This window comes from Aquarana catesbeiana, linkage group LG04 (genome assembly GCF_042186555.1).
Source record: "Aquarana catesbeiana isolate 2022-GZ linkage group LG04, ASM4218655v1, whole genome shotgun sequence".
Classification (NCBI taxonomy): domain Eukaryota; kingdom Metazoa; phylum Chordata; class Amphibia; order Anura; family Ranidae; genus Aquarana; species Aquarana catesbeiana.
The window spans coordinates 40,584,551-40,728,729 of NC_133327.1; the positions used below are offsets into that span (position 1 = coordinate 40,584,551).

A 144,179-nucleotide genomic window follows, 5' to 3' on the forward strand; every position below is an offset into this window, starting at 1 on the left:
GCTGTGCTAATGCTATCCTCGGTTTTTTACCACCCCATATAAATTTTTTAAGTAGTTTATCTATGTGTGTAAAGAATTGTTGGGGGACAGGGATTGGAATGGTTCTGAAGACATAGAGCAGCTTAGGCATTACTTGCATTTGATATGCAGCTATCCTCCCCAGCCACGTAAGTGGTAGTTTACCTATTTGGTTTAGTTCCGCTTCCACTTTAAGCAAGAGTGGAGGGAAATTACACAAGTAGATGTTAGTGGGGGAGGAGGACAGTTGCACACCCAGATATGTAATTGAAGGCGGGTCCCAGGTGCATGGGAAAATTTCCTTTAGTCTGGGCTTAGTTTTTTCAGGTATGTTGATGGTTAATGCAAAGCATTTATTAGTGTTGACTTTGTAGTAGGACACACTACCAAATTTATGTAAGAGTGAGTTAATAGCAGGTAAGGATTTAATCGGATTAGTTAATGTTAAGATAATGTCATCAGCGAAGAGACCTATTTTGTGGGATTCGTGACCCGTGTCAATGCCCTCTATCTCAGTATCACTTCTGACATATTCTGCTAGTGGCTCTATAATTAGGGAGAATATTATTGGCGAGAGTGGGCAACCCTGCCGGGTACCATTGGTTAATCTGAAGGGGTCTGAGAGCATCGTGGAAGTATAGACTTGAGCTGTGGGGTTCGTGTATAAAGACATGATAGCTGAGTGGATCAGGCCCGAGATGCCAAATTTGTGTAAGGTCCTAGACAGGTAACCCCAGTGGACCCTATCGAAGGCCTTTTCCGCATCTAAGGCCAGGAATATGCTAGGTACTTTTTTGGTTTCAGCCATGCTCAGGAGGTTCAACATACGTCTAGTTCCGTCCGGCTCCTGCCTGCTTTTGACAAATCCGACCTGATCCAATCCTATAAGGGAAGGGGTGATGTCTTTTAATCTATTCGCTAGGATTTTAGCATAGATCTTGAGGTCCGAATTTAAGAGGGATATGGGTCTATAGTTTTGGGGGTGTGAGGTGTCCTTGCCATTTTTCGGTATTGTGACTATAACAGCTTGTAGCATCTCTCTGGGGAAGGTGCCTGATGTGGCCGCTATATTAAAAACCTTAACTAGTGCAGGGGTGAGGGTCTGGGTGAGTGCTTTGTAGTATTCGGCGGAAAATCCATCCGCACCTGGCGATTTGTGCATGGGTAGTGCTGCGATTACTGTTTCTACTTCTTGTTGTGTAATGGGAGAGTTTAGTTTGTGGAGGGACGGTTGGTCCACCGAGGGTAGGCGAATTCCGTTAAGGAACTCGTCTATCTCCACGTTTGTGGGCTGGTGCGTTGCGGGGTCATTATTAAGGTTGTACAAAGATTCATAGTATTCTTTAAAAACATTAGCTATGTCCTTGGGGTTTTGGAATATCGTGTCGTTGATGTGATGCCTAATTTGAGCGATGTTCGAGCGTGCTTGTTTTTTCCTTAGTTGGGCTGCTAGTAGTTTTCCCGAGCGGTTATTCTGGGAGTAGTAAGTAAGTTTTAGTTTTTTAAAGTACGTTTCGTAATCCGCTCTTAGCTCCTGCCTCAGTTCCTCCCGGCAGGTTGTTAGCCGGGAAAGAACCTCGTCGGTTCTGGTGCTGGGATTTTTGTGTTTCAGTTCTAGGTCTGCTATAGTGTCATGGAGTTGTGACATACGGTTCATTTTTTTTTTTCCTCTCTCTAGAAGCAATCTGAATGAGGACACCTCGAGCATAGGCCTTATGAGCACACCATACTGTCATTGGGGAGCATTCTTCGGTATCGTTAAATTTGAAATACTCATTCACTTTTTCTGCTATTTCATCCCTAATTTTGGGCTGCGATAGGAGAAATGTGTTGTTGCGCCACAGTGGTTTTTGATTGGACCTGCTGTCATCCATAACCTCAATTGTCACCGGAGCGTGATCAGACCAGGTGATGTTATGGATGTCAGCGGTTTGGACTTTCTGTAGCGTATGCATGTCTGTAAGGAAGAAATCAATTCTAGCGTAGCTGTTATGGACTGCTGAGAAGTGCGTATAATCTCTTTCGGTGGATCTAAGGCAGCGCCAGGGGTCAAAAAGCCGTTCCTCATGACAGAGGGCTCCCAAAGAAGGCCTCTGCCTAAGAGCCACAGAAGAAGTGTCCCACTCCGCATTCATAACCATGTTAAAGTCACCACAGACAATTAATCTACCTTTTTGGATTTTTTTTGCCATCGTGAGTACTTTACGAATAAATTTTAGAGATCTCACATTCGGTGCATACAGGTTTACCAGGGTATAGGTGACATGGTCCATGTCAGCCACTAGGATGATAAAGCGGCCTCGGGGGTCCACATGTACCTGCAAGAGAGAAAAGGTTAATCTGTCCCTGATAGCTATTAGGACTCCATTCTTCTTAGTGTTGTTGTTGGCTGTGATTACTTGCTGGAATTTGGGATGAGTGCATTTTGGTGGTTTCGTGCTAGAAAAGTGAGTCTCTTGAGCGCACAGGATGTCGCAGTTCGCTTCCATAGCAGTTTTCCAAAGGGCTCTTCTCTTGTAGGGACTGTTCAGGCCTCTCACATTGAAGGTCATCAGTTTAAGGTTCATGTGGTTGGTAGATGGTGCGGCTATGCCCTCTGGTGGTGGAGATGAGCGATGAAGGTGAAGTAGGTGGTGAGTCCAGCGCGCGGGGAGCTCCCCGCAGCATTACTGCATGCTGAATAGTGAAACTTGAGGTAACGGGAACCGTAAGAACTTGAACTGGTGAGATCTTATAACGTACAGATCGCATCAAACACGGAGAACAGGTTACGGACAACATCTCGTAACTTGAGTTGGGGTATTAGAGTAGAAGGTCAAAAAGAAAAAAGTGAAAAATAAAAGAAAACAGCCGAACAACGGGCGGTTGTTCTGTGAGCATTACACTTGTTGCGCAGGGTGAAGGCACTAGGATTAGGGTATATCTGGTGTACCAAGTACCTTAAGAGTAGGTTGGAGGCTTGTGAGGGGTGGATCTTCTTTGACGGTTGAGGGTGCCTTGTCTCCTGTGTAACGGGTCAGGGTCTGCTGGTTCTCCATTCTCAGGCAGTAATTTCCATTTGCGGAGGATCTCCAGGCCTTTGTCAAGTGATGTGATCGCATGTGATTCATTATGCATATCCACTATTAGCTTGGCTGGGAAGCCCCATTTATAGATGACCTTGTGGTTACATAGGATTTTGGTGATCGGTACTAGGTTGTGCCGTGCAGTAAGAGTCGCTTGTGACAGATCTGCATACAGTGCAACCCCGGTAAACGGGTCAGGAAGAGCAGGGTGTTGTCTTGCATACCTCATCAGTTGGTCTTTAATATGGTAGAAGTGGATGCGTGCGATAACATCCCTGGGAATCTGAGCAGGCAGGAAAGATGGCTTCGGAAGTCTGTGGGCTCTGTCAATTGTTAGGTCCGCCGGTCCCAGAGTAGGGAGGGCTGTTATCATGAGCTTTTGAAGGTAAGCTGTAAGTTCAGCCGGCTTGACCGACTCAGGGACACCTCTGAATTTGATGTTGTTCCTGCGGGCCCTGTCTTCGAGGTCGGCCATTTTAAGTCGCATGGTTTTGATCTCTTCCTCAACATCAAAGTGTGCATCCACCAGCTCATTATGAGCTAAAGTGAATTCTTCCATTTTCTTCTCCACATGTGTTACTCTAGTAGAGACTGCTGCTACTTCACGTTTAGTGGTATGCATAAACGCTGCCATATCACACTGGAGGGCCCCTCTTAGTGTTTGTAACATCTCCTTCATGGTGGTGTCTAATATGGGCTGCCCTGAGGTGGGGAAGGCATCTAGTTTCTGCGTATAAGCAGAGGATTCCTCCATATCTTCTCCCTCTAGCCCTGAGTAATCCCGGGTCTCATCCTCTTCCCCAATCCTCCTTTTTTGTTTGGCAGGGCTGCTAAATGGCGAGGATGGCAGCGGATGGTCGCTGGCGTTTGACTCACCCGAGGATGGCACTGGATGGCTGTGTGGCTGTGCTGTGGAGGCTGACGAGCGGGTCTCCGCGCCGGCGCCATCTTGGAAATCCCGGGCCGTGCTAAGGGGATAGAAATCTGTCAGTTTTCTCGGTGCTTCTCTGTCCTTTCGCTTGGACATCGCTGCCGCTGTGTGCCCCACGTCCTAAGGAGTTGATAGAGTCGTTTTAGGGGTGTTGTAATGCGCTGTGAGCCGCTCGATGTCGCCCGTTGTAGCAGAGCTTAGGTGTCACACATCCATCAGCTCTGGCTGCCGGCTCCGCCCCCCTGAAATTGGGCTCTTCATTCCAAATGCTGTATCATGAACAATAAAATTGAACAGCATTGGGCCCAACACAGAAACCTGGGGGACACCACTCACAACTTTAGACCATTCAGAGAATAAAAAGTTATCTAGCACAACTCTCTGGACCTATTCATGAAACCAGTTTCCATATATATATATATATATCATTTTTATCAACTGAAACAGAGCTTATTTTATAAAATTAGGTTTGTTAGTTTATCTAGATTCAGTGCTGTACAATGTCCAATGAACTTCCACTCATAGAACGATTTCTCACTTCCTTATAGATTTCTCACTTCCTCATAGAACGATAACATGTTGGTCTGACAAGAACTGTTTCATAAAAGCAGTGGCCATTATGAAGCTGAGCTGGAGTCTGGAGAGGATGCATGCAGTTTGACTGGCCCAAAGTGACTGCTAAGGGGTGCATTATTGTGATATTGTTATTTTTCTGCAAATGGCAGTATAGAGAGAAATGAGGGGCCAGCGTTTTATTTTTTTTTTTGGAGAAGACCAACAGCTGCATCTGTAATGCAAGGAATTTTATCATTTACAATAGGAGGTGCTCTGGTATGTACTTATCATTGGATAGAGAATTTCATAGAGGGTTTTCTTTTTTAGAGATTCTTCTTGAAAGTTTTTTTTTTTTTTTTTAATTTTGGCGCAGGGTTCCCCTTAATATCCATACCAGATCAATGAACTTTTATGTGTATTTTCGGACCGACCATTCATTATAGCCGCGAGTAGTTTTAGATGACTTTTTTTCCTTTGAAATGTCATTTTGCTGTCAGACTGTTCTAAACACGGGAAATATGCGCCCCTTTACAGGCATTATAGACACCCCCCAGGTACCAAATTTAAAGGAATATTAAACTTTTATTGTTTCACTTTAAGCATTATTAAAATCACTGCACCCGAAAAAATGTTAAAAATTCTTTTTGCATTGATACATGTCTCCTGGGGCAGGACCCAGTTCCACAAACACTTTTTATGACAATAACTTGCATATAAGCCTTTAAAATGAGCACTTTTGATTATTCATGTTCGTGTCCCATAGACTTTAACAGTGTTCGAACAAATTTTTTTGTCTGTTCGCAAGTTCTGCTGCGAACTGAACCAGGGGGTGTTCGGCTCATCCCTAATCAAGATATACAAAAATAGAACCCGATCTTGTTATCTGGGAGCCATTGTAGAACTTTAATTAGGTCATTCTGAAGAAAAGCCATTGGGCTATGCTAAGGGGGATGGTTCATCCATCTAATGGCTTTGAAGGCTTAAAAAAAAAAAATATTTCCTCTAAAAATATTTGTGTATAGCAGAACCTGTTTTCTTGAACTTAGAGACCAAAATATACATATTATAGGGGTGCATGATGCTGGTGGGGTGCTAGTTTCATAATCTAGTAAAAAGAAAAAATGTGATCATTTGTACTGTTTTTATATTTATCTATGACAAAGCAACCCCAAATAAAGTAAATTAGGTCAGTTTCAGCCCTCCTATCTCACACACCTCTAAGCTCTCTTAAGGCTGTGTTCACACCTATGCAAATTGGATGCAGTTTCCCCGCATCAAATTTGCATAGCAGGAGAATGTGACCGGCTCTCTATGGAGCTGGTTCACATATCTCTGGGGCGGCTGCAGAGCACACTGCACTGTGCGTCTTTGGCTCAGTTTCAGCGCCAAATTCAGGCAAAGATTCGGCCCCGATTCATCCCTGAAACCGAGAACAGGACGCACGATCCACGGCCAGTTTAGGTGTGAACCTAAAGGTCATAAAGCATAAAAAGGTCCACAAAAAGCTGCTGCAATTGGCAACTGGAACTAGCAATTTACTATTGAAAATATGCACAGATCTGAGGGCCAGTGTTGCGCCAGATGACATATGGACATAACTACATTGAACTTTACTCTGCCAGAACCAAAGAACAGGCAAAAACACAGTTTTAGTACTTTTTGCTTTTGATCCCATTTATTTTACTGTTGATATTTTCTGTATTTTGGAATTTATTTTCAGTAAATATTTTTCTTGCAATTTTTGTTATCACTTTAATAAACAAGATCTAAAAATCCTTAAGCTTTTTCTCTAAAATGCTCTCAACCATAACTTGTAAAGTTTATTAAAGAGCAAGAATGTTCTATTTGTTTCATAAAGTTTTAATGAGTAAGCAATATATCAAAGCACAAATAATTTGTCAGAAAAAGAACATGGCATAGATACATTTATTAACATTGATCCTATCCAATGTAAACCATGGAATAAGATTAAACTTGTAAGTAAAAGAAAAGTAAACCTAATAATCCTAGTTAACTAGGTCATAAAGAAATACAAAGCACCCAAGTATAAAGTAAGATATTTTTGATCTGGTATTCTGTGTTTGTCCTAAATAATGTAAGATACCTGTTGGTGATGTCTTAAGGGTGATTGTATGAGGGTTGTACTTGGATGGACAGCTGCAAGGGACACCACTAGGTGTTTTGTTCTGTCCATATCTTTTTATGGAAGGCATCGTCGGAAGGGAGGGAGGCAGGGTAAAAAAAAAAAAAAAAAAAAAAACACACAACTCTGGGTGGGAGAAGTTGAAGATTTCCCTGTCACGTCTCTCATCAGCTATTATTTCACTCACTCCTCTCCTCTCCCCACTCACTCTAACTTGTTGGAGGGGAGAAAGAGAAGGAGTATAAACAGGGAGGCGAAGGAAAGGAAGGATATGGTGATGAGAGAATGGATGGGATGGTATTAAGCTGGGTAGAGGGAATGATGCAAGATAAATTATGGATGTTTACATTACTTCTTGCTCCTTCTCCCATAATTGGGAGAAGGATTGGAAGAAGAGCTGAAAATAATTACATTTTTCTTAAACTGGGATAGAAGTCTTCAAATTTAGCTTGGGAATAATTAAGGATTGAAGTGAATTATTTTAAAGATTTTTTTAAATACTTTAACTTCTGCCATATCCCTATCTGCTGTGACAGCGAGCTTCACAGATAATTCCTAAATAATCAAATTTACTAAAGCAGATATTGGGAATGGTGCATGTTTATGTTACATTGTGTGTTAACCAACAGAGGGGACAATCACTCTCAGCCTATCCTTTGTTGACCCATGCGCTGGAAAATCTCTGCACAGGGTGAGGCTGAAAATGCCATCATCAGATATTGGTGGCTGTGGTGGGATAGTGAGACTGCTGTCATCGCAAGAACATTTTTATAACGAAAACATGCATTTACAAAATGTTAACAAAAATTTCATAAGTGATTTTGAAAGCAGAAGGGGAGAGGAAAAAAAAAATGGGGGGCAGGGGATTAGTTCAAATTGTGGTAAAGTCTGCTTTAAGTAGATTAAATATATTTCAATGAGCCAATATCAAAATCTGCTAAAGTGTACTATTTATGTTAAGATGTTTTTATATTTTACAGTTCATTTGCCATCATCTGTGCAACTTTTCATCCAACCAAAAAATTAAGCATCAGCTGGTATTTTCCAGATAAAGTGGTCAAAAAAATTCAGTAATGGTAATGACGAACAATACCTGCAGAACATCATTGCCTTTTACTAAAAAAAAAAAAAAAAAAAAAAATAGAATGTCACACCAATTGTTTTGCAAATAATGCTGTCTTTCCTGTGCAAGAAGAATGCCAACAATATCAAATTGTCTTGGAGGAGGATTTTAGTTTCGGGGTATAGCACAGATTTCGTGAGGCAAAGGAGCATTTATAGACCCCAGAGCAGGAGTGAGGTCCACAACAGTCCCAGGTGGAGCCTGGAGGGTGAAGTTTTTCAGCAGTATAGTAAACAGGAGGAACAGTTCCATTTTGGCCAAACTTTCCCCAGCACAGCTTCTTTTACCTGAGAAAAAAATAATAAAAATAAATATGATTTCTTGATTAACCCAGGTCTCAGAATGTATACTTCATACTAGACAACAATAAATACAAAATATAGGCAGCTAAGGTCACATTAAAATCATGACTTGTCATGTATAGACATTTGCGATTCATTTTGTTACAAATCAAAATTGACGAAAATTGTAGTTATTTGGAGATTCAGATGTATCTGAATTGCCAAATCACAATAGTAAACGAATCTAAAATTAAAGTTATACTGAAACTCAAAATTTCAAAAATATATTGCAATAAATACAGTAAGGTATAAAAGTGAAATCAAGATAAATCCTACTTAGTCTGCTGAATAGAAGGAGAGAATAGAAAAAACAATATATAGAAAATCATAGAACAGAATATTTTATTCTATTCTATATAGCAGCCCAAGTACTAATCTTATTTGACTTATACCTTACTGTATTTATTGCAATAGGTTTTCATGTTTAATGCATTTTTTAATTTAAATGTAAATGTATTTTTTACATAGTTATAGTAGGCGAAGTTGAAAAAAGACACAAGTCCAACCTATGTGTGTGATTATATGTCAGCATTACATTGTATATCCCTGTATGTTGTGGTCGCTCAGGTGCTTATCTAATAGTAGTTTCTTGAAACTACTAATGCCCCCCCGATGAGACCACCGCCCGTGAAAGGTAAGTCTACATCCTAAACTGCTCTTTCAAATTCGATTAGAAAACAAAATATATGAAACAAATCTGAATATACAAAACAAATTCAGAAAATGATTTATTCTAACATTGAATATGATGAAATGAAATGAGCTTAGCCAGTTCAATACCGAACACGTTTACCCCCTTCCTGCCCAGGCCAATTTCCAGCTTTCAGCACTGTCACACGTTGAATGACAATTGCGCGGTCATGCAACACTGTACCCATATGAATTTTTTAAATTTTTTCACACATATAGAGATGTTCTTTAGTGGTATTTAATACAGCACTGGGGGGCTTTATTATTATTTTTTTTTTTTTATTACACACACACACACACACACACACACACACACCTTATAACAGCAATTTTCAGTGCTATAAGCAAGCATTTTTACCAATGAAATGGGATTTATTCCAGCTTCAGTGGCAGCTGGTGCTCACAATTTTTTTTTTTGGGGGGGGGGGGGGGGTGCGGGGCGCAAACTAACTGAAAAATACTAAAACAAACAAAAACATCATCAATTGCAGCCAACTGTGCCCAGCAAATGCAGCCAACTGTGCCCCACCATATGGGGCCTCTGTGCCCCACCTGCCCGCACTTACCCCATCATAAGCGGCGCGCTGTGGGACTGGTAGTGCGGCGATGGCTCCTGGGTCCTCCGTGCACTCTTCTTCCTGTTCTGCTAGGCGGCCAATGGGATCACCTCTGCCTTTAGCCAATCAGGTGACTGGTATTACATCCACACCTCCTGATTGGCTGAGAAGCAGTTGTGTTAGCAAAGCAAATATTAATTTGCTTTGCTAACACACCTAGATGAACTGCAAGCGCAATGGATTGCGCTTGCAGTTCACCTTTTTTGAAGCCTATTAGAGCCTATGGCTCTAATCGGGTGCTTCAAAAACACCCCTGCCGCTGTAATTCAGGCGCCCTAAACTGGGCAGGCGCCTGAAGTCGGGGGGTGGCTACAGCGCTCATGGATAGATTCATGCAATGCATGAATCTATCCATACTACACAGAGGGGGTGGCTGGAGAGAGGGGGCGGCGCCTGTAATGGACGCACCGCCACCAATTCAGGGTGTATTGCAGTGATTAGCCATGATTGGCCACAGCTAAGCACATGGTATAGATGTGTTGTGATTGGCCCTGTCTGTACCATTTGATCACTGTGACCAATCACAGCTAGAAACAACTGTACACAATGAATGGCATGTGTTTGTGACAGGTTAAACAAAAATGTGCTATAAATATTCACATCCCAGTCAGTCATACTCCACATCAAATGAGAGCATCACATGTGACACTGGATAGGCAGCTCCAATATATGTGCCATCATAGGCAAGGAGTAACAGTACCAGAACACTTCTCATAGGATGACTAACCAAGGAATCTGCTCAGATAGGTGCCTTGGGTTGAATGGATTTTGCAGGTGTTAGGGCCATCCTCCTTGTTTCACTACCTAGTGAGTGACTGAATTGAGCAGACATACAACCAATGAAGTGAAAAAAAAACATTCTGAACTTCTGCCCAGTATACAGTACTTACTTTACTGACTAGGTAAAAAAGCCAAGATCAAGAGGACAGCTCAAAAAAGACTGCACATTTTTAAAAAAACAGTTCGGAATGGCAGACCCTATAGTTTGTCCTTACAAATTAAATCTACAGTTCTTTCTGGAAAAGAGTTTTAAAATTACCAGCTGAGAAGGGTATGAATGCTTCGTTCTTCTTGAAATTCCCATCAGCATCAAGAAAATGTTCTGGGTAAAACTCATCAGGCTTTGCGAAGTAAGCTTTGTCTTTCAAAACGGAGAACAGCAATGGAAGAATAGTAGTTCCCTAGAGGAAATTAAATTACAAAAACTAGACTTATAAAAACTAGACTAAAAAAAAAAAAAAAAACCACACACACATACTTTACAGTATACAGCATGTTATTACTTAACCCACTTCAAGACTGAACTGTCTCACCCCCTTCCTGAAGTCTTGCACAACACTGTACATATATATATATATATATATATATATATATATATATATATATATATATATATATATATATATATATATATATATATATATATATATATATATATATAATTTTTTTTATTATTGAAATATATATTTTTAGACCTCTTTCTTTTGGTGGTAAAGTGGAACTTCAGTAATTTTTTTCATCTTTCCTTCAATTGAACCTTCTGCCCTTGCTGTGTAATCATTGGAAATCAAAACTGTAATTTGGTGGCAGTAAATGCCTTATTCTGTATACTTCATTGCTGACAATACGCCTAGGCGTATGAAGCTTAGGGTTGCCACCACATCTCTTTAAAACCGAACACATGATTACACAGGTTCTGTGGCTGATTAAGATGGAAATTATACACAGGTAATTATACCTGTGTAATTCATGTGTGTTTGGGTTTAAAGGGATGAGGCGGCAACCCTAATGATGCCGTTTCCTGCATTGCACTAGCTGTTTCTGTGTTCCATGCTGTTGATACTTTGCCATAACAGGGCATGAACTTCCACAGAAGCTGCCATTCCTACAGCAACTTATAAACAATGAGCACCACAGTATGCTTACTGCACAGGCACTAGATAAAGGAAGTGCATATTGGGTAGCCAGCAGCACAGAAATCCAGGAAGTGAACAGGCAGCAGCTTTAGCTGCCCACAGTTAAAATGGATGCACCCAGAGTTTGTGGAGTACGATTTCTGCAACATATTTGGCAAGTACAGAATCACAGTAAATATAAAATATGCAAATTGGGGGGCATGGCTTGGTGGCACGAGTGAATGGCTGCCTTACTGACCTGCAGAACTATCAGCACCAGCGGCCTTGTAGCGACGAGAAATAGGGTGAAATTGATCCCCCATACCTCCTGGACACCTCCGCATGTCCCAACCGCCATGACAAAGCGGAGAAAGGAGTTTAAATCTCAGAGGAAACTGACTGCATTCTTCTCCTCTCCTGGCCTGGCAAACTGCCAAGATGGTGCCTGTGGAGGCTCAGCGCGGCTCTCCTCTTTGCCTCCCAGACAAACTCCACAACTGACGGCGGCATCTCCTCCCTCAGGCAGCCATGGCGAGTCCTCTCCCCCTGATTTCTCTTCTACAGCCAGCCCTGCCAAGTCCAGGCTCAGGACAGAAGAGCCTGTTCTTACACAGCACAGCCCCATGCCTGCTCTCTCCCTCCTCTCCTCAGCAATCCTCAATACTGGACTCATTCCAAGCATCAGGCCAGTCAATACAGCACACAATGAAGACTATGCTCCTGTCACTGAGGCAGACCTTGTACGCAGATCTGGCCACAGCTGTATCACCCCTATCTATATCTGGATGACCAGAGAATTAACAAAATCTAAAGTGGGTGACCTATACACTGCTCATAATGAAATGGTTGATGCAGTCACAGATCACGAAGATGAACTCCGACTCAAACTTGCAGATTTAGGAGGACCATCCCTGTAGGAACAACATTAAATTCTGGAACATTCCGGAATCGGTCCAACAATCAGACCTGACAATTCTTACAGTCCTTTATGCGCACCATACTACCCGAACTAACTGAGTGCGACCTGGAAAATGACAGCGCATAGACTTCTTAAACCGCCCCATCTACCAGTCTTTATACCCAGGGATATGTTAGCATGCATCCACTTCTTTACAGTCAAGGAGCGTAAAATGTACACAGCTAGACACAGCAAGACTCCCTGACCCCCTTTCCAATATTGCACTGTATGCTGACCTTTCCAAAGCAACTGTGGAAAATCACAGGCAGCTTGCAACAATCACCAAAGCACTACAGAACCACAAAATCCCCTACAAATGGGGATCCCCACCAAAACTGCTCAACACCTACCAAAACAAAACCTCCTGTACCCCCTAGATCACTTTGCTGCCCACTTGGAAACTGGAGGAGCATACCAGGATGGCTAACAATGCTTTATAAACTGTTACTCCTAAACCAACTATTGCTGGATACCTGCAGTACTATGCACTGGTACCTGCCTCCCTAGACTTGTGTTCATAGACCTACCTGACTTAAGGTAGTCTACCTCCCCCATTGAGTTTCAGCAGTAGTTACTGCACATTGTTTTTGTTTTCTGAGCTCTCACTTTTTAATCACCTCTTACCTTAAAACTGTACCAGCTACCTCTCAAATACCCCCTGGTCGATCTATCTTCAAAGACCACTCGGATAATAGTGCACACCCCATCATGGCATTTAAAAATAGTTTCCATTAACTCTAGGGGCCTAAATACCCCCGCAAAGAGGAAATCTACACTTCTCAAACAGGCCAACAATCAAAAAGCAGATATTCTAGTGCAAGAAACGCACTTTGCGCTAACGAAAACCCCTGCGTTCACACTGAAAAACTATTGCCAGACATTCTTTACCTCAGGACCAAAGAAAAATGGAGTCCTAATAGCCATCCAAAACTCTCTACACCACACCCTAGAGGACATCCAGGGTCACGATCTAATCCTGGTCTGATATAGCAACAAATCCACCTACACCTTGGTCAATATCTACGGCCCAAACAAACAACTATGTTTCTGCAAACGCTTCTATAAGAAAATAACCCAAATCAAAAAAGGGAAAAAAAACACTGCTGAACACCATTCCACCATTCTTTTTGAACTCAATGACCATCCTGAAATTGAAAATGGTTTGTTCTCTGGTCTACATATAAGGCATATATGCCGGGTAGCCTTATAAAACTGCATAGTAAAGCCAAAAAAAAAAAAAAACAGAGGTCGCAGCAAATTGAAGAGGTACTAAACCAAATTGACCAACTGGAAAAGCTAAACAATCCCCCTCCCATAGACTAGCCAAATGATGTTCTTGACCGGAGACACAGACTCCGCTCTCTTCTGCTTTATAAATTTGAGACCAACCCTAAACTCACTAAGGCCAATTTTTACGCTCTGGGCAACAAATCCAATGCTTTACTTGCCCATTAGGTCAAACTTCGAAGAGCTAAATGTAAAATCTTATCCCTACACCACCCCATTTCCAAGCAACTATTGACCAACCCACGGGATATTGCAAATGCTTTTAGCGACTACTACTCATCCCTATACAAACTAGCTACTGACCCCACTACCCCCAACCTATAGACACACTTATTCACAATTTTCTGTCTTCAGTGGACCTCCCATCTATCACCTCAGCACAACTACACCAACTATCTAAGCCCTTCACGGGCGCTGAAATCCTTCATGTGATTAAAACCCTTCCCCATAACAAATCTCCTGGTTAAAGATGGATACAGTAAATGAATTTTACAATTTGTGGACATTCTCTGTCATCTTACTACCCTCTTCAATTCTGCTGCCTGCTCAAGGATATGACATCTACATTCAACTATAGACCTATTTCCCTTCTTAACACTGAACTTATGTTGTTTAGTAATCAAGAGGAGATGATTTTGCCAACCTACCTCCCATCCCTGGTTCATCTGGACAAAGTGGGATTTGTACCAGGTAGGCAAGCTCCTGATGCGACTAGGAGAGTCATCTATTTAATTCACCAGGCCTCTCAGGAACGAACGCCTTCTCTGCTGCTGTCTTTAGATGCAGAGAAGGTGTTTGACAGAGTGCATTGGGGATTCCTGAAAGCAGTCCTCACTAAATTTGGTATAACTGGATGGTTCCAAACAGCAATACTTTCCTTATATTCCAACCCCATGGCTAGAGTGTTAACTGAAGGGACGTTGTCCAAACCCTTTGAAATCTCCAATGGCACCCGTCAAAGCTGTCCACTCTCCTCTCATTTTTGCCCTCTTGATGGAGTCCCTGGCATCTAATATTAGGAATGCATTTCTGGAATCCCCTGTAATGGTATAGACCACAAAATTAGTCTTTTCGCCGATGATGTCATTCTCACGATATCCAACCCAACCCTTTCCCTGCCGGCTATACAAGAAATTGTCCATTAATATAGTTCAGTGTCCTTTTACAAACTTAATTCCACTAAAACCTTGATTCTCCCCCTGCACCTCTCAGCCAACTTAGAATCTCTCCTGTGAAGAGATCTCCCCTACACATGGACCACACAGGCTATTCCGTACCTAGGGATTAAAATCTTTGTCCTCCATCCGACTCTATGGATTTAAACTACAGAGCCCTCCAAAAACAACTCCCTCAACTAAATCAAATGGGAACTTCCAGCGTTTCTAAATTGGGAAGAATAGCCACCTTTAAGATGATTGTTCTACCTAAGCTAATATATTTATTCTGTACAGTAATATTACCGGTATCTCAAATCTTCTCAATACAAAGGCCGATTACAAAATTAATTTGTGACAACATACCACCCAGATGTGCTCATATTACTCGATTACATATTACTGGTAGCATCCATCCTCCAATAAAAAAAAAAAACAAAAAAAAAAAAAAACACCTTGGTCAACTATGGAACGCTCGCCTTACAAAACTAACTTACTGGATACCCTCTTACTCACTACTGCGGGCTTTTCAGGGCTGGGCTCAGCACTTCCTTCTGAGCTGGCCGCTCAGCTGTTGGCCAATTGCCAGCTCCCATCTCTCCAGTGTTAATCAGCTGTTGATAACCTGCTAGCCAGTCCTGCCTACTTAAGCCATCCAGTCCAGAGGTTCTCTGCCTTCGCCTTGGTCAACATCACAGAAACATCGCCTGCAATCCTGTTCAAGACTTGCTTTGCTGACATCCCTCCTGGCTCCAGATCCTACTTGCTATTCCACTACATTGATCCCTGACTTCTGGCTTGGCTGACTATCCATTCCGGTTACTGAACTTTGGCTATGTTTTGATGTTTGTTACTTTTATTATTAAACAAGTGCGATTTAACTGTACTTCTGTCTCGGCCTGATTTAATGGTTTCTGACAGGGCTCCCCTCTCCCTACCACATTCCTCTCCCCATCAGAGCATCACTCCTAGCACGGAGGAAATTTACCCATGACACGCCACCTAACCAACCCCCTCATAGTACTCTAAAAGAGATAGGGTGAGTATCGGGTCAAATACCGAACCCTAAAATCCTGCATTGGCATACATACGGAATTAACACTCTACTGGACTCCAACGAGTCTTTGAAAACTTTCAGAGACCTCCAACATGAATTCCATCTTCCAGAGGACTACACTTATTTGAGGATCAGTTACTTCCTTAAAGCTTCTAAACTCCCCTCTATAGTCACAATCCCTGAAACACTACATAGATTCTATTCTCAATCCACACACCCGAATCATGGGATATCTAATATATGCAACCTTAAAAATGACTACTCAACACACAGATGGTACTTGGCACCCTATAAAAATTGTCAAAAATATACCAAGGTTGTTCCAATACCTGATGGAGATCTTGTGGCAGTATAGACACCATCGCACATCTGTGGTTTTGTAGATCTCTTAGCTCCTTTTGGAAACAAATTTTCTCCCTAATTTCTTCTATATCGCACATCCCCACAATGCCTAACCTGTCACTAGCTCTACTTCACATATAGAAAAATTCCGGGGCGTGGTCTCGAGATGGCCGAGTGAGGACGTCTTTCTGAGGAGCTCCCGGCCTGACCCGTCCATTATCAGCTTTTAAGCGTATATACTCTGCTTGTTTCTCCCGGCATGTACTCTGCTGGAAAGCGGAGAGGCAGATTCAGACAACGGGTGTCTCCTAAAACATGTAACGGTGGGGATATACACCGATTTCTAGTGAACGCTCCAGGAACAACACCAGCTACCAAGATGGCGGACACCACGAGGCCCGGCACACACAAGGACCGGCAACCACAGGCTACATCTGGCCAGAGCTCGACACCGATAGTGCAGAACTTGGATGGTTCGATCCCCGGTATATTTCGCTCCGACTCACAAGAATCCCTCTCCCTCCCTCACACACCGCTGACTCTGAGGGCTGATGCGGAACTAAGGGCGCTTCTACAGGCCCTCCCAACCAGGGCAGATTTTGAGGCCATCGTCAGCAGAATAGAGGCTTCCCACCGACAGGAGATAGAGGAGGTAAGGCAGGAGATACAGACCCTGTCAGGACGAGTGGAGGTAGGAGAATCCTCACTGACCACGATCGAAAGACGATTGGCGATAATCGAGGCAGAGCAAACTACACAAGCCTCAGCACTCCTCACTCAACAGCTGCGGTTGGAGGAGGCCGAAGACCGCAGCAGACGCAATAATTTGCGTTTGAGGGGAATACCAGAGGCTACGGGGATAGAAGACCTGGCGGAATCCACACCGGCGATTTTCAGGGACTTACTGGGAGATCGTTACCCTTCAAACCTGTCTTTTGATCGCATACACCGGGCATTGGGTCCCCGCTCGAATGATATGAGCAGACCGAGAGATGTTATTTGCCGTATACATCAATATACACATAAAGAAATGGTGCTGCGAGCGGCCTGGGAGAAAGGAGATGCCACATTTGATGGAGCAATTATCCGAATTCTCCCGGATTTATCGCAATCAACGCTACAGAGAAGAGCACAGCTAAAACCAGTTCTGGAAGTGGAGAGAAATGCTGGCTGCACCTATAGATGGGGTTTCCCCATTTCAGTAACATTTAGAAAAGCACAGCACTCATTCACTCTGCGGTCTCCGGCCGAACTTCCTGCCTTGTTTGCATTCCTGGGGGTGGAACCGGTGGTGGTCCCGGACTGGCTACAGTTGCTGCAACGCTCCAACATCCGACCTGGAACATCTGGCAGGCAGAGATCACGATCACCGAGACCACAGCGGAACCAACACAGGTCGCGCTACACCTCTGCAGAGGCGCCGAGAGAGGACTGAATGAAACATGCCGAGTGGTGAGCTGATAGCGGCTGCTGTCTATTTCCACTGATAGTCCTATATAAACTCACTTTTATATATATATATATATATATAACTTTTTCTTTCCCCCGTCTCCCCCTTCTTATTTTATTTTGATGGATACCACATGGCCTCCTTATATTTTTGGGATGCTAACCCCAGACATATACCTCTCATACCCTCAAATGCAATCCTCCTGTGAGTTGTTTATTTGCTCCCCCCCTGCTGATAAAGATGTCTTGCCCTACCTGAACAGCCGCACAAAACAACACGAAAAAAGGGAGAATATTTACACAGATTGTCCCTGTAATAACCTATGATGTTACTGTGGCCTCCTCCCCTCTTCACCTGACCTGATACTTTAACGCAGGATTACATTCGCCACGATTGCCACATATACCACTAACTAATGGAAAGGTCCTGAAGAATATACTCAGAACTTTGATCCAAGTTACTACATGGAACACAGTATGACTTTAACAGGGCTGTGGTGATCGGTGGTTTTTACGGAGGTGTTTTTGTTCTTTGAATCCTATACATGGTTACGGGGAAATGTTAGCTAGGGGAACATTGATATTGATATTGCCTGTAAAGCTGCTCATAAGTTGATTTTTTTTTTTTTCTTTTTTTTTTTTTCTTTTTTCTTCTTTTCTTTCTTCTTTCTTTTCTGGGGCAATACAGGGGGGCAGGACTACCTAACCTAATCTGCCCATCATATATATATCCCGAGAATCAGGGTTGGTGAAATCTTGGGCTGCTAAACAGGAAGGGGATACTGCAGAGCAATAGGGGCGGGGAGGGAATTAGAAGGAGACATCCACCCACGTTGGCGGAAGGAGATAAATAACATCATGGACAACTTCCATTAGGTGAGGATGACATGGGAGGTATCAGATCTCTGGTTATGGAGGATAGATCATCTGTATATATGTCCACCAGCATATACTGATAATAGAGTTCTGACTCCACATAGGGGAAAACGTAAATAGTATAGGAGGGGTGGTTAACTTCAGAGGGGAGACATGGTAACAATGAAAAGGTTCGCTCGAGGAGTAGTGAGGATACTGTACATATCCTGTCTTTTCTCAAAGGTATATATATAATATTGTAAAATGAATGGCCCACAGTTGGTGGCTGTACAACAAGTCAGGATGCTATATATTTTATACCACACTCCCTACGAAAATTTCTGCTCGGTTATTTGTTGAGCTAAATTGAGTTTTGTCTTTTCAGTTTGTTTCTTTTATTTTTTCTGCCATGTTCACTGATATATATAGCAAGATTCTAAGTAGAAGTTCACATAATACTCTCAAGCTGGGTGGTAGGGGACGGTCCGGAGACGCCTTCGCTGGTCTACTCTTACCTCTCCCCCATTAGGTTGGAGCAAGACTCCTGGTAAGGCCCAGGACACGCTCTCTTGTTAAGTAATTTACTTAATTTACTTTAGTGCATCGAAGATACAAACCAATTAATAGACGTCGTACTTGACGGTCTTTTCATTTCGTTTTCTCTTTCTATCCTCTCCTTTCTCTACATATTCTCTTCCTTACATTCCCCCACCCTCCATCTTCTTATCCCACACCCACCTCTTAACCTCCTTTGACCCAGGTGAGGATGGATTCAATCAATATATATTCCTTGAACGCCAAGGGTCTTAATATTCCAGAGAAATGCCGCATGCTCTTGTCTGACCTTAGAAGAGAGCGCATAGACGTCGCATTCATTCAAGAGACACACTTCAGGACAGGAAATCGGATGTATCTAAAAAGTCAACATTTTCCACATGCTTACCATGCTACTAATGAGACAGCCAAGTCTAGAGGAATATCAATACTTATTGCAGGGACGGTACCCTGGACCTGTGCTGACACCCTTGCGGACCCGGAAGGCCGCTATGTGTTCATTAAAGGCTTACTTAGAGGTACCAAGGTAACACTAGCCACCATATATGCTCCAAATGACCGACAAGACACCTTCCTACATCACACACTGAACTTACTTACGGATTTCATGGAAGGACAATTAGTGCTAGGTGGAGATATCAATGTACCCTTAAACCCCTCAGAAGACACATCGTCTAGATCCACGTCCATACGGTCTAGAGTACACAAGCGCATAACCCGAGAATTGCATGACGCTCGGCTGATAGACGCGTGGAGATTACTCCACCCCGGGGAACGCGATTATACCTTCTATTCCTCTCCACACAAAATATATTCGAGAATAGATTATTTCTTTGTCCCCCATAATCAGTTGGAGGCGGTCCACGGGGTGGAGATAGGCAACATCATGTGGTCGGACCATGCGCCTGTCACCATGTGCTACTGTTTGTCGCCGTCCTTGACGACCAGAACCAAATTCTGGAGATTGAACAAAAGTCTATTGCAAACGCCAGAGGTCCTAGCAGACGTACAGACTGAACTGACACATTACTTCCGACTAAATGACACAGAAGATTGTAACCCGGGCATAGTATGGGAAGCCCATAAGACGGTAATAAGAGGCATATTTATAAAGCACGGTGCCCGTATCAAGAAAGAAAGGGAACAACTACTTTTGACTCTTCTTGACAAAATACATGACGTAGAAGCCAAACACAAACAAACGCCGACCGTCTCTTTAGAAGCAGAGCTAACATCCCTCAGGAAACAAACTGTTGATTTATTACAATATAGAGCTAAAGCTGCCCTGCAAATATGCAGGAAAATATCTTATGAGTCAGGGAACAAATGCGGGAAACTTTTAGCACAATCAGTCAGAAAACATCGTCATTTTGGGTAACCCAAGTTTCCCTCCAGGCCTGGAACGTTTAGGATTTGAGTCACTTCGTGTGACAGGTAGAGATCGTGCCTCTCATTTTTTGATAAACAACAAATGGCCGTCCATACAATCCCTAACTCTAGAGAGTGGCCATTTTCGACTCCCATTCTGGCCTGCAATATGTCTACATCACTTTCTCTGTACGATCCCCAACCCATCACAGTTTAATCGTGACCTAACGACTTTTGAAAGCTATTGTAAGGACGAGGGAAATTTGCCTCAAGTCCTGTCCAAAACATATGCTTTGATTAACTCCCCTTCGGAACAACCTGCTTTGACGTTTATACGTGCATGGGAAAACGACTTACAAAGCACATTTACTAGTGCCCAAATACAAATGATTATCACATTTTCCTTAAAATCATTTATATGCACCAAAATACAGGAACTTAATTATAAGATACTGACTAGATGGTACTACACGCCAAGCAGACTTCATGAATACTTTCCGGATACATCTGATAAATGCTGGAGGTGTCAAGCGAGTAAGGGGACGCTCCTCCATATCTTCTGGTCTTGCCCACTCCTGCATCATTTTTGGACGACAGTCCGTATGATAACGCAAAAATTCACGGATTACACAATAAGTGAAGATCCGGCGCTAATTCTACTTCATGCATCTACGATTTCGCCTCGAGCCTATAAAAGATCGATAGTACGACATTTGCTGAACGCAGCTAAAGCATGTATTCCTCTCCTGTGGAAACAGACGCTCCCGCCATCTATAGGGCTGTGGCTACGCAGGGTGGAAGAGATCAGGAGATTGGAGGACCTGGTTCAAACGGCGCAAAACAAACAAGATCAACATTCACAGACATGGAGGCTGTGGAATATGTTCATACTTTCAGATGAGGGAATAGCCCTTCTAGCAACATAGAACAAAACAATTTAAAAACAGACGGTTCACCTGGGTCGAATACCCCCCCCTTCCCCCCCCTTTTTTTTTTTGTTACCCAACCCCCCCCCCCCCCCTTCTTCATAAAACTTATCTGCCTCTCTCTTCTTTCTTCCCTTTCTTATCTACTTTCTTCTTTGTTTCTTTACTTTGTAGTGTTCTTCAGTGGAATCTATTTGCCTCATTTATTGTATTTCTAGTTTTCAAGTTGGAGGCACTACATGACCGTAACCTCAAAACATCTCAGAAATGAAATATACATCGTACGTAGTAGACGCAGACTCGTAATATCTGTAAACACAGACTTGGTTAACCGGATGCCAACCAGCAATTTTGAACTCATAAACACAAATACCAGATTATTGTTATGGTCAAAATATGTTTTCAACTGTGTATAATGGATGACACACTGGAGAATGTAATACAATGCTATTGTTTGATTGTTACTTTCCTTTTTTGAAATAAAATTTATATTTGAAAAAAAAAAAAAAGAAAAATTCCCTCCCAGATCACAAGTAGCAATAATACACATTCTACTAGCAGCAAAGCTAAATATCAACAGACTTTGGAAAACACTGGAACTCCCTTCCTTGGCGTTCACAATCACATTAATCTTGAATGTGAGATGGCGAAACTAGTAGCTAGGAAAAAAAAAAAAAAAAAAAAACCTATGCATAGATAAATTCCTTTTCCAATGGTCTTCATGGTTATCACATCCTAGCTGCACTGTACAAATTTAATGTTTTCTTGGTCGACACTAGTTCATTACACTAGTTTGCTGGTACTCCCCTTTCCTCCTTTACCACCCCTCCTTCTCCCCCCCCCCCCCCTGGAGCCATCTCTACCAATACCTCTAGTTGTAGGCTTATGTTTGAGGATCTGTATTGCATAATGCATTGAATGTTATGAGCATTTCCATATTTTGTCATTTGTGCTCCAGTTGGACCGTCTGACAAGATTTCACATGTGAAAACTTAAGAATATTGAAACTAAAATATGCAAAGTGGTTGGAGGGAAGCTTCAGAATGGCAAAGATGTTTTTATTACAAATTATGTGAGCAGACTGCAGTTCCACTTTTTGGCGGAGGGTTCCCCTTAATATTCATACCAGACCCAAAGAGCCTGGCAATGGAGGGGGATCCCATGTTCTTTTTTTCAATTATTTGTATCTATATTGCCGAGACCCGACAATTCATTACAGCCGCGATCAGTTTTAAATGACAATTTTTCCTTTAGAAATGTCTTTTTGCTGTGGTACTGTTCTAAACACGGGAAAAATGCACCACTTTACAGGCATACTATAGACACCGCCCAGGCATGATATATTTAAAAGGAATATTTCATTTTTATTGTTAAGCATTAAAAATTATATATCTATCTATCTGCTCCCTAAAACAGCCGTTTAAAAATAATGTTTGCATTGATACATGTCCCCTGGGACAGGACCCAGGTCCCCAAACACTTTGACAATAATTTGCATATAAGCCTTTAAAATTAGCACTTTTGATTATTCATGTTAGTGTCCCATAGACTTTAACGGTGTTCCGGCAGCTTTTGAATTTGCCACGAACAAACGCATATTGTTCACTGTTCGGCAAACACCCGATGTTCGAGTCGAACTTAGGTTCGACTCAAACATCGGGCTCATCCCTACTCTGCACAATTTATGGGAACGCTACTTCAAGATTAAAGCGTTAGTAAATCCATCCAACACCAGTTTAAAAAAAAAAAAAAAAAACACCAACAACCAGTTACATTTCTGGCACATGCCAGAAATGTAATACTCCCATTGGTTGTTCTCTCAACAAAACTGAGAAACCATCCAATTGCTGGTGTCATAACTGATCACCTGTGCAGCACCATGGCAGTTTGAAGATTAAACAGAGGCCAATATGGCAGCTTCCTTGACTGAACACCATCAGAGGGTTTACTTCCACTTTAAGCATTGCATTTCTTGTAACTGGTTTTATAATTGTGCCACAAAGTTTATTGGCCCATGGCATCAGGATTTGAAGGGAGTAGTCCGACATAAAAAGGGTCACTCTTCCCATTTACTGTATATCTGGGGTCATAGGTTCTTTCGGGACCTACTGGTTACTACGGTTTAACCTATTATTTTCTTTGCATTGCACACCCTTTGCATATTTACCAAGGAGTAAGAGTTTAACACTGAAATATATCTGTCTGTTATGCTTGCTCTAATCTGCTTCAAGAATCTTAAGTAAAATACTTGTTTACTTTGCTAAAGTCTGGTGTCTGTGTAATTGCATTATCAATTTGAAATATGTTCCAACCCAGGGTGTCAGAGTTGTTGGGAGACTTGCAAGATCAGGGCAACCTTTGGGGTTAGTCATCTTCCAGCAGCCCTCATGGTGATGGCGCTACACTTAGATAACCCCCTTTTCTACTCTCCCAGGATTACTCATTACATCAACTGGCACAACCAATGATCCTAATACAATTATATATTGTGACAGAGTCTTTGCTAAAATGGCAGACAAGGTGACAGATGGCAAATATTTACCACTCAGAATGTGGATCAGGGCAGTTGGGGGCTCCAAGCTAGCCTGATGAAGTCCACCTTCCTGTCATGAATCAGCAGCAGGGGTGGCAAAATCTGCATGGCTACACTCAGGAGACAGGGACCAGACTGTTTATGTGAGTGAGTTGATTACAAACAGTTAAACAAAAATGCAAACATAAAAATATAAGTGAACCAAAAGCCACTATATACACAACCTATACAAAATGGGGACCACAGGAGAAAACTAGGAGCTGCAGGGAGCAGATCGAAAGGGGAAACAAAACTGGGATCAGGAACAAGGGGAGTAGGTACAAGGCAGAAGGGTACAGGGTAGGAGCAAGTTCAAGATCAAGTGGCCAGCATCAGGTGGAAACTGATTACTGGGATCTGCTGGCAGCTAGGAGGCACCAGAATGACAGCCTTCTCCTCTGAGAAGCACAGTGCCACCAGCAGGTGATCCCGATCTTGACACTGCCAGGAAACCATGCTCAGTATAGAAGGGCTGGGAATCATCACAGGAAGGCCTTAAAAAAAACAAAAACAAAAACAAAAAAAACAAACAAACACACACCCCTTTGTGCAGGTGGAAGACAGACTATTTTCTGTGTGATAGGACATGGTGGTTTCACCATCAAACCATGAGTTTGTTCAGAGTAAAATCCTACTTTAAAAAGGAGTGAGGCTTTTGCCAAAGTGTTCATGTTAGCCAGAAGTCCAGGAACCCAGCTTTTATGTGGCTAAGATGTGCAGCAGAGTCTCCACCCCTCCATACAAGTTGCAGGGCATCACAGGTTGCTCAGCCCAAACCACATGCTGTAACATGCACGAATGTCGGTCCAAGACCTACTCTTAACCCATCGGTACTCAACCTGTGGTCCTCCAGCCTTTGCGGAACTACAAATTCCCATCATGCTCCTGCCTTTGGGAGTCATGCTTGTAAAAGGTCAGCCTTGCAATACATAATGGGACTTGTAGTCCTGCAACAGCTGGAGGGCCACAGATTGATCACCCATGTCTTAACCCATCCTTCTGGTCACCTCACAGTTAACCCCCTTCCTGTCTGGATTACCTCACACAATGGTCTATGGTTGATATGTGATAAAGACAGAAGCCCAACCATTCAAGTACCTGATGCATGCTACATGAGGGGGTTCTCTCATCGTTAGGCAGGGGAACTCTAGTTCCTTTATCACCACCCACTCCAGTGCCAACCAGGCTTGCATAAAAAATCCCTAGGTTTTAGCTGTACTGAACATGCTCAGAGGCTTTTCAGTGCAATAAACTCCTTTACTTGTATAAGTCAGCAAAACAGAAAAGTCCAGACCATGGCAACAGTAACTTCCAAATTATGGTTTGCCGGCCAATACTTTATTAGCATACAGGTACCTTATGGTTTTATGCTTTGAGTCATAGCTCTTAGTTCTTTTGGTAAATCACCTTACAATCATCTTACAACAATCACTTACTGAAAAGGGGAGCAAGGGAATGCCAACTCCCAAACTATTCACAGTCCTGGCAGCAATTCCCTCTGCATTTTCACTCCTCCCACCCTAAATAGGGGAACTAACATGACCCACTCCACCAGTGGTAGGAGCAACCCTTAACGCAGACCTCCACCTTTATTTAGTTTCTCGCACTTTACTTGAATCACTCACCTTTGGAAGAAAATAGCCTCTGAATGTGATATCACAAGCCGTCGCATGTGGAGGGGTGGCTGTGGAGATATTACCAAAGCGCTGAACTTCACACACAACAGCATGTGTATAGGGCATTTGCTTCCTGTGCTCCATCTTCGGTTGAGCTGTGCCTATAACATTTTCAATTTCCTTTTGCACTTTTTCTGTTATATTCAAAAATAAAAAAATACAAATTAATGGTATTGGTTTATATACTGGCAAGGTCTTCTGCAGCAGTTTACAACATAATGTGGGCGATTTATTAAACTGGCGCAGCGGTGTAGAGTAACCAATCAGCTTCTAACATCAGCTTGTTCAATGAAGCTTTGACAATAAAGCCTAGAAGCTGATTGGTTACTATGCACAGCTGCACCAGATTCTGCTTGCCCCAGTTTTAGTAAATCTTCCCCAATGACATCAGCAACAATAAAATCATGACAAAAAAAAAAATAATAATATAAAAAAGGAAGGGCCTTGACAAGACAGGGTGGTTTCCACATGTGTTTTCAAATGTATGCCACAAAGGCCATAGTTTTTTTTGTTGGAAGTTATTGAAAATGAGCATAATTCATTTTTTTACTGGATAGTTAGTGTGAATATTGTGTTAGGACATATTAGTGTTAGGACATGTTTGTATTCCATTTCTGCAAAAGTAGTCCAAACAGATGTGCACAGACAAATCGATTAACATATGAGAAAAATAGGATTTTTATAACAGCTTACCTGTAAAATCCTTTTCTTTAAAGTACACCACGGGACACAGAGCCATAGTAGTTACTATGTGTGTTATAGGCCACCTTCAGGTGATGCTCACTGGCACACCCTAAATTAAAACGTGCACTCCCTATATAACCCCTCCCACTGGTGGGAGTACATCAGTTTTGTAGCAAAGCAATACACGTGTATACCAAAGAAGGGAGGGAACTCTGTGTCCCGTGATGTACTTCAAAGAAAAGGATTTTACAGGTAAGCCTTTAAATAGGATAAAAATCCTATTTTCTTTGAAGTACATCATGGGACACAGATGCGAAGTAGTTACTATGTGGGATGTCCCATAGCAATGCCAACTGAAGGGAGGGAGACAACAAAAGTAGGGCACCAAGAGACTAGGACTCATACTGCAGCCTGCAGTACACTGTGCCCAAAGGCGATATCCTCATGATCTTTTACATCTACTTGATAGAATCTGGTAATTGTATGAACTGAAGACCAAGTTGTAGTCTTGCAGACTCGAGCCATAGAGGCATGGTGATGCACTGCCCAAGAAGCACTAACAGCCCTGGTGGAGTGCACTTTAATATGAAAAGGAGGAATTTTCCTCTTTAAAACCATAAGCTTGAACAATGACTTGACAAATCCATTTAGAAATAGTAGATTTTGACGCTGCCTGTCCTCTTTTAGGACAGTCTGGCAACATGAACAAAACATCTGTTTTACTAATCTGAGCGGTCATTTTCAAATCGACCTTGACTGCTCTCGTCACATCAAGAGAATGTAGTGACCTCTCTTCCACAGAACGAGGATCTGGAAAAAATGAAGGCAGAACAAAATCCTGGTTTAAAATGAAAACCTGACACTACCTTTGGTAGGAATTTAGGATGAGGCCGCAATACAACATTATGAATAATCAAATATGGCTCTTTACAAGAAGAAGCAGCCAACTCTGATACTCTTCCTGCAGAAGATATGGCAACCAAGAAAATAATTTTTCCTCATCAAGAGGACCAAAGGAACATCTCATATTGGTTCAAAAGGCTGCTTCTGTAAAGCCGACAGGACTAAATTTAAGTCCCAAGGGTTCAAGTGTGACCTGACTGGAGGATTAATCCGCGTTACCCCCTGAATAAAGTTATGAACCAGAGTGTGAAGCAAGTGGTTGTTGGGGGGGGGGGGGGACACTGAGAAAGCCGACATCTGGCCTTGATAGAAATGAAGCTGGCCTTGAGTACTAATTCTATCTGTAGGAACTCAAGGATCCTACCTCCTACCTATGACATATTTTGTGGGGTGCCAACCTTTAGATTTACACCAGGAGACATATGCCTTCCGGTATTTGACTCTGGAGGCCGGCTTCCTAGCATTAACCAAGTAGAAACTGCTGAAGCTAACAGCCCACAATCTTCTAGAATGTGGGTCTTAATAGCCAAACCGCTAAATTTAGCGTTTGTAAGGTAGGATGGAATACCAGACCTTGCGAGAGAAGGTCTGGCCATAGCGGTAGGGTCCAAGAGTCCCCTACCGCCATTTTTACGATCTTGGCAAACCAAGATCTCCTGGGCCACAAGAATAACCTCCTTCCCTTCTTGCTTGATCTTGCGAGAAGGTGCGTAAGAGGAGGGAAAGCATAGATCAGTGAAAAACTGATCCCATGGAAACAAGGTATCTGTTCCGTATATAGTGCGCTACTAGTGTCAAAGGGCCACAATGGTTAAAGATTCACAACATACTGTATTTTTATGATTCCTACTTCAATTATTATAGAATTTACCTAAAGGATTTTTCGTGATATAGATATGACGATAAAGCTACTGTTTTATTTTATATATCTTTCTTACATGGTTACACTGTGAACTGATTGATAAGTTTATTTCAATCTCGTTTCCGGTGTCACCTTCCTGCGGAGATGCCTATAAAGTGTGGTGGGTGACGTCTTGCCCCAGTCTCCTCTCCCCGTTGAAGCCTCTTATGGAGAATCGCCGAGTCGGACGGAGCCACAGGACCTGATGTCACCACACATCAGCTGGCCAAGCCTCATCGCGGCCGAGCTGTTTATTTTGAACTTTCTGTTTTGCTCTTGGTGTCAGTCATCTATCAGTTTTAAAAAAATAGGATTTTTTAAAACAGCTTACCTGTAAAATCCTTTTCTTTCGAAGGACATCACGGGACACAGAGCCACAGTAATTACTGATGGGTTATATAGGTATCACTGGTGATTGGACACTGGCACACCCTATCAGGAAGTTCAACCCCCTATATAATCCCTCCCCCTTGCAGGGATACCTCAGTTTTGTAGCCAAGCAATATAGTGTATTAGAAGAGGGGCGGGACCTCTGTGTCCCGTGATGTCCTTCGAAAGAAAAGGATTTTACAGGTAAGCTGTTTTAAAAAATCCTATTTTCTTTCTCGAACATCACGGGACACAGAGCCACAGTAATTACTGATGGGATGTCCCAGAGCAATGCTACCTGAGGGGGGGGAACCACGACCAAGTAGGGTGCAATCAGACCTGAGGACCCTGTACCGCTGCCTGCAGCACACTACGCCCAAAGGCGATATCCTCATGCCTTCTCACATCCACCTGATAGAATCTGGTGAATGTATGGACTGAAGACCAGGTTGCGGCCTTGCAGATTTGAGCCATAGAGGCCCGGTGATGCACTGCCCAAGAAGCACCAATAGCCCTTGTGGAATGTGCCCTGATCTGAAACGGAGGAATCTTCTGTTTCAGACCGTAAGCTTGAATGATCAACTGTCGAATCCATTTAGAAATGGTAGCTTTTGACGCTGCCTGTCCTCTATTGGGACCCTCTGGCAGCACAAACAAAACATCTGTCTTGCGGATCTGAGTAGTTGCCCCTAGATAGGTCTTAACTGCTCTTACTACATCCAACGAATGTAGAGATCTCTCTTCCGGAGAACAGGGATCTGGAAAAAACTAAGATGAGGGCGTAGTACCACTCTATCCTTGTGTATAATCAAATAAGGCTCCTTACAGGAAAGAGCTGCTAATTCTGATACTCTTCTAGCAGAAGAGATGGCCACCAGAAAAATTAATTTCCTTGTCAACAAGACCAAAGGAATCTGACTTATTGGTTCAAAAGGCTGTTTCTGTAACACAGCCAGGACCAAATTCAAGTCCCAGGGGTTTAGGGGCGCTTTAACCGGAGGATTAAGACGCATCACCCCCTGCATAAAGTTTCGGACCAAAGAATGCGAAGCAAGTGGCCGCTGAAATAATACTGATAAAGCAGAAACCTGGCCCTTGATGGTACTCAAGGCCAGCTTCATCTCTAATCCCATCTGTAGAAAATCAAGGATTCTACCTATGACATATTTCCTGGGATGCCAACCTCTGGATTCACACCAGGTTATATAAGCCTTCCAGACTCTATGATAAATCATCCTGGAAGCTGGCTTCCTTGCATTAATCAAGGTAGATATGATAGGACCTGAGAGCCCACGACTCTTCAGAACGTGGGTCTCAATAGCCAAACCGTCAAATTTAGCGTTTGTAAGGCAGGATGGAACACTGGACCTTGAGATAACAGGTCTGGGCGTTCCGGTAGTGTCCACGGGGAACCTACCGTCATCCTTACTATTTCTGCATATCAAGTCCTTCTGGGCCAAGCGGGGGCGTCGTGGTAGTAGCAGAATAGGCGGGAATGCGTAAATCAGTGAGAACCGATGCCACGGAATCACCAACGCATCCGTCCCGCATGCAAGAGGATCTTTTGTCCTTGCCACAAATCTGTCTATCTTTTTGTTGAATCGGGATGCAAAGAGATCTACATCTGGAACCCCCCATCTTTGGCATATGGCCCAAAAGACGTCGGGATGCAGAGACCATTCCCCTGGAAGTAACTGCTGGCAACTTAGATAGTCCGCCTGCCAATTCTCTATTCCCGGGATGAAAACTGCCGATATGCATGGCACATGCATCTCTGCCCAGACTAAGATCTGGTTCACCTCTTTTTGAGCAGCTCGGCTCCGGGTGCCTCCCTGATGATTGACATAAGCCACTGCTGTGGCATTGTCGGACTGGATCCTGACCGGACATCCCTGTAGCCTGATAGTCCAGGCTTTTAGAGCTAGATGTATCGCCCGGATCTCCAGAATGTTGATGGGTAAGGTCCTCTCTGTCTTGGACCATACCCCTTGGACCGCAGCCTGTTCCAGAACTGCTCCCCAACCTGACAGACTGGCATCTGTTGTTACCACCGTCCAGGTAACCGGTAGAAAGGATTTCCCCTTCTGCAGGTTTTCGGGTATGAGCCACCAATTGAGGCTCTGACACACCGCATGCGACAGGTGCATCGGAAAGTCTAATGCCTGAACCTTCTTGTTCCAGGTCGACAGAATACTGTGTTGCAGCATTCTTGAGTGAAACTGAGCATAGGGAACTGCTTCGAATGAAGACACCATCTTCCCTAGTAGCCTCATACAAAGGCGGACTGAGGGACCCTTCTTGGTCCTTACTGTCAGAATCAGCTCTCTCAAAGCAGTGATCTTTGCCTGGGGTAGAAATATTTTCTCCTGGCTTGTATCTATAATCAGACCTAAATACTCCAGTCTTCTTACTGGTTTTAGGAAAGACTTTTCTAGGTTGAGGATCCAACCCAGGTGTTCTAGATACCTGACCGTGGTCCTCAAGTTTCCATTTAAAGAGGCTACCGACCGGTCTATCAAGAGCAGGTCGTCTAGGTATGCTATGACAGCTATACCCTGAGCCCTTAATCTGGCCAGAGGAGGAGCCAAGATCTTTGTGAACACTCGAGGTGCAGTGGCTATCCCGAAAGGCAGAGCCACAAACTGGAAATGGCGCCCTCCTACCTCGAAGCGCAGAAACTTCTGATGGGCAGGAAAAATGGGCACATGCAGATATGCATCTCTGATGTCTATTGATGCCAGAAATTCTCCTCCCTGCAGGGTGGGAACTACTGTTCGAATTGATTCCATGCGGAAGGATTGAATCCTTAGGAATCGGTTCAGATCCCTTAAGTCCAAAATGGGCCTGACATCCCCATTTGGCTTTTGGACCGTAAAAAGGTTGGAATAGAAGCCCAATCCCTGGTCCTTTGCGGGAACTATCATAATGACCTCCTGCGACAAAAGTCGCTCTAACGCTAGAAGGAGCGACTGCTTCTTCTCTGGGTCTCTGGGAACATTTGATCTGAGGAACCGAGGAGAAGGGAATTCCTGAAACTCCAGCTTGTACCCTAAGGTTACCGTGGAGACTACCCATCTGTCCTGGAAGTCCTCGTGCCAGAGCTCTGAGAACTGTCGCAGTCTTCCCCCCACTCGAGTGAGCGGGGGCGCCCCCTCATGCAGAGGTCTTAGTGTTTTGCCTAGTAGGCTTCTTTCCCCAGGACTTCTTTTGTCCCTGGGGTTGACTCTTGTCTCTGGACCCCGATGGAGGCGGCCGTCGAGACTGCCTGGAGGCTGAAGCCCCCGGCGCTGGGGAAAGAGTCCGTTTGAAAGAGGGACGCTTACTCTTCTTCTTGACAGGTAAGAGAGTGCTTTTCCCACAAGAGATTCTCTTGATATAGTTATCCAAGTCCTCTCCAAACAACCTTGCACCACGAAATGGAAACCCAGCCAGTAGCTTCTTACATGGTGCTTCGGCTGACCAATTTTTCAACCATAGGATTCTACGTATATGCACCAACCCCAGTGAAAGACGGGAGGTTTGCACGATAGAATCTCTAATGGCATCAACCACAAAGCATAAGGCCGCTGGAAGGGTAGCAAACCCCTGGGCCTGCTGTTCAGGTAATACTTTGATGACCTGCTTAACATGGTCTCTTAAGTATTGACAGACTCCAATCGCTGCTATTGCAGGTTGGGCCACTGATCCTGCTAAGGAGAAAACATCCTTCAATAGGGATTCCATCCTTTTATCTACAGGATCCCTGAGCATCTGAGCATTGTCTACAGGACAAGTCAGGCTATTATTTATGGAGGAAATGGCGGCATCAATAGCTGGTATTCCCCACATTTTAATAAACTTTTCTTCCATCGGATAAAGTGTTGAAAACTTTCTCGGCGGAAAAAAACGTTTGTCTGGGTGATCCCACTCAGAATAAATAAGCTTTTCAAGTAAAGTATGAACAGGAAAAGCATGTGCTGCTTGGAAAGGTTTCAGTGACCCCAAAGCAGAAGAGGATTCTTTAGCAGTTTCAGGTATGGGCAACTTAAATGTGGAGCGGACCAATCCAGTGAGGATCTGCACTAAGACTTTCTCCTCTTGGGAAGTCGCAGAGGGTCCCTCTCCACCTGAATCCTCCGAAGAGGAATCATCCATCCCATCCCGATCCTCTGAAAGGGATTCATCTCCTTTATCCCAGAGCTCCTCTGTCTGAGGGTCTTGGGGAACAGAGGAAAGCCTAGTGCGTTTTCTTCCACTGAGTGAAGACGTAATCACGGCCATTAATCTTTCCTCTAGACCATTAATGGTTGAGGAAAAAACCTCTTGTGTAATATATACAGGGGCTGAAGTGCCAGAAGTAGGTGTAGCCCCTGACCCCGATGGCTCTCCCTGGCTAGCCGTCCCTGGCCCATCTTTAGGGGGGGAGGGTGCTGCCGACAGGGGGCCCTCAGAACCTGAATGAGATCCCCTAGTGTCTCTGGTTCCTGGGGTGCTTGAACCTCTTCTACCCATAGTGCAAAGCAACAAGGTGTGAGGTATACAAATGAACACTGCCCGCTGAGCGATGTAGTCTGGCTAAAAGCCTTGCTACCCAATGCTCAGTCTGGTGTTACTTCAGTAAATGCTGCCTAGGAGAATGCCTGTGTCCCACCTTACATGCGACCGTCAGCTCTGTGTCTCTCAGAAGGCTGAGTGCACCTGTACAGAGTGCCTCTAATAGCCTGCAGCTGGCCTGAGTGGGAGTCTAAACACTCTGTGCTGACATCCCGCCCCCTCCTCTACCGCCCCCCCCCCCCCCCCTCGAGTTTTGAAAAAAACGAGCGCTTCCCGCACTGCCAACTCTCCTGTCATGCTTCTGGAGAAAGGCTGGGGATGGGGGGGGAGGGAGGGAGGCTGGTAACAAGATCTGCCTGAACGGCTATCTTCAGAGATGGTGGCCATTAGGCCACAGAGCCCGGGTGGTATAACCACTTTCTAGACCCCTGTGGCCCCTCTCTAGCCTGGGGGGAACATTCAAACATGAGAAATCCCCCCTTTCCACCTTACCTGCTTGCAGCCTGCTTTGAGATGCTGCGAATAATTAGCACTGAACACCTGAGACAGTCAGTCAGCATGTGTAGGTTTGTGCTCTTGGCAGCCCCCGGTGGTCACAATAGGCATAGCATGCATTTACCTTAAAGGAGAAAAGCCACTAGAACTGAAAAATTCTGTGGAATCTCCTCTTACCTTATCCAGCCGCAGGGTGCTGTTTACACAGACCCAATCTTCACCTCTCACGGTGGGCTCCGTTTGAAAAAACCGTCAGAGACTGGGGCCCCCATCAGTAGGGGGATCCAACAGTTCTGGGACCGTAAAGCACCTCGCCAGAAATTAGGAAGTTTAAAGCCATTTTCTGATCTGCGGGGTCCAGCTCTCTAAAAAGAGAAACATTACGGGTAAAACCTCGTTTCTTCGGACACGAGGCCCGGGTACCATTCAATTCGGCCATGAAAAGACACTTTGAATGGATCCGGTTCGCCTGGCTTGCCCCAGTATAGGATCTTAGGATATTCCCTTTGGAGCTCAGCACAGGACATCTTTACACGTCCATCACCTAAGACACTGGCGTAAAAACTGAGGTATCCCTGCAAGGGGGAGGGATTATATAGGGGGTTGAACTTCCTGATAGGGTGTGCCAGTGTCCAATCACCAGTGATACCTATATAACCCATCAGTAATTACTGTGGCTCTGTGTCCCGTGATGTTCGAGAAAGAAAAGTGTTTTTACGTACAATACCATGGAGGATCCCGTTTTACTCTTTACATGCAAACGAGTGATTACACACGATACGGCCATCCCAGTGCTCGGGAAGGAGCTAAGTTGGATCCGAAGCTGCAAGTGAAATCAGCCGTTCCTGTCTGTGGGATCTGGCACCTGTGAAGCTCTGAAGACCCCTGTAATAGGGGTCCAGCATATCTGGTAAGCGCACCCCCCTTTTACCTCTTTTCTGCTTGTTCAAACACCAAAGGAAAAAGCAATTTCACTAGCTGAAGGAAGGACTACCTATATAGAAACACATTGATTGATTTTTTAGGACTAGATTTACTCATCAGGATTGCACAGTGTTTGTATAATTAATTTATTTATACGTAAATATTATTGAGTTGAAGGTGAATCTTTAAACATTGTGGCCCTTTGACACTAGTAGTGCACTTGAATTTATATTATATTTTACAGAACTAGATATTCGGTTTCATTTTGGCTGCAGCACTTTTTGTCAACATTTGTTTGTCAATATAATTTATAGTATTTGTTTAAGATATTAGCGTAGGAGAGTGGGGGAATAGCGCAGATTGCGTTGGGTTTATTACATCTGTTCCGTATGCCATCGGATCCCTTGTCCTTGACACAAAGTTGTCAATCTTGTTATTGAACCTGGACGCAAACAGATCCACGTCCAGAACTCCCTATTTTTGGCATATTGAAAGAAAGATGTCGAGGTGAAGGGACCATTCTCCCGGGAACAATTGTTGGCCACTCAAGTAGTCCGCCTACCAATTCTCTCTTCCTGGAATGAAAATTGCTGACAGAATATGATTCACCTCTTTCCGGGCTGCACAACTTCTTGTGCCCCTTGGTGATTGATATGGGCCACAGCTGTGGCATTGTCAGATTGGATCCTGACAGGACAATTCCATTATCTGATTGTCCAGGACTCCAGGGCCAAGCGTACTACCTGAATCTCTAGAATATTGATGGGCAAGGTCATCTCTGATTTGGACCATTTCCCATGGACAGACGCTTCTTCCAGGACTGCTCCCCAGCCAAGAAGGCTGGCATCTGTTACCACTTTCCAGGTAACTGGTAGAAAGGATTTTCCTTTTTGAAGATTTTTGGATATTAACCACCAATTGAGGCTCTGACGCACCTTTTAACCGGTAAAAGGGAACTTTTCCCACTAGAAATTCTTTGGATATACCTATCCAGATCGTCTCCAAATAACTGTTCACCATGAAATGGGAAACTGGCCAAGAGCTTTTTCATAGCGCTTTGGCTGACCAATTTTTCAACCATAGGATTCTACGCACATGTACCCACCCTAGCATGAGCCGTGAGGACTGGAGAATAGAATCTTTCATGGCGTTTACTGTAAAACATAATTCTTCTGATATCCTGGCCAAATCTTGAGCCTGCTGATCAGGAATAATCTTGAGTACCTCCATAAACTGGTCCCTTAAGGACTGAGATACTCTGATCGCTGTCAGTGCAGGCTGAACCTGCAAGCGAAATATAGCTTTTAAAAAGGAATTCCAACTTCTTCTCTGTTGGATCCTTTAGCATATGAGCATTGTCTACTGGACAAGTCAGGTACAGAGGATATAGCAGCGTCAGCTGCTGGAAATCCCCATTTCTTATAAAACTCTTCCTCCATAGGATAAAGTATTGAAAACTTTTTTTGAGGAAAAAAACTGTTTATCTGGGTGCTCCCACTCAGAATACATAACCTATTTTAGCCATGAATGGATAGGAAAAGCATGAACAGATTGGGGAGGCTTTAGTGAACACAAACCAGAGGTGGGTTCATCAATTGACTGCTTATTGGTAGTAAAAATGTGGAGCGGACCAATTCAGTGAGAGACTGTACCAACCACCTTTCCTGTGAACCTGATCCTTTCGTATTAGGTTCTTCGGACATCAGCCTCTTCCTGGTCCCTTGAGAGAAATTTGTCATCTCTCGCCCCTTGTTCCTTAGCATGAGGGTCCTGAGCAATGGACAGGGGACCCATTTATGCTTAGTCCCACTAAGGCATCAATTTTTTGCTCCAAACTTAGAATGGATGGAGAAAAAAAAAAAAAAAAAAAAAAAAAAAAACTCCTTAGTCATGTATACAGGGGCTGCAATGCTAAAAGCAGCTGCAACACTTGCCCCTCCTGATGGCTCATTCTGACCAGCCAAATTACTCTCAGGGGAGGATGCCATCTTTTCTGAGATGGGTCTAGGCTCCCTAGTGACTATAGTCTTTCTAGAGCTTTTTTTTTTTTTTTTTTTTTTAGGGGATTTTAATCTCCCATCTGACCATAGCCCAATGCACAAAGCAGAGGTACTACCAGAAGGAATGCATGCATTGCTTGAGCAATAGTCCAGTTCTGCTGCTGCTATTAATGCTCAGCCTGATGCAGTAGTAAATGTGTAAAAAGAAATGCCAGTAGCACCAAACCTCATATATACCTTCGTTCTTTTGTCCTTCCACAGCTTGCCAGCAATAGGGATGAGCCGAACACCCCCCGGTTCGGTTCGCACCAGAACCTGCGAACGGACCGAAAATTCGCACGAACGTTAGAACCCCATTGACGTCTATGGGACTCGAACGTTCGAAATCAAAAGTGCTCATTTTAAAGGCTAATTTGCATGGTATTGTCCTAAAAAGGATTTGGGGACCCGGGTCCTACCCCAGGGGACATGTATCAATGCAAAAAAAACTTTTAAAAAACGGCCGTTTTTTCGGGAGCAGTGATTTTAATGATGGTTAAAGTAAAAAAAAAAAAAAAAAAGTGAAATATTCCTTTAAATATTGTACCTGGGAGGTGTCTATAGTATGCCTGTAAAGTGGCACGTGTTTCCCGTGTTTAGAACAGTCCCTGCACCAAATGTCATTTTTAAAGGAAAAAATCTCATTTAAAACTGCTTGTGGGTTTAATGTAATGTCGGGTCCTGGCAATATAGATGAAAATCAGTGAGACAAACGGCATGGGTACCCCCCAGTCCATTACCAGGCCCTTTGGGTCTTGTATGGATATTAGGGGGAACCCCGCACCCAAATTAAAATAAGGAAAGGCTCTATATACTCTGAACAGCAGTATACAGGCGGTGCAAACAAGACAGGGACTGTAGGTTTGTTGTCAAGTAGAATCTGTTTGTCATTTTGAACGGGTACATTTTTAACGTGTTTAGCTCCAGCCAAAAAATCTTTAAGCTTTTTGGAAAACATAGGGAAGGGTTATCACCCCTGTGACATTTGTTTTGCTGTCTTTCCTCCTCTTTAGAAGATTTCACCTCACTTTTTGTCCCAATGACAAATGTTTTTTGAAAATTTGGGGTTTTTTGTGGAACAAGGATTGGAAAGCATCAGTGGAAAGGAGAAATGTTTTTCCCATATTAACTCTTACAGGAGAGAATTTCCCTTCCTAGGGGTAGATTTCATCTCACTTCCTGTTGTCTCCTTCCATTTGCAAGTAGGAGTCGTTTGTAAGTTAGATGTTTGAAAGTAGGGGCCTGCCCTATATACTCAGCAGAAATTTGGCCCTTAGGTGTTGTTGTGGCCACAACAACGTAAGCCCTCACAGGGCTCTGCTGTGAAATATTAGATCAAGAATTGTAATTACATGCCCCTGTTGAACAGGGGCAGAAAAACTGGGCCTTTGGTGGTGGTGGTGCTGATGCCACAACACTGTAATAGGGCGTACACACGGTCGGACTTTGTTCGGACATTCCGACAACAAAATCCTAGGATTTTTTCCAACGGATGTTGGCTCAAACTTGTCTTGCATACACACGGTCACACAAAGTTGTCGGAAAATCCGATCGTTCTAAACGCGGTGACGTAAAACACGTACGTCGGGACTATAAACGGGGCAGTGGCCAATAGCTTTCATCTCTTTATTTATTCTGAGCATGCGTGGCACTTTGTCCGTCGGATTTGTGTACACACGATTGGAATTTCCGACAACGGATTTTGTTGTCGGAAAATTTTATCTCCTGCTCTCCAACTTTGTGTGTCGGAAAATCCGATGGAAAATGTCCGATGGAGCCCACACACGGTCGGAATTTCTGACAACACGCTCCGATCGGATATTTTCCATCGGAAAATCCGACCGTGTGTACGGGGCATAAGTCCTCACTCGCTCTTGGTGGGTGCAGAAATGGGCCCTGCTGTGAAATATTAGATCAAGAATTGTAATTACAAAAAAAAAAAAAATTGGGCCTTTGGTGGTGGTGGTGGTGCTTGTGGTGCTGGTGCCACAACACTGCAACCCCTCACAGACACTCTAGTTGGAACGCAGGAACGAGCCCTGCTGCAAAGTATTGCATCAAAAATTGTAATTACACGCCCCTGTTAAACAGGGGCAGAAAAATTGGGCCTTAGGCATCGGTGGTGGCGCCCAGAACCAAAAATGTTCTTTCAAGCTATCAGCGTGATGATTGAGGAAGAGGATAATTACTCAGGGATAGTCACTCAGCATCAGCATAGGCAGTCTTTGAAGGGATCTGAGATTTTAAAAAAAATTATTCGGTTACATCAGCATCAGGTGCTTGGTAGCTGGTGGTGATCCAAGACTGATTCATTTTTATGAAGGTCAGTCGATCGACCGAGTCGGTGGACAGATGCACCCTGTGATCAGTTACAAAGCCTCCAGCAGCACTGAATGTGCGTTCCGAAAGAACGCTGGATGCAGGACAGGCCAGTAGCTCAATTGCATACTGTGCAAGCTCTGGCCAGTGATCCATTCTCAAGACCCAGTAACCCAGAGGATTTTCGGTGGGAAAGGTGTCCAAGTCTGATCTTGCCCCTAGGTATTCCTGCACCATGTAAAACAGACGCTGGCGATGGTTGCTGGAACCGATCATACCTTGGGGCTGCGGACCAAAAAATTGTCTGAACGCATCGGTCAGACGGCCACCTTCTCCACCGCTCCTTCTTTGACTGACCGAAGCCTCAGCAACACGTTGTCCAGAAACAGGAGTTTGTAACCTCCCAGTCTCTGGGAACGCGTTGCACAGACCTTTCTGCAAGGCCTCCCGAAGATGTTTCATCCTCTGCTCCCTCTGCGATGGCAAGATAAGGTCCGCAACCTTACCCTTGTAACGTGGATCAAGGAGGGTTGCCAGCCAGTATTGGTCCTTCTCCTTGATACCACGAATACGAGGATCCTTACGCAGGCTTTGCAGGATCAGGGAGGCCATGCAGCGTAGGTTTGCTGAGGCATTCGGTCCGGAGTCCTCTGGGTCATTAAGGACAACATGGTCCGCAGCCACCTCCTCCCAGCCACGTACAAGTCCATGTGTTTCTTGGGACTGATCCCTTAAAGACTGCTGCTGATGCCGAGTGCCAGGCTCCACCTCCATACTGACACAATCTTCCTCCTCCTCCTCCTCCTCCTCCTCCTGTGTGATCGGCGGGCATGCAGAAACACTGTCTGGATAAGGGGGGCCTTGAGAGCTAAGGAAGTCCTCCTCTTCCTGCATCTGTTCTGCCTCAAGTGCCCTGTCCATTATTCCACGCAGCGTGTGCTCCAAAAGGTGGACAAGGGGGACAGTGTCACTGATGCATGCACTGTCACTGCTCACCATCCTCGTGGCCTCCTCAAATGGTGACAGGACAGTGCATGCATCCCTGATCATGGCCCACTGGCGTGGGGAAAAAAAAACAAGCTCCCCTGACCCTGTCCTGGTGCCATAGTCGCACAGGTACTCATTGATGGCCCTCTGCTGCGTGTGCAGCCGCTGCAGCATGGCCAACGTTGAGTTCCACCTGGTGGGCATGTCACAGATTAGGCGGTTCTTGGGCAGGTTAAACTCCTTTTGGAGGTCCGTCAGCCGAGCACTGGCATTATATGACCGGCGGAAATGCACACAGACTTTCCTGGCCTGCCTCAGGACATCCTGTAAGCCTGGGTACCTGCCCAAGAACCGCTGCACCACCAAGTTAAGGACGTGAGCCAAACAGGGCACATGGGTCATTTGTCCCTGTCGGAGGGCAGAGAGGAGGTTGGTGCCATTGTCGCAAACCACCATTCCTGCCTTAAGTTGGCGTGTCGTCAACCACCTCTGAACCTGCCCCTGCAGAGCTGACAGAACCTCTGCCCCAGCGTGGCTCCTGTCCCCCAAGCACACCAGCTCAAGCACCGCATGGCATCTTTTGGCCTGCGTACTTGCGTAGCCCCTTGAATGGCTACGGAGCACCGCTGCTTCCGAGGACAAAGCACAGGAAGAGGCCATGGAGGAAGAAGAAGAGGAGGGGGTGGAGGAGAGAGGTGTGTCACAATCATTAGCATTTTGGAGGCGTGGTGGCGGAACAACCTCCAACACTACTGCACCTTGTCCTGCATCCTTCCCAGCTGCCAGCAGAGTCACCCAATGCGCCATGAAACTTAAGTAACGTCCCTGTCCATGCCTGCTGGATTCAGGTAGCTGTATATACTGTAACAAGACAAGCCTGCCTGTCAGTAAGAAGATAACAGGAACGGATCTAGCTGAACACTGTGAGCAGGACGCACCGCACTAACTTGAAGGTTTAGCTGAACACTGAGCAGGACGCACCCCACTAACTTTTGTAGGTTTAGCTGAACACTGTGAGCAGGACGCACTGCACTAACTGTAAATAGTCTAGCTTCCTGACTGTGGTACTAATAGGATCAAAGGAACACCAGTAATTTTCTTCAGGTAGCTGTAAATACTGTAACAAGACAAGCCTGCCTGTCAGTAGGAAGATAACAAGAACGGATCTAGCTAAACTGAATACAGTGTGTGTATATATATATATATATATATATATATATATATATATATATATATATATATATATATATGCATGCAACACCTGGGATGCATATATATACACAATACACTGTAAGTGCAGCTAACTGACTGACTGTTCTGCCTAATCTATCTAACTCAAATGTCACTGTCTGTCTCTCTCTCTCTCTCTCTCTCTCTCTCTCTCTCTCTCTCTCAATGAATGCCGGAACACATACTACACAGGGCTGCCGTGCAGGCGGCCTTATATAGTGTGGGGCGTGTACTAAATCCCCTGAGCCATAATTGGCCAAAGCCTCCTTGGCTTTGGCCAATTACGGCTCTCTGTTCAGGCGGCGCTGTGATTGGCCAAGCATGCGGGTCATAGTGCATGCTTGGCCAATCATCAGCCAGCAATGCACTGCGATGCCGCAGTGAATTATGGGCCGTGACGCGCCACGCGAATTTGGCGCCGAACAGCCCATATCGTTCGCAATTCGACGGACGATCGAACAGCCGATGTTCGAGTCGAACATGGGTTCGACTCGAACACGAAGCTCATCCCTAGCCAGCAACAATGTGCCTTTAAAACACATATTCCCTGCGGTGGGTGCTGGAGGACGCCAACACCACGCTAAGGCCTTCCCCCCCCCCCCGTTGCTACGGCTCTTCCTCCCTTTCAAAAGAAAGCTTTTTCTGCGCGAGCGCGGGCTCCGATCCTATGGGATCAACAGAGAGAAATGGCGGAGGGGGGCCTGGAAGCCGCTGAGCGACATGCCGTTCGCGCTTTTGTTTTTTGTTTTTTCGAAGCACTCCTTCCCTGGAAAAAAAAAAAAAAAAAAAAAGCACCAGAGACTTACTGGAGGTCTGCTGCCGGCCGAAGAGAAAACTGCTGTTTAATGGACACATCGTGGGCTCTGAGAAGCAGGAGACGTAAGTGGTGACACATGACAGGCATGACAACATTTACTAATTAAAGGAGACATTCATTTCGAAAATTTCTTAGAAAAAACTCCACTCAGCTTTCCCGCTGCAGGGTTTTCTGTGGTAAACCAACAGACCCAATCTTCACCCTTCGCGGTGGGTTCCGTTAAACCTTCAGGAGCTGGGGATCCTCGAGGAAACCCACAATCCTGGACCTGTAATAGCACCACCACCAGTAAAACGTTATGGCCTTAATACCAAAAAGTACTGGATCCCGGGTTCCAGCTCTTTAAAAAGAGAAGAGTAACAGGCAAGACCACGTTTCTTCTGATGATACGAGGCCCGGGTACCATTCAATTCGGCCAAAAAGACACTTTGAATGGATCCGGCTGCATGGCTAGCCCCAGCAAGGATTGTTCCAGTGGAGCTCAGCACATCTTTACTTGTGACCAACACCTTAGACACTGGTGAAAAAACTGAGGTCCACCCACCAGTGGGAGAGGTTAGAAGGGAGTGCACTTTTTAATTTAGGGCGTGCCAGTGTCCATCACCTGAAGGTGGCCTATAACCCACATAGTAACTACTATGGCTCTGTGTCCCATGATGTACGATAAGAAATATATAAAGCTCAGCAAAGCCTTTTTAAAAAGCAATATGCTACACCTGTATTTAGGGTGTAACAAACATGTACATTTTTATCCCGAATCAAAAAATCGGTACAAGTTTTCTTATTATTCAGAAATTTAAATGTATCCAAGTGTCTGAATTACAATAGTAATGAATTTAAACGAATGTGAAATAACAAAACAATTTTTTTTGTTCCGAAATTTGAAGCAAATTCAAAATGTTTTTTGAATTTAATTTACTATTTTATTCTATTGGGAAATTCAAAGGAATAGAACAAAAAATATAACTTTATACTAAAAATTTCACAGCATCGGGTTGTACCAATTGGAACTCTTATGCCCCGTACACACGGTCGGACTTTGTTCGGACATTCCGACAACAAAATCCTAGGATTTTTTCCGACGGATGTTGGCTCAAACTTGTTTTGCCTACACACGGTCGCACAAAGTTGTCGGAATTTCCGATTGCCAACAACGCGGTGACGTACACCACGTACGACGAGACTAGAAAAGGCCGGTTCAGAACCAAGCGCGGCACCCTTTGGGCTCCTTTTGCTAATCTCGTGTTAGTAAAAGTTTGGTGAGAGACGATTCGCGCGTTTTCAGACTCGTGGCTTTCAGATCGTTTTCTGCCGTTCAGTTTGTGCTTGTGAGTTTGTATCTGCTCTTCAGTGCGTGCAGCAAGTTCCGAGTGACTTTAAGTAGTCATTGTATTCTTGTTCGTTCGTTACTGGTTTTCAGGTCGCTCTTCACAGGCCTTGCTGTTCTTCAGTGCGTTCTGTTACTTCGTTCTGAGCAGCCGACCGTTTTCTAGCCATGTTTCGTATGCGTACTCCTCGTACAGTTCGTGCTGTGCGGGGGCTTGGTGTTGGGGTCCTGACCTTGACACAAGTCCAGTCCATGAACAGGGTGGGGAGGAGTTCATGGACCAAGAATTGGTTGCTTCAGCGTGACCAGTTCTGTCATATGCCTTTGCTCTGTGAGATCCGTGAGAATAATCCTGATGATTTCAGGAACTTTCTCCGGATGATGGACCCCGTATTTCACCGTTTGTTGGCTTCGCTGACCCCCTATATCAGTAGGCAGGATACCTGCATGAGGCAAGCCATCACTCCGGAGCAGAGGCTGGTCGCTACCTTGCGGTATTTGGCCGCAGGGAGAAGTCTGCAGGACCTCAAGTTCTCGACAGGCATCTCCCCCCAGGCTCTTCTTTGTGGACATTTACTGCTTGTGTTTGTTTGAGCTGACCCTGACAGAAATGTGTGGAGTGCAGAAAATATCGTGATTGTGTAACCTTATACAAAGCACTGTTGGCTGTTATTTACTAAATGCAAAGACACTTTTCACTACAAGTGCACTTGCAACTGCACTGAAACTGCACTTGTAGTGCAAAGAGGATTTGCCCTTAGGAAATTACCCCCATTTTCTCATAAAACAACAATTACATCACCCCAAAAGTGTTGTAGCGTTGAGACAATAATCCACACATTCTTGATGAACAATCTTTTTAATACCTGCACAATCACATGTGCATTTACCAAAGGTTTTTCTGACAAACCAACATGTTTGTTGTATAACAATTTTTGTGGTGCCATTATCCAAAATCAAAATGTGCATTTTATAGAAAACAGGCCTGTGTAAAACCCACAAGAAAAGACACTAATCTTGATCTTACAAAGTTCACATTTGGTAGAACTTGAAGGCAATATCAGACATGAGTATTTAGGAACTGTGTTTGATATTGTGTTCAGATGGGGGGAAATCACCCCTGGCAAAGCCAAATTTGGAAGATGCACACAAATTTCACAATGTCAACATGTGCTAGCTGCCATCATGGGGGATCAAGGGATGTGTTTTGGGGGAGAAAGCCCTTCCTCACCGCTACTTTATTATTGAGGTAGGGGTCGCACCCCCAAAACGCGTTCATTGATCTCCCGTGATGGCAGATAGCACATGTTGACACACTGTGTGCATCCTACAAATTTGGCTTTGGGAAAAATCACAAAAACATTTAGCACATTGTAGCAGACAAAAGAAGAAAGTGATTTGGAGGGGCTTTAAACTCGCCCCAAAACATCAATGATGTTTTTATATTTTGGAATAACATCATTGATGTTTTGCTTGATGTTTTCCAATTGTAAATTACACCCCATGATCTCCCCGATCAGGATCTGGGCACTTTCTGATGTGAAAGGATCTTCATCCACAACCTCACGATCACCTAAAAAGAGAGGAACCCCAAATAAATTAGGTCTAAAAAATATGCCGCCATCCATCTCTTATCTGAGCCTGTGGTCGCAGACACTCACCTGTTGTGGTGACTACTTCCACCACGTCTTCTTCCTCCTGCTCATCTTGTGTTGGGTGGATTTCCCCTTCTTCCAGAGGGGGGGGGGGGGGGGCTCTGGTCTCCTCGGATGAGGGGTGTCCTCCGAGTCTTTTCTCCCCTATGTAAAACAAAAATGGTATAATTAGCACACAGATATTTGATGGCAGAACTATAAAGATGAAACATTGCTTGGAAGTGGGGTACAATTATCTATTTTAGCAGAGTTCCAAGATGGAGCTTTTTTAGTGTCCTTTGTCAAGCTGCAATACTTTACCTGTTTAGTACAAGCTTCACAGATGTAGCCCCCCCATAGTATACACTGGAGCACCTGTGTGGCCCCCCTAATAAAAATGGTGTTCTGGGGTCCCACACTAGTGCTCCAGTGTCCAGATGTGAAAACAGCTGCTGAGTGTTCTCTCCTTACACACAATCTAGTTTGCATTTCATTCTAGTAACAAAGCCATCTACACAATCCAATTCTTTGAAGACAAGTATAGGGCCTCAAAATGGTGGCCAAATGCATATGGCCTAAACAATGGTATTTTATAGTCCGAAAAAAAAATGTGTGATCCGAACGAATAATGTGCCCATGAACATGAAAGTTGCCATTTTAAACTGTACAACAGTTCCTAAAAGCACATGGAGCAGCACGAACGTAAGAAACACAAAAAAAATAGGAACACAGCACAACTACTTACTTTTTTGCAGCACTCTCCGGATCTTTCTGTACTGCTCATGTTCTTGTAATTTCAGGTCCGACCACCGCTTCCTGAGCTGATCTTTCGATCGTCGTACCCCGAATTTCCGGTGCAGACTCCTGACCACTTTCGCCATGATCTTGGCCTTTCGGACATTGGGGTTGGGGTAAGGCCCATACTTTCCATCATAGTCGGCCTTCTTCAGGATGTCCACCATCTCCAACATCTCCCCAAAGGACATATTTGAGTCCTTTAATCTCCTTCTGGATCGGGACGTTTCAGGCTCCGGCCTTTCCTCCTCCTCCTCGTTGCTCCAATTATCAGGATCCTGCTGTCTATCCGCCATGTGCTCTTCCTCCACTGCGCCGAACGAAAAGGGGCGGGGAATAGAATAGAAAGAACGTCAGGGGCGGGCGGAGTTATACGCATGCGCAGTGTGTATAAATCGTAACGCGCGCGTCTTACGTACGATCTGTGAGCGGAGGAAGGAGCATCGGAGACGCCGATCGTGCTAACGAAGGTAGGATCTAAACTTGGCCCTATACTGCTTCAAAATTGAAGCCTATATTGTAACAAGATTAGGGGAGTTTGGCCTGACATTAGGCTTTGTCTTGTGTTGTGTCTTGCATAGAAAATGGATGGGTTCAACGACCACAATTTCCTGCCCCTGTTTATTGACAAGTACAGAGAGCTGCCCTGTCTGTGGCAGGTGAGACACCCCCACTATAACCACAAACAGAAGAGGCAGGCAGCGCTGGAGAAAATGCTGGAGTTGGTGAAGCCGGTGGTCCCCACAGCAACCATCCCTTATTTAAAAGCTAAAATTGGTGGCCTGAGGAGCACTTATCTTAGGGAGCGCAAGAAGGTCACAGATTCCCAGAGGTCCGGAGCTGCAGCAGATGACATTTATGTCCCCAGGCTCTGGTACTATGAGAGACTGCGATTTCTGTCAGACCACACTGAAGTCAGGGAATCCCTCTCCACTCTTCCTTCCACCCCAGCTGAGGCTTCCGATGTCCAACCTGGGCCTTCCAGCCAGGAAGAAGTGGAGGAGCCCAGCTTGAGTCAGGTATAGCATTCTTCTACAGATTTCTGGTCAATAAATAAAGTGTTTTACATATCAATAGACAGTAGTGGGCACCCAAAATTGGGACAAGAATGCAAAATGCTGGGCTCAGAAGGATAGTCTGTTATATTTGTTAACATTCAATTTGCAGCAGTCAGGAGGTGAAAATTGTGTGTGATTGATGAATAAAAAACTAAAACTGTGTCCCTTTTTCATACACAGGAAGACCTCAGCCAGGAGGAGGCTGTGGAATGTGGCAGTCAGGAGGAGGCGGGGATTATTAGTGTCAGCCAGGAGGAGGCGGGGATTAGTGGCAGCCAGGAGGAGGCAGGGCTAAGTGTCAGCCAAGAGAAGCCTGGGACCAGTCGCAGCCTGACTGAGTCTCAGGTTCCTCCCCTCCGCCTGCCATATAAAAAGGGCCAGGAAGGCCACTCCGAGTCCCGTGCAGGATTCAGCGTACAGGCTGATCCAGGAGGCTTCGGCGTCCCTCAGAGCCTTCCCCAGTCCTGAAGAGGCCTTTGCCTGCATGGCTGCCACAAAATTGCAGGGCATGCAGGAGGGTCAACGCAAGATCTCTGAGGACCTGATTTATAAAGTCCTACGTAAGGGGGAGAGTGGGAAACTGACACACAAGACAGATGTCATGGAGATCGACGATCCTCCTCCTCCTCCTCCTCCTGCCACAACTCCACCACCACAGCCAAAGGCTGGAAGGAAGCGTGGAAAGAAGACCAAAGAGTGATTGCCCTGGGTTCAGTCTGGTCTGACAGAAGATGCAGTCTCTCGTATGACCACAGCCTGGGGACACAGATGTCATCTGCTGCTTTCCGGATCTCTGGGACTTCTGGACCAGACTGCCCTCCCTTAGATAAGGACTCCTCAGGCCACCAATTTTACTTTTAAATAATTGATGTCTGCCCTGGGGGTCCAAGGCTTCACCCACTTCTGCAGTTTCTCCAGCGTTGCCTCCCTCTTTGTTTATAGTTGTGAGCCCTTAATAAAATATTTTTAGGTAAATTCTACTCTCCTGTGTGTGTTTTCATCAAAAAAGGACAGTTTGTTGGTGACGATTCAGGTACATTTCTAAAGTACAATGTGAAATTAACAAGGGACAACAACACCAAACAATCTCCTACAGATTAAATAGAACAACATATTAGTGGTGTTGTGGGAACTTGTCACCAAAAACACACACAAACATTTTCGGGAATACAAATCCAAATCACCAAAAAAAAAACAAATAAAAAGAGAAACACAAAAAAAGATTCTACATTAAAGTAAAAAAACCTAAAAAAAAAAATATGTTGTCAGATGTGAGAAATCAAAATATATTGAGGGAATCCCGATAAATAGTAACGAAAAAAGTTTGTGAGAAGTGTGTGTGAATATGAGCATCAAAACGACTTAATTCTTGTCACATTATAAAGAAGAAGAGAGTGCGCTGTATTAAACCATTTTGAACATTGCAGCGTGAGGAAAGTGCTTTATCCATTACGAACGCTAAGTTTACCAGAACGAGCTGTCCCGTGTCTGAATTTCTTCTGAGCATGCGTGGCACTTTGTGCGTCGGAACAGGCCACACACGGTCGGAATTGACGCGATCGGATTTTGTTGTCGGAAAATTTTAGCTCCTGCTGTCCAACTTTGTGTGTCGGAAAATCCGATGGAAAATGTCCGATGGCGCCCACACACGATCGGAATTTCCGACAACACGCTCCGATCGGACATTGTCCATCGGAAAATCCAACCGTGTGTACGGGGCATTACTGTACGCTTGGCAGACCCACCTAGGACTCAACCTTTTTCTAATCATTCAGCTAAACAATCATACTCATCCTCCCCTCAGGCTTTTCATTTCCACAGAAATGAGACTCCAGCACTACATTACCAATTATATCTGCTATGGTTGATTTCAGTCTAAAGCTGGTTCTATAGGTTCCAGCTGGTAGTTCAGACTGATGACTGTTTAAGTTATTATATGCTTACCACATATACAAGGCACCAGAAATACACTAAGTACATCTGTCTACAGTGAAGCATATGTCCAGGCTGGACTTGCCATAGGGCAGACCGGGCATTTGCCCGGTGGGCCGGGGCCACCTGATCTGTGGCATATTGATGATCAGGCCACAGCGAGAGGTAAGCGGCGACCGCCGCCTGAACAGGGCCAACACAGGCTGCGGCAGCCGCTCGCCTACTGGTATGCAGCCATGCTTGCGTCTTCTCCGGCAGGACTAGCGGCTGCATGGGCTGAGCTGTGTGTCTCTCACACACAGCTCAGCCTCAGAGCCGACGCTGACAGTTCCGCTTTCCGCTCCTCCTCCTCCAGCCATGGGCATCTGCACGGTGGTGCAAGGTGTAGCTGCGGGCTGCTGTCAGGATGTTTCCCCTCACTTACCCCCCCTCCACTTCTCATGTCGGCAGCACTGGAGAGAAAGCTTCCTGCCTGTTCTTCCCTCACCATTGGCCACAACAGCGGGCCACTCAGAAGAAACTAGAGGGGCATCATAGGAAATGTCATCCCAGAGATAGGTTGCCCAATTTTTCTCAGCAGGAAGCAGACTACAGTCCCCAGCATGCACTCTGAAGAGAAAACCCAGAAACAAATCTGAGGAGTGCTTGTAGCAGCTACTACAGGAGACATGGAAAAACAAATAGGACTGTGCTGGGGGAACTAATAGCCCCAGCACCACTAGAGAGCCACACTGTACCCACACCACCAGAGAGCGCAAGCCACGCTGTACATCACCAGAGAGCCATGCTGTACCGCACCACCAGAGAGAGCAGGTCAGCGTTACTGGGCAGTGTGGGCACAATAGGAGACAGACAGTACTAGCATTGTATGGCCACAATAGGACTGGGACACTAATATAAAGGGGACTGCACTGTAATCATTGCAGTTCCCCTTTACAGTGCAGTTCCCTTTATATCATGGTGTCCCTGCACCGTGATATAAATAAAAAAAAAAAAAACAAACAAAAAACACACACACACACACACTAAAAAAGAGCGAACTTTACCATCCTATGAAATTCGAATAGAATAAATTCAAATGAGTGCAAATTCAAATCGAACACATTTGAATAGAAAAGAAAGTAAAATAAAATGGAATAGAAAAAAAAAAAAAAAATAGCATATAACGGAGAATATAACCATTTCACAAAATTCTAATTTTGAATATAATAAATCCAAATAGAATGAAACAAATTCCAAAAAACAAACAACAAATTCATGTAAATAACGAAACAAAATGTATTTTTTCGCTCTGCACAGGTCTAGTGTAACAGATGACTATACAGCACCTGACCACAACCCCCTCCAATTCCTTTTGTGACAGTGGAAGGGGGACACTTCCTGTAGCCATTAAACAGAAAGCTCATTAGGGAGGTATGGACAGAAAGTTGTAGGCAGTATCTGCAGGAGCCTGACAGTGCACCTACACTCTATGGATCATGAGTGCAATGCTCTGCAGGCACTAGAGAAAATAAATTAATTCTACTTTTTTTTTTTTCAACCTGCAAAAAAGGTGGTGTTTTTTTTGAAAGGTGAACTTAGCCTTTAACAGAAGTATTGGTATTCATCTTACGTTGGATTTCTGGGTACTTAATCATGATCAGGATGCTCCATCTCAGAGTGGTGGATGTAGTTTCCACTGCACCACCAAACAGTTGGGCCAGCAGCACAGTTAAGTTGTCATCATGGTAATACAGTATAGTTTCCGGCTTTCTCTGAATGAGGAGGGGAAAAATAAAAATATATAATAAAATAAGAAAAAAAAAAAAACAAAAAAAAAAAACCACACAACACACAATATTTGTGGTAATTTACTACCACATTGCTTCATCAGTTGCAGGTACATTAAAGCCTAATTTCAGGCTCTGAACCCCCCCCCCCCTCCCCCCAGGGAGCTGGTCTATTCACAGCTCTGCAAGTTTCTTCGCTCTTCTGCTATGTGGAGGGGGGGGGGCGGTGCCTTTCCTCCAATCAGATCTCACACAGTGTATACCCAGAATTCCCTCCCACTGCGCAAACAGGAAGAAAGATTTCTAACACAATGTGTACTTTCTAAAGAATAGAGAGGGAAAGATTGCAGATATTCATGTAAAAACACATATGTAGGGAGATTGGTTTCATCCCTGTGCATCATCTGAGGCTGTTTACTTCACTGGGTACAAAAGTGGCAGTGTTTTTTTTTTATTTTATTTATTTTTTTTTTTTTTCGGTCCGTCAGTGGAGCGAGAGAAGATGAATGGACTTTGTGAGACATTTTTATTTTTTTTTAACCACTTCAGCCCCGGAAGGATTTACCCCCTTCCTGACCAGAGCGTTTTTTGCGATTCGGCACTGCGTCGCTTTAACTGACAATTGCGCGGTCGTGCGACGTGGCTCCCAAACAAAATTGACGTCCTTTTTTTCCCACAAATAGAGCTTTCTTTTGGTGGTATTTGATCGCCTCTGCGATTTTTATTTTTTGCGCTATAAACAAAATAAGAGCGACAATTTTGAAAAAAAACGCATTATTTTTTACATTTTGCTATTATAAATATCCCCCAAAAATATATAAAAAAAACATTTTTTTTCTTCAGTTTAGGCCGATCGTATTCTTCTACATATTTTTGGTAAAAAAAAAAAAAAAAAAAAAAAATCGCAATAAGCGTTTATTAATTGGTTTGCGCAAACGTTATAGTGTTTACTAAATAGGGGATAGTTTTATGGCATTTTTATTAATACATTTTTTTTTACTAGTAATGGCGGCGATCAGCAATTTTTATTGTGACTGCGACGTTATGGCGGACATGTCGGACATTTTTTACACATTTTTGGGACCATTGTCATTTATACAGCGATCAGTGCGATTAAAAATGCACTGATTACTGTGTAAATGACACTGGCAGTGAAGGGGTTAACCACTAGGGGGCGGGGAGGGGTTAAGTGTGTCCTAGGGAGTGATTACTAACTGTAGGGGGATGGGCTGTGTGGGTGACGTCACTGATCTCTGCTCCAATGACAGGGAGCAGAGATCGAGTGACACTTGTCACTAGGCAGAACGGGGAGATGCTGTTTACAACGGCATCTCCCCGTTCATCCGCTCCGTGAGGCGATCGCGGGTATCCCCGCGGCGATCGAGTCCGCGAGACCCGCGACCCGACTCACGGAGCTCCCGGCCGGCGTGCGCGCTGCCGGCGGCGCGCACGCAATGGCACGGCGGGGAATTCAAAAGGACGTACAGGTACGTCCTTTTACCCAGTCGTGCCATTCTGCCGACGTATATAGTCGTGAGCCGGTCGGGAAGTGGTTAATAAAGGACTTGTCCCAAGCCTTTATGACAATAACTTGCATATAAGCCTTTAAAATTAGCACTTTTGATTATTCATGTTAGTGTTCCATAGACTTTAACAGTGTTCGAACAAATGTTTTGCCTGTTCGCATGTTCTGCTGTGTATCGAACCGTGGGGGGGGGGGGAAGTGTTCGGCTCATCCCTATTAGGCTCCTGCTGGAAATTTCAACCCCATCACACACACACACACACACCTTTGTGTCATCAGCAAAAACAAAAAACAAAAACAAAACACGACATCTCTTGCTCAACAAACCTTAGGTTATATCACTTACATATAGATTAAATAGACCCAGTACAGAGCCATGTGGTACACCACTAGTGACTGCTCTGTTCTGAGTGAACCTCATTTACAACCACTCTAGTATCCTTTAACCAACTCCATATCCACTAAACCACCCAAGAGTTAAGTCCTAGCTTGTACAACCTTGGTATTAGATCATTATGCGGAACTGTATCAAATACCTTGCTGAAATCAAGATAGGCAATGCCCACAGCACCGCCCTGGTCCAAAACATTGGTAATATAGACCTATAGCAATTGATGATCAAACTGGAAGTGGAACAGCAAAAACATGAAGCTGTAGATCTGCAGTAGGGATGAGCCCGATGTTCAAGTCGAACGCAAGTTCGACTCGAACATTGGGCGTTCGCGGCAAATTCTAAAGTCGCCGGAACACTGTTAAAGGCTATGGGACACTAACATGAAAAATCAAAAGTGCTAATTTTAAAGGCTTATATGCAAGTTATTGTCATAAAAAGTGTTTGGGGACCCAGGATCTCAGCAATATAGATAAAGCTCATTGAAAAAAAAAAAAAAAAAAAATCGCGTGCGGTGACCCTAAAATACATACCAGGCCCTTCAGGTCTGATATGGAAATTAAGGGGAGCCCTGCGACAATTTAAAAAAAAAAAAAAAAAAAATTATATATATATATATATATATCTTATCTGAGCAGGCTACCTGGCAGGCCGCAGGTGAAGGGGGGCAAGAGAGTGCCCCCCCTTCCTGAACCATACCAGGCCACATGCCCTCAACATGGGGAGGGTGCTTTGGGGTCTGACCCCAAAGCACCTTGTCCTCATGTTGATGGGGACAAGGTCCTCATTCCCACAACCCTTGCCCAGTGGTTGTGGGAGTATATGGGCAGGGGGCTTATCGGAAGCCCCCTTTAACAAGTGGACCCCCAGATCCCGGCCTCCCCCTAAGCCCAATGTCACCGAGTGGCCCCTCCCTCAGCTATGCAAGAGCTGTCACAGAAGAGTCAGACGGTGGGAGCCTCCCATCAAGGTGAAATGGTCGCAGCTTTTTTTTTTTTTTTTCTTCGGTCCATTGGGCGGCGTGAATTTACATTGCGGGACATTTTTATTTTTTAATTTTTTAATAAAGGACTTGTCCCAAGCTGTCTCTTGTCTTTACCATTTTTGACACTTTTTTGTGAAATGGTAGGGGTACTATGTACCCCATTACAATTTTACATGAGGGGGCGGGATCTGGGGGTCCCCTTGTTAAAGGGGCTGTCAGGGCGCTGACAGCAGGAGAAGGTCTTTAGGACCCAGCATCTGTCAGGGCACCAATAGGGGAAGGGCTCTAGGACCCAGCGTCCCCAGCAGCACATCACATAGGCCTTTATAAAAGGAAGTTAAAGTGGGGTTCCACCCAAATTTTGAACAATATCTGTAAGTATTCTCCTTGCCTGGATGCTGACATGCCGTTTAAAAAAAATGTAAATCGCCGTAATTACCTTTTATTTTTCTATTCTTCTTTGCACTTCCTGGTTCTCCTCCCATGGGAGTAGGCGTGTTTCTAGCCTCTCCCAGACTCCTGGGAGCTAGTCTCAGGCTTTCCAGGATGCCACTGAGCATGTGCGGGAACGAGCGGTGAATGCTGGGAGCACAGCATTCACCACATCCAGGAAATAAATGCTTGTGGGCTTCAAATGCCCACAATGAAGATGGAAACCACCTGCAGTGAATAATATAAGTTATTCTTTCCGACGAAATTTGACACAGGCGGACATATTACACACAATATGCGAGTATGTAATGCTGAGAAGAAAAGTTTGTGAATGAACTCAAAAAAAAAAAAAAAAAAAAACGATAGATAGGTGGACCCCCGCTTTAATCAGTGCTTGAAGTTGCTGACTGAGCTCAGCTTGTTACCCGTGTTCCTGGCTCCTGTGTTCTAGTTTCTGACCCGGCTTGTTCTTGACCTGTCTGCCCATCTCCAGTCCCTGACCCCGGCTCGTCTCACGGATACCCTCTGCCTGCTTCTTGTGTTTGACCCGGCTTCCACCTGACTTAGTCTGCTCTGCTTTAAACCTGGTTCTGATCTCGGCTTGTGTTGACTACTCTTATCTCAGTGACTTTACAGACCTGTCCCACCTCACAGGTGCCACCTGCCTGCAGGCTCTGTTCATCACAACTGAGCTTTCTGCAAGTAGCTTCACAGGCGACCTGTGCTACTTTGTGCCAGACTCATCCTGTCTCACCTTCAGGGGAGTCCGGAACTTAGCTGCAAAGGAAGCCCTCTCTCCATTGGCCTCCAGCACTTGGTATGTGATTGTATCAGTCAGCCATTATGTCTGAGGCCGTGAGAGGTGTTTCTGCACTGGAAGTGCTGTGGCAACAGATGGCAGCCCTGACAAGCCATCAAAAACCTGCAAGATGGATACTTCCAACTCAAAAAGGAACATCTCCATACCCTCACTACTTCAAATGCGTCCACCAAACCCGACCCAGCCACAAGCTCCGCCTCTACAACAGCACCCTCCAATTCAGCTGCTGCTGCTCCACCTGCTGCATTACTGTCTCTCCCAGAACCCAGAGTCCCCATTCCAGAACCCTTCTCTGGGGACAGACGAAGGTTCAGGGCCTTCAAAAATGCCTGCGAACTTTACTTCACCCTGCAACCTAGGACTTTCACACTAGAGACTGTCCTAGTGGGGTTCATCATCTACCTCCTATCTGATGAACCACAATCCTGGGCTCATAACCTGCTTGAAAAGAGGGATGAGGTGGTAAACTCAGTCACCACATTCTTTGAAGTCATGGCGGTGTTATGACGACCCACAGAATACCGCCTCTGCCTAATCAGCTTTTCATTCCCTTGTGCAAGGCAGACTAGGTCGGAGAGTTCCCTAGGTGGGCAGATGATACAGGTTGGAATGATGCAGCCCTAAGATTCCAATGCTGCCTAGGCCTGGTCGAAACCCTCAAGGATGAGCTAGGCAGGTCTGAGGCTCCCGCTACACTTGAGGCTCTCATTCAAGTTTCTATTCAGGCAGAAGCGGCGCTCCGAGCAATCCCAGAACTTTAGGCCAACTTGGGTACTACCCAAAGTCCCAGCCCCAGAAGTCCCTGGCTCCATTCCTCCAACATGTCCAATGTAGAGCCTATGCAGATTGATCTACTCCAACCCTCTTTGAGCCACGAAGAAAGGGAACATAGGCGCCTAAACAACCTATGCATCTATTGTGGAGCTGCAGGCCACTTCCCACGTAACTCTCCCATCCGGCCATGTAGGTCCAGGCACCTATATCCCTCATACCTCCAGCTATCCAGGACTGTCTACTCACATAATTTTTCCTATCTCTTTGCAGGTGGCTGGAAAAGAGGGCAAATTACGAGCAATCGTCTACTCAGGAGCATGCAGCTGCTTCTTGGCTATTAACCTTGCAAAAGACTTATATTCCTCTCCTTTTCAAGAAAAAAAAAAAAAAAAACCTGGACATACACCTCGCTGATGGCACTCCAGCTAGCTCAGGGCCTGTTACTCAAGACTGTCCCCATTCTTGCAACCTCAGACACTGGTCAACAGGAACTCCTTTTTGATGCGATCAGATCTCCCATTTTTCCAGGCATGCTGGGGATACCTTGGCTGCAGGCCCACAACCCATCAACTGGTCCAAAGGGGAGGTCACTTTTTCCTCCAGCTACTGTCGCCAACACCGTGGCATTCCCATACAAGTCGACCCCTCTGCGTGTCTAACCATTCAGCCTTCAACAGATACCAGTCAGCTTGTTCCCTCAGCTTACCATGACTTCCTTGACGTCTTCGACAAGAAGAAAGCAGATACCGTACCTCCGCACCGGCCCTACGACTGCCCCATCAAGTTGCTTCCTGGAGCAGAGATTCCTTTTGGGCGCATGTTTCCATTATCCGAGGTTGCGTTGGAAGCTCTCAGGCAATACATTGATGAGAATCTGGCCAAGGGTTTCATTCGTCCCTCCTCCTCACCTGCAGGAGCAGGCATTTTCATCATTGAGAAGGACCACTCCCTCCGGCCATGTATTGACTACAGGGAGCTCAACAAGATCACTGTCAAGAACAGGTACCCTCTTCCCCTCATTCCAGAGGTTCAGAGCAGCCCGAATGTTCACTAAGCTGGACCCGAAAGGGGCCTACAACCTGGACCGTATTAGAGAGGGGATGAATGGAAGATGGCTTTCCGAAACCTGCTTCGGTCATTTGGAGTACCTCGTGATGCCCTTTGGGCTATGCAACGCCCCTGCAACGTTCCAACACCTCGTGAACAATATCTTCAGAAAGTACCTTGACCTGTTTATGATAGTTTACCTGGATGACATTTTGATCTTCTCAGCCTCACTTGAACTCCACCAGGAGCATGTCAAGAAAGTATGCCAAAGCAGAAAAGTGAATTCGAGAAGCAGTCCATCCAGTTCTTAGGAGTCATAATCTCCACGGAGGAGATTTCAATGAACCCCCAAAAGGTCTCGGCAATCCTTGAATGACCTACACCATCTGACAGAAAGGGAGTCCAAAGATTTGATGGTTTCGACAACTTCTACCAGAGGTTTATCAAATGCTTCTCGACCATTATTTCCCCAATAACTTAGCTTACTTGCCTTCATACCCATTTCATCTGGAACTAGGAAGCCCAGGCAGCCTTTGAATGTCTGAAGATCTTCTTTACCTTTGCTCCAGTATTGCAACACCCGGACTCAGCACTTCCTTTTGTTCTTGAGGTTGATTCTTCCGAAATAGCTACAGGAGCTGTCCTCTCCCAACGTCTGGGCCCAAAGGCCTTGTTGCACCCAGTAGCCTTCTGCTCCCAAAAAATTAAGCCAAGCCAAAAAGAATTATGATGTAGGCGACAGAACTCCTGGCAATTAGTGTAGCATTTGAAGAGTGGAGGTATCTGTTGGAGGGTGCTACTCACCTAGTCATGATCTTTACTGACCATAAGAACTTAGAATAATTTGAGATCCGCTAAGCGCCTAAGGCCCCAGCAGGCCAGATGGGACTTATTGTTTTCAAGATTTAACTTCCATTTGACATATAGACTCGGATCTAAGAATGGGAAGGCAGGCGCCCAATCGCGGATGTTACCTGAATCTGCTCCCCTGAGCACCATTCTCTGCCCAGAACTTTGTTTATTCTGCCTAGCTTGAGATCGATTATTGAACAGGCCTCTGCATCTTGCCCTGAAACAGAGCATGCTTCTCTAAGGAGACAGGACGGATTACTCTGGCATCAAGTCTTCCTAGCCCAGGAGGCAAGGCTTCCAGTGCTCAAAAGATTACATGACCACCAATTAGCTGGCCACTTTGGAGCCCGTAAAACTAGTGAGCTCATCCAACGGTCCTTCTGGTGGCCCAACCTTGATCGAGACTGCAGAGCCCATTTTAGAACCTGCACTGTGTCTTCGCAGCAAAGGTGACAAGACTAAGCCTTGGGGATTATTAAGATCCTTAAAATGTCCATAACCGTCCATGGGAGATGATCTCCATGGACTTTATCATAGATCTTCCGCCCTCTGAAGGATTCACTACCATCCTGATGGATCGCCTGTCAAAGATGGCCCATTTCTTACCCATGGTAGGCACACCTTCAGCCACAGAGACAGCTCACATCAGATAGATCATGAGACTCCATGGTCTGCCCAACAACATTGTCTCAGATCAAGGAGTACAGTTTACCTCCAGAATCTGGAGGGCTCTTTGTAAAGCCCTGAGTGTGGAACTCTGCCTTTCTTCGGCCTACCACCCCCAGAGTAATGGGCAAACCGAGCGTACAAATCAAACCTTGGAGCAGTACCTACGTTGCTTCTTAGCCTTTTCCTAAGACAATTGGGCTTCCCTGTTTTCACTTTCGGAGTTCGCCTATAACAACTCACTACACTCTACCAACCAGTCCCCGTTCGGGGCCAACTATGGATTCCACTCTTCAGCTATACCAGAGACTATACCCGAATCAGCAATGCCTGCTGTACAGGACAGACTTGCCTTCATACAACGGAATTACCAATCCATCCTAGAATGTATACAAAAGACTCAGTCCAACTATAAAAGGTTCTTTGACAGGAAACTAAGAGGGAATCTCTCCCTTAAAGTCGGTGATGAAGTATATCTATCTAACAGCCAACCTGAAGTTACCGTACCCTTCGAAGAAGTTGGGGCCGAGAGATATTGGCCCTTTTCCCATTAAGCGTGTAATAAACCCAGTGGCCTTAGAGTTATCTCTGCCCGATTCATACAAAATTCACAGTCTCTCACGCCTTTCTCATCAAGCCAGCCATTTCGGATCCTTTTCCAGGTAGAGTAGAACCACCTCCACCATCGGTAACTGTTGAGCGGGAAACAGAATACGAGGTGGAATCTATTCTAGATTGCAGAAAATGAGGTAGGCAGATCCAATAATTAAGTGGAAAGGATATCCACCCGAAGAAAGCTCCTGGGAACCCGAAGCCAATATACATGCCCCCAGATTCCTCCGAGAGTTTTGGGCCAAATACCAAGAGAAAATTGCCCAGATGGGCATCCGGAGGCTGCCCGTTGGGGGGGGGGGGCACTCTTAGAGTGCTGACAGCAGGAGAAGGTATTTAGGACCCAGCATCTGTCAGGGCACCAACAGGAGAAGGGCTCTAGGACCCAGTGTCCCCAGCAGCACATCACCTGGGCCTTTTTAAAGGAAGTGAATCAGCGCTTGAAGTTGCTGACTGATCTCAGCTTGTTACCCATGTTCCTGGCTCCTGCATTCCCTAGTTTCTGACCTGGCTTGTTCTCGACCTGTCTGCCCATCTCCAGTCCCCGGCCGCAGCTCGTCTCACAGATACCCCCTGTGTTTGACCCGGCTTCCACCTGACTTTGTCTGCTCTACTTTAAACCTGGTTCTGATCTCGGCTTGCGTTGACTACTCTTATCTCAGTGACTTTACAGACCTGTCTCACCTCACAAGTGCCACCTGCCTGCAGACTGTTCATAACAGCAGCATTCCCGAGCTTTCTGCAAGTAACTTCACAGGTGACCTTTAATACTTTGTGCCCGACTCCTCCTCTCTGCATTGGCCTCTAGCACCTGGTATGTGATAGGGGGCTTTCCAGATTCTGATAAGCCCCCCATCCACATACCCCCACAACCATCAGGCAAGGGTTGTGGGGATGAGACCCTTGTCCCCATCAGCATGGGGACAAGGTGCTTTGGGGTCAGTCCCCATGTTGAGGGCATGTGGGCTGGTATGGTTCAGGAGGGGGGGGCTCTCGCCCCCCCCCCCCTTTTCCTGCAGCCTGCCAGGTTGCGTGTTTGGATAAGGGTCTGGCATTGATTTTTTTTTTGGGGGGGGGGGACCCCTACGACTTTTTTTGACATTTTGGCGCAGGGTTCCCCTCAATATTCATACCAGAACCAAAAGGCCCGATAATGGACTGGGGGGAGGGTGCCCATGCTTTTTTTTCAATGAGTGTTATCTATATTGCCGAGACCTGTGAATTCATTACAGCCACAATAAGTTTTAAATGACAATTTTTCCTTTAGAAATTTCATTTTGCTGTGGTACTGATCTAAACATGGGAAAAATTTGCCAGTTTACAGGCATACTATAGACACCCCCAGGCACGATATTTAAAGGAATATTTCATTTTTATTGTTTCAATTTAAGAAAAAAAAAAAAAAAAAAAAAAAAACCTGCTCCCAAAAAAACTGCAGTTTTTAAAAAAAAAAAATATATATGTTTGCATTGATACATGTACCCTGGGGCAGAACCTGGGTCCCCAAACACTTTGACAATAAAAAAAGTGTTTGGGGACCCTTTAAAATGAGCACTTGAATTTTCATGTTAGTGTCCCATAGACTTAATGGTGTTCGTGTGTTCTGCCGAATTCTTTGCCTGTTTGCAAGTTCTGGTGCGAACCAAACCGGGGGTGTTCAGGTCATCCCTAATCTGCAGACTCTGCCTATGTCATGTCTGAGAATTGCGAGAGTGGCTGAACAGAATTAGCTCAGTTTGGCTGTAGCTCCACTTATAGCTATCCTTTAATATTGGGTATAAATTAAATACAATTTGCTTATTTACAGTTCACCCAGCCTGTATTCTATTCTCATATAAACCTCCAAACACGTTGGATGGCTAAAACCATTAAAAAAAAAAAAAAAACCAGACTGCAGCTTTCCTAAAAAGGAGCACCAGCCATGGTCACAGAGGTGCTTCCAAACATATGAACACTGAACACATGTAAGGGGCCTTATGACTGGCTGGGTGTTGGCACCAACAGGTGCAAGTCCCCACTCAGCTTCTTCTAGGATAGAACAAATCCACCTGCTTGTAGCACTCTACCCATGCCATATTGTGCCTATCTCCTTGAACAAGGCCTTCCCACAACATCCCTGGTCATTGGCCTTTACATTCAAAGAAAGGAATGTCCACACAAAACAGAAAAAAAATAAATAAGTTACCGCACTTTGCTAGTGTTCTTTAGAAGACGGCATTGACCCATCGCATACTATCCAGGGTTGCTTGGCATTCCTTCACAAAATCACACATATGGTGGACATACTGTAGCAGGCATGTCAAAGGAGAACATTACTCAGTACTGTTAAAGTGTTTGTAAATGCTTCAGGTTTTTGTTACTTTCCATGCATGAAGTTAAAAAAAACCTATGTGCAGCAGCCCCACACCCCCAATACTTACCTGAGCCCCATTGCAAGCCTTGGCTCTCCACTTCATTGGCTGAGCCATTGGCTCCTGCTGCTGTCAATCACAGCCAATGAGAAGAGGGGTTGGGGCCAAGCAACAACTGTGAATGGACACAGCAGTGGCTCAGGAGCGAACCTGCTCCAGTGCCCCATCGGAAACTGCTTGCGCGGGGGGCACTTGGGAGGGGCCAGGAACGCTGCCGGGGGACCTGGGAAGAGGAGGATCTGAGCTGCTCTGTGCAAAACCTCTGTATGTATGATGACGACTTTTATTATATATATATATATATATATATATATATATATATATATATATATACACACACACACACACACACATATATTATATTATATTATATTATATTATATTATATTATATTATATTAATATATATATATATATATATATATATATATATATATATATATATATATATATATATATATATATATATATATATATATATATATATATATATATATATATATATATATATATATATATAATAAAAGTCGTCATCATACATACAGAGGTTTTGCACAGAGCAGCTCAGATCCTCCTCTTCCCAGGTTCCACCCTGAAAATCGGGTGAAAATAGTGTGTGCGTGTTATACGCCGATACTGCTATTTGGGCTGCCTAGGAGGGAACCCGGGATGAGCGCCGTCAGATTACATACAGCGAGAATCTCCTGTTTACACAATGGCCTCTGAAATAGGAAGTCCCGTCTCCTGGGCCAGCATTGGACCAGTGTTCTGTCTATCATAGAAGCCGGTCCAGGAGACGGGACTTTGTATTAAAGAGGCTGCCGATTAAACAGGAGATTCTCGCTGTATGTTATCTGACGGCGCTCGTCCTGCCCCAATCCCTGTTACCTCTGAGGCAGCAGTAATCTGAGGTGAGGCTGCAGATGGGCAGTGATCAGGCTGCATTCATGGCAATGGTGAGGCTGCATATGGGCATTGATCAAGCTGCATTAATGGGCAATTGTGAGGCTGTAGGTGGGCATTGATGAGGCTGCATTGATGGGCAATTGTGAGGTTGCAGATGGACATTGATCAGGCTGCAGATGGGCAATGGAGAGGCTGCATTCATGGGCACTGACCCTTATTTTGCTTCAAAGTTCTTTATTCAAATTTAATTTTTTTCCTGAAACTTCCCTACTAAAAAATGAAGGTGCGTGTTATACGCCGATAAATATATATATATTATAATATATATATTTTAACTTTAGTATGACTTTAAGCCACCTTCCCTTTTGCATAGTCTCTATCCTTCCCAGGGTCATTAGTATGCAGTCAGAGGGCTATGTCTTTCTTTTGGCTCTATGTATCCAGCACACAATTCCCTACTTGTTGTTCCAGAGACAGGATCACTGCCACTGAACTTCTAGCCTCAGTACATTTCTCCCAGATCCTCCAGGGGGATATAACTCACTGCAAAAAACACCTGGCCTGGTCCATACGACCTTTAGTAAACCGCTCTAGCCTCCACCAACCATAAGAGACAGGAAGACTACAGACCGCTTTTCTGGGTGCATAAGTATTTTACCCTGCCCTCCAGCCCTGTCTAGGGCCTCTGCATTAGCTGACTACATCTGCGTGCTAGTGGGGCATTTGGCTCCCCCCCCCCCCACTACACTAGCTCCTCCTGAGTTTTATATAGAAACTGACTACACCCATTACACCACAAGCATGGACTTCTCTAAAAAGGGGAGCCTTCCCCTCCCTTTGATTTTCTCCTTTACCATGAGAACAGAGCCATCTAGTTGCATATACCCACAATATTATATATTTAAATAAAAATATAACACACCACACACACACACACACACACACACCTTTTGGTTGCCTTCCTCACTGTGTGGACTTTTCATATTAAAAATGGTCATCTCACCTCTTGCTGTTTTGCCAGAAAAGCATCAAGAAGACTTCTTTGATTGTTTACATCCAGGTCTTTCCTCCGCTTGGTAAGGGTTTCTCTCATAAAATTGTGCAATTGTTTAATGTATGCAACAATGTTGTTGTGGGCTCCTGGTAGAGGATCTATCAATGTAGGGAACATGTTGTACAGCTGAAAAAGAGAGATGATCACATTAAAAAAAAAAAGAAGGACATGAATATGTTATAAAATACCACTTGAAACAAAAGGGATTAGTGAACTTGAAGCAAGGAAATAACTCCCTGGAAGCTGATACAACTTCTCACTGAACTTGTGTAGAGCTTCCCCCATAGGAGCCATTGGTGAATAGGGATTCCCCACCAGGCACAACACATTTTTTTACAGGCTCCCTTGAGTCAGGAAACAGTCCAGTAGCTTTGTTTTTTAATTAGAGGTTAATAAACTTGGATGGAGATAGGGGTGTTAGGGGATACCCACTTGACTGGAACAAAGTCTCTTTAGGGACACGTCAACTATATACACTCTTCATCCAGCACATCACTTGCTTGCAGAACAACTCAGACCCAGGTGGAACAGTTTTGTGGATCTGGCAAGGCACTTAGCCAAATCAAAGACCATTTTACAGGCAGGGACCGCGGGTCCCTTTGGTTGTGTAGAGAAATAAGTCCCACTGTCCATCAACATTCCTGTGGCTACTGATCTGAGAAACACCTAGTCAGGCACTGCCAGCCCACCTGGCTGCAGCTGCCCCTTTCACCAACCCTCCTGACTACTTCCTACAGTCCTCCTAGACTGCCACACTCAGCCACCAGGCAGTCTTCTCCCAGATATGCTAGCTGGCTCCTGCTGTCCTCTCTTTTGCTCCCGTGCCTCTGGACAGGACTCCTCATTTCTTCAGAGGATCCTTCCAGCACCCGAGCCAGAAGTCACCCTTCCCCCCCAGACTAGGGTGCTCCCCTTAAGGGCCTCTGACAGCTCTCTCAGCACTCCATCTCCAGCTTCCATCCGATCTCCACACACTGCCCCTGCTGACCTGACTGACTATTTAAGAGGAGCCTACCCCCAGCCAACCCCTTTTGCTGAGGATTGGCTGGGGACCTCTTCAATACTCCAGGCAGCTCCTCCTAACCTCCCTCCCATTCTTTGGGAAACTTCTCCAAGGTTCCAGCACTATGTCCAATGGTTCTCTCCTGCTCTGTTCTTCTGTTATCACCCTGATAACTGCAAATTCTCTGACACATGAGATAAAAGCAGGCTGCATTTTGGGTTGGTGTGGGAGCTATAAATTGATTAGCAGACAGCTTGCTGGGTCACAGAACACCTCAGGGTCTTTGCCTATGAGGAGAGGGGGTGTGTGTGTGTGCACGCCTTTCCTCCAATCAGCTGTCTTGGCTGTATGCCCAGACTTCACACTCAGTGTTAAACAGGAAGAGAAAATCTAACACAATGTGCACTTTCTAAACAGTATATAAGGCTTAGGACAGCATAACATACATGTAAAAAAAAAAAAAAAAAAAAAAAAAACTTATGTAGGGAGAATGGTTTTATCCCAGTGTATCATCTGAGGCTGTTCACTTCACTGGGTATATGCGAGGGTTTACATCCACCTTGATGGTGCATGTACTGACTACCCCTCAGCCCAGTCCTATATGCATTCCTCCTCATTGCTCAAATTTACACTCTCCCACACCCCTGCATACACACAAGATTCCCCTACCACTTCATCTGTAACCTCAATTGATAGAGAAGAAAGTCTGACAAAGTGTTTAAGAGGTAAATTCTTGAAAGAGTGCGGTAATGGTGGATTGGACGTTAAAGACTCTGGTATTCTATGAATGCGGAGATTTGAGCGTCTGGCTCTGTTCTCAAAATCCTCCAGGCGTGTTTTTGGAGGGTTACGTTTTCTTCAGATGATTTATAGCTGCTCAGCATGTGTGCCTGTAAGGAGTTCTTGCTCATCCATCTGTTGCTCGAACACTGAGGTGCAGAATGGTTTTATCCCAGTGTATCATCTGAGGCTATTCACTTCACTGGGTATATGCGAGGGTTTACATCCACCTTGATGGTGCATGTACTGACTACCCCTCAGCCCAGTCCTATATGCATTCCTCCTCATTGCTCAAATTTACACTCTCCCACACCCCTGCATACACACAAGATTGCCCTACCACTTCATCTGTAACCTCAATTAATAGAGAAGAAAGTCTGACAAAGCGTTTAAGAGGTTACCCCAAACAATAGTTCTGATGCAAGGTAAAATATTGTTCAGAAGTATAAAAAAAAATAAATAAACCAACTTCACATCAAAGAACCTGTATAGCAGGGGGGGCGCATGCAGGAAGCCATCCACGCAAGTCATGCTTGTGAGAGGCTCCGCACCTACCAGGACAGAACAGTCTTGCAGTGCCATACCGACGAGCCACCTGCCAAGTCCTCAGATAGCTGGGAACTGCCGGAGCTGCCCACGATGGTTCTTACCGGCGGCAAACTGAAAAGCAAGCCACGATACATCCGGGACGCTCTCCTCAGAGCAACACCTAAAATGGCTGAGACTCAAACTTCCCAGCCCACTCCCACATGCACTCAGTGGTCCACACTGCATATTCTGCAGCAACAGACTTCACGGGTGAGTCAGATGCAGAGCTGGACACGACCCCCCTGGCTTTCCAGTCTGATAAAACCAGCACCAGCACCAAGCCTGCTCATACAATTTGAGAGAATGCTCACTAGAGCATTAAAGAAAACTTCTGACACTATTACTGACAAGCTGACTCAGGAAATACGTGAAGTAGGCCACTGCACCTCAGTGTTAGAGCAACAGATGGATGAGCAAGAACTCCTTACAGGCACACATGCTGAGCAGCTATAAATCATCTGAAGAAAACGTAACCCTCCAAAACACGCCTGGAGGATTTTGAGAACAGAGCCAGACGCTCAAATCTCCGCATTCATAGAATACCAGAGTCTTTAACGTCCAATCCACCATTACCGCACTCTTTCAAGAATTTACCCCCTCAATTTCCATAGAAAGGTTGGAAATGGATAGAAGCCATAGAACCTTAGCACCAAGCCCAGAAGATGGACCGCCCCATGATATTGTGGTAAAACTCCACTTTTTCCGTGCAAAGGAATAATAACGGCATCCGGGAATAAAGAATCACTGACATTCCAGTGTCACTGATAACATATTCCAAGACCTCTTCCAGAATACGCTTTCTAAAATGGAAAGCAATGAAGCCCCACCTGCAGGTTTGACAACAGCACTGCATCACCCATCAATAAACAACGGAAGCAGCACTGTGAATATAAATATAAGTGATTAAATAAATACATTAAGTAAATAATTAAATTAGGTATTAATAATAAAGTTCATGATCAAATCATATAAATCAATACAGTTCTAATCCATGATCAGCCATCCAAGAGGTGAGGTAGATAAGAAACCAAAGGCAGGGGGCCCCGTCTGAGGCAAGATTGGAAGTAAGACTGGGTAAATCCTTCACCACACCACTGTGATATGAATAAAATGCGCGCTTACCAACCGGCAAGCTTAGGGAAGCTTGCGACCTTAACCCGGTCGGGGCCTTTCTTGGGATGGAGACACCACTAAGTCGCTCCTTAGACCATAAGTAGCCCACTATCCACCACGCATAAACAGAGCCTGGATATTAGGGATATTATACTCCTGACCAGGAGTTGTTCTCACTTGAGCACAGTAGTCAGATCAGTGAGCAGCTCCTGGTTGAGCCGCAGTCTCCCCGCCTGGGCCGCACGCCTGTAGTACTCCAGAGGCTCTGAGCGGAACTCTGAGCTGAACACCTCCAGCAGGCTCTTGCCCACCCAGCGTCCCTTGCAGTAAGTCTCAAAGTGGAAATAATAGGGCCTATTATTTCCCCTATTATTTCCACTTTGAGACTTACTGCAAGGGACGCTGGGTGGGCAAGAGCCTGCTGGAGGTGTTCAGCTCAGAGTTCCGCTCAGAGCCTCTGGAGTACTACAGGCGTGCGGCCCAGGCGGGGAGACTGCGGCTCAACCAGGAGCTGCTCACTGATCTGACTACTGTGCTCAAGTGAGAACAACTCCTGGTCAGGAGTATAATATCCCTAATATCCAGGCTCTGTTTATGCGTGGTGGATAGTGGGCTACTTATGGTCTAAGGAGCGACTTAGTGGTGTCTCCATCCCAAGAAAGGCCCCGACCGGGTTAAGGTCGCAAGCTTCCCTAAGCTTGCCGGTTGGTAAGCGCGCATTTTATTCATATCACAGTGGTGTGGTGAAGGATTTACCCAGTCTTACTTCCAATCTTGCCTCAGACGGGGACCCCTGCCTTTGGTTTCTTATCTACCTCACCTCTTGGATGGCTGATCATGGATTAGAACTGTATTGATTTATATGATTTGATCATGAACTTTATTATTAATACCTAATTTAATTATTTACTTAATGTATTTATTTAATCACTTATATTTATATTCACCTTATTCACAGCGCTGCTTCCGTTGTTTATTGATTGTCTTTAATGTGTGTATCTCACCTTTTAGTGGCTGCTTTTGCTTTTTACTCAATTGTTTGTCACTTTATTACTTGATTGTGTTTATTTTTTGCATTTATATAGCGCGGTGGTCTTTTCCCCTTTTTATTTACTGCATCACCCATCACTGGCATTTTCCTTTCGCCATTTGGTTCTCCTACAAGGGATCCTCATACCTATCCAAACCTGTAGAAGACCTCCGGACCACATTTCAAGACCTACATCTTCTGCCAACTGAACCAGTCGCCAAGGGATATCTGTGCAGAGCAGCTTCCAGCTCCCCCAAGAACTGAAACTATGACCCTGGTAATTAGGGGCATCTCCCCCATGCTTATATCCTCCTTTCACTTGCCTCTACAGCAAAAATTAGATGACACTTCTTGGAATAATAATAATAATAATAACAACAACAATAATATTTAATAATATTATATTTAATTATTGTTCCCCCTACTGCAACATCTGAACCCTACTACCTAGTTCATTCATTTGTCAAGATTACCCTCGGTTAGCTGTAGACTTACAGCTCCCCCATCCCTCCTCCCAACTCCTATTCCTTCCACCCATATCAACTACCCCTCACCTCCCAAACACTTGTTCTTTGTCAATGGTGACTCAAGCTCCCTGGATGCTTTGGCTACCGCACCACCTCACAAGAAGAAATCCCCCCCCCCACCCCCCGGTGCCAGGGTCTTCATAGTCTTTGATCCCCCAAGCTAACTCTTGGTTGCCCCCTGTAACCATACGCTCCTCTCAATCCATACTGCATGAGGAGACTCAGGTCCAACCTGACCGCAACAGCTTACAAAACCTGGCCCACCTTGCCTTTATTTACTTTGACACGCTTAAGATTGACCCATAAAAGGTTCAATCTTTGTTTTTACAACCCATAGATTGCCAAATTTAACCATTCTAACGCTCCCCTGATCAACTTGGTAGCCCATGGAGTCTTCCCAGTTGTAGGTACAGGACCCATATGTTATATACACTGTTGAAACTTGTTATTCAGTCTGTACTGTTTTACCTTGTTTATATCTTGTTTTTAAGGCTGTTTTAAGTCTCAGAGACAGTTCACTGCTCCCCCAACTAGTCCGAATCCTTGAGCACCTCACTTCCACACCCTTTATTATCCCTAGCAGGGCAGTCTTTAAGGCAGGACAAAAGGGACACCTGCCCAGGGCCCTGTCAATGCTGTGGGGCCCAAAATCTTAACAATCCATCCCTGTCACATAAGCAGCTGCAGCTAATCAGTAAGCGGCGGTGTCCATGCCTGACAGCAGAGCTGGCCGGATGGAGAGACACACTGATGAGCAGGGGCCGGAGGATCGCTATGAGGAGGCAATAACATAGGCGGCATGGAAGAGCAGAAAGGTGGTTGGCAGCAGGAGTTGCATCTGAATGAGAACATGTGCTTGGCTTTTCATTGCCCTTCTCTATTCTCTGCTTGCTGGTTGGTCAGCTCGGATGAGCGGACAGCTGGTATGTTAGTTGTGTGATTAAACGATCTGAATGCCCTGCTGTATTGAACTTTCACTGCTTTAGCCACTAAGTTATCACAGATCCCTGCGCCTCTGCTTGCTTTGAATATTGACAGTACTGTTTTGAATGTACTCCTGGTTGGCTTCATTAACCCCATCTTTTCTGCCACCTATTAAATTCTGCTGCAAAAGAACACTTACTCTGGAAAGGGGACTGTTGCGTTTTAGTAGCATAATCTATCTAGCAACCAATTGATCAGTTAGCAGTAATGATGTGCACTAATCTCTAGCAACCAGTGAGCAGTAATAATGTGCAGTAATTTCTAGCAACCGGTTTGCAGTAAAGATGTGAAGTAACCCCTAGCAACCAATCAGCGAGCAGTAATAATTAGCAGTAACCTCTAGCAACCAATGGGTAAGTAGTAATGATATACTGTAACCTTTAGCAACTAATTAGTGAGCCTTAATATGTGCTGTAACCGCTGGCAACCAGTCAGTGAGTGGTAACGATATTCTGTAACCTTTTGGCAACCAATTTCCATTGCTGCCTTATCTGTTGCAGTAAGCAGATTTTGAGTTTAGTAGGCCATTTTTTTTATGTCTCAGAGCAGGTGGAGAGCATGGTGGGGGGGTCAGAGTCGGCCCATGGAGGGGGGGCCCAATAAAATGCTTGCCCAGGGGGGTCCAATCAATGTTAAAGACGGGCCTGATCCCTAGTTTTTTTTTTCACCACCAGGTACTCCTTGGACTACCCACCTTTATTAAGTCCAGTAGAAATCTCTACACCCTTGGACCCCCAGATTCAGCGATTCCTTATTCTCGATAGTGCTTACCGTTACCCCCCTAGCTTCCTTCCACTTTAACACCCCTTCCCAGAGAGGTACCCTCCTGTCTCAAGGTTACAAGTGAGTCAAATTCTAATGCCTTAGGTCCCAAAGATGGCCTCCCTTAATGTCCCAGGCCTCAATTTCCCAGTAAAACAGACTAAAGCAGATCGCCGCCATTAAAAAAAAAAAAAAAAAAAAAAAAAATATATATATAAAATACTTATAAAAATGCCTTAATTATATTCCCCATTTTGTAGATGCTATAACTTTTGTGCAAACCAGTCAATATAAGCCAATTGCAATTTTTTTTTTTTTTTAACCAAAAAAGTATGTAGAAGAAATTTATAGCGCAAAAAATAAAAACCGCAGTAGGTGATCAAATACCAGAAGAAAGCTCTATTTATGGGGAAAAAAAACCCTACGTCAATTTTGTTTGGGTATAACATCGCACAATTGTTCGTTAAAGAGACGCGGTGCCGTATCGCAAAAAATGGCCTGGTCATTAAGGGACAAATCCTTCTGGGGCTGAAGTGATTAAAATCTGTTTTTTGCTAGAAAATTACTTAGAACCCCCAAACACACACACACACACACACACACACACACACACACACTTTTCAGACGCCCTAGAGAATAAAATGGCGTTTGTTGTAGTACTTTGTCACACCATATTAAAACAAAACAAAACAAAAAAAAAAAAAAAAAAAAAAAACACAGTAAAAGTTATCCCAATTTTTAATTTTTTTTTTTATATTGTGAAAGATAATGTTATGCCGAGTAAATTGATACCCAACGTGTCAGGTTTCAAAATTGCGCCCGCTCGTGGAATGGCGATAAACTTTGACCCTTAAAAATCTCCATAGGTGACATTTAAAAATTTCTATAGGTTACCAGTTTTGAGTTACAGAGGAAGTCTTTTTCTAGAATTAGTGCTCTCATTCTAACACTCGTGGCGAGTCGACACCTCATATGTGTCGTTTGAACACAGTTTACATATGCGGGCGCGATTAAGGTATGCGTCCGCTTCTGCACACGAGCACAATTTTGGATCACTTTTATTCCTATTACAAGAGATGTTTACATTCCTTATAATAGAATAAAAGCATGACAGGACCTCTTTAATGTGAGATCTGGGGTCAAAAAGACCTCAGATCTCACATTTACAGCTCCAGGCCTCTCAGAGGGAAAGGATTGGATCGACTCCGGTAAGCGACCAAAGCACGGCGGAAGGGGGGGAACCTCTCCCGTCACCAATAAAAGTGATCTTGTGGAGAATCCGCTGCGGTCCTTTTATCCTAAAGAGGATTTCTCACCATTTCTGAAAATACCGGGGTTTATAGCAGCCATCTGCTGCAGAACGCTGGTATTCTACGTCAAAGTACTGACGTACAGCTACGACGGTTTGCGGTAAGTAGTTAATGCACTCCTGGCCTGTCCGTTTAGGTGGACGGTCATGTCTTGGTAGGTTTGCAGTTGTGCCATAAGCTTTTCATTTTTGGATGATGGATAGAACAGTGATATGTTCAAAGTTTGGGATTTTTAAAATTTTTTTTTTTAAATATAATCTAACTCTGCTTTAAACTTCTCCACAACTTTATCCCTGACCTGTCTGGTGTGTTCCTTGGCCTTCATGATCCTGTTTGTTCACCAAGATTCTCTAAAAACCTCTGAGGGCTTCCCAGAACAGCTGCATTTATACAGAGATTAAAATTATACACAGTTGAACTCTATTTACTAATTAGGTGACTTCTGAAGGCTATTGGTGCCACTAGATTTTAGTTAGGGGTATCAGAGTAAAAAGGAGGCTGAATACAAATGCACCCCACACTTTTCAGATATTTGTAAAAAAAAGTTGGAAAACCATTTAATCATTTTCCTTCCACTTCACAATTATGTGCCACTGTGTTGATCTATCACATAAAATCCCAATAAAAAAAGTTTTTGGTTGTAAAAAGACAAAAATGTGGAAAATTTCAAGGGGTTTACATACTTTTTCAAGGCACTGTAGTTGATGGGTCAAGAACATCACAACCTCATCTTTTTTTATATTCATGGTGGATATAATGTGTTTGCATGTTGGGTTTAGTCAATAACGTACAGATAAGATACTAAATATGCTACTCCGTGATCAATGTTTCATGCATATTCTTGCATAGGATTACAGTATTTCTGAACTGGGTCCGAGGCCTTGATGAAGTGGGTTTGCCCGCAAATTAAATTCTAACGGCCAACTAATCTGATCCCACGGCCAGGAGAAACATTACTGTGGTTGGCTGAATTGTGGATTTGTTTAAGATTTTTTTTAAATATATTTGTGATATCTTTAATAAAAATTGTTATATACACGTTATGAGTCTAAATGTACCTCCATTGGGAGTAATACAAAGTCCCACACATTTTTGGGCTCTAGTATTTAAAAAAAATAAAAAATTGATAAAAAGCAATACAAGTGATGTACAATAGCTCAAAACACAGAGATAATTAGCAATTGACATGAAAACAAAGGGTGTACCAGGGGCACACATAGTACTAACCCCTTGTATACCCCTAAGTGAGAAAACATGAAGAGGGAGGGCTAGGTCGGGGGAAAGAGACAGATGTTGAGCAGGCTAGTGCTCATTAGTATGAAGTGAGATAGTATAGTAAGCTTCTCAACAGTCAAACCCAAAACAGGCTCAGTTCGTGCCAAGTGATGAACAAACATAAAGGGTCTCACAAAGAGGGGGACCCTGCTGTTATGCCCCGTACACAAGATCAGATTTTCCGATGGAAAATGTGTGATAGGACCTTGTTGTCGGAAATTCCAACCGTGTGTAGGCTTCATCACACATTTTCCATCGGATTTTCCAACACACAAAGTTTGAGAGCAGGATATAAAATTTTCCGACAACAAAATCCGTTGTCAGAAATTCCGATCGTGTGTACACAAATCAGACGGACATAGTGCCACGCATGCTCAGAATAAATAAAGAGATGAAAGCTATTGGCCACTGCCCCATTTATAGTCCCGACATACGTGTTTTACGTCACCGCGTTTAGAACGATCGGATTTTCCGACAACTTTGTGTGACCGTGTGTATGCAAGACAAGTTTGAGCCAACATCCGTCGGAAAAAATCCTAGGATTTTGTTGTCGGAATATCCGAACAAAGTCCGACCGTGTGTACGGGGCATTAGAGTTAGTATTTAAGAGTTTAGTCAAGGACAAGACAGAGCTCTATGATCTGTTAACCAAACGTTGCCAGCGGTAATAGAATTTATCAAGTGTGAGTTGTGTCTTTGTAAACAGGAATTCTATTGTGAGGTGGTTGTTAAGAATGTCAATTGTGTTACGGAGAGTAGGTGCACAGGCTTGTGTCCAAATCCGGGCAATAGGTAAACCGGGCAGCAATGAGTAGGTGTGTAATGATGGGGCGAAACTTTGAGGGACAAATTTGAGATACCTAGTCTGAAGAGAGTGTGGGGTTAACAAAATCCTGAATAAGGGTGGAGATGTTCGTCCAGAAAATACTTAGATGGGCAGAGGTAAAGAATTGTAGGATGTCCTTAGACCCAGTGTTTTGCAAGGTTGAGATGGAGGCAAGGATGTGACGGAGCCTGAAGTACACATAGAAAACCTTCTGGTAGATGGAAAAGTGGTCCTTAATTTGGTGTAAGGATAGGATTTGGTTATGCTGGAACAGGTCACCAATCTTTCGAAGACAACATTAGGATAACATCTGAAGAGGAAGGTCTGGGAATAAGAATGATAGGGCTGCCAATGGGAGTTAGTGAAGAGCTTGTATATGCAGTCCTCCTGAGGTTTGCAGCACAGATTTCCAGGTGGATAGTGTACTGTAACATTAACTGTCCCATCCATATGGCAGCCAACAGACATGAGGGGTTTTGGGTGAGTGCTGTTGCTTCGATCAAGGTCTAAGGTTGTAATGTGGACATGTCCCATAGCTTTTTGGTTTGATCTAAAATTGCTTTTTACTACGGGTTCTAGTATTTATTGTATTGGGGATGGTTCCTACTGAGGGTAGATATTCCCTAACACTATTTCCCACACACACACACACACCTCTAGTTTTAGTCAATTTACCCCTCTGTCTCTTTGGTAACTTCTATGGCAGTTTTAATAATGCCTCTGAGCTCCAGCTGGGGAGAGATTCACCTTCCAGTTTACAATTCCACCAAATACACAACAGAAATTGAGGGGACCTCTATTCTATTGATTCTGGAGACCGATTTGCCCTCAATTCCTGTGATGGTGACTATTTGTGTATGGGACTGAAATTGAAAGGAAATCTGTCCAGCTAGACCCAGGTGACAAAACTGCTAGATTATATTAACCTGACCTTCATGGAATTGGAGAAATATGCTTTTTGAATTTTCTCATAAAACATTGTCATTAGCTGTATGCTTATAGCTTAAATATTATGATGATATTTGCACCATTTTGCACTTAAAATGTCAATTTTAGGGTCAATAAAAAAAAAAAAAAAAAAAAATTGGTGCAGTTGTAAAACTTTGGGCATCAGTAAATTTCATTTCAGGTGGTTGGCCGCACTGGACCATGCCATCAGCAGCAGGATCTAGGCAAATGTTCTGACCACTATTACTATGCCTGTGTGGGTGGGGCAAAATGCATCAGGGGGAGTGGTCAGTGGAGAAGCACTGGCTGAGGCCATATGATACACTCCACATGGGTTGGGTGGGAGAGCGGTGTTCCAAATGCCTGTTAGGTCATTTTTTTTTTTTTTATGGTGGCTGGGAAGATTGCAGGGCAGTGTACAAATTCTGCAGCTGGTAGTACTGCCCTAGGTGCTCAGTATTAAATCTCTTGTACTAAACCTAATTTTTAACTGGAATACTACAAGCCAGTTTAACATAACCCCCCCCCCCACCATAAAATATTGCAATACCTACAGTACACGTGCAGTATCACTTAAAATGGCTGGAATCCCAGTAGCCATTTTAAAATCTATTAAATGAACATTAGATTTTTTTTTTCTGAAAATTTGCAAACACATTTAGTGCATCATTAAATCACTTGTACTAGGCCCCATTTTAAACCCCCACCAGTCATTTTACCAATAAGAAATGAAAGTGGTTGTAAAGGCAGAAGGTTTTTTTTACCTTAATTCATTCTCTGCATTAAGGGTTAAAAAACCCTTTCTGCATGCAGACCTGTGTGGTGCCCAAATACGGCATTGCAGGGTCCTAACTGGTAGTTTAAGCCATCTGTGCCCCTTTACAAGCTGCCATGACCTCTTTAACGGGTACCAGAAGTTGTTGGCTCAACTAGCCATTCCCTTCCAGGATTACTCCCTGCCCCAGCAACAACTTCATCAGCTGCTGAAGGCTATTAAAGACCCCATCCACACAGGCAGTACCCCTCCTGGCTCTGTCAAGAGATCAAAGATTTGTAATTATACGTGCATTGCCAAAAAACAAAAAAAAAAAAAAGTTAGTTTTCGTTTTGGGTCATTCGTTATGATCGCAATTCGAAAATTCGTAAATAACAAAAGAAAATCCATATGAATAAGTAAAAATAACTATTAAAATAATTTGGAACTTCCGTTCAAATTTGGCTGTTGGTGAACGTAATAAATACAAATTTATCCGAAATAACAAATGCCGCATCTAAACAAATGGAACGGAACTAATTCATAATAAAAAAGGATTATTATTATCATCAATTCATTACGATCCATTCGTTTAGGTACGGCATTCGTTGAATACAAATTTTTCCAAAATAACGAATGCCGTATCTAAACGAATGGATCGTAATGAAATATTATTATTACTTTTATTTATTATGAATTTGTTCCGTTCCATTTGTTTAGATGCGGCATTCATTATTTTGGATAAATTTGTATTTATTACGATCACCAACAGCCAAATTTGAAAGGAAATTCCAATAGGTATAATGTAATAGTTAGGAATAGTCAAGTTAATATTAGTTATTTCATATTTTTGAATTTTTAAAATTTTGAATTTACGAATATTTGGAAAAAATTAGTTTTAGTTAAAATTTGGATATTTCTGAACTACTGAATTTGCCGAAATTCGTTAAAAAACTAATTCAGAACGACACGAATTGCACATTGCTACTTGTAATAGGTTACAGAGCAGGATAGTCAAGGAAACCCTTATGGATTCCCAGAGGAAGTCACAAGACTGATGAAACCGGTAGGAGGAGCTTGATTGGCTGACAAGGAAGGAAGTGAGGTGTCTTTTGTACTACAGGCTTAGGATGGGGAGAACACTGGGAACCGTAGATGCAGATTTGGTCTCCAAGTGACATTATCACCCCCCTTTTTCTGTCCATAAGCATATCAAGATGTGTTTTTATTGTGCTAAATGTGAGATTTTAATAAACCCGTTTTAAAACATTAGAATTTAAAACGGGGTGCCAAATCTCATCACAGGATGGTCTGTGGAGACTTAATGGATAGAGCAGTGCCAACGTCCTAAGTCTACAGATTCTTAACGCTACACCAGGAGGTGTGAAAAAAAAAAAAAAAAAAAATGGGACTTTGTAGGCACCAATCATAAAATTAAATACAAATACTTTATTTACACAAAAAATACAAAAACATCACCACACCATTGCAAATATTAAGGATTTTTGTGCAAAACACAGAGCACGCGCACTTTTCTTATATTATAGTTTTGGACATTGCATGAAGATTTTTTGATCTTGTTCTAGGTTTATGTTTTTATAATGGACTTTTTAGATTGAGGATTTGTGTGCATCACACGGAGAATGTGAACTTTAATTATGTTTAATGTATGATTTTTTTTTCACATTACAGGATATATGCATGAGTTATTAGTTTAAATATTCATTTTATTTTATTTCTAATTCATTTCATTTTTAGCACTGCACATTTGGTATATCAATGGCCATGTGGATGCCCTCTTTTTCCAGTAGAGGAGCCTGAGGGCGATGTGCACACAAGTCAGGAGGGAAAAAAAAAAAAGGATATATTTTTTATTATTATATATAATATATTATTATATTATATATAAAAATAGTGGGGACGGAAAGTATTCAGAACCCCTTAAATTTTTCACTCTTTGTTATATTGCAGCTATTTGCAAAAATCATTTAAGTTCATTTTTTTCCCCCTCATTAATGTACACTCAGCACCCCATATTGACAGAAAAACACAGAATTGTTGACATTTTTTGCAGATTTATTAAAAAAGATAAACTGAAATATCACATGGTCCTAAGTATTCAGACCCTTTGCTGTGACATTCATATTTAACTCAGGTGCTGTCCATTTCTACTGATCACCCTTGAGATGGTTCTACACCTTCATTTTAGTCAAGCTGTTTTTGATTATACTGATTGGACTTGATTAGGAAAGCCACACACCTGTCCATATAAGACCTCACAGTTCATGTCAGAGAAAATGAGAATCATGAGGTCAAAAAGGAACTGCCTGCAGAGCTCAGAGACAGAATTGTGGCAAAGCACAGATCTGGCCAAAGTTACAAAAAAAATTTCTGCTGCATTTAAGGTTCCTAAGAGCACAATGGCCTCCATAATCCTTAAATGGAAGACGTTTGGGATGACCAGAACCCTTCCTAGAGCTGGCCGTCTGGCCAAACTGAGCTATCAGGGGAGAAGAGCCTTGGTGAGAGGTAAAGAAGAACCCAAAGGTCACTGTGGCTGAGCTCCAGAGATGCAGTCGGGAGAAAGTTGTAGAAAGTCAACCATCACTGCAGCCCTCCACCAGTCGGGGCTTTATGGCAGAGTGGCCCGACGGAAGCCTCTCCTCAGTGCAAGACACATGAAAGCCCGCATGGAGTTTTTTTTAGCAAACACCTGAAGGACTCCAAGATGGTGAGAAATAAGATTCTCTGGTCTGATGAGACCAAGATAGAACTTTTTGGCCTTAATTCTAAGTGGTATGTGTGGAGAAAACCAGGCACTGCTCATCACCTGTCCAATACAGTCTCAACAGTGAAGTATGGTGGTGGCAGCATCATGCTGTGGAGGTGTTTTCAGCTGCAGGGACAGGACGACTGGTTGCAATCAAGGGAAAGATGAATGTTGCCAAGTACAGGGATATCCTGGACGAAAACCTTCTCCAGAGTGCTCAGGACCTCAGACTGGGCTGAAGGTTTACCTTCCAACAAGACAATGACCCTAAGCACATAGCTAAAATAACAAAAGGAGTGGCTTCACAACAACTCTGTGACTGTTCTTGAATGGCCCAGCCAGAGCCCTGACTTAAACCCAATTGAGCATCTCTGGAGAGACCTAAAAATGGCTGTCCGCTAACGCTTACCATCCAACCTGACAGAACTGGAGAGGATTTCCAAATCCAGGTGTGAAAAACTTGTTGCATCTTTCCCAAAAAGACTCATGCCTGTATTAGATCAAAAGGGTGCTTCTACTAAATACTGAGCAAAGGGTCTGAATACTTAGGACAATGTGATATTTCAATTTTTCTTTAATAAATCTGCAAAAATGTCATCAATTCTGTGTTTTTATGTCAATATGGGTGCTGTGTGTACAATAATAAGGGAAAAAAAATGAACTTAAATGATCTTAGCAAATGCCTGCAATATAACAAAGAGAAAAATTGAAGGGGGTCTGAATACTTTCCGTCTCCACTGTATATGTACTTGTTTAATTGCAAAAAGCCCCACAGAATGTTGTAACAAGTATGCTTGATAACGTTCTTTCAAAATATTATTATTATTATTAATAATAAACTGTTGTTAACAAGGCCGACACCAGCGAGTATTTCATAAAAATTAAAGTTTCTGAAAAGGCCCCCCAAAAATGCTCTAATGAGTACATGCATGCAACTAAATCCCACTCTCTCGTTTAGCCTCAGTGGAAAAAATATTTTTTTTATATAAAAAAAAAAAAAAAAGTAAGGGAGGCGCGGCAGTACAGCAGTGAGGTCTAATTGGTAATTAGCTATGGCAAACTTCTCTCCCATTTGCCTGAATTGTGAACTACTTGGCTTCAGGTCAACCATGGGTTTGACCCAATGCTTATCCCAAATGAGGTCTTTGAGGCATAAAGTTATGAATGTCTACTTCTGTTCATAGCAGTAACGTTTTAATCCAGGCCATTTAAAGCCAAGGTATCCTCTAACATGCTGCAATAAATGTACTGCAAATGGTGACCTCCCCTAGACACAAATATATGAATAAAAAAAAAAAAAAAAAAAAAAGCTTACCCTGGCCATAGGCGTCCCTAGGAGTCTCATACATTCAGTAACACACTTCATAAGGCTCAACAATGTGGGATCGTCGTATTCGCACCTGCGATTTAGCAGCACAGAAACTATTATATTGGCCACGGCAGCACTTAGGATGGTCTGATGGTCAAAGGGCTTTCCTTAAAAATGAAAAGGAGAAATGCAAAACAATATACAATGAGCTGGAAGTTACTTGCCTACTGAAGTTTTTTTTTTTTTTTTTTTTAAATACAAAAAAAAGAGGAGTATATATATATATATATATATATATATATATATATATATATATATATATATATATATATATATATATATATATATATATATATATATATATATATATATATATATATATATATATATATATATATATATATATATATATATATATATATATATATACACACACACACACATACATATATACACACACACACACACACACACACACACACACACACACTTCACATCAATATTGGGGAAAAAACAAAAAAACACCACACAAAGGCCTGGTAACAATTGCCCTGGACTTCGTCAAAAAAAAAAAGGCCTAGCCCAAAGAGGTGCAGTGCAGAAAAAGCTTTAATGCCATGGCCACGTGCTAAAGTGATAGTAAGAGCACCCCTGGAGCAAACAACGCCCAGGGGACATAACACTGTGGATGCTCTGCCTTCCCAGACAAGGTAGGACATCCATGACCAAGCTCCAGGGGGAGGGGGGGGCGGAGTGGAACACATTGGGGGCGTGGCCTGGTTGGAGTCCAGGCTGAGGTTGCCACTCCATTCATTGCAGTAGGTCACCACAGATGTCACATAGTAGGTGAGGTTGAAAAAAAAGACAATTCCAACCTATGTGTGTGATTATAGGGGAGTATTACATTGTATATCCATCTGTTTGTTGCGGTCGTTCAGGTGCTTATCCAATAGTTTTTTAAAAACTATCGATGCTCCCCGCTGAGACCACCACCTGTGGAAGGGAATTCCACATCCTTGCCAAAGTTTTCTCTGCAAAAGTTTTCACCCCATTGTGGGGTCACCAGTACGGCATTTGAACTGAACAGCTTACTCCAGGTGAGGCTGGACCAAAGTCTTGTAGAGTGGGAGAATTATAGCTTTATCCCTGGAGTTAATCCATGCCAATATTCTGTTTGCTTTGTTAGGCTCAGCAATGGCATGCAATGACAAGCTGTTGCTATATACTAGGACCCCCAGTTCCTTTTCCATCCTAGATTCCCCCAGAGGTTCTCCCTCTAGTGTATAGATTTCATTTATATTTTTGCCACTCATTCATTATTTTACATTTTTCTACATTAAACCTCATTTGCCATGTAGCTACCCTCCCCATTAATTTGTTCAGATCTTTTTGCAAGGTTTCCACATCCTGGGGAGCAGTTATTGCCCTGCTTAGCTTAGTATCGTCCGCAAGTACAGAGGATTGTGACTTCCAGGGCTTACCCTTCCTTCCTTGAACCTTTGTAGGAGACAGGAGGGGCTCCATCTCCTGTCACTCTAGCAGCAGCTGCACTATCCACATACCACCACCAACCCACCCCCCCTATCAAGCCTGAGCGCCCCCTCCCCCCCCTCACATTTTTTCCCTGGCCAGACAAGGTAGACCCATGCAAATCCAGAGGCATTGGTCCTCTTCAGTCTTCCTGGGGAAATTACTCCCATGCCCCACATTCCGTGGCCAACCCTCGGTTTCTGTTCCAGCTAATAGTCCAAAATAAAAAAAAATAAAAAATTGCAATGCTCCTTTTATGTGGAAGCAGAAGTGGCCACTCTCCAGAGATGGGTGCTGTCTCAACCAAGAGAGCAGCTCACGCGCTTTATGCGCTAAAAGTGCCTGTAAAAATTATTTCAAGAGGATCCTTCTTATTCTATGGTTTTTCCATCATTTACTACACTGAGATTTTCTCTTTAATCTTGGTTGGATATTACATAGTTACATAGTTAGTCAGGTTGAAAAAAGACACAAGTCCATCCAGTCCAACCATAAAAAAAAAAAAAAAAAAAAAAAAAAAAAAAAAAAAACGTACAATCCAATATACCCAATACTATACCCACAGTTGATCCAGAGGAAGGCAAAAAACCCCAGCAGAGCATGCTCCAATTTGCTACAGCAGGGGAAAAAATTCCTTCCTGATCCCAGAGAGGCAATCGGATTTTCCCTGGATCAACTTTACCTATAAATGTCAGTACCCAGTTATATTATGTACATTTAGGAAAGTATCCAGGCCTTTCTTAAAGCAATCTACTGATCTGGCCAGAACCACCTCTGGAGGGAGTCTATTCCACATTTTCACAGCTCTTACTGTGAAGAAACCTTTCCGTATTTGGAGATGAAATCTCTTTTCCTCCAGTCGTAAAGAGTGCCCCCTTGTCCTCTGTGTTGACCGTAAAGTGAATAACTCAACACCAAGTTCACTATATGGACCCCTTATATATTTAAACATGTTGATCATATCCCCCCTTATTCTCCTCTTCTCAAGAGTGAACAAATTCAGTTCCTCTAATCTTTCCTCATAGTTGAGCTCCCCCATGCCTCTTATCAGTTTGGTTGCCCTTCTCTGCACTTTCTCCAGATCCCCGATATCCATTTTGAGAACTGGTGTCCAAAACTGAACTGCATATTCCAGATGAGGTCTTACTAATGATTTGAACAGGGGCAAAATGATATCTCTCTCTCTGGAGTCCATACCTCTCTTAATACAAGAAAGAACTTTGCTCGCTTTGGAAACCGCAGCTTGGCATTGCATGCTATTATTGAGCTTATGATCTACCAAAACCCCCAGATCCTTCTCCACTACAGATTCCCCCAGTTGTACTCCCCCTAGCATGTATGATGCATGCATATTCTTAGCCCCCAAGTGCATAACTTTACATTTCTCAACATTAAAGCTCATCTGTAGGGATGAGCCGAACACCCCCCTGTTCGGTTCGCACCAGAACATGCGAACAGGAAAAAAGTTCGCTCGAACAAGCGAACACCGTTAAAGTCTATGGGACACGAACATGAATAATCAAAAGTGCTAATTTTAAAGGCTTATATGCAAGTTATTGTCATAAAAAGTGTTTGGGGACCTGGGTCCTGCCCCAGGGGACATGGATCAATGCAAAAAAAAGTTTTAAAAACGGCCGTTTTTTCAGGAGCAGTGATTTTAATAATGCTTAAAGTCAAACAATAAAAGTGTAATATCCCTTTAAATTTCGTACCTGGGGGGTGTCTATAGTATGCCTGTAAAGGGGCGCATGTTTCCTGTGTTTAGAACAGTCTGACAGCAAAATGACATTTGGAAGGAAAAAACACATTTAAAACTACCCGCGGCTATTGCATTGCCGACAATACACATAGAAGTTCATTGATAAAAACGGCATGGGAATTCCCCCCAGGGAAACCCCGAACCAAAATTAAAAAAAAAAAAAAAAAAAATGACGTGGGGGGGTCCCCCTAAATTCCATACCAGGCCCTTCAGGTCTGGTATGGATTTTAAGGGGAACCCCGCGCCAAAAAAAAAAAAAAAAAAACGGCGTGGGGTTCCCCCAAAAATCCATACCAGACCCTTATCCGAGCACGCAACCTGGCAGGCCGCAGGAAAAGAGGGGGGGACGAGAGTGCGGCCCCCCCCCTCCTGAACCGTACCAGGCCACATGCCCTCAACATTGGGAGGGTGCTTTGGGGTAGCCCCCCAAAACACCTTGTCCCCATGTTGATGAGGACAAGGGCCTCATCCCCACAACCGTGGCCGGTGGTTGTGGGGGTCTGCGGGCGGGGGGCTTATCGGAATCTGGAAGCCCCCTTTAACAAGGGGACCCCCAGATCCCGCCCCCCCCCCTGTGTGAAATGGTAAGGGGGTACTTACCCCTACCATTTCACTAAAAAACTGTCAAAATAGTTAAAAATGACAAGAGACAGTTTTTGACAATTCCTTTATTTAAATGCTTCTTCTATCTTCCTTCATCTTCTTCTTCTTCTGGTTCTTCTGGCTCTTCTGGTTCTTCCTCCGGCGTTCTCATCCAGCATCTTCTCCGCGGTGTCTTCTATCTTCTTCTCCTCGGGCCGCTCCGCACCCATGGCATGAGGGGAGGCTCCCGCTCTTCTCTTCATCTTCTTCTTCATCCTCTTCTCTTCTTCATCTTCTTCATCTTCATCTTCTCTTCTTTTCTTCTGCGGGCCGCTCCGCATCCATGCATGAAGGGAGGCTCCCGCTGTGTGACGGCGTCTCCTCGTCTGACGGTTCTTAAATAACGGGGGGCGGGGCCACCCGGTGACCCCGCCCCCTCTGACGCACGGTGACTTGCGGGACTTCCCTGTGACGTCACGGGGAATGCCACAGGGAAGTCAAAAACTGTCTCTTGTCATTTTTAACATTTTTGACACTTTTTTCGTGAAATGGTAGGGGTACTTATGTACCCCCTTACCATTTCACACAGGGGGGGGGCCGGGATCTGGGGGTCACCTTGTTAAAGGGGGCTTCCAGATTCCGATAAGCCCCCCGCCCGCAGACCCCCACAACCACAGGCCAGGGTTGTGGGGATGAGGCCCTTGTCCTCATCAACATGGGGACAAGGTGTTTTGGGGGGCTACCCCAAAGCACCCTCCCAATGTTGAGGGCATGTGGCCTGGTACGGTTCAGGAGGGAGGGGGGGCCGCACTCTCGTCCCCCCCTCTTTTCCTGCGGCCTGCCAGGTTGCGTGCTCGGATAAGGGTCTGGTATGGATCTTTGGGGGGACCCCACGCCGTTTTTTTTTTTTTCTTTTGGCTCGGGGTTCCCCTTAATATCCATATCAGACCTGAAGGGCCTGGTATAGAATTTAGGGGGACTCCCACGTCATTTTTTTTTTAAATTTTGGTTCGGGTTCCCCTTTGGGGAATTCCCATGCCGTTTTTATCAATGAACTTCTAAGTGTATTGTCGGCAATGCAATAGCCGCGGGTAGTTTTAAATGAGTTTTTTCCTTCAAAATGTCATTTTGCTGTCAGACTGTTCTAAACACAGGAAACATGCGCCCCTTTACAGGCATACTATAGACACCCCCCAGGTACGAAATTTAAAGGGATATTACACTTTTATTGTTTGACTTTAAGCATTATTAAAATCACTGCTCCTGAAAAAACGGCCGTTTTTAAAACTTTTTTTTGCATTGATCCATGTCCCCTGGGGCAGGACCCAGGTCCCCAAACACTTTTTATGACAATAACTTGCATATTAGCCTTTAAAATTAGCACTTTTGATTTCTCCCATAGACTTTTAAAGGGTGTTCCGCGGCATTCGAATTTGCCGCGAACACCCCAAATTGTTCGCTGTTCGGCGAACTTGAGAACAGCCAATGTTCGAGTCGAACATGAGTTCGACTCGAACTCGAAGCTCATCCCTAGTGTGGACGAAAATGCCTTATTGATGTCAGAGAAGAATCGGCAGACTGGCTCAAGATGATAGAAAGGCAACAGTAACTGAAATAACCACTTGTTACAACCAAGGTATGCAGAATACCATCAAGGATTGCACAACACATCGAACCTTGAAGCATATGGGCTTAAGCAGCAGAAGACACCGGGTGCCAATCCTGTCAGCTAAGAACAAGAAACTGAGGCTACAATTCACACAAGCTCACCAAAATTGGACAATAGAATATTGTAAAAAACGGTTTCCTGATCTGAAGAGTCTTAATTTCAGCTGCGACATTCAGATGTTAGGGTCAGGATTTGGCGTAAACATAAAGGCATGGATCCATCCTGTCTTGTATTAATGGTTCAGGCTGGTGGTGTAATGGTGTGGGGGATATTTTCTTGGCACGCTTTAGGCCTCTTAGTACCAATTCAGCATCATTTAAAAGCCATGGCCTACCTGAGTATTGTTGCTGACCATGTCCATCCCTTTATGACTACAGTGGCCCCATCTTCTGATGGCTCCTTCCAGCAGGATAATGCACCATGTCACAAAGATCAAATCATCTCACCACTGGTTTCTTCAACATGACAATGAGGTCACTGTACTCCAATGGCCTCCACAGTCACCAGATCTCATCCAATAGAGCACCTTTGGGAAGTGGTGGAACGGGAAATTTGCATCATGAATGTGCAGCCGACAAATCTGCAACTGCATGATGCTATCATGTCGAAATGGACCAAAATCTGAGAAATATTTCCAATACCTTGTTGAATCTATGCCACAAAGTAGTAAGGAAGTTCTGAAGGCAAAAGGGGGTCCAACCCAGTACTGGTAAGGTGTACCTAATAAAAGTGGCCGGTGAGCATTTCTAATGACACCCCAAAATGCAGATTGCAAACACTGCATATGTCTGCACCAGATCACATGGTACCACAGTACAGCAGAGCAAGTACTACTTCATGTGATCCAGTGAGATTTCAGCCTATTCAAATGGATGGTTGGGAAAATAAAAAAACAAATATATATATATATATATATATATATATATATATATATATATATATATATATATATATATATAATCAGATTCTGGTGTGAAATCGGCACTTACTCTTGTAGTTTTAGAACACTGTTTGAACATTTTTGTTTCAAAAATTTGGTGAAGTGTTTAGTTTACACAGTATATGTTGACACTTTGTGTGCACCATTATTTTACACAAAGATGTTTTGAGAGAATTTAACCCTTACAGCGCTACTATTAAAAGAGGTATATAAAAAAAAAAAAAACTAATAAAATAGACACTTTAAATGAAAACGATGTCTCAACCTATAACATTCTGCTGAACAGCTGAAATTAGAGGGACACAAACAGCTTACCTCCATAGGATCTAAAGGTTTGCACTAAGCATTCAGCTTCCTCATTAATCTTGTCTTCTATGCCTTTCTTCCCCATTCCATAATCTCGTAGAGTTGATAGAGTGAATCTTCTCATTGCCTTCCAGTTTTCACCATTGGAATATACGATTCCTGATAGAGTAATGTACTCATTTACATACCGTTAAATAGAATGCTGAGCCATTCTACATCTCACACAAAAAACAAAGACATGTAAAAACAATATGTTGTGCATCATTATTGCCCAAAATGTCCTAATTTGTTTGGTGAACATTCAATGTATCAAGCCAGATTATTAAAAAATGCTGACTGCCCCATAGCACTTTTACTGATACATCAACTGATCAGCGGGTCAGGCAGGCTTGATATCCGCCGCCACTCACTGATTATTCTGTAAACAAGGCAGATCACCTGTCAGTAAGGAAGGCATTGATCTGGTTTTCCCTCAAAGCAGGGACGTGGATCTATGCCTTCCTTTAGTCAAAGCACCTCCCCCTCACAGAAGTAAACACCAGCTGGGCACACAGATAAACATTTGATCACCCCTGATGTTGATCCCTTCTCAGCCATTGGTACAGTGAGTGCAAAAGTGTCAGTGTCCAGTTTGTTTTCTGCAATATTACAATATTTGTAGACACCCCACCAATATATGCTTTTTTTTTTTTTTAAACCAAAAATAGGTGGCAGAATACATATTGGCCCAAATTGATGAAAAAAAGCCAAGTTAGACTTACCGGTAACTTGTTTTCCAGGAGTCTCAGGACAGTGCCTAAGAGATCATGGCTCCTTCCACCATCCAAGGAAACACCTCTTCCACCAATGTTTTATAAGGAGGCTTCTCCCCACCACATGCCAGCCGTAGTAGAGTACCTCCAGCCCATACTGGAACAAATAAACACATCGTAGTTAGTCACAGGAATATACACAGCATAAGAGTGGGTCATTGCTGTCCTGAAAGACTCCTGGAAAACAAGTTACTGGTAAGTCTAACTTGAATATTCCCTAAACGTCTTTTAGGACAGCACCTGAGAGGATAACCAAGACTTACCCCAGGAAAGGGGTAGGAAGGGACAACAGCTTGCAGGACCTTTCTGCCAAAGGCCTGATCATTTGCTGATAAAAAAAAAAAAAAAAAAAAAAAGAGTCCAGCCTGTAATGACGGGCAAACGTCAAAAAACTTGACCACGTGGCCGCTTTGCAGATTTGCTCTGGGGTGGCACCAGCTTTCTCTGCCCAAGTGTTTGCAAGAGCTCTAGTAGAATGCGCTCTGAACCCCGGCAGAGGAGACAATTCCATCTGGAAATATGCTTCTGAAATTGCTGACCTAAGCCATCTGGCTATTGATCCCTTAAATGCTCGGTGACCTTTGATTTCCAGCGTGTCGGATGACCTGAAGCCTTTTATGACCTCTAGGTAATACAAATGAGTCCTTCTTACATCTAGATTGCGAAACAGTCTCTTTACTACACCCCCAGGACAAGGTCTTGAGAACTGTTCTGGGCCGATGCCACTTTTTTTTTGCCAAAAAACACCCCACACAAACACTTTGGATCCATTGTGGACAACCCTATCTGAATATGGATAGAAAAAGGTTCCCTCGCCGAAAGAGTGTGAAGCTCACTAACTCTTCGAGTGGATGTAATGGCCACTAGGAAAACCATCTCGAGTGTCAGATTCTTCAGGGAAATGGATTCCAAAGGTTCAAACGGTTCTTTAGTCAGTCAATGCTTGAAGAACTACCTAAAGATCCCATTTTGGAAAGCGCTTTGTTTGCAGGGCCCATTCTGCTTCCTGCATTACCTGTCTGGACAGGAAATCCGCTACCTCGTTCCACGTGCCTTTGAGGTGGACTGCTGACAAGGATAGTAAATGGCTCTCTACCCATTCCAGAATATCCATGGCCACTGGCTGCAGGGCTTTGCTTCTTATCTCCCCACCCTGCTTCGCTGGTCTGGGACTCCATTAGTGCCAGACTGGAACTAGGCACCAGTCTGATCCTGCCTACTGCCCCTGCATTTGCGGACAGAAATGACACCTCGTGCCTGCTCTGCGGGTGCCTCCCCCTCCGGAAACCTCACTTCCGAGCTGGAGCTTTCCTGAGCTACACCTAAATGGCAGCTGCCTGCAAAGAACCACTGGCACAATGCCGGGCTGAAAACCCGGGCGAGCACACACCAGACTCCTCAGGTGGAACAGTATCAGTAGGCTCTCAAGAACAAATACAGTGGAGGCAGGAGCCCCGTCTATCAGGACACTACCCAAGAGATCCTGGCTCCCACCAGGTGTTCCCCCCTGGCCAGAGGAAGCACAAAGACTGGCATGTGGTGGGGAGAAGCCTCCTTATAAAAACATTGGTGGAGGGTGCGACAATCTCTCAGGCGCTGTCCTGAAATACCAAAAAACAAAATAAGTGTAGCGCTAAGAGGGGTCAAAAAATGGAGTCTATGGACTGACAGTTCAAAGTTCGTGTGTTAAAGGGGTTGTAAAGGTAAAAATTTTTTCACCTTAATGCATTCTATGCATTAAGGTGAAAAAACTTTTGACAGTACCGCCGCCCCCAGCCCCCCCGTTTTACTTACCTGACGCCTCGAATCTTCGCTGCTCGTCCTCGTCATCTTCATTGCAGCTCAGCCTGGTCGCTGATTGGCTGCAGTGGATGGATTGAAAGCAGCGCAACCATTGCCTCGCGCTGCTGTCAATCACATCCGATGACGCGGCGCGCCGGGGGGCGGGGCCGAGTGATACAGCGAGCGGCTATAGCCGCCGGCTGTATCATGGGAGCGCGCCCGCAAGCACTCACCACCATGCGAGGGAGCTCGCATTAAGGTGGTAAATGCTTGCGGGGAGGAGCTGAAACAGCCGCCGAGGGACCCGAGAAGACCAGGTTCGGGGCCACTCTGTGCAGAACGAGCTGCACAGTGAAGGTAAGTATAACATGTTTGTTTTTTTTTGTTTTTTTAAATAATACCTTTACAACCCCTTTAAAAGGAACATCCTTGGAGAAAAGATGAAAAGTCCTCTGGAACAGATCTCAACAAGAGTGTAAACCATCTGTGGAGGGAGCCCACACCACCAATGAAAGTGAAAAGGCTTACCGGACTCGGTGGACCCAACAAGGCATACACCAGTTAGAGTCAATCAGGCTTAGGTGGTGCTGGACTACAGTTGGCCCGGAAGGGCAGAGTTGGTGGAGTGGCTTCTACGTGGCTGTATTCCTCAAATGTGATCGGGCCCAAAGGTATAGAGTGCTGCACACATAGGATGTATCCCTCAGATCTCTGGATTCTGGTGTTCCCAAATTCTGCTTGTACAATCCAACGGAAGAAGTTGCAAGGCAGGCGAGGAGCTCAGAGGTGAAGTTTAGTCCAGCAGGGTGTCTGGGCTGTGATAGTCCACAGTGAGAGGTGCTGAGCTGGGTGACAACCTTCAAGGTGCTGCTGAGCTAAGAGGAGGATAGGGGTGTCCTTCCTTTACATAGTGACTCCCAACTCATTCGTCGGTTGTCAGTGCAGCACCCAGCAGATCAGAGATGAGATCTCCAGACACAGAGCTCTGGATCTCCAGCAAACACAGTGTGTTTGCTGGAATACAGCCAGTGTGTATTTATAGCTGTCATGAAATACGTTAAGGGAAATTTAGCTTTAAACTTAACATTATTTGGGATATGTTTTACAGCACAAAGAAAAAAAAAAATATATTATATATATATATATATATATATATATATATATATATATATATATATATATATATATATATATATATATATATATATATATATATATATATATATATCCCCCCCCCCCCCAATAAAAGAAACATATCCCACCACAACCACACAGGAGGAGGATGAGGACATACTTTAACTGACAGTTGTGCCCAAATAAAATGTAACAATGCCATAATCGCAAAGAATGGCCTGCTTAGGAAAGGGAGGGGTAAATCTTCTAGGGTTGAAGCTGTAAACATTGAAAATAGTATATAGATAGGGTAGTAGTGCGCTGCCACCTAGTGATGGAAAGAATTAAAGGGTACAGCTGCTGCAATTACCAAATGCGTTTCCGCATTAAATACTAAAGTGTGATCGCGATGCTTCAAGATAAACTAACAAAAAAAAGTGACAAAAACTCTCTCTCCCTCTCTCAAAACTTGTGCAACCAAAAGAGTGTTTGATAAGGTGCTTCATAGAGATAACACCACAGTATAACGTCAATTTTCCACTTGTGATCCTTTCACCAGGTGAAGTGCATGCTCACCTCCATTATAGACCCCTAAGGGTCAACAAAGCATGTACACAGATCAAGCTGATGAACACCAGAGTCTGGTGTTCATGTACCTGGGTTATCAGGCTCACACTGCACAGAACCCACTTCATAAAATGCACTCACATTTATTAGGTAAAAAAACCAAGCATCTCACGTAATCTAGAGAAAACTCCAGCCACAAGAACACATGTACATTGGTGGCATAACACGTAGAGGTTGAGCCTGGTGGTGGAAATTTTCAATGGATTATGTGAGATGCTGGATTTTATTTTTATAATGGAGGCAAGTTTGCGCTTCACCTGGTGAAAGGATCACAAATGCACAATTTATAAGAAGCTTTATTATTTATTGCATTGTTTTTTTTTGTTAATAGATTGTTTGCACTGGCACATAAACATACATACATAGTATCTCGCAAAAGTGAGTACACCCCTCATATTTTTGTAAATATTTTATTATATCTTTTCATGTGACAACACTGAAGATATGACACTTTGCTACAATGTAAAGTAGTGAGTGTACAGCTTGTATAACAGTGTAAATTTGCTGTCCCCTCAAAATAACTCACACAGCCATTAATGTCTAAACCGCTGGCAACAAAAGTGAGTACACCCCTAAATGAAGATTTCCAAATTGGGCCCAAGGTGACAATATTTTGTGTAGCCACCATTAACCCCCTTGGGCATGGAGTTCACAAGAGCTTCACAGGTTACCACTGGAGTCCTCTTCCACTCCTCCATGGTGACATCACAGAGACCTTGCGCTCCTCCACCTTCCGTTTGAGGATGCCAACAGATGCTCAATAGGGTTTAGGTCTGGAGACGTGCTTGGCCAGTCCATCACCTTTACCCTCAGCTTCTTTAGCAAGGCAGTGGTTGTTATGTTGGAATACTGCCCTGTGGCCCAGTCTCCGAAGGTAGGGGATCATGCTCTACTTCAGTATGTTACAGTACATGTTGGCATTCGTGGTTCCCTCAATAAACTGTAGCGCCCCAGTGCCGGCAGCACTCATGCAGCCCCAGACCTTGACACTCCAACCACCATGCTTGACTGTAGGCAAGACACACTTGTCTTTCTACTCCTCACCTGGTTGCGGCACATGCTTGACACCATCTGAACCAAATAAGTTTATCTTGGTCTCATCAGACCACAGGACATGGTTCCAGTAATCCATGTCCTTATCTGCTTGTCTTTAGCAAACGGTTTGCAGGCTCTCTTGTGCATCATCTTCCTTCTGGGATGACATCCATGCAGACCAATTTGATGCAGTGTGCAGCATATGATCTGAACACTGACAGGCTGACCCCCCTCCACTCCTTCAACCTCTGCAGCAATGCTGGCAGCACTCATACATCTATTTTCCAAAGACAACCTCTGGATATGATGCTGAGTATGTGCACTCAACTTCTTCCACCATGGCAAGGCCTGTTCTGAGTGGAACTTGTCCTGGTAAACGCCTGTATGATATTGGCCACCGTGCTGCAGCTCAGTTTCAGGGTCTTGGCAATCTTCTTATAGCTTAGGTCAGTGATGGCGAACCTTGGCACCCCAGATGTTTTGGAACTACATTTCCCATGATGCTCAACTGCACTGCAGAGTGTGTAAGCATCATGGGAAATGTAGTTCCAAAACATCTGGGGTGCCAAGGTTCGCCATCACTGGCCTAGGCCATCTTTGTGTAGAGCAACAATTCTTTTTTTCAGTTCCTCAGAGCGTTCTTAGCCATGAGATACCATGTTGAACGTCCAGTGACCAGTATGAGAGAAAGTGAGCGATAATACCAAATTTAAAACACACCTGCTCCCCCATTCACACCTGAGACCTTGTAACACTAACGAGTCACATGACACCAGGGAGGAAAAATGGCTAATTGGGCCCAATTTGGAAATTTTCACTTTTGGGGTGTACTCACTTTTGTTGCCAGCGGTTTAGACATTAATGGCTGTGTGTTGAGTTATTTTGAGAGGACAGCAATTTTGCACTGTTATACAAGCTGTACACTCACTATTTTACATTTACCCATTTAGTAATTTGGCATTTAGTTATTTCATCACGATCACACATTTTAGTATTGAAACATTGAAAATAACATTCCCTGACATTTAGCAACATCAGTTCAATAATAAAATGGTCACAGCTTTGGATCCCATTTTCAAATCTTACTTGCGTGAGCTACTTTTAATTGGGGAAGTGCTCAGTGAAATTTAAATAAATAGTCCCCTGTATGTAGATTGGGAAAAAAAAAAAAAAAAAGGGGGGGGTGGGGCGGGGTAATAGGATACACAGTGGGATTGACTTACTAAATGCAAAAGAAAGGTTGCATTTTCAAAAAGGAATTTTCCCCAGAGCTTAAAGTGGTTGTAAAGCCTTAAGGTTTTTCACCTTAAGGCAGTGGTCATCAACCCTGTCCTCAGGGCCCACTAACAGGCCAGGTTTGCAACATAACTGAAATAGATCACAGGTGATATCATTTGTTGCTCAGTGATTGCAGTATTCTAGTCCGCATCTCCCCAAGGAAATACATAAAATATGGCCTGTTAGTGGGCCCTGAGGACAGGGTTGATGACCACTGCCTTAAGGCATCAAAAAGGAGAAAAACCTGTGCTGCAGTTTCCGGGAGTCTGGACTGGCTAAGAGACATCAGCCGATCTCAGGCTTCAGCTGAATATGGGTCGCAGGAGTGTAGAAAAGTGCACTCTTGTGATCCCCAGGTGAAGTATGGCCAAAAAAGCTTTGAGCCTACTTCTTGAAATGATCTCTTAAGCCCAAACTTTCCCCCCCTCTATTCCTTTTTCTTTTGGCAATTCAATATTTTGGATTTACCCTGACTTTTATACCTGGTTACATTGGTATTCAAGACAAGTGGATTCAGGGAATCTCCCTCTCTCCAAGCTACACCGGTCACCGCTCTGTTCCAATGCACTCTTTTTTATTCAATATAGTACTACTGACACTTTGACATTGCTTGGGAACAAGAGTAAAGACATTCTTTTATAAAGAAACCAAAAAAGATTTACCATGATTCTTTTGGAGCTTATACAACAATGGGGTTCTCGGTCTGTCAGCAAATTCATCTGCGTGGTTGATTAGTGCTTCTTTTAAAGCATCATATCCACATAGGATAACCATCTTTGACATTCCTAAATGGATGGTGTATACTGGACCATACTGCTTAGACAACTGCAAGTACATTAGAGAATAGGAAATGGGGTTAATTAAATAAACTACCAATAAATGGGAACCTACATCATTTGAGAGCTTCATCAGCACAGCATAAGTTTTGAGTTTCTATCCTAACTTTTGCAACATATCTGCAGTTTCTTCAAGGATAAGTACCCATGGCTGTGGTTTTGGGTGGTCTGGGGGTTTATCGGAAACCCCCCTCAACAAGGGGGACCCCAGATCCCGGCCCCCTCTCTATGCGAATGAGTATAGGGGACATTAAAAAAAAAAAAAAACACACCACAAACACTCCGTCCGTGGCGAAGGCTAACCGCTAAATGCCTGCTCTGCCATTTTACAGTTCTTAAATAGGTAAGGGGGTGGAGCCACCTGGTGGCACTGCCCCCCTTGTGACATTACAGACCAAACAGATGCTGTTCGGGGTGAACTTTTGCTCAATGCAAGCTGTTTGCCCAACTCTAATACCCGTGAAATTAGCACAGTTTTAGTGTTTCCTAAAAAGCATTAGCAAGTTGTTGATTGGGTAACTTGTGGCCTCCTTCAAGTGAAAAATTTTACATTAAATGTTAAAAGAAAAAAAAAAAAAAAAAAAAAAAAAAAGGAGCAAACAGGTGTGTTTTTTTTATTATTATTTTTTTTTTGTAGAGACATACTAGGTCTCTACTGTAATAACTGCTTACCTGGTGGTTTACAATCTCTCCGACAATGTCAGCATATGCCAGGATGATGCCACATGGAGCTATATGATCTAGGTAGGATTAACCAAGATGGAAAAGAACCCTAACTTGGCAGAATGGCTGAAGATGTCTGCACTGGTGAGTGATCCCTCAAACATCATTGGAGGGGAGGTGATGATGAAGCTAAACCTGTATATCATTTTAGATTTCTAAAAGTACTGCCTAAAAGCAGATGCCAGAAGAAGACGAACATTTCCTTTAGTATCCATATCCTTTTTGTACTCTGGGTTGCCTTAGTTTTACTTTCTTACTGTGTCTGAGTATTGCTGATTTTATGGCCAGGTCTTCACAACTGCCATTTCAGCTTCCAATCAGGCTCGGCCAGTGACCAGTACAGGCATTGTCATTGGGCATTGGAATCAGTGGTAGATCATAGGATACGTTTTCTATGTGTGTGTGTTCAAGCTGTATTTTTTTATAAAAAAGAAGTAATATTACCTCTATAAAGGATTTATGAGGGCGTTTTAGGTCAATTAGGTGTATACTTCCAATGAGGGGGAAAGGTCTAGGTCCTGGAGGGAGGTTTTTGTCTTTCTGTGCCTTCTGGTAAATTGTAGCCAAAAAAAGAACAACAACAATGGACACAAGAATTGTCACTGGGTCCATGGAAAACATGTTTTCAGAAATATCTGGAGAAAAAAAAAAAAAAAAAAACACATATATATAGTTAATGCTGCTAGCAAAGTACTATTTTCATAGTTGGCAATATATGCTGGATTAAAAACTTGGAAGAAATAGACCCCACCCATGAGTAACCCATGCTCTTCCCATAAATGTCATAGGTTCAAACAAACATGAAACTGCTTGTCATAAAAATAACCCAAAATCATCCCAAACCCCTCAACTCTTGCCTCAGTGTCGTCCCACACATCTCACTCATACAGGCCAAAGAAACAGGTGTGCTTTATACACTCACTGGTCACTTTATTAGGTATACCTGGCTAGTACTGGTTTGGACCCTCTTTTGCCTTCAGAACTGCCCTAATTATTTGTGGCATAGATTCAACAAGGTCTTTGAAACATTCCTCAGAGATTTTGGTCCATATTGACATGTAATAGCATCACAAAGTTGCTGCAGATTTGTCGACTGCACATCCATAATGCAAATATCCTGTTCCACCACATCCCAAAAGGTGCTCTATTGGATTGAAATCTGGTGACTGGAGGCCATTGCAGGTTGGCTGTGAAGATGGAACAAATTCTGCATTTACAGTTCAAAGTCCTCCCATTTGGCAATTCCACTGCTCCACAGATATTCACGAAAGTAATGGCGAAAGCTCTTGCTCCACTTTGACTTGAGGTGATCACAGTTATCCCGTATCTAGACGGACAGACAATCTCCTCTCTTTTGCCCCTTCCAAAGAGAATTAGCAGGAAGATCTGGGCAGGGCCCGCGGCTATTTGGAAAACTTGGGTTGGTTTGTGAACCTTTAGAAATTAAACTTCAACCCTGCTCAGGAAGTAGAGTTTTTGGGTAGATAAGCTCAGTAGAGCAGGGAAAAATCCAAGGTTTAAAAATGTGGAGGCCATGTTAGACAATCAGGTAAGAGTCAGAAAGGTTATGTTGGCTTTGGGGACCCTGATCTCGACTATGCCAGCAATTCAATGAGCAAGGCTTCATTTCAGGCCACTTCAAAAGTTACCTCCTGAAGGTGTGGGATCACAGTCCAGAATAGCTGGAAACCATAGTAAACATCCCCACCAGAGCAAAGAGGACTCTTTGGTGGTGGAGGAATCAGACAGACTTGTCAAAGAGGCTTTTATGGTCTTTTCCAATCAAAAGGAAGCGATAGTGGATGCCAGTGCATGGGGGGCCACTGGGAGGAGAATTTGGCCAAGAATTGGGAACAACCACAGGTGGACCTGTTCGCCTCCAGAAAGAATGCCCAACTCCATCAATTCTTTTTACTGAGACAATGGTTGTCTGGGGATGGGGGCCTTGGCGCACCCTTGGAACTTCACCTGTGGTATGCTTTGCCCCCCTTTTCAGCTAATCCTGCTGGTATTGAGGAAGAGAGACAGTATTGGCAATTCCGATTATCCCCTTTTAGCCAAAGAGAGCCTGGTTCTCCACCAATATTCATCTGCCGATCAAACCAATTCTGGCATCTTCCTCTCAGACAGGATTTACTGATCCAGGGTGCAGTAAATTACCCGGATGTAGCCAGGTTAACTCCCACTGCCTGGTATCTGGGGAGGAGCTGTTGAGAAAGCTTTTTTCAGAACCGCCAATATCCACTTTGCTTTTAAGTAGAAAGAAAGTAACTAGAGCAATTTATGCAAAGGTTTGGAAGGTCTACAACGCCTGGTGCTGTTCAGCAAATCTGACTTTGGAAGAGCATGCATCAGGGTTAGAATTCTTACATAATGGTGCAGATAAGGGTTTAGCAGTTAGTACACCTAAGGGGCAGGTTGCTGCCTTGAGAGTGTTCCTGGAAAGGCCCATTTCCTCAGGACCTTTGGTCACAAGCTTTTTTAGGGCTCTTGCTCAAGCCAGACCAGCACCTGCAAAAAGCTTTCCAAAGTGAGATCTAGCACTGGTTCTGCAAACTAACAAAGTTTGACAAACCTTTTAAATCATTAATCAATTTCTAAGAACATTCAAGACTGTTTCTAGTACATTGGCAATAAGAATCAGTGAACTTCCTGCACCATTAGTTAGAGAGCCCTTCCTGTCCATACATCCAGATAAGATTATACATAAAACAGATCTAGGTTTTTTACCAAAAGTAGCATCAGTTCAAAACTGTTCTCAGGACATTATCCTGTCAACGTTTTGCTCTAACCCTTTGGGGGAGAAAGAAAGAAAGGACTTTCAAAATAGAGGTGTCAAAAGAATTTGGTTGCGTTACCTAGGAGGTAACAAAGGACTTTAGGTCTTCGGACTCAGATTTGCAAGGTGCCTATATGGTCAAGTTTGACATTTATTCATCATTACAGACTGGAACTTCTGTCAGCAGGTGATCAAGCATTTGGCAGAAGGGTCCTACAGGCTGTTGCCCCTCCCTAGTTGGCAAGTCTTGTTTATCCTCTCAAGTGCCGTCCTGAAAGAAGTTTACCCCAGGTTCACATCTCTGCGGGCCGCATGGGAATGGCAGCCCATTCATTTCAATAAGCTACCGTGCCTGCATTTCATTTCCACAAAAGAAAAAAAAAGGCGCATGCACCTTTTTAAAAACGTGCCCACGGTCTTTGACCATGGGATTTCCCTGCGGTTCCTGCACACTAACTGCGATTTTGCATGAATGGCAGCCCCATGCATTTCCACTATGATTCCACCACATGCAGAAGTGTAAACCTAGGGTGAGGGAAAAGTTAAGTTAGACTTACCGATAACTTGTCTTCCAGCAGTCTTATAAGAAAGCAACGACCCACCCTTATGTTACGATTTACTGTATTATGCTTGTATGTTCCAGCCTGGTCCGGAGGTACTCTGCTAAAACTTACAAGATGTGGGGAGAAGCCTCCTTTTAAAAGCTTGGTGAAAGAGGAGTTTCCTATTGTCTGGTGGGAGGAGCCAAGATCTCTCAGGGCTGGCTTTAAAGACTCCTGGAAAACAAGTTACTGGTAAGTCTAATTTTTTTTTTTTGGACCATAAACCCTAGAGATGGTTGTGCATGAAAATCCCAGTAGATCAGCAGGTTTTTGAAATACTCAAACCAGTCCGTCTGGCGCCAACAACCATGCCACATTCAAAGTCACTTAAATCCCCGAACATCGGTTTGAACTTCAGCAAGTTGTCTTCACCAATTCTAGATGCCTAAATGCATTGTTGCTTCCATGCGATTGGCTGATTAGCAATTTGTGTTACCAAGCAATTGAACAGGTGTACCTAATGGGGGGCCTGGCCAGCCGCTGAGCAAGATGAACGTCTAACCCTCCAGCTCCACTCAGCCTCGGGACACTCTGCCCTCCACAGCAGCTCACGCCCCCCTCTCCTATACCAGGGGAGAGCTGGTTCATGAGGCGCCTGGATGGTATATCCAGAAAGAGAAACAACTCAGCCCATAAGCAGCGCCACCTCACGGACTTCTTCAAAACGATAATGCAGCACAGCCAAGATGACACCTCCTGCTCCTTCCATGCCAGCAGACAGGCACACACAGGGAGGAAAACAGGCTGCACTCCACAAGTGACTCAGAAGAAATGAACTCAGAACCTGCTCCAGCTCTTCATTTAGACTCCCCCCCCACAGACAGAGCAAAGGAGGGCAGTACAGTCACCAGCGCTTTCTCCCACAAAAGCTCAATACAAAAAGCAACATTGGGATGCTCCTGGGAAATTGCAACACCAGGATAGTGATTACGAATCACTGGCTGCCCACCCAGCCAGTGACCATCCTGCTTCAGAACAAAACACTGAAGCATATGCTCCTTTCCTTGCAGAGAGACCTCCGCAAGGAGCTTTGCTCCTTCATACACTCTAGAATAGATCAAGTGGAGGAATGCACAGACCATGCCAATACCCATCATGAAGTCACTGAGGCCTATCATCAGCACTCTGAGGAACTTAGCTTCCTATGAGCCAAAGTGGCGGACCTTGAGGAAAGTTTCAGAACAAATATAAAATTCAGGGGCATTCCATAAACCGTTAAACCCCCAGATCTGATTCACCATCTACAACTGTTCCTCAAGCTTCTCCCCCAACTCTCACAAGCTGATATCACCATAGATCACACCCATAGGATTGCTAAACCTAATCCTCTTCCAGCTTCTGTCTCTCCCCCTCCCAAGATGTTCTGGCATGCATCCATTTTTCCAAGTGAAAGAAAAAATTATGGCAGCAGCCTGTTCCTACATCAGGATGCCTAATCCCTACTCCTCTGTTGCACTTTATACAGAAGCAAAGAGAGTTCGCCCAAGTCACTGCAATCCTATGAGAGAATAATCTTACAAATGGGGTTTCCTCTCTAAGCTGGTGATGACCTTTCCAAAATCAATCAACGAATATTGAATATAGGGCGTCAAAAGGCTGTTGAACTGGGGTCTAATTTCTACACCTCCACCTAACCTTGATCCACGTCAGACAAGCCCTCGGCAATTCCAACCATGCTGCCTCACCCCAATCTCTGCAGCCACCGCTGCTACAGCTTACACCTTAAGCTGCCCATGTTCCTGGTACAGCAAGATCACTGCATATTAATTTAGTTTGCAATGTTAAGTCCCAAATGATCATCAATCTGAATCGGTTTAGTGATTCTTTGTTGCCAACTACATTTATTCCCCCAAACCACAGGGTGCCAAGCACTATTCTGTGTTGAATAACCTGCTTTACGTTTATTGACTCTGTTCTCTTTTGTTAGTTCTCAAGTTAACTGCATTGTTACATCAAAACTGATAAGCCTGTCATTTATAACCTACAGCGATTTCATAGCCATTGGGTGTGCGAAAATAGCTAGGGTCATCTCTCTCTCTCTCTCTCCTTATGTAGGCTTATCTTGCCAAATATTGATTATGGACATTACTATCACTTCCCTAAATGTTAAGGGCCTCAATTTAAAATGCAATTTAACATGGAAGGAAGCCCTTAGACATAAATCTGATCTTATTTGCGTGCATGAGACCCATTTTTTTGTCCCACAAACCCTCATTCTGCTCCCATAAGCAATTCCCCCACTGCTTTCTTGCAAACTCACCAAAAAAAGAAAGCTTGTGTTTTCATTGCGATCAGCTCCACAGTAGGGGGGGGGGGGGGGGAGATATCATTTAGTGCACAAGTGTTCTATTGCAAACTAAGGCCAAAAGATGGGATACAAGATTTTGACCAGGTGGTACAAAGTTCCCTATATACTCCAGAAAGTGAACCAACAAGTCACAGACAGATGCAGCACTGGGATGGGTGCAATGTTACATTTTCTGGCATTGCCCTAAAAGACAATCTTTTTGGACATATGTGACTGATACCAAACAAAAAAACAATTGACTATTATAAACAGGTCTCAAAACCCTGCAGACTGACTTTTCTAAAATAAAAAGACCACGCTCACAGCCGAATAGCAATCAAGAGACCGAGCAGCATATCATTAATCCTGATATACAATATAAGGGACACTGTCTCAAAGTGAAAAAAAAAAAAAAAAATTAATAATAATAATAATAATAATAATAATAAACCCTAAAAAATAAAATAAACACATAAAATTATATCATAAATAAGCTGTGCAATATTCAAATACATACAGAGCAACAAATTATTTTACTGTGCACCACAAATGTGCAAATCTCAATATCCTTCTGCTCTGGTACAACCCCCCCAAAAAGAAGTAGTGTCATTCATCTGCTGTATATAAAAAGATAACAACCCTTCAAAAAAACAGAAAAGCCTGAAGAATTATATGAAATGCATATTCAAAAACTCTCAAATTTGTACTACATAGTGCCAAAAGATACTCTAACATCCAAAAGCAGTAATTATCAGAAACATACAAAGTCCAATATAAATCAGTGTGAAAAAGAGCCACCACACTCAGGGAATGCAATAACCAGACATATATGTCTATCCTGCAACAGATTAGGCAAACAAAGCTCATATTGAACAATTAAGCTAGTCTCCACCTTGTTCCACCTGTGCTCAACTAATCCCCACAGATGGTCATAAATGCCCAAAATAAAAATAAAAAACCTCCAATAGTGCAGTATCATCCACCTTGGTTCACACTGGTGTGAGGCGGGAACCAGCGTGATTACAGCGCTGGTTCCCGCATCACATCTCTCCCGCAGGCAGTTCACACTGCCTTCTGCGAACCTCTGCAGTTGTCAATACATTGTTAATGACACCCCCAGATCAGTTCACAGATCGCAGTGCGAACTGTGAACTCGCACAGGTATCGGATCACATAGGTGAGAATACCTGCGAATTTAATGCGAGTTCAGCCATTCAGCCAAGGTCATCCGGTGCCCAGGCGAAGATGGAAAACTGCACCCCCCACCCCAAACCCCCCCCCCCCGTGAGGAAAGAATCTGTGTCATTTCAATATAAGAAAATACTTAGAACAAAACAAAATACGTTAGGTTTAATTTGATCATTTAATATGTAATAATAACCCACAGCATTTGCGTCAGTTTCTGCAAAAATAATGCCAAGCAATGTTGCTAGCTTATGTAATAACCCCCAGCATTGATGGGATTGTCTGCAATCCCCATTAGGGATGAGCTTCGAGTTCGAGTTGAACTCATGTTCGACTCGAACATCGGCTGTTCGCCAGTTCGCCAGTTGGCCGAACAGCGAACAATTTGGGGTGTTCGCGGCAAATTCGAAAGCCGCGGAACACCCTTTAAAAGTCTATGGGAGAAATCAAAAGTGCTAATTTTAAAGGCTTATATGCAAGTTATTGTCATAAAAAAGTGTTAGGTGACCTGAGTCCTGCCCCAGGGGACATGGATCAATGCAAAAAAAAGTTTTAAAAACGGCCGATTTTTTCAGGAGCAGTGATTTTAATAATGTTTAAAGTGAAACAATAAAAGTGTAATATCCCTTTAAATTTCGTACCTGGGGGGTGTCTATAGTATGCCTGTAAAGGGGCGCATGTTTCCCGTGTTTAGAACAGTCTGACAGCAAAATGACATTTCAAAGGAAAAAAAGTCATTTAAAACTACGGCAGGCGGGGGGCTTATCGGAATCTGGAAGCCCCCTTTAACAAGGGGACCCCCAGATCCCGGCCCTCCCCCCTGTGTGAAATGGTAAGGGGGTACTTGTACCCCTACTATTTCACAAAAAAGTGTAAAAAATGTTAAAAATGACAAGAGACAGTTTTTGACAATTCCTTTATTTAAATGCTTCTTCTTTCTTCTATCTTCCTTCGGTTTCTTCCTCCATCTTCTTCTGGTTCTTCTGGTTCTTCCTCCGGTGTTCTCGTCCGGCATCTCCCTCCGCGGCGCCAGCGTCTTCTTCCCTTCATCTTCTCGGGCCTCTCCGCATCCACCATGATGGGAGGCTCCCGCTGTGTGACGCTTCTCCTCTTCTGACGGTTCTTAAATAACGGAGGATGGGGCCACATGGTGACCCCGCCCCCCGCTGACGCACGGGGGCTTGACGGAGACTTCCCTGTGGCATTCACCGTGACGTCAGAGGGGGCGGACAGGGAAGTCACCGTGCGTCAGAGGGGGGCGGGGTCACCGGATGGCCCCGCCCTCCGTTATTTAGTTCGTGTCCCATAGACTTTAACGATTTTCCATGTTCAAACAAATTTTTTGCCTGTTCGCATGTTCTGGTGTGAACTGAACAGGGGGGTGTTCGACTCATCCCTAATCCCCATTATGAACTGGCTGGAGTGGTTAACTCTCTGGGGGGAGGTTAATTAACCACTTGAGCTTCCTTCATGGTCAGTCCAGTTTTCAGTTTTTGCTATATAGAAATGAGCTACTTTAACTGGTAATTGTGCGGTCATGCAACGCTGTATCCAAAATACATTTATATTAAAAAAAATTCTCACAAATAAAGCTTTTTTGGGGGTGTATTTGCGCACCACTGGGTTTTTTCATTTCTATTTTATGAACAAAAAAAAGACCGAACATTTTGAAAAAAAAAAATATTTTTTTTTACTTTCTGCTATAAAACATCTAATAATAATAATAATAATAATAATAATAAATAAAAAAAATCTTCATATATTTAGGCAAAAATGTATTCTGCTACGTGTCTTTGGTACAAAAAAAACCCCAATAAGTATATTAATTGGTTTGTGTGAAAAGCTATAGCGCCTACAAACATTGGGATTTTTACTGGAGTTTTTCTTTTATTCTAGTATTGGCGGCGATAAGCGACTCAGTGGGACAGTGATAGTGACACTAAGGCTCCATTCACACTAGCGCGTTTTTTGATGCATTTTGCAGAAATGCATGGGAATTTAACATGGGTTCCTATGGAACATGTTCACATCAATGCCTTTTTGTACCTCTGCGTTTTTGGAAAGGGTCAGGGACTTTTTTTCATGCAAAATGCAGCGTTTTGCATGTAATAGAATTCAATGGACCAGCATCAAAAACAAGTGCAGCGTTTTTGCAGCGTTTTTACAGCATTTTTGCAGCGTTTTGCGTTTTTGGCGTTTTTTTTTTTTTTTTAGATTGTATACAGTCTAAAAAAAACTGTAAAAAAAAAAACGCAAAACGCCGCAAAAACGCTGCAAAAACGCTGCTCAAAAACGTGGCAAGCATCACAAAAAAAACTCCAAAAACTCTCAAAAGCAACATGCATAGATGTGAATCGAGCCTAACTGACACTTTATGGGAACTGACTAACTGCCACTACATCACAAGGCTCGATTCACATCTATGCATGTTGCTTTTGAGCAGTGCTTTTTGCGGTGCTTGCCGCATTTTTGGACACACGTTTTTGCTTCGATTTGTGTTTTTTTTTACACTGTATATAGCTGGTTACTAAGGAGGGGGCCGGGAAGTCAGCCACCGCATTCTTACCAAAGAATGAGTCATCAGCTGTCAGCAGGCCTTCCTGCTGATATATATATATATATTTTTTTTTTTTTTAAATGGTGTGGGGTCTCCCCCAAAATCCATATTAGACCCTAATGCCTTATGCAGCCTGGCAGGTCAGGAAAGGGAGGGGACGAGCAAGCGCCCCCCCTTCTGAACCATACCAGGTTGCATGACCTCAACATGGCGGGTGGTTGCTTCGGGGTGGGGGGGCACTGTGCCCCCCACACCAAAGCACCTTGCCCCCATGGGGACAAGGGCATCTTTCCTACAACCCTTGCCCGGTGGTTGTCGGGGTCTGCAGGCGGGGGGCTTATCAGAATCTGGAAGCCCCTTTTAACCCCAGATCCCGGCCTGTGAATGAGTATGGGATACATTGTACCCCTACTTATTCACCACAAAAAAGTAGTGTAGTGTGAAAAAATACAGTAGACAGTTTTTGACAAGTCTTTTATTAAAAATATCTCCTTCCCCACTTCTTCCTCCGGTCTTCCTCCATCTTCTCCCGCATCTTCCTCCTCCGGGCTTCATCTTCTCTAGATTCTTCTTCCACTCTTCTTCTTTCTCCTGTCTTCTTTGTCCGATGTGCTTCTTCCTCTGCCGCCGCCGACCTCCTCCGATGCTGTGTCCCGCTGATCTGTCTGCACCGATGTCAAGCATGTCTTAGATAACGATGGGGGCATGGCCATCGGATGACATCATCCAAAGGCCCCGCCCTCTTGTTGAAATCACCGCCCAGGGCATGATGGGTCTGTGACATCACAAGGGGGCGGGGGCCCCTGGATGATGTCATCTGATGGCCACGCCCCCCATCGGATAAGGGTCTGGTATGGATTTTGGGGGGACCCCACACCATTTTTAAAAAAATTGGCATGGGGGCTCCCCTTCGAATCCATACTAGACTCAAGGGCCTGGTATGGACCTGGGGGGTGATGTTCTTTTTTTTTTGCAATTTTTTTTTACATTTAGCTGTCAGCGGGGAAGCCTGCTGACAGCTGATGACTTATCGGTACGTGGTGGCTGGCTTCCTGGCCCCCTCCTTAGCAACCATTTTAATACAGTGAATGTACAGCTAAAAAAAAATACAAATCACAAAACGCAAATCGCGGCAAAATCATGTCAAAATCGCGGTAAAAATGCAATAATTGCATTTTGGGTGCAAGCATTTCGCAAAACGCTGCATTTTGCGGGAAAAAACTCCGACACTTTCCAAAAACACAGAGGCACAAAGTTGCATTGATGTGAACGTGTTCCATAGGAACTCATGTAAAAAAAATTCCCTACATTTCTAAGGCCTGGTTCACACCTATGCAGGTTGCAGTTTGCAAATTTCAGGTGCATTTTGCGTTTTTCAATACACATTTTTCATCCAGAAAAGAGCAAAAAAGTCTCTACGCAAAGGACTTAGGCTGGATTCACACCTATGCAGTTTTAGTGCTTTTTGCATTTTGCAGATTTGCTCTACAGTCCATTTAACATGGTTTCCTATGGAACACATTCTGTAGTGCAAATCTGCAAATTGCAAAAAGCACTAAAAATGCAAAGGTGTGAATCCAGCCTAGGGCTGGATTCACACCTATGCATGTTGCTTTTGAGCATTTTTGGAGGTTTTTTTTCATGCTTGCCACCTTTTTGAGCTGCGTTTTTGACGCGTTTTTGCGGCGTTTTGCGTTTTTTTTTTTTTTTTACATTTTTTTTACTGTATAGTCCAAAAAAAAAAAAAAACGGCAAAAACGCATCAAAAACGCACCAAAAACGCTGCAAAAACGGTGCACTTGCGTTTTTGATGCTTGTCCTCCCCTAAACCGCCCCTAAACAGCCTCCGCTGTTTGTTCAGTGTGAAAGCCCGAGGGCTTTCACACTGAAGCGGTGCGCAGGCAGGGCGGTTAAAAAAGTCCTGCAAACCGCTTTTTTGGAGCGGTGAAGGAGCGGTGTATTCACCGCTCCTGCCCATTGAAATCAATGGGACAGCGCGGCTATACCACGGTAATACCGCAGCTATAGCCGCGCTGTACGAGGGATTTTAACCCTTTTTCGGCCGCCAGCGGGGGTTAAAACCGCACCGCTAGTGGCCGAATACAGCCGCAAAAACGACTGTAAAACAGCGCTAAAAATAGCACTGTTTTACCGCCGACGCCCCCACCGCCCCAGTGTGAAAGGGGCCTTACATGCAAAACGCTGCTTTTTGCATGAAAAAAGTCCCCGACCCTTTCCAAAAACGCAGAAATACAAAAAGGCATTGATGTGAACATGTTCCATAGGAACCCATGTTAAAAAATTCCCATGCATTTCTGCAAAATGCAAAATGCATCAAAAAACGCGCTAGTGTGAATGGAGCCTAAGGCTCCATTCACACCTATGCATGTTGCTTTTGAGCGTTTTTGGAGGTTTTTTTGTCATGCTTGCCACATTTTTGAGCAGCGTTTTTGTAGCGTTTTTACAGCGTTTTTGCCGCGTTTTGTGTTTTTTTTTTTTTTTTTACAGTTTAAAAAAAAAAAACGCCAAAAACGCATCAAAAACGCTGCAAAAACGCTGCAAAAACGGTGCACATGCGTTTTTGATGCTGGTCCATTGAATTGTATTACATGCAAAACGCTGCATTTTGCATGAAAAAAAGTCCCTGACCCTTTCCAAAAATGCAGAGGTACAAAAAGGCATTGATGTGAACATGTTCCATAGGAACCCATGTTAAAAAATTCCCATGCATTTCTGCAAAATGCAAAATGCATCAAAAAACGCGCTAGTGTGAATGGAGCCTAAGGCTGAATTCACACCTATGCATTTATAGTGCTTTTTGCATTTTGCAGATTTGCACTACAGAACATGTTCCATAGGAAACCATGGTAATCGGACTGTACTGCTAATCTGCAAAATGTAAAAAGCACTAAATCTGCATAGGTGTGATTTAGCCTCAGGTACTGAATTAAGGGTTTGGAAGTGCTTAACAGAACTGCTGCCTCTACCAATTACTTCCACTAGGTGGAGTAAACAAAATGAAGAAAAAACAAAATAGATATGGCGCTGTTCTATTGCTAGCAAATAGGTTGGAGGTATGGTAAAATAAAAATAACAGTAACAAAAATAAATGAAAAAAATGTTACATATATACACTGCTCCCTTTGGGAAAAATCATAAAAAATAAAAGAATAATTCACAGAACTCCTATTAGTAAGTGTTGCCCATAGGCATCGATTACGTGAAACCAAATAAAACAAACGGTGCATATAAAGTGTGGTCTTTACATAAAAGACAAACAAACCTGGGTGTGTGATCTTTGGTGTGAAAAATCAATATATGTAAATACCCATTTGGGGTAAGATGAACTAATGAATTAAAACTGATAAATTAAAACACTAAATACTGTGCATGCCAAAACAATCTAAAGTGTAATTACAATAACCGTGCATGCCAAAACAATCTAAAGTGTAATTACTATAACCGTGCATGCCAAAACAATCTAAAGTGTAATTACAATAACCGTGCATGCCAAAACAATCTAAAGTGTAATTACAATAACCGTGCATGCTAAAACAATCTAAAGTGTAATTACAATAACCGTGCATGCTAAAACAATCTAAAGTGTAACTACTGTTTAGAAAAATAACAAGCGGATTGCCTGTGTGTACAATTCTACAATGACCATTTCATATAAATAAAGTGCTAATAGAAAAAACATCAGATGGAAGATTTTTTTTTTTTCCACCTGTTTTGGAGACCACAAAATTTTAACAGCACATGGAAACCTCAGTTGATTACCGGTCATTGACCCAGAGATAACCTTTCCTATTGGGAATTATGGCATCCTACAGTGAATTATCTAATCTAGTGCACACCCCTTTACAAGTGTAAATTACAAAATAAAAAATATAAATAATATATATAGATGTATATAATACATGTGATGGATATTACTGAACCAAATGAATATAAAACACCAAAAACACAGTACATAAAGTGACTCAGTGCCAATACTGCTCATATGATAGTATACATCAATCCCTGTGCAGTGACTCCACAAAAACAATGTATAACATCAAAGCTAATGACAGTCTTTGAGTGTCACACAATACCTATGTGACTATATCAAATAAAAATCTGGGAAAAATACACACACGTGTGCAAAGTGTCTGTGATCGTGGTCAGAAAAACATATCAAATGTGCCACAGCAAGTTCTTTTTCATTCCAGGAGTGTAATTATCTTCTATCAAGTCCTTCCACCATGCCTGCGTGTTCAGTGACCCCTCTCCCAACGGACAGCCACTCACCAGCTCCTCATGCCTCCACTTTCGTATGAGGCTATAAAGCATAGATGTTTAGGGCTACTGGCAAGGGTTAAACAAATTCCATCCGGAGGTACGTTCCATATGTAGATTAAAGAAAACTCCCAATAGTGTGATATTGTAACAATTTAATAATACACACCACAAATCACACTCCAAAAGTTCCACTCACATTGTGTATACAATTTAACCACCTCAATACAGGGCACTTACACCCCCTTCCTGCCCAAGCCATTTTTCAGTTTTCAGCGCTGTCGCACTTTGAATGACAATTGCGCGGTCATGTTACACTGCACCTTAATTAAATTTTTATAATTTTTTCCCCACAAATAGAGCTTTCTTTTGGTGGTATTTGATCACCTCTGCGGTTTTTATTTATTGCGCTATAAACAAAAGAAGAGGGACAATTTTGAAAAAACACAATATTTTTTACTTTTTGCTATAATAAATATCCAATTTTTTTTTTTTTTAACAAATTTTTTCCTCAGTTTAGGCCGATATGTATTCTTCTACATATTTTTGGTAAAAAAAAATTGCGATAAGCGTATATTGATTGGTTTGCGCAAAAGTTATAGCGTCTACAAAATAGGGGATAGATTTATAGCATTTTTATTATTTATTTATTTTTTACTAGTAATGGCGGCGATCTGCGATTTTTATTGTGACTGCGATATTGCGGCGGATACATCGGACACTTTTGACACATTTTTGGGACCATTCACATTTATACAGCGATCAATGCTATAAAATTGCATTGATTACTGTGTAAATGTGACTGGCAGGGAAGGGGTTAACACTAGGGGGCGCTCGAGGGGTTAATGTATGACCTAAGGAGGTGATTCTAACTGTGGGGGGACAGGACTGACTGGGGGAGGTGACCGATCGCTGTCCCTATGTACAAGGGACACGCCATCGGTCTCCTCTCCTCTCTGACTGGACGTGGATCTGTGTTTACATGCACAGATCCACGCTCCTGCTCTGTTACCCGGCAATCGCGGGTGCCCGGCGGACATCGCGGCCGCCGGGCACGCGCACCGGGTCCCGAGCGACGCAGCCCCCTAGTGGCTCGGGAGGGCGAGGACGTCATATGACGTCCTCCCAGAACGACAGAAGCCTCGTCCAGCCGTCATATGACGGTGGGCGGTGGCTTAGCGGTTAAAAGCACAGCAAATTCCACAGCAATCTGTATAACGCAATAAAAACACAGCAGCTTGGATCAACCTCCTAGGGGATATGCGGTCACGGCGGACCCTGCCACAGCCGGCGTCTAAGAAGTATCTCTCACCCTCTCCTCGCCTGCCTGTCAGATGGACCCACCGTCTCCCCCGTTAGGTGAACCGCAGAGCTCGCTTCCTCCTGTCACTAGTACGTGGTGTTTATCCTTCGCTTGGTGTTTTATATTAATTTGGTTCAGTAATATCATTACATGTATTATATACATCTATATATATTATTTATATTTTTTATTTTGTAATTTACACTTGTAAAGGGGTGTGCACTAGATTAGATAATTCACTGTAAGAGGTGGGAGTAGTTCTGGAGATAGCGCCACGGTTTAATTCTTCACGTGGGGTGCAGTGCACTAGTAACACGTCACAGATTTAAATATTTCCTGTTTATCTGATACGCACCAAGTGGCAACTATAGTTAGGGTATACTAACCGGTGATAATCAATATCGAGGTTGACTTTCCGAGGCGCAGTGGTGGGGAACCAAGTATAGGGTGGATATTATACCTAGGAGTACCGTTTATTAATAGAATTATGGCATCACCTTTAAAAATAGAAAATCTGTGAAATCATTTTGTATGAAGGAAATGTGGAAATCTATTACAGAGCTACACCGTAGCAGTGATTGGATAAAGTGTTGACCACGAAGGCGGCGTAGGGCGGAGTCAGCATACATCCTTGCATCATTTCCTGTCACAGGCGCTGGTCTCAGCAATATATGCCTTTGTTAATCCTACCGTATGTGAGTACCTTTCTATGCGTTTGTATAATAAACAGTTTGATACAGTATTACGCTATTCGGGCTCCCTCTCTCTCTTTCATGATGTTCAATACATAACGGAATCTTTCCATAATCAACACTAAGGACGACTATGATCCTACATTGCTACACAGTGGCACATACTGTGGATGTCTTTGACCCCAGGAGGGGGAGAAGGATCTGGTGAGTGCAGCCGTAATAGGAGCACGAATTAAGGCACGCACGGTGTGTTTGCTCACTGAAAAGTCCATCAGATTAGAAAACGGATTTCTTCACTGGCACAAGAGCACTTTATAACCTATAATTTTTCCAGCTATCTGATGTTTTTTCTATTAGCACTTTATTTATTTATATGAAATGGTCATTGTAGAATTGTACACACAGGCAATCCGCCTGTTATTTTTCTAAACAGTAGTTACACTTTAGATTGTTTTGGCATGCACGGTTATTGTAATTACACTTTAGATTGTTTTGGCATGCACAGTAGTGTTTTAATTTATCAGTTTTAATTCATTAGTTCATCTTACCCCAAATGGGTATTTACATATATTGATTTTTCACACCAAAGATCACAGACCCAGGTTTGTTTGTCTTTTATGTAAAGACCACACTTTATATGCACCGTTTGTTTTATTTGGTTTCACGTAATCGATGCTTATGGGCAACACTTACTAATAGGAGTGCTGTGAATTATTCTTTTATTTCTTATGATTTTTCCCAAAGGAAGCAGTATATATATATATATATATATATGTAAAATTTTTTTCATTTATTTTTGTTACTGTTATTTTTATTTATTTTTATTTATTTTACCATATCTCCAACCACTATTTGCTAGCAATAGAACAGCGCCATATCTACTTTGTTTTTCCTACATTTTTCATCCACTGAAGTCTATGGAACCAAAAAAAAGTCCCTGGCCCTTTCCATAAAATGCACAGATGTGAACTACATCCATGGGAAACCATGTTAAATGGACTGTAGTGGGTTTCTGCAAAACTGAAAACACAAAAAATGCATAGGTGTCAACCGGGCCTTATACAATGATCAGTGCTAATAATATACACGGTCACTGTACTAATGACACTGGCTGGGAAGGGAGTAACATCTAGGGGCAGTAAAAGGGTTAATTGTGTGCCTAACAATGTGTAATGTGTGCTGTTTTTTTTTTTACTACCGATCGTTTTGTTTCTTATCACTGTTTTGCATGGAAAAGAAAAAAAAAAGTGACGGTTCCCTGTGTACAGAGCCCTGTGTTGATTGTCAACACAGGGATCTGGGCTGTGATTGGACACAGCCGGTCAGCAGGTCCCAGCCATGAATCATTGGCTGGGATCTGCTGACAGACACCCACTGTGCACAATGACAGGGGAGTAGGCGGGTGAGGGAATGCGCCCAAAAACCCTAAAACAAGCAGTGACGTATGGGTACATCTCGGTGTCTGTAGCTGCTAACCAGGGCTGGACTGGGACAAAAATTTGGCCCTGGACTTCATCCAGACCGGCCCACTTTAATTTTGCAAACACACACAAAAACAGTATATAAACTATACACAATTGCGCAAAAAAATAAGTAAAAACATTCCACTGTATGTATAAACAGCTTTTTTTTATTATTTAGAGAAAAAGATGCATTCCATCATTACAGACACCTTTAGAATGAAATGTGTAAGTTACACTCCGTTCAATGGCAGGTGTCATAAATAAGCAAAACAGTTATAAATAACATCTTATGTTTGAATAGAATATTAACAAGAAACAGTTCAAACAATAACTTGTGGGAATCGCAAACATGAAAACAGAGGGAAAAATCCACTCTAACATACAATGCAAATTACCAAGGCAGTATTAACGGCTAACCATACAAAAAGGTCCAAAATCGCTGTTAGGGCCTATAGAAGAAGCTTAGAAAACAATTCACTTTTCTCTGCAACTTTGTCAATGATCACTTCAGAGTCAAGAGAGCAGAGGTAGTCCTTTTCTGTTGACATCAACATAAAAGCTTCCAGATGCTCTTGTGATAGCTTGGTTCTGAGTCTGCTTTTGATGAACTTGAGTGTTGAAAATGTACGTTCACAAGCAACCCGAGTGATGGACAGGGTGAGTAGGAACTGGTATGCAGGACCTAGGAGGTGGTAGGCATTTAACATTAGACTGAAACTCCTGAGAATCTGGTAGCAACACAGCGGGCATTCTTTACATGAGGAACACTTCTTACACTGGATTTCAACCTGCTCATCTTCACTCTCATTTTCCAATGTTTTTACCTTATATTCATCTAGTGGAGACATTTTTAATCTTTCCCACTGAAGAGCAAAACTGCTTAATTCACACTGTAGATTCTCAGCACTTGCTTCACTGTCAAACTTCGACAGACATTTGCTAAGTTCTTGGAACATCAGTGGTGAAAGAGACGAGGACTTTAACTAAGTGAAGTTTCTTGGGTCCAGAAATGCAAGGTCAGCATAGAGTGTGCCATGACTCAGGAACCTTCTGTGCAATGTCTCTGTAGCTGTGTCCATTATTTGATTGTGTGTTGTGACTTCATAAGCCTTTTCTGGACTTGTGATCGTTTCAGCATGAGCAATCTCTCCAGGCATGGTTTTCTTCTTCCTGTTTCTTTGTGATGGCAATGTAGACTGAACTTCCAGTTCTATCTCTTTGTCCTGCTCCTGCAATTTTTCATTTGCACACAGAACAAATTTCTCTGCAGCTGCGCTAACTGAGGCAAAATCTCTTGACATATTTTTAAGACTTTCATGTGTTGCCATAACCATTGTATGAGCAGACAGTATATTCATCCCCTGTGTTTGAAGCTATTTGGACAGTGGTGAAGTCTTCTCAAATATTCTGAGGAAGGTTTGTGCTGTCAGTATCATCTCATACTTCAGCAGAGCTTCTAAAAATCCCCGTGCTTGAATGCGAACAGTCGTTTTTAAGGTAATATCTTCTTGTATTGCTGTCAATGCAAGAATGACATCCACATAAAGACAATTGTCTGGATATGCAGATGATCCAAACACTTTCCTGAGAGCGTTATCCTTGGCCCACCACCGTGTCTCTCCAATTAGTGAGAGTTGTCTCTGGTGCTTGTCTTGGCTCTCACTTTCCCACACATTCATTGTTTTATATGACTCACGAAAGAACACTGCAATGTCATTAAGCACTGCAAAAAGTGATCCACATTGAATTACTGTTTGGGTTGTGTCAGCCAAAACTAGGTTAAAAACATGGGCACCAAACATGCACCAAACATGCACTTGATTTGGTGAAAATTTGGCACCAAACATGTACTTGATTTGGTGAAAATTTGGCACCAAACATGCACTTGATTTGGTGAAAATTTGGACATCTGAGTAGAAAAGCCTTTGTAGCGGCCTTGCCTGTTAGAGGCACCATCTGTAGCTTGTCTAATGCACTTGCTCAAGTCCAAATTGATCTTCTCCGCAAGCTCAGAAACAATATCCACAAAATATTGTCCAGTAGATTCTTTACACTTGGCAATGCTAATAAGCCTTTCATGAATGGTATCTGTAACATATCGCAAAACAATAGAACACTGGTCTTGTGAGGTGATGTCTTGTGTGGTGTCAATCTGCACAGAGAACATTACGGCATTCTTTATGTCTCTCACAATGGTCTTCTGAATAAGGTGCTGAATGGTGTCAATGACAGAATTAATGGTTCTTGCAGACAGTAACGTAACCAGGGAACCTCTGCCTTTTGCCCCAGTCTGATGAAGCTTCTTAGATTTTTCAATGCATTCTTTTAAATGATCTTTCAGACAGACATCCTTCTTGCTTAACAGGAGTATAATCTCTAAGAAGTTACCATGATCAATATTGCTGTCATCAAGCATGTATGCAGCCTCATTCTCTGACCTATAGCTAAGTCCTCTTTTGCCAATCAATTTTACAACATCAACTACAGGCTCCAGTATTTGTCGCCTCTTTCTGATTTGTTCTCTGTGTGAGGACAGCTGACTTCCACTAAGTAAATTTTTAACGTCAGATTTAGAGGCATTTAAGAAGTATGCTTCTGCACAGGTTTTGTGTGCCATGCTGTTTTCATGTTCCTCCTGATCCTCCTGATGCACATGTTTCCAGTCTGTCATACCACTTATGAATGGAGATATGTCAGCTAACTTGGCAAATGCTATGCAGACAGAGTATGTACAATGTAATGCATGGCGTTCTTGGCAGTAAGTAAGCCACCGTCTATCAGTGCCATCCTTGCACCAGAACACTCTCTGTACCAATGGATTTCTTGATGTTTGTTGCGGATGATAATAAAAAAATATCTTCAAGTTTTCCTGGTGGGGACGAATGTAATAATCAACGTTTTCCTCTGTGATTTCACTTTCCTCTGTGTATGTTGCCATTTCTACACTCTCTCCTTGGTTTACATCTCCTCTGTCATCTACTCTCATGTGTTATGTCTTCTCCTCTCTCTAATCCTCTGTCTTTTTTCACACCTTCTCTCTTTTGTCTACTCGCCCGCCTCATGCTCTCTCTCCTTTCCACTCTCCTCAATTGTAGGAATAATATGTTCCAAAAAGTCCACAAATCTTTATGTTTAAAAAGGAATAAAAAATTAATGTCTGACTTACCACAGCAGCCAGGCCTGCGCTTCTCTCAGCTTTTGCTGACGTTCTAGCAAATAATACGTCTAGTTTTACACATTTAGTGGCATCTGCCTCAAGTGCTTGCTTTTTTTTTCTCTTAACTTCTCAGCTCCTCCTTTATGTTTAGTCTTGTGTTTTAACATGTTTGTTGTTGCACGTCACACCTAATGGGTTTAGTTAAAGTGTAATACATTATTATACATTTCTCTAGAATTTCAAAACTGCTTATATACTTCTGGAGTAAACTTCTATTAATCTTATGTTATTATCTAGGGTATTAACGTTTGAACATGCAATACAGACACATAAATACCTGTCGTGAATTGGCAAAAGAATTGCAAAATCTAGGACAGGGCAAGTGATCTGGAATAGATTGTTGCATTGCAGATTTTTGCATCTGCATTTTCCAAATACAGCAATGTGCCATTTGAAAAGTTTTCTTGGAAAAGTTTAATAGTGATTTTAACTTTGTGTATTTTATTATTTTGCAGATTGGGAATGGAAATGGTGATGGATATCAGTGCAGATTGGGAAGAGATAGATAGGAATTAGAAAGGATATAGATGGGATTAGGGGCTCCTCAGCTAAACAGTGAGTTTAATGATTATTTTGCTGCCAAGAATGTCAATGGCTGTCTCAGTGTAAGGAGCTATAGAGCTGAAGACACTAGTGCGACAAATAAGTCTTGGCATTGGGATCGCAGAGCTGGTGAAGGACTAGGGAAACGACTATTGGATGTGAACATTGTTGCATGGGAGATGGACCATAACAAATGTGCCTGGATGTCATAGGTCTCAGCACAGAAGATCTGTTACACAGAGTCATTCTACATTTGTGGCTGATGGGACAGGGTCAGGGTCAGCGACTGTCTAATTCCACTCAGTACATACTGCACATCTCCCAGGTTTTTGGGCTGGAGCACCCCTCCCCCTCCTCATTACCTCCTATTTAGTGGCCACCAGTGATTAGGATGTATCCCTTTCAGTTCTCCCACATAGAGGAGTTCAGCTCCCATGGTTGAGACAGAGGATCTTCCATTCTATTACTAGTGTAGGACCCACTAATTCGGGGTACTTTGTCGCAGTAAGTGGGCTTAGCACTATATGACCATATAGTGTGACCAAACCCCCGTATTTTTTGAATATGTTCAGGTGTTTTTAACTAGCCCTGCAGGAAATGTCATTCTTGTATGTGTGCGCTGTAAAATATTTTGTACTGTTTATAGGTCTTACAGCAGCACCATCTTGAATTTAAATGCATTGTATGGTGTGCCCCCCAAATATGTACTTGTATGTTGTAATAGGCCCTGACCAGGTTTTTGGGCTGGAGCACCCCTCTCCCTCCTCATTACCTCCTATTTAGTGGCCACCAGTGATTAGGATGTATCCCTTTCAGTTCTCCCACGTAGAGGAGTTCAGCTCCCATGGTTGAGACAGAGGATCTTCCATTCTATTACTAGTGTAGGACCCACTAATTCGGGGTACTTTGTCGCAGTAAGTGGGCTTAGCACTATATGACCATATAGTGTGACCAAACCCCCGTATTTTTTGAATATGTTCAGGTGTTCAGGTGTTTTTAACTAGCCCTGCAGGAAATGTCATTCTTGTATGTGTGCGCTGTAAAATATTTTGTATTGGATGTCATAGGTCTCAGCACAGAAGATCTGTTGTTACACAGAGTCATTCTACATTTGTGGCTGATGGGACAGGGTCAGGGTCAGCGACTGTCTAATTCCACTCAGTACATACTGCACATCTCTCTGTTACACTCCTGATCTGCTTAAAGGAGAAATCCAGCCTGAGCTTGTTTGGCTGGGCTTCTCCTGTGGATCACAGGAGTGCAATTCGTTTTACACTCCTGTGACCCATTTTCAGCAGAGAGTGGGCTGAAGTCTGCTCTCTACTGATGTCACAGAAATCAGTCCAGGCACTGTGTCATCATGACAATAAAGTCTGGACCTGCCAGGTACTTGGATTGATACCCGCCTCAGCCTCTCAGAGAGCCACGGAGAGCCTGAGACAGCCACTCCCCGCTCGTCCACAGCTCAGCACTCCAGTGAGCAGGGAGGGGCAGAGTAGAGTGCTGCTGATTGATAGGCAGCAGCTCTCTGCTCGGGGAGCTAAGAGAACCGAGCCATCAGCGGTGTTTGATGGCTCGGTTCTCAGTGCAGAGGTGCCGGGAGACAGATGCAGCATCCACCTAGGTAAGTATAAAACAGAAAAAATAAAAAAAAATAAAACATACTTCTCTTTTAATGAATTAAAAACTTGGCTGATGGTTGTTGTCAGTTTATATTACACAGAAACTAGCCTTTTACTTCATGATGCAGGGAGCTCCAAAGAGTGGCAGCAACAGCAATGGTAGCAGTACCAGCTCCTTCTCCAGCCATACCCCAGCCAATATTAAAGAAGAGGACTGCAGCCCAGAGAAGGAGAGGCCTCCAGAAGTGTCCTGTTCACCTATTTCCAGGGAGATATCAGCTCAGTGGTGGATGAGCACTTCAGCAGAGCTCTCAGCCAACCCAGCAATGATTTCCCAAGCAGTGCTGCTGCCAAGAATGCCAGTACTGCCACTGGTCACTGATGAATTCATGTACTGCCACTGGTCACTGATTAATTAATATACTGCCACTAGTCACTGATGAATTCATGTACTGCCACTGGTCACTGATGAATTAATGTACTGCCACTGGTCACTGATGAATTAATTGGTCAGCCTTTAATTCATCAGTGACCAATGGCAGTACATTCATTCATCATCAGTAATCATGACCAGCGGTGACAGTACATTAATTCATCAGTGACCATGATTACCAGTGGCAGTACATTCATTCATCAGTGACCATGACCAGTGGCCGCAAATTCATTCATCAGTGACTATGACCAGCAGTGGTACTAGTAAATTCATTCATCAGTTACTGTGACCAGTGGCAGTAAATTCATTCATCAGTTACCGTGACCAGTGGCAGTAAATTCATTCACCAGCGGCATTAAATTATTCATCAGTTACCATGACCAGTGGCATTAAATTATTCATCAATTACCATGACCAGTGGCATTAAATTATTTATCAGTTACCATGACCAGTGGCATTAAATTATTCATCAGTTACCATGACTAGTGGCATTAAATTATTTATTAGTTACCGAGACCAGTGGCATTAAATTATTAATTAGTTACCATGACCAGTGGCATTAAATTATTCATCAGTTACCATGACCAGTGACATTAAATTATTCATCAGTTACCATGACCAGTGGCATTAAATTATTCATCAATTACCGTGACCAGTGACATTAAATTACTAATCAGTTACCGTGACCAGTGACATTAAATTACTAATCAGTTACCGTGACCAGTGACATTAAATTATTCATCAATTACCGTGACCAGTGACATTAAATTACTAATCATTTACCGTGACCAGTGACATTAAATTATTAATCAGTTACTGTGACCAGTGGCATTAAATTATTCATCAGTTACCGTGGCCAGTGGCATTAAATTAATAATTGACCAGTGGCATTAAATTAATATTAATGCCACTGGTCACGGTAACTGATTAATAATTTAATGCCACTGGTCAATTATTAATTTAATGCCACTGGTCATGGTAACTGTGACCAGTGACATTAAATTACTAATCAGTTACTGTGACCAGTGGCATTAAATTATTCATCAGTTACCATGACTAGTGGCAGTACATTTACCCCTACCCCCTACCCCCGCCATGCTGCATATTAAATAAATCACAGACACTCACAGTAACAGACTCAGTTTATTATTAATCATGCCATGCAGCCTGCATCCCGTATAGCATCTGATTAGCTTATTTAGTGCTTACTTGTCTGTGCTGCTGTCTGTACTTGCTGCAACTTGTAATTTTCTGGTTCCGAACCTCCTCCTCCTCAGCGGCGCTGGCTCGGCTCCTCGATTTGGTCCCTGTCTGTGCTGCTGTCTGTACTTCCTGCAACTTGGAATTTTCTGGTTCCGAATCCTCCTCCTCAGCGGCGCTGGCTCGGCTCCTCTTGGTTGCAGTCTTGCAGGCAGGGGCAACTGAGCTTGGGCAGCAGCTCGCTACTCTAGTGATGTCACGGCGCCAGGACAAGGAGGCTGTAATGTTAGGGGGAGTGACGAGTGAGTAGCAGCGTCACGATGATGGTGCTTGTGTGCTGCCGCCCGCCGGGTGCAGGAGCGGAGCCGCCCGGCGTTATTCTAACACAATACAGACACAGTGACACACTGACAACTGGCCCACTGAGCCAATCAACTCCTGGTCGTCCCGATGGCCAGTACAGGACTGCTGCTAACTGCAGAGGGTTGGCAAGTGGTTAATACCAATGGTATTTGTAATATGCAGCAGGAAGGGGGTTAATGTACCACTACTGGTCACTGATGCATTAGTGATCAGTGTCAGTTGATTAACCCCTTTGTGCTGCATTAGTGGCACCAGTGTCAGCAGCATAAAGGGGTTAATTAACACTGACACTGGTGCCACTAATGCATCAGTGACTAGTGGCAGTACATTTACCCCCTTCTGGCTGCATATTACAAATACCATTTACCAATAACTCCTCTACAGATGGCAATCTGCTTGCTTGATACCTCTTGCTCTAGTTCGCAGCAGCGGCAGGCAGCAACACTCTACGCTCCTCTCGCATCCCGCCTTCCAGCCGGCCTCTCAGTGACGTCACACTGGCCGGGACTAGGAAGCGCATGTCAGGCGGGGATTACTCTGGTCTTAGACTTGTGCCGGGTGCAGGAGCGCACTCTGCACATGTTGTAGCTATTATCTCTGTAGCGCGGCCCATGTGTGCAGACAGGTTTTAGCAGCACACTGCCGGCACTTCTCCTGCGCCCCCCCTTCCTCCAGTAAATGGTCCCGTCTAGACATTTGCAGAATTGAAAAAAATGTTTTGTTTCAATTTGTTATTTACATACATTTGTTTAGTTTTTTTTATATAATAAAAACAAACAAGTAGACATTTAACAAGCCATAGAAGTAGTAGAGGATATGATATGACAGATTATAAAATGATGGGTACCATATCGGGTGCAGGCGGTCCACATAAAAATAACCCAGAGATGGACACCATTTAGGGAATCATCCCGGGGGAATTGTAATCAACATTTTATAATTATGATATGAACTCTAACATCAATGGATTACCCCTATCATCCATATCTGGTACATTGCTATAAAAGATGTGTGTCTCTAATTAAAGGTAAACCTTAGACCGCACATTTAGACCCTGGGCCCATCACCATATGGAACAAAGTGGGGTAAGGGGAACACATTTAAGTAAGAGAGAAAAAATAAAATAAAAATAAAATAAGATAGTACTGTGTCCTAAATCTGAACAGAACCAAAAAACATCTGCCAGCATGGTAGGCTAAGGTAATCTGTGACAAGTCTGCCAGAGTTCTACTGTCCCTGAGCCTGTTTGGCTCTTCGGCGCCCCGTACTCTCCTCAGCCCAGCCCCATCAAACAGAGGGGGCCGCGGCTGTTGAGGGCCCCTGAGCAGATAGCCCAGGTGGGTTTGCATAATTTATCCAAGTAGCCCACATGGAGTAAAACTTCTCATATCTATCTTTATATTGTGCCATCTATTCCTCCGCGGCTTTAATTTGATTAACTAAAGCCACCCATTCAGCGTGAGTAGGTATACGGGGCGTTTTCCAATGGATTGGGATTAGTCGCCGAGCCGCGTTAAGCAGATGGTGTAGTACGGATTTGCGGTATTGGGCAAGAGGAGTGGTGGGAAAGTGCAGCAAGGATTTCAACAGGGAATCTGGGAGCTCCAAGTCTAGAATAATCATGATCTGAGCATGGATATCCAACCAAAAGGGCCGTAATTTAGGGCATTCCCACCAGATGTGAAGGAACGAACCTCTGAGGCCACATTCTCTCCAGCAGGCATCTGAAAGGGAAGGATATATCTTCGTGAGCTTGGAGGGTACTCTATACCACCTAGTCAAAATTTTATAACTATTCTCCTGCATTTTCATATCCACCGTGCTCGAGTGGGTCAGTCTATATAGATGTTCCAGCTGAGGCTCTGTGAAGATGTACTCCCTCCCATTCTCTAATGAACCCCGGCTTCTGCCCAGTATGCATGTTCAACAATAGGTCATATAATACTGAGATGGCATGGGGAATAGCTGAGTCTGCCATACATAAACGCTCGAATGGCGAGGCTAAAGTAGGTGACCGGACTCTTTGGGGAAGACTGTTGATAAAGTGCCTAAGCTGTCTGTAACGCCATTCATCCATAGGGAAAGAGCCATACTGTTCCCTCAACACGGTCAGTGTTAACAGGCCATGGTCCTGAACAAATCTGCCACATGTGGACTCTCCATCAGCCGTCCAGGACCGAAAGAAGGACGGATGTTCCCCAGGAGCGAACCAGGGGAAGCCGCTTAGGGGCGCCAAGCAGGAAATCGGTAGTGTGAGCTTCCCTTCCCTGTTCAGAGCATCCCAGGTTGCCAAGGCGTGGGCAGCCAGTGGAGAAACCAGCATCAAGAGACCTCTATGTTCTCGGGGGACCCAGGGGGTATGCGAAAAGTTTCGACCTGCTAGAAACTTGTCCAGGGGTACCCATAGTTTGTAAGGGGTATTATGATACCAATCTAAAATACATTGTAAAGCTACTGCTTCATAGTAACTGCAGACTACGGGCACCCCCAAACCTCCCCTTGTATTGGGGCGCTGTAACGTACGTAGAGCTAGCCGAGAGCATTTCCCACCCCATATATATTTAATAAACAAACTGTTGAGGGTTGAGAAGAAAGTCCTAGGAAGGGCAATCGGCACCATCTGCAGGAAAAACAATATACGAGGTAGCACGTTCATTTTGAGAACTGACTCGGCCCATCCACGAAAATGCCGCCCTATCCCATCTTTTCAGATCTACTTTAATAGTAGCAAGTAGTGGTGTATAGTTGTATTTGTAAAGCCGGGAACAGCTCGTGGGCAAGTATACCCCCAAGTATTTCAGGGCGGTTGGACACCACGTAAATGAGAAAGCAGATTGCAGCTGTGCACACAAACCTGGGGGAACATTTAGTGACAGAATTTCAGACTTGTTATAGTTTATCTTGAAATTAGATAGTAAGTTAAATGCTTTCAGCTCTGCCATAATGTTAGGTAACGATATCAGGGGATCAGAGACATAAAACAAGATGTCGTCTGCGTAAGCGGATAGCTTATGTTCCGTCAGACCTACCCTAAAGCCCCTGATATCGTTATTGAGACGGATCCTATTGAGCAGCGGTTTGAGGGTTAGAGCAAATATGTGGGGGGATAACAGGCACCCCTGGCGTGTCCCATTACTAATCGTAAAGGTATCGGACAGTAGCCCATTAACCTTCACCCTGGCAGTCGGGAAGCTATACAGAGAGGATATCCAAGCCATCATATTGGGGCCCAGGCTGAGTCTGGTCAGCACCCTTTTCATGTAGGTCCAGTCCACCCTATCAAACGCTTTCTCGGCGTCAGTGGAAAGGAAAGAGACAGGGGAGGGTCGTCCCCTGAGATTCAACCCAATGTATCAATTGGAGAGCCCTATTTGAGTTCTGCCCGTCCATAGCCTCTCTGCCCGTGATAAATCCTGTCTGATCAGGGTGGATCACCGTCGGGAGGATCGGCTTGAGTCTACTGGCCAATATTTTGGCCAAGATCCTAATATCCGTGTTCAAAAGTGATATAGGCATATAGTTTCCTGCCAAAGTGTGGTCTTTCCCCTCTTTTGGGAGAACTGTAATGTGCGCCATTAGTGCTTCCGAGGGCATTACCGTACCGGAGGCCAAGGCCGTGAAATAGTCACACATGGGATTAGAGAGCACCTCAGAATATTTCTTGTAGTAGGTGTTAGTATAGCTGTCTGGGCCTGGACTTTTCCCATTAGGGAGGTCTTTCACCACCGCCTGAATCTCTGATACAGAAATGGGGGTATCTAATTGTTTGCCAATGGAGGCCTCTAGTTGTGGGGAGTTAGCCTCTGTGAGATATTGAAGAATGAGCTCGACCCGTTGGGGTTCCAAAGAACCGGGCAAGGCTCCTGGGAGATGGTACAACTGTGCATAATAGACCCTAAATGTATTTGCTATTTTTGAGGAGTGGATAACTGAGGCACCCATCGTGGAAGTGAGTTTATGTACGTGTCCAGTGGCCCGTCGTTGCTTAAGGGCTCTTGCCAGCTAACTCCCACATTTATTACCAAATTCATAGAATTTGTGCGCCAAATGTCGTACACGTGCCTTAATTTTGGTGTCTAGTAAAGTAGCTAATTCCTGTCTAAGGGCATATAACCCTGGTGCCATACTAGGGGTAACATTTTTCTTATGCATGAGTTCCGCTGAACGTATTTTGGCTAAGAGGGTCTGTAGTTCTCCCTCCCTGGCTCTTTTCAGTCTTGCCCCCTGGGAAATCAGCTCCCCCCGAACCACTGCCTTATGATCCCATGCCTACCTCGCCTGGTTTATTCTCTGCAAAATACAAAGAACTGGCGTCTGAGACTTGTTTCAAGGCAACCGCATCATCCAATATGGTGTCGTTCAAACGCCAGCTCCATGTCCGAGGCTGCGCTGATAAGGGATGCAAGGAGATGGAAACCGGCGCATGGTCAGAGATGGTAATAGAACCTATGAAAGCTCCAGCTAGGCAGTCAAGGGAGTACTGGTCCATCATCAAAAGATCTATGCGGGTATAAGTATTATGAGTGGCTGAAAAATAGCTATAATCCCTGTCTGCTGGGTGGAGTAGTCTCCAGCAGTCTACTAAATGGTGTGTCAGCAGGGACTTCCTAAAATGCTTCAGAAAGGCAAATGAGTGCATAGAGCGGCCCGATGACATATCAATAAGTGGATCAGGGCTAACATTAAAGTCTCCCCCCAAAATGAGCTGACCCTCCCGGAAGGCAGACAGGGACTCCAGAGTAGAGTCTAGGAAAGTAAGCTGTTTGTTATTCGGGGCGTACACAGCTGGATCAAGCAATTGATCCGTCATGATGAATGGACAATGTTTGTGGATCGCTATAGCGACCCCCCCTGATTTAGGACGGGGGGAATTGCTGAGATACCACGATGCATATAGATGGGTAGGGAGGCGGGGGACCGAGTCAGTGTGAAAGTGTGTTTCCTGCAAAAAAATGACACGTGCCCCCATACGTTTCAACTCAAGCCACAACTTACTGCGCTTTGACGGGGATCCTAGGCCACGTACGTTGTAGGATACGACTTTCAGGGCAGCCATGGTGTGAGGTCACACAACAGGATCACTAGGCCAGTGGTAGGAGGGAGATGTGACCGACAGCACATCTCGGCCCACAGCAAGGAACGCAGTAAGCCCATAGAGAATAAGTATGAACCTAAAAAGTAAAGCACAGTTATAGCAGGTGTAAACTTAGCGTAGAAAGAACACAGAAAACAAAAACCGAAACATAAAGAAGACAAAAAACAGAATGCCCAAAGGGCATAACATAGTGCAACTTCACCACTGGTCAGGAGCCTCCACCCCCCCCCCCCTCCATACTGAGGAGACAGTGAAGGCCAGCGAGCAGAGGCAATCCCCAAAAAGGGAGCATAACTCCCTGGAGTTGTCCTATTGGAGGAAAGTGGTAAGGCTCTAGGAGCGAGTCCGCTGGGAGGACCGCAGCCAGTATAAGATACTTAATCTATCCCTAAAACACGGGAAGAAAAATAGTGAGGTTAGTGATACGGCAGCTAAGGGGGGTCAGGTAATGACTGTAAGCAGTTCAGAAGACATCGGTAGAGAAAACAGCCATTCAGGTCTCTTCCTGTGGAGGATGGGGTGTTGGCGTATGTCCAGGGGGGCCTCTCCTAGATCCGCGTCGGTGTCTGCGGCGGCTTGGTAGCCACGGTTCGGGACGTGTGGGGAAAGGTATATCTGGACATGTCCTCCAATCCGGGATATCCACTTGAAGCAGTCCAAGTGACTCCAAGAAGCGGGGTAGGTCAGCTTTACTTCGCAGAGTAGATTGTTTTCCATCTTTAGTTGCAGAAAGACTGAACGGGAAACCCCATCTGTAGGGCAGTTGAGCATCTTGTAAGGCCGCCAATAGTGGTTTAAGAGCACGGTGCTGCATCAATGTGCGTCTGGAAAGGTCTGGGAAGAAGGATAATTGGGCGCCATCAAAGTGCACATGTCTGACTCCTCTAACTTGGTTCATAATGCGTTCCTTGAGTGAGTATTTATGCAACTTGCAAATAATGTCCCTGGGCTTATCCGAGTCTTCAGAGGGAGGTCACAGGGCTCTGTGAGCCCGGTCTATTTCAATGTGCTCGGGCACCTGGCGGCCTAGTATTTGTTTGAAGATCCCTTGCAGGGTGGGTATAATGTCCCTCGGGCCCATTGCTTCAGGGAGGCCTTTAATGCAGATATTAACCCTGCGGCTCCTGTTCTCAAAATCGTCCATTTGATTCAGCAGAGCCTCAAGCCTGCGATCCTGCATTTTACAATGCTCAGTAAGGGCCTGCAGAGTGGAGGTAGTTTCTTCCCATTGTGTCTCTAAGGCCTCCACTCTACCCCCCAAATGTGCTGTATCTGCCTGTAGATCCTCTATGTCCTGTCTCAGGGCCTTCTCCACTCTATTAGCAAACTGCTCTAAATCAGCCTTGGTGGGGAGAGATAGAATGTGGGATCTAATGTCCCTATCCTCCCAGGGATCACCTCCATTTGTGTGTCTTTCAGCGCTGTCTGAGCTTGAGGGAGAGGAGGGGGGGAGGCAGGGTCAGCACAGGCATGTGAGGAGAGCTGATGGGGGACGCATCCCTGGCCTCATGGGAGCCGGGCGCCATCTTAGTTGTACTTGGCAGATCTCTGCGGGCTCCAAAAAAGTTGTCCAGCGATTTGGACCGGTTCCACGGTGTCCGCTGAGGTTGCGGGGATATCCTGCGCTTCGGTGGCATATTTTGGGTTGTGTTTCCCCCCCGGGAAAGCTGCCGTTCAGGCTAGTTTAGGTGCGGGTCTCACGGAGCTCTGAGAAGGCACGTCCTCACTCGTGCATGCTGAAGCCACGCCCCTACATTTGTTTAGTTAAATTTGTTTCACCCATTTAATTTGTTTTCGGAATTTGTTCGTTTATTCATTTTCAAATCGATTCTAAGATCGATTCAAAAAGTTTTCGAATAGTTTTTGAATTCGATTGGGTTTGCAATTTGAATCATTTTCCAATTTCCAAAGAGAACAAAATAGAGTAGAAAAAAAGGAACAGAATAGAAAAAAATAGAAAAGAATATAACAGAAAATAAAATAATATATTATAATAGTGTAAAACAGAACCAAATAGGATAGAAAATAAAAGAACAGAATAGAACTTAATAGAATAGAAAGGAATATAATAGCATTTTTTTTAAAATAAAATAGAAAGATTATAACCATCTACTGAAATTCGAATAGAATAGAAAAGAATTGAATAATAAAAATGGAATAGAATAGAAATAATATAACCATTTTCCAAAATTCAAATAGAATCAATCTGAATTTGAATAGAATAGAAAAGAATAGAGCAGAATACAATAGAAAATAACACAATACTATCGGAAAAAAAAACAACAGGAAGAATAGAATAGAATGAATATAACCATCTTCTTATTCTAATCTATTCTTTTCTATTCTATTCAAATTCGAATTGATTCTATTTGATTTTTGGGAAATGGTTATATTCTTCCTATAACAATCTATTCTATTCTACTATTTTTTAATTATATTCTTTTTTATTTGTTTTTCTATTCTATTATTTTATTTTCTATTCTATTCTATTCTATTCTATTCTATTCTATTCTATTCTATTCTTTTCTCTTCAAATTTAAATGTATTCTATTCATCCAATCATATCTGATCCGATCCACCAGACGGATGGAAAATAGGACCACTATGAGTCTGGATTTTGCAGACAGGATCGGATCAGATAGCGGCGGATGATAGCGGACATGTCACCGCTAACATCTGCCGCTCCATAGGAAAGACTGGAAGGTCCAATCAGGCCCACCTAAAAAAAGGTGCACCTGATCGGACAGCCTGTGTGAAAAGGCCCTCAGTCCATAAGGTTCAATATTGAGTTGGCCCACCTTTTGCAGCTATAACAGCTTCAACTCTTCTGGGAAGGCTGTCCACAAGGTTTAGGAGTGTCTATGGCAATGGTTAATCATTTTTCCAGAAGTGCATTTGTGAGGTCAGGCACTGATGTGGACGAGAAGGCCTGCCTTACAGTATCCCCTTTATAACAAAGGTGTTCAAGCGGGTTGAGGTCAGGACCAGTCACATTCCTTCACCCCAAACTCGCTCATCCATGTCTTTATGGACCTTGCTTTGTGCACTGGTCCAAATCATAGGTGGAGGGGGGATTATGGTGTGGGGTTGTTTTTCAGGGGTTGAGCTTGGCCCCTTAGTTCCAGTGAAAGGAAGTGTCAGCATACCAAGACATTTTGGACAATTTCATACTCCCTACTTTGTTTGAACAGTTTGGGGATGGCCACTTCCTGTTCCAACACAAAGCAAGGAACATAAAGACATTGATGAGTGAGCAACCCAATATAACACTTTGGGATGAATTAGAGCAGATACTGCGAGCCAGGCCTTCTCATCCACATCAGTGCCTGACCTCACAAATGCACTTCTGGAAGAATGGTCAAACATTCCCATAGACACACTCCTAAACTTTGTGGATGGCCTTCCTAGAAGAGCTGAAGCTGTTATAGCTGCAAAGGGTGGGCCAACTCAATATTGAACCCTACGGAATAGAAATGGCGTTAAAGTGCAAGTGCGTGTAAAGGTAGGCGTCCCAATACTTTTGGTAATATAGTGTACATTGAGTGAGTAAGATGCTCTTAAAGGGAACAGCACCCTATTACCCTCTAGGAACACCTAACAGGATATGAGCACCCTAGAGAGTGGGAGGCCTCTCTACAGGTTCACGGAGGAGTCTGGTGCAATTAATTTTATTGTTTTATTTGTATTTATTGTATTTACTGTATAAACAAAATAAGACCCTTGATTTTGGAAAAAAATAAACTATTTTTTACTTTCTGCTATAAAACATATCTAATGAAAAAAATCAAATTTTTTCATCAATTTAGGCCAATATGTATTCTGCTACATATTTTTGGTAAAAAAATCACAATAAGTGTATATTGATTGGTTTGCGCAAAAGCTATAGCATCTACAAACTATGGGATTTTTTTTTTTTTTTTATGAGTAATGGTGGTGATCAGCGACTTTGTCAGGAACCATGAAGCAGACGGAGACAGAAAATGCTGTAAAAATCACAACTTTTAATATAGTGGTTAAAATGGTGCAAATAGTAAATGTAGTCAAAACATAGCCAGGGTTCTGTAATCAAAGCGGATAGTCAGTGCAAGCCAGTAAATCAGGAAGCCAGAGATCAGAGTAGTCGGAGACTGCAGACAGGATCAGGAACCAGAAGGGACATCAGCCAGGCAAGTCTTTAACAGGAACACAGCAGAGAATCGTCAGATATGTTGACCAAGGCGAAGGCATGGGAGAAATAAACCAGGCAGTTTAAATATCCAGAAGCAGCTGGCTGACAAGTAGGAAATGATCACCAGGTGAGGCACTAAGGAATGATGAGTGTTGGCAATTAACTGACAGCTGAGCAGAGAAAGGAGGGCTGGGCCCAGCCCTGACAGACTAAAAGCAGGACTGCGATATTACGGCGGACAGTCAGGACACTAATGCCCCGTACACACGAGCGGATTTTCCGTCAGAAAAAACTTGGATGTTTTTTCCAATGTAATTCTGCTCAAGCTTGCCTTGCATACACATGGTCACACAAAAGTTCTCTGAACTTTCGACCGTCAAGAACGCGGTGATATACAACACTACGACGAGCCGAGAAAATGAAGTTCAGTGCTTCCAAGCATGCGTTGACTTGTTTCTGAGCATGCGTAGGAATTTTGCGCGTTGGAATTTGTATAGACGATTGCATTTTTGGATAGGAACTTTTTACGACCGAAAAATTGAGATTCTGTTTTCAATCTTTTGCTGGCGGGAATTCTGCCAGTAAAAGTCTGATGGAGCATACACGCGGTCACATTTTCTGACCAAAAGCTCTCATCTGTCTTTTGCTGGCCGAATTTCTGATCGTGTGTAGTAGGGATGAGCTTTGAGTTTGAGTCGAACTCATGTTCGACTCGAACTTCGGCTGCCGGACGAGAACATCGGAGGAAGAACCAGAAGAACCAGAAGATGAAGAAGATGGAGGAAGAAACCGAAGGAAGATAGAAAATAGAAGATAGAAGAAGCATTTAAATAAAGGAATTGTCAAAAATTGTCTCTTGTCATTTTTAACATTTTTGACAGTTTTTTTGTGAAATGGAAGGGGTACCCCTTACCATTTCACACAGGGGGGAGGGCCGGGATCTGGGGGTCCCTTTATTAAAGGGGGCTTCCAGATTCTGATAAGCCCCCCACCCGCAGACCCCCACAACCACCGGGCAAGAGTTGTAGGGATGAGGCCCTTGTCCCCATCAACATGGGGACAAGGTGTTTTGGGGGGCTACCCCAAAGCACCCTCCCAATGTTGAGGGCATGTGGCCTGGTACAGTTCAGGAGGGGGGGGGTGCCATTCTCGCCCCCCCCTCTTTTCCTGCGGCCTGCCAGGTTGCGTGATCGAATAAGGGTCTGGTATAGATTTTGAGGGGGACCCCATGCCATTTTTTTTTTTAAATTTTGGCCGGGGTTCCCCTGTGGGGAATTCCCATGCCGTTTTTATCAATTAACTTTTATGTGTATTGTCGGACCGGCAATTCATTATAGCCGCAAGTTGTTTTAAATGACTTTTTTTCCTTTGAAATGTCATTTTGCTGTCGGACTGTTCTAAACACGGGAAACATGCGCCCCTTTACAGGCATACTATAGACACCCCCCAGGTATGAAATTTAAAGGAATATTACACTTTTATTGTTTCACTTTAAACATTATTAAAATCACTGCTCCCGAAAAAACGGCCATTTTTAAAACTTTTTTTTGCATTTATCCATGTCCCCTGGGGCAGGACCCAGGTCCCCAAACACTTTTTATGACAATAACTTGCATATAAGCCTTTAAAATTAGCACTTTTGATTATTTATGTTCGTGTTCCATAGACTTTAACGATGTTGCCTGTTCGCAAGTTCTGGTGTGAACCGAACAGGGGGGTGTTCAGCACATCCCTAGTGTGTAGGCGGCATTACTGACACTTTTAACACTTTTAGGGAGCAGTGACATTAATACAGTGATCAGGGTTAACTATGTGCCTAGCCAGTGTTTATGCCCTGTGGGGGAGGTGCTTTTATTAAGGGAAGGCAGTGATCCATGTTCCTGCTTTGCAGAAACACAAGATCAATACCTTCCCTACTGACAGAATGGCGATCTGCCTTGTTTACATAGCAGCTGCCCTGCCACAGTATATGTACGGTCCACAAGTGGTTAAAATGACACCACAAGTAAATAAATATTATTACAATATAAAATGTTTTGATTTTGTTAGTGTGTGTGTTTTTTTTTTTTTTATCACTTGTGGTTTAGTTTGTTTGCACTAGCATTTTAGGACATGAAAACAAGGCTAAGTGACTTAACTATGCACAAAGCATAAGTACTGTGGTGCAGAAAATGGCAGCATGTGCTCTGGATTGATTTATCAAAAATTGTAAATATTTTGGCTGTAGCAGGAGGCAGTTTGTTCACAGTTGGACTTGATAGGGGAGACCACACGGCTTGCTGCATTTGGGATTTGTTCTAAGTCTCTCCCGGGAACCACCACGAACGATCTGCTCTTTTCTGAGGTGGTGAGATTATCGGAAATGCTATGGCCATTGCTGTATGAGTTACCTGAATGCTGTTTTATATTAAACTTTGTGTAAATGCAATATCTTAAGGGTCAGGTGTTTTTTGGGACAATAAACGTTTTACAGTATCACGCTATGTGGATTCCTTTCCTCCTATATGCCTGAGTGATTACGAGGATTGCGGGTGTGTTCAGTCTGGTTGGTTCAGGATCAGGACGTCATTCATCTGTTGGGTTGATCATTACTGAATTCCCATGCTGATGTCCTGTAGTTGCTGAGATTAAATCCGGATTTATCCATTAAGGCGATCGTTTTTTAGCAGTTCGGTGAGTGCAATTCCTATAGGGAATGGATTGACATGGTGTGGTGACGGTGGAACATCTCTTCAGTGTTATGAACTGCTTTCTAATATGAGAAATTACGCAACACCAGGACTGTCACAATTTTTATAATTTTAAAGCGGAGCTCCACCCTAAAGTGGAACTTCCACTCATTGGATTCCCCCGCCCCTCCGGGTATCTGCACCCACTTCCGGGCTTAGATAGCCGCAGAATAGCCGCAGATAGCTGCCCCCCCCCCCCCGTTGTGTTATGGGAAACACACAGTTCCCAGAACACAACAGGGACCAGTGAAGACGCACAGTGCGACTCGCACATGTGCAGTAGGGAACTGGGCAGTGAAGCCGCAACGGTTCACTTCCTGATTCCCTGACCAAGGATGGCGGCGGGGGCAGCCGAGCGATCGATTAGCTTCGGCTGCCTACATCGATGGACCCTGGAACAGGTAAGTGTCCATTTATTAAAAGTCAGCAGCTGCAGTATTTGTAGCTGCTGGCGTTTAATAATTTTTTTAAGGTGGAGCTCCGCTTTAAATAGTTTGTTTTTGCTCATACGTTCTTTTATCTAATTTTTATTTACAATTTGATGAGTTTTTGAACCTACTCTCTTGGAACTTTTTTGCCTTCTTTTTAAATGTTATAATTTTATATAGCACCTGCTTAGTCCCATATATTCTATCATCATGAGCGCTGTATAAGTGACCCTGTTTACTGTTACCATTTATGTACTAATAACCAGTGGCGTACCAACGGGGGTGGGGGGGATTGGGGGCGTTCCGCCCTGGGTGCCACACATTGGTGGGGTTGTCAGCCCGGGTTCAGGCAGCGGCGCTGTTACATCCAGGGCAGGGAGAGGCGAGCTGTGACAGGGTGCATGGGTGCCCGTGTGTTAGGTGGTCCTAGCAACCAATCATTAGCTTGTTAATATGAAAAATTTACTCCAACAGTTTCCACCCTCTGCTCAGCCCTGCTGTGTCTCCATCTCTGCATGCATGCCCCAGTAAGGTAGGAAGGGGAAAGTTACAATATGCAGGGGTCCAGAACTGGGGGGAGGGATGTATAATATGCAGGGGTCCAGAACTTGGGGGGGGGGGCAATGTGTAATATGCAGGGGTACAGAGCTGGGGGGCTGTGTAATGTGCAGGGGTCCAGAGATAGTGTTGGGGGCTGTGTAATGTGCAGGGGTCCAGAGATAGTGTGGGGGGCTGTGTAATGTACAGGGGTCCAGAGATAGTGTGGGGGGTGCTATGTAATGTGCAGGGGTCCAGGGATAGTGGGGGGCTTTGTAACGTGCAGGGTTCCAGAGAAAGTGTGGGGGCGCTGTGTAATATGCAGGCATTCAGAGCTGGGGGGGAATGTATAATATGCAGGGGTCCAGAGCTGGGGGGGCAATGTGTAATGTGCAGGGGTCCAGAGATAGTGTGTGGGGGAAGCTGTGTAATATGCAGGGGTCCAGAGCTGGGGGGCAATGTGTAATATGCAGGGGTCCAGAGCTGGGGGGGCAATGTGTGATATGCAGGGGTCCAGAGCTGGGGGGGCAATGTGTAATATGCAGGGGTCCAGAGCTGGGGGGGGCAATGTGTAATGTGCAGGGGTCAAGAGCTGGGGGGGGGCAATGTGTAATGTGCAGGGGTCCAGAGCTGGGGTGGGGGCTGTGTAATGTGCAGGGGTCCAGAGATAGTGTGGGGGGGGCTGTGTAATGTGCAAGGGTTCAGAGCTGGGGTGGGGGGGCTGTGTAATGTGCAGGTCTCCAGATATAGTGTGAGGGGTGGGGGGCTGTGTAATGTGCAGGGCTCCAGAGATAGTGTGGGGGGCTGTGTAATGTGCAGGGGTCCAGAGGTGCAGTTGATGAGAGGTAGTGACAAAGAAATATTGGGGGGGTGCAGAGGTATACAGGGGGAACACTGAGGTTTTTTTTATAAAGTTGGGGGGGTGTCAGATATAGGATCTGCCTCAGGTGCCAAATGCTCTAGGTACGCCCCTGCTGACAACTTAACTGCTTTAGGACCAGCCGCCATCGTTTGATGGTGGCACAATGACTCCTGCGCGAATCGCCGCAACTGTACGGCGGCTCAACAGGCTCAGTTGTAGGTTGGTAGGACTTGATGTCCTTCAGCGGCCCACGATTGACTTGTACACAGGCAGAACGGGGAAATGCCTATGCCTAAACAAGGCATTTCCTTGTTCTGACAGGTGACATGACAGAAATCTATTGTTCCCAGTGGTCGGGAACAGTGATCTCTGTCATGTCCCAGTAAGCTCACCCCCCCCACAGTTAGAAACACACATAGGGAGCACAGTTAACCCCTTGATCATGCCCTAGTGTTAACCCCTTCCCTGTCAGTGACATTTACACAGTAATCAGTGCTTATTTTTAGCACTGATCGCTGTATAAATGTTACTGGTCCTAAAAAAGTGTCAAACGTGTCTGATCTGTCCGCTCTAGATCACCGCCATTACTAGTAAAAAAAAATAATAATAATCAAAATCTCATAAATCTATTCCCTATTTTGTAGACGCTATAATTTTTAAAACCAATCAATATACGCTTATTGCAATTTTTTTTACCAAAAATATGTAGAAGAATATACATCGGCCTAAACTGATGAAGAAATGTGTTTTTTAAAACATAAATGTGGGATATTTACTATAGCAAAAAGTAAAAAATATTGTTTTTTTTTGTTTATAGCGCAAAAAATAAAATCCGCAGAGGTGATCAAATACCACCAAAAGAAAGCTCTATTTGTGGGAAAAAAAGGACGTAATTTTTGTTTGGGTACAACCTCGCATGACCGCGCAATTGTCAGTTAAGGCAACGCAGTGCCGTATCACAAAAAATGCTCTGGTCATTAAGGGGGTAAAACGTTCCGGAGCTGAAGTGGTTAAGCACAATGCACATTTGCAGTGTTTCTGAAATGCAAGGCAAAGCGTGCATCTTTTGTGCAGCTTGCCATGTGTTAGTTAATGTGATGTATATGAAGCCTCAGGCTGGGTTCACATTGGAACACGCGCTAGTCACCCCCATACTTATAAAGCCCTCACTGGACCCCACCACTCTTAACAACCTACGTCCCATCTCCTCACTCGCCTTCTCCTCCAAACTTCTTGAAAGACTGGTCTACAACCGACTAAGCGACTATCTGACCATAAACTTCTTGATCCCCTTCAGTCCGGATTTCGCCCTCAACACTCCACGGAAACTGTTCTCCTTAAACTCTCAAATTACCTACTAATGGCTAAAACCAGTGGACACTATTCTGTACTACTTCTCCTGGATCTCTCTGCTGCCTTTGATACAGTGGACCACCCCCTCCTCCTCAATAAACGTCACTCCTTTGGTCTTCATGACTGTACTCTTAGCTGGTTCTCATCCTACCTATCCCACCGCTCCATCACTGTCACTTACAACTCTACTTCCTCTTCTCCTCTTCCTTTCTCCATTGGGGTCCCCCAAGGTTCTGTTCTTGGACCTCTCCTTTACTCAATCTACACCACCTCCCTGGGTCAGTTGATTGCCTCCCACGGCTTTAAATATCATCTCTACGCTGATGACACCCAAATCTATCTCTCCACCCCCCCAGCTCTCTCCATCTCCTCACACATTACCAACTTACTAGCAGACATATCAGCCTGGATGTCACATCACTTCCTCAAACTCAACCTATCCAAAACCGAGCTCATGATATTTCCTCCCTCAGGTGCTGCTTCCCCTGATTTCTCTGTCAATATCAACGGCTCAACTATCAACTTGTCCCCCCACGCCAAGGTCCTAGGTGTAGTCCTGGACTCTGAACTAACCTTTCAGCCCCACATTCTATCGCTATTCAAAATTTGCCACCTCAACTTCCGCAACATCTGCAAGATACGCCCCTTCCTAACCAATGTCACCACAAAGCTTCTAATCCACTCCCTGTTCATCTCCCGACTCGACTACTGCACCTCATTGGCTTACCTCAAAATAGGCTATCCCCACTTCAGTCCATCATGAACGCTGCTGCCAGGCTCATCCACCTCACAAACTGCTCAGCTTCTGCTATACCCCTCTGCCAATCCCTCCATTGGCTGCCACTCAGTCACTAAATTAAATTCAAGATGCTAACTATAACTTACAAAGCCATCCACAACCTGCCCCCCAGCTACATCTCTAACCTAGTCTCAAAAAATCGTTCTCTTCGCTCCTTTCAAGACCTCCTGCTCTCAAACTCCCTTGTCCCCTCATCCCATGCTCGCCTTCAGGACTTCTCCAGAGCCTCTCCCATCCTCTGGAATGCTCTACCCCAATCTTTCCGATTTTCTCCTACTTTATCCACTTTCAGACTATCCCTGAAACCTCATCTCTTCAGAGAAGCCTATCTGGCCCCACACCTAACAACTGTACATTTATCTTCTCAATCAGCACATCGCCCACAGTTATTACCTCTTGTATCTCTTGACCTTCCCTCTTAGATTGTAAGCGCTAAGAAGCAGGGCCCTCTGATTCCTACTGTATTAAAGAGTATTGTATTTGTACTGTCTACTAGGGATGAGCCGAACACCCCCCGGTTCGGTTCGCACCAGAACCTGCGAACGGACCGAAAGTTCGCACGAACGTTAGAACCCCATTGATGTCTATGGGACTCGAACGTTCGAAATCAAAAGTGCTCATTTTAAAGGCTAATTTGCATGGTATTGTCCTAAAAAGGGTTTGGGGACCCGGGTCCTACCCCAGGGGACATGTATCAATGCAAAAAAAAGTTTTAAAAACGGCCGTTTTTTCGGGAGCAGTGATTTTAATGATGATTAAAGTAAAAAAAAAAAAAGTGAAATATTCCTTTAAATATCGTACCTGAGGGGTGTCTATAGTATGCCTGTAAAGTGACGCGTGTTTCCCGTGTTTAGAACAGTCCCTGCACCAAATGTCATTTTTAAAGGAAAAAATCTCATTTAAAACTGCTTGCGGGTTTAATGTAATGTCGGGTCCTGGCAATATGGATGAAAATCAGTGAGACAAACGGCATGGGTACCCCCCAGTCCATTACCAGGCCCTTTGGGTCTTGTATGGATATTAAGGGGAACTCCGCACCCAAATTAAAATAAGGAAAGGTGTGGGGCCACCAGGCCCTATATACTCTGAACAGCAGTATACAGGCTGTAGGTTTGTTGTTAAGTAGAATCTCTTTGTAATTTAGAACGAGTACATTTTTAACGTGTTTAGCTCCAGCCAAAAAATCTTTTTTAAGCTTTTTGGAAAACATAGGGAAGGGTTATCACCCCTGTGACATTTGTTTTGCTGTCTTTCCTCCTCTTCAGAAGATTTCACCTCACTTTTTGTCCCAATGGATTGGAAAGCATCAGTGGAAAGGAGAAATGTTTTTCCCATATTAACTCTTACAGGAGAGAATTTCCCTTCCTAGGGGTAGATTTATTCTCACTTCCTGTTGTCTCCTTCCGTTTGCAAGTAGGAGTCGTTTGTAAGTTAGTTGTTTGAAAGTAGGGTCCTGCCCTATATACTCAGCAGAAATTTGGGCCTTAGGTGTTGCTGTGGCCACAACACTGTAAGCCCTCACAGGGCTCTGCTGTGAAATATTAGATCAAGAATTGTAATTACATGCCCCTGTTGAACAGGAGCTGAAAAATTAGGCCTTAGGCACTGGTGCTGGTGCCACAACACTGCAACCCCTCACAGACACTCTAGTTGGAATGCAGGAACGAGCCCTGCTGCAAAGTATTGCATCAAAAATTGTAATTACATGCCCCTGTTAAACAAGGGCTGAAAAATTGGGCCTTAGGCACTGGTGCTGGTGCCACAACACTGCAACCCCTCACAGACACTCTAGTTGGAATGCAGGAACGAGCCCTGCTGCAAAGTATTACATCAAAAATCGTAATTACACGCCCCTGTTAAACAGGGGCTGAAAAATTGTGCCTTAGGCACTGGTGGTGGCACCCAGAACCAAAAATGTTCTTACAAGCTATCAGCGTGATGATTGAGGAGGAAGAGGATAATTACTCAGGGATAGTCACTCAGCATCAGCATAGGCAGTCTTTGAAGGGATCTGAGATTTCAAAAAAAATTATTCGGTTACATCAGCATCAGGTGTTTGGTAGCTGGTGGTGATCCAAGACTCATTCATTTTTATGAAGGTCAGTCGATCGACCGAGTCAGTGGACAGACGCACCCTGTGATCGGTTACCACGCCTCCAGCAGCACTGAATGTGCGTTCCGAAAGAACGCTGGATGCAGGACAGGCCAGTAGCTCAATTGAATACTGTGCAAGCTCTGGCCAGTGATCCATCCTCAAGACCCAGTAACCCAGAGGATTTTCGGTGGGAAAGGTGTCCAAGTCTGATCTTGCCCCTAGGTATTCCTGCACCATGTAAAACAGACGCTGGCGATGGTTGCTGGAACCGATCATACCTTGGGGCTGCGGACCAAAAAATTGTCTGAACGCATCGGTCAGACGGCCACCTTCTCCACCGCTCCTTCTTTGACTGACCGAAGCCTCAGCAACACGTTGTCCAGAAACAGGAGTTTGTAACCTCCCAGTCTCTGGGAACGCATTGCACAGACCTTTCTGCAAGGCCTCCCGAAGATGTTTCATCCTCTGCTCCCTCTGCGATGGCAAGATAAGGTCCGCAACCTTACCCTTGTAACGTGGATCAAGGAGGGTTGCCAGCCAGTATTGGTCCTTCTCCTTGATACCACGAATACGAGGATCCTTACGCAGGCTTTGCAGGATCAGGGAGGCCATGCAGCGTAGGTTTGCTGAGGCATTCGGTCCGGAGTCCTCTGGGTCACTAAGGACGACATGGTCCGCAGCCACCTCCTCCCAGCCACGTACAAGTCCATGTGTTTCTTGGGACTGATCCCTAAAAGACTGCTGCTGATGCTGAGTGCCAGGCTCCACCTCCATACTGACACAATCTTCCTCCTCCTCCTCCTCCTCCTCTTCCTCTTCGTCCTCTTCCTGTGTGATCGGCGGGCACGCAGGAACACTGTCTGGATAAAGGGGGCCTTGAGAGCTAAGGAAGTCCTCCTCTTCCTGCCTCTGTTCTGCCTCAAGTGCCCTGTCCATTATTCCACGCAGCGTGTGCTCCAACAGGTGGACAAGGGGGACAGTGTCACTGATGCATGCACTGTCACTGCTCACCATCCTCGTGGCCTCCTCAAATGGTGACAGGACAGTGCATGCATCCCTGATCATGGCCCACTGGCGTGGGGAAAAAAAACCAAGCTCCCCTGACCCTGTCCTGGTGCCATAGTCGCACAGGTACTCATTGATGGCCCTCTGCTGCGTGTGCAGCCGCTGCAGCATGGCCAACGTTGAGTTCCACCTGGTGGGCATGTCACAGATTAGGCGGTTCTTGGGCAGGTTAAACTCCTTTTGGAGGTCCGTCAGCCGAGCACTGGCATTATATGACCGGCGGAAATGCACACAGACTTTCCTGGCCTGCCTCAGGACATCCTGTAAGCCCGGGTACCTGCCCAAGAACCGCTGCACCACCAAGTTAAGGACGTGAGCCAAACAGGGCACATGGGTCATTTGTCCCTGTCGGAGGGCAGAGAGGAGGTTGGTGCCATTGTCGCAAACCACCATTCCTGCCTTAAGTTGGCGTGGCATCAACCACCTCTGAACCTGCCCCTGCAGAGCTGACAGAACCTCTGCCCCAGTGTGGCTCCTGTCCCCCAAGCACACCAGCTCAAGCACCGCATGGCATCTTTTGGCCTGCGTACTTGCGTAGCCCCTTGAACGACTACGGAGCACCGCTGGTTCCGAGGAAGAGGCCATGGAGGAAGAAGAAGAGGAGGGGGTGGAGGAGAGAGGTGTGTCACAATCATTAGCATTTTGGAGGCGTGGTGGCGGAACAACCTCCAACACTACTGCACCTTGTCCTGCATCCTTCCCAGCTGCCAGCAGAGTCACCCAATGCGCCGTGAAACTTAGGTAACGTCCCTGTCCATGCCTGCTGGACCATGAGTCAGCGGTAATATGCACCTTACCGCTGACCGCCCTGTCCAGCGAGGCATGGACATTGCCTTCCACATGCTGGTAGAGAGCCGGAATCGCCTTCCGTGAAAAAAGTGGCGTTTGGGTACCTGCCACTGAGGAACCGCACATTCCACAAACTCCCGGAAGGGAACAGAGTCTACCAACTGAAAAGGCAGCAGTTGAAGTGCTAGCAATTTTGCCAAGCTAGCATTCAACCGTTGGGCATGTGGATGGCTGGGAGCAAACTTCTTTCGGCGGTGCAGCAGCTGGGGCAGGGAAATTTGCCTGGTACAATCTGACGTCGGTGTACCAAAATCAGATTGCCCACAAGTACGTGGCTGTGACACACCTAATTCTACACCTTCATTCCTCTCAGTGCAGGTCTCAGAGAGGACTGAAGGTCTAGTGGGGTTGGAAATCTCAGCTGATGAGGAGCAAGCAGAGGTCCTCTTTGTTCTTTGGTGTGGGTCTTTTAGATACGCTTGCCAACGAACTGCATGGCAGGTCAACATATGTCTGGTCAAGCATGTGGTACCCAAGCGGGAGATGTTTTGGCCACGCGAGATACGCTTGAGACATATGTTGCAAATAGCAGCGGTGCGATCTGATGCACTCGTCTCAAAAAAGGCCCACACCAAAGAACTTTTTGAATAACGCGCAGAGACTGCAGCGCCCTGCACATGTGGAGCTTTGGGGTGTGATGCAGTCAATGTGCTGCCCTTAGGCTGGCCCCTGGAGGGCATCCTGCCTCGTTGGTGATGTGCCGCCTCCTCCTCCTCCTCCTCTCTCCTATCAGGCACCCACGTTGAGTCAGTGACCTCATCATCCCCTCCCTCCTCATCACTGGAGCAAACCTAGCAGTATGCTGCAGCAGGGGGAGCATGACTGCCAGATTGCTGTCCTTCTTGGGCACCCCCTCTGTCCGTGCTCGTGTTACTGCCTTCATCGAGCTCAGTATCATCATCAGAGCCTTCCAAACGCTGGGCATCCTCCTGGAGCATGTACCCAACACTGTGGTCAAACAGTTCGAGGGACTCCTCAGGAGGACATGGTGGGGCTAGGGAAGGAGTCACTGATGACATTGAGCCGAGGGAAGAGGCCGCTGCTGTGACTGTCTGCCTCTCCTTCTTGGCCTTCCAGACATACTAATGGCCTGTAGCTGCACTAAGCTGGGATATATATATATATATATATATATATATATATATATATATATATATATATATACAGTATATATATGTACTGATACTGCAGCTAGCAAAATCAACTGCCTGCCTGTAGCATGAGAACACCACCAACCTTCTACAGGTAGCTTTAGCTGAACACTGTGAGGTGGACGCACCCCACTAACTTGTAGGTTTAGCAGAACACTGTGAGCAGGACGCACTGCACTAACTGTAAATAGTCTAGCTGCCTGACTGTGGTACTAATAGGATCAAAAGAACACCAGCAATTTTCTTCAGGTAGCTGTATTTACTGTAACAAGACAAGCCTGCCTGTCAGTAAGAAGATAACAGAAACGGATCTAGCTGAACACTGTGAGCAGGACGCACCCCACTAGCTTGTAGGTTTAGCTCAACACTGTGAGGTGGACGCACCCCACTAACTTGTAGGTTTAGCTGAACACTGTGAGCAGGACGCACCCCACTAACTTGTAGGTTTAGCAGAGCACTGTGAGCAGGACGCACTGCACTAACTGTAAATAGTCTAGCTGTCTGACTGTGGTACTAATAGGATCAAAAGAACATCAGTAATTTTCTTTAAAATACTGTAACAAGACAAGCCTGCCTGTCAGTAAGAAGATAACAGGAACGGATCTAGCTGAACACTGTGAGCAGGACACACCCCACTAGCTTGTAGGTTTAGCTGAACACTGTGAGGTGAACGCACCCCACTAACTTGTAGGTTTAGCTGAACACTGTGAGCAGGACGCACCCCACTAACTTGTAGGTTTAGCAGAGCACTGTGAGCAGGACGCACTGCACTAACTGTAAATAGTCTAGCTGTCTGACTGTGGTACTAATAGGATCAAAAGAACATCAGTAATTTTCTTTAAAATACTGTAACAAGACAAGCCTGCCTGTCAGTAAGAAGATAACAGGAACGGATCTAGCTGAACACTGTGAGCAGGACGCACCCCACTAGCTTGTAGGTTTAGCTGAACACTGTGAGGTGGACGCACCCCACTAACTTGTAGGTTTAGTTGAACACTGTGAGCAGGACGCACCCCACTAACTTGTAGGTTTAGCAGAACACTGTGAGCAGGACGCACTGCACTAACTGTAAATAGTCTAGCTGTCTGACTGTGGTACTAATAGGATCAAAAGAACATCAGTAATTTTCTTTAAAATACTGTAACAAGACAAGCCTGCCTGTCAGTAAGAAGATAACAGGAACGGATCTAGCTGAACACTGTGAGCAGGACGCACCCCACTAACTTGTAGGTTTAGCTGAACACTGTGAGGTGGACGCACCCCACTAACTTGTAGGTTTAGCTGAACACTGTGAGCAGGACGCACCCCACTAACTTGTAGGTTTAGCAGAACACTGTGAGCAGGACGCACTGCACTAACTGTAAATCGTCTAGCTGCCTGACTGTGGTACTAATAGGATCAAAAGAACACCAGCAATTTTCTTCACGTAGCTGTATTTACTGTAACAAGACAAGCCTGCCTGTCAGTAAGAAGATAACAGGAACGGATCTAGCTGAACACTGTGAGCAGGACGCACCCCACTAGCTTGTAGGTTTAGCTGAACACTGTGAGGTGGACGCACCCCACTAACTTGTAGGTTTAGCTGAACACTGTGAGCAGGACGCACCCCACTAACTTGTAGGTTTAGCAGAACACTGTGAGCAGGACGCACTGCACTAACTGTAAATAGTCTAGCTGCCTGACTGTGGTACTAATAGGATCAAAAGAACACCAGCAATTTTCTTCACGTAGCTGTATTTACTGTAACAAGACAAGCCTGCCTGTCAGTAAGAAGATAACAGGAACGGATCTAGCTGAACACTGTGAGCAGGACGCACCCCACTAGCTTGTAGGTTTAGCTGAACACTGTGAGGTGGACGCACCCCACTAACTTGTAGGTTTAGCTGAACACTGTGAGCAGGATGCACTGCACTAACTGTAAATAGTCTAGCTGCCTGACTGTGGTACTAATAGGATGAAAAGAACACCAGTAATTTTCTTTAAAATACTGTAACAAGACAAGCCTGCCTGTCAGTAAGAAGATAACAGGAACGGATCTAGCTGAACACTGTGAGCAGGACGCACTGCACTAACTGTAAATAGTGAAAAAAGAAAAGTGTGTTAGTGTGGCGCTGTCCCAAAGTTGCAGAAGAAATGTCTGCATATATACAGTTTTATCAAAAGTGTCACGTGTGTATTCCTTTAAGTGAAATATGTATGGCAGTTATTACCACTCCTGTGGGTTAAAGTGACTGGTGATTTAAACATGAGAAGCATAATGAGTGCAATAAATCGCATCCAAGGTGTCTAGTGCTATATTCCCTCAAAAGGAAAAAACAGTATTAACCACTGCTAAGAGCATGAAGCGGTCTGTGTCTAAACACTAGAAAACACAAAGTTGAATAAATACATCACACGTGACATGCAAAAAATTCTAAAGTGTCTAGTGCTAAATAAATAAATATTAAAATGTTGTTCTACAAACGTTGCAAATAACAAAGTGACAAGTGCCCTATGAAGAGGTCACTCTGAAAAGTGCTAAACACACGTGCCATGCAAATGGTTCTATGATAGTAAACAGTTCATATGGGTATGTCCCCGGTGCACTATAAGTGAAAAAAGGCGTCCTTTGTGGGATTCCTCAAAGCATACAACAGGTGTTAATCCAGTGCTGGTGTCTCGCGTTGTGATTGTGCAGAGACTCACCAGCTGTATATCCCCTGCAGGGGTAACGAGTAGTCACAGTATGTGCCACTGTGCAGCAGTGCTTGGCAAGACCAGGACCAGGATGATATCATAAGGACATAAGAAGAAAGGATTCCATAGTGTGAAACCGTTTAAAACCACTATTTATTAGGTCAGATAAAAAGGGTACTCACATTGTAATGGAAAAAATGAGCGGTGTACAATGCTTACAAAGATGTTCCTAAGCGTCAGCTTTGCAGGGAGATGTCAGCAAGGCGTTCAGTCAAAGGCCATGCCCTACGTACGTTTCGTCACTCGGACTTCTACGGGAGCGTGGTCCCTGCATCGTCTCCCCTATCTTTATATGCTGTGCGGTCCTTAGTGCACCTGTGTTCCAGCAGCCATATTTGGTATGTGTTTGTGTTCCAGTGGCCATGTTTTTGTGTGTCGGCGGCCATTTTCCCTGGGACAATGCAGACCGAAGCCCGCAGCCCCATACCAGCGGCCATGTTTTTGTGTGTCGGCGGCCATTTTCCCTGGGACAATGTAGACCGAAGTCCTCAGCCCCAATGAAGTGATTAAATCCCCGTGGAACAGCTTGATACAGCGCTGGTTTCCTGGTGACACCTTACTAATATATGGGTCCATTGCATGTGTGTCACAGTAGTAACTATTACGTTATTTATGCACAATTCTCCCGCACAGAATATAGGTGTGTAGTAAATGGTTTGCCCTTACTTAGGAAACCTAGACAATAGTAATATAGACAACAGTAATATACTAAACCATATTAAAAATATTAAAATTGTGGTTCTACAAAATTAATGACATGACATATATCCTAGCAATACGATATACAAACAGGCAAATAGTTATATTTAAAATGCTAAAAAATGCTAAAAATTAAAAAAAAAAAAAAAAAAAAATTTATTAAGAAGATATATATAAAAATAGATAAAAATATGTTTAAAATTATGTGAAAAAGTGAGACAAGAAAATCATGTACCAGTTATAATCAGACAGGTAGTAGGTGTATGTTAGAATACTAAAAGTATTTTGAATAACTTGTTAGCCAATAAGGGGAGCATTATCATCAAAGAGAGGAGCATTATCATTAAAAAAGAGAGATAAGGAGCGTTTATCATCAGAAAAGGGGGGTTTCTTATAAAAGGCGTTCAGTAATTGGTAAGAAAACAATTGAGATCCACATCTATGTTCATTCCAGACGGTTGAAGTGTGTCTAGCTGGAAGATCCATCTGGTCTCATTTTGTGACACCTTTGTTTTCTTGTTGTCACCCCTCCAGTGTCCTTTAATTTTGTCAATTCCGTAAAAAAGCATACCACTGGGGTCCCTATTGTGATGATCTCTAAAATGTCTGGATACGCTATGTTTTTTAAAACCGTTCTTTATGTTTGTGACGTGTTCTCTAATTCTAATGTGCAGTTTTCTGGTAGTGCGTCCCACATACTGTTTACGGCACGGGCATTCTAGCACATAAGTAACGTGTGTATTGTTACACGTTATTAGGTCCCTGATTGTGTACTCTTTGCCGTTGCTTGTGGACTTGAACTTTGGTTTCTCTACACGGTAGACATTTTCCACATTTATAAAAGCCTTTTAAATTGTTGCCTATTTTAATTTGTTTCGGGGGGTCAAGTGCATTGTGCACTAGTTTATTTCTAATGCCGCGTACACACGGTCGGACTTTTCACCTACAAAAGTCCGACAGCCTGTCCGACATACTTCCGACGTACCTTCGGCGGACTTGCGGCAGACTTTCTTACGAACGGACTTGCACACACACGACCACACAAAAGTACGACAGCCTAGTACGCGGTGACGTACACCAAGTCCGACGAGACTATAAAACGGAAGTTCAATAGCCCGTACGACACCCTTTGGGCTCCTTCTGCTAATCTCGTGTTTATCTCGTGTTAGTAGAAGTTTGGTGAGAGACGATTCGCGCTTGTGAGACTCGTATTTTTCAGTTCGTTTTAACTGTTGTTCAGTCTGTGCTTGTGAGGTTTGTATCTGCTTTTCAGTGCGTTTGGTCAGTTGGCATTGAGAAATCTTTGTTTTATTGGCCGCTCGTTCCTGATTTTCAGGTCGTTCTTCACAGG

At 44.0% G+C, this 144,179-nt stretch overlaps 1 protein-coding gene across 1 annotated transcript; it reads right to left on the bottom strand.

Moving 5' to 3' along the window:
• Window positions 1–6,138: 6,138 nt before the first annotated feature.
• LOC141139190 (cytochrome P450 2C5-like) lies at window positions 6,139–114,138 on the bottom strand. The gene is made up of 10 exons (XM_073625110.1): window positions 114,051–114,138; window positions 94,183–94,373; window positions 92,842–93,004; window positions 85,542–85,691; window positions 78,753–78,913; window positions 62,717–62,893; window positions 50,137–50,278; window positions 25,527–25,711; window positions 10,523–10,664; window positions 6,139–8,122 (listed from the first exon to the last, which is right to left on the bottom strand). Exons 2-10 carry the CDS (start codon window positions 94,357–94,359, stop codon window positions 7,944–7,946), a joined length of 1,476 nt encoding a protein of 491 aa, XP_073481211.1. The 5' UTR covers window positions 94,360–94,373; window positions 114,051–114,138; the 3' UTR covers window positions 6,139–7,943.
• Window positions 114,139–144,179: the final 30,041 nt, after the last annotated feature.

Bases quoted from the DNA above. Each gene is read 5' to 3' on its own strand.
- LOC141139190 (XM_073625110.1), bottom strand. From the start codon at position 94,359: ATGTTTTCCATGGACCCAGTGACAATTCTTGTGTCCATTGTTGTTGTT. The intron at 62,894-78,752 runs GTAAGCTTTTTT...TCTCTTTTTCAG, and splicing joins TAGGGACGCCTATGGCCAGG to CTGTACAACATGTTCCCTAC. The intron at 25,712-50,136 runs GTAAGATGAATA...TGAATATAACAG, and splicing joins TAAGTACCCAGAAATCCAAC to AAAAAGTGCAAAAGGAAATT.